This window comes from Poecile atricapillus, chromosome Z (assembly GCF_030490865.1).
Source record: "Poecile atricapillus isolate bPoeAtr1 chromosome Z, bPoeAtr1.hap1, whole genome shotgun sequence".
Taxonomy (NCBI): domain Eukaryota; kingdom Metazoa; phylum Chordata; class Aves; order Passeriformes; family Paridae; genus Poecile; species Poecile atricapillus.
In genome coordinates this window covers 144,143,514-144,276,287 of record NC_081289.1, presented here as the reverse complement: position 1 = coordinate 144,276,287, position 132,774 = coordinate 144,143,514, and the positions used below count along the sequence as shown (strand labels likewise).

The following is a 132,774-nucleotide window of genomic DNA, read 5'->3' as shown; positions in this document are numbered from 1 at the left end:
CCAGAGCTACTACCTGGACAGGGAGGCGGGCCGCGCCCCCGGGGACGCCGTGCACAAGATCTACCCCAGCGCCTACATCAAGGTGGGACACCTGGGGACACCTGGGGACACCTGGGGACGCCTGGGGACACCTGGGGACGCCTGGGGACACCTGGGGACGCCTGGGGACGCCTGGGGACAGCGTTAACGCACCCCCTTCTCTCAGAAACCCCAGCCTGTGTAACCCGCTCACAAAACCCGCTGCCACAGAGATGAATTTTGTTCTCCATCGCAGCTCTCTGTGTTTTTAGCCCCAGGATTTAGGGGATGTTTTTAGCTTGCGTTGGCTGTTTGTTTCCCCCGGAAAAAGCGGAGTTGTGAACGTCAGTGGCATGTGGCGTTGAAGGGTTGTGAGCGTGGAGCGATGGGGAGGATGCCTGGAAAGAAATAATTTTGGGGAGATTCTCACTGGGATCTGCCTCTGACAGGCTGTGAACTTGTGTGGGACAAACCTCACTGACAAAAACAGCAATCCTGCCTTGAACCGCGTGAAATTCACAGGGGTTTGTGTTTTTAACCGTGAGGGTGGGAGGAACCCCAGGAGCTCTGTGCAGGAGCAGTCCAGGAGCAGAGCAGAGCTCTGTACACGTGTTAAACAGCGTTCAGTGCTCACCGAGGTGCCAAACACAGCCTGCATTTGGCATTAATTCATTGATATCAAATGGAACCTGCATTTGGCATTCAGAATTTGGTATTCATTCATTGATACCAAATAGAACCTGAATTTGGCATTAATTCATTGATACCAAACGAAATCTGCATTTGGCATTAATTCATTGATATCAAATGGAACCTGCATTTGGCATTCAGAATTTGGTATTCATTCATTGACACCAAACACAGCCTGCATTTGGCATTAATTCATTGGTACCAAATGGAACCTGCATTTGGCATTAATTCATTGATACCAAACACAGCCTGCATTTGGCATTAATTCATTGATACCAAACGAAATCTGCATTTGGCATTAATTCATTGGTACCAAATGGAACCTGCATTTGATATTCATTATTTGGTATTAATTCATTGACACCAAACACAGCCTGCATTTGGCATTAATTCATTGATACCAAATGGAACCTGCATTTGGCATTCAGAATTTGGTATTAATTCATTGACACCAAGTGGAACCTGCATTTGGCATTAATTATTTGGGATTAATTCATTGACACCAATTGGAATTCAGAATTTGGCATTAATTCATTGATACCAAATGGAACCTGCATTTGGCATTAATTATTTGGGATTAATTCATTGACACCAAACACAGCCTGCATTTGGCATTAATTCATTGGTACCAAATGACATCTGCATTTGGCACTCAGAATTTGTCATTAATTCATTCAAAGGGATCCTGCAGCCCCGGGGCTGTCAGTCCCTGCATTCCTTTTGGACAGGCTGTCACACTTGAGTGACACAGAGCGGTCCTCCTGGGGTGTTTTAGTTTATAGGTGTGTTTTTCTGGGTGTTTTAGTTTATAGGTGTTTTTTTCTGGGTGTTTTAGTTTATAGGTGTGTTTTTCTGGGTGTTTTAGTTTATAGGTGTGTTTTTCTGGGTGTTTTAGTTTATAGGTGTGTTTTTCTGGGTGTTTTAGTTTATAGATGTGTTTTTCTGGGTGTTTTAGTTTATAGGTGTGTTTTTCTGGGTGTTTTAGTTTATAGGTGTTTTTTTCTGGGTGTTTTAGTTTATAGGTGCGTTTTTCTGTGTGTTTTAAGAAAGCAGCAGGGATTTAATCTGCCTGTGTGTCCCCTCAGACACCGGGTTCTGCTCTGGGCAGGTTCTGCTGCTGCCAGAGCCGGTGACATCATGAGGAGGGTTAGGGTTGGGTTAGGGATTAGCGGGTGAGAAACCCAGACGGGGAGGTGTGCAGTTCCCTGGGTGGATGTGGGGCCGTGGGGCTGTGGGGATGGAGCAGTGGGGCTGGGGCTGTGGGGATGGAGCTGTGGGGCAGTGGGGCTGTGGAGATGTGGGGCTGGAGCTGTGGGGCCGTGGGGATGTGGGGATGTGGGGCTGTGGAGCTGTGGGGCTGTGGAGCTGTGGCTATGGGGCAGCGTTGCCGTGGGTCTGTGGCTCTGGGGCAGCGTTGCCGTGGGTCGGTGGCTATGGGGCAGCGGTGCCGTGGGTCTGAGCCCCTGTGTGTGTGTGTGTGTTTGCTCCCGGCAGGTGTTCGACCTGCGGCAGTGCCACCGGCAGATGCAGCAGCAGGCGGCCACCGCGCAGGCGGCCGCCGCAGCCCAGGCCGCCGCCGTGGCCGGCAACATCCCCGGGCCCGGCTCCGTCGGGGGCATCGCGCCCGCCATCAGTGAGTACAGCACGGCCTGCCCCGCTGGGGGGCACGGCTTGGGGGGCACGGCTCCATCCCTGCCCCATACAGCTCCGTGGGGCATGGATTGGGGGGCACGGCTTGTGGGGCACGGCTCTGTGGGGCACGGCTCGTGGGGCACGGCTCAGGGGATACAGCTCCATCCCTGCCCCATACAGCTCCGTGGGGCACGGATTGGGGGGCACGGCTTGGGGGGCACAGCTTGTGGGGCACGGCTCGGGGGGCACGGCTCAGGGGATACAGCTCCATCCCTGCCCCATACAGTTCAGGGGGGCACTGCTCTGTGGGGCTCAGCTCAGGGGGGCACAGCTCTGTCCCTGCCCCACACCACTCCCATGGAGCAGTGTCCATGGGTCACAGCTCCATTCCTGCCCGGAGCACAGATCCCATAGCACAGATCCCAGATCCCATAGCACAGATCCCATAGCACAGATCCCAGATCCCATAGCACAGATCCCAGATCCCAGAGCACGGATCCCATAGCACAGATCCCAGATCCCAGATCCCATAGCACAGATCCCATAGCACAGATCCCATAGCACAGATCCCAGATCCCATAGCACAGATCCCATAGCACAGATCCCATAGCACAGATCCCATAGCACAGATCCCAGAGCACAGATCCCATAGCACAGATCCCATAGCACAGATCCCATAGCACAGATCCCAGATCCCATAGCACAGATCCCATAGCACAGATCCCATAGCACAGATCCCATAGCACAGATCCCAGATCCCAGAGCACAGATCCCATAGCACAGATCCCATAGCACAGATCCCAGATCCCAGATCCCATAGCACAGATCCCATAGCACAGATCCCAGATCCCATAGCACAGATCCCATAGCACAGATCCCAGATCCCGTAGCACAGATCCCAGATCCCATAGCACAGATCCCATAGCACAGATCCCAGATCCCAGATCCCAGATCCCAGAGCACGGATCCCATAGCACAGATCCCAGATCCCAGATCCCATAGCACAGATCCCATAGCACAGATCCCAGATCCCATAGCACAGATCCCATAGCACAGATCCCATTGCACAGATCTCAGATCCCATAGCACAGATCCCAGATCCCATAGCACAGATCCCATAGCACAGATCCCATAGCACAGATCCCATAGCACAGATCCCATAGCACAGATCCCAGATCCCATAGCACAGATCCCATAGCACAGATCCCAGATCCCATAGCACAGATCCCATAGCACAGATCCCATAGCACAGATCCCAGATCCCAGATCCCAGATCCCAGATCCCATAGCACAGATCCCATAGCACAGATCCCAGATCCCAGATCCCAGATCCCAGAGCACGGATCCCATAGCACAGATCCCAGATCCCAGATCCCATAGCACAGATCCCATAGCACAGATCCCAGATCCCATAGCACAGATCCCATAGCACAGATCCCATTGCACAGATCTCAGATCCCATAGCACAGATCCCAGATCCCATAGCACAGATCCCATAGCACAGATCCCATAGCACAGATCCCATAGCACAGATCCCAGATCCCATAGCACAGATCCCATAGCACAGATCCCATAGCACAGATCCCAGATCCCATAGCACAGATCCCATAGCACAGATCCCAGATCCCATAGCACAGATCCCAGATCCCAGATCCCAGAGCACGGATCCCATAGCACAGATCCCAGATCCCAGATCCCATAGCACAGATCCCATAGCACAGATCCCAGATCCCATAGCACAGATCCCATAGCACAGATCCCAGATCCCATAGCACAGATCCCATAGCACAGATCCCATAGCACAGATCCCAGATCCCATAGCACAGATCCCAGATCCCAGATCCCAGATCCCATAGCACAGATCCCAGATCCCATAGCACAGATCCCATAGCACAGATCCCAGATCCCATAGCACAGATCCCATAGCACAGATCCCATAGCACAGATCCCAGATCCCAGATCCCAGATCCCAGATCCCATAGCACAGATCCCAGATCCCATAGCACAGATCCCATAGCACAGATCCCAGATCCCATAGCACAGATCCCAGATCCCAGATCCCATAGCACAGATCCCATAGCACAGATCCCAGATCCCATAGCACAGATCCCATAGCACAGATCCCATAGCACAGATCCCATAGCACAGATCCCAGATCCCAGATCCCAGATCCCAGATCCCATAGCACAGATCCCATAGCACAGATCCCAGATCCCATAGCACAGATCCCATAGCACAGATCCCAGATCCCATAGCACAGATCCCATAGCACAGATCCCGTAGCACAGATCCATAGCACAGATCCCAGATCCCAGATCCCAGATCCCAGATCCCATAGCACAGATCCCATAGCACAGATCCCAGATCCCATAGCACAGATCCCATAGCACAGATCCCAGATCCCAGAGCACAGATCCCATAGCACAGATCCCAGATCCCAGATCCCATAGCACAGATCCCATAGCACAGATCCCATAGCACAGATCCCAGAGCACAGATCCCAGATCCCAGATCCCATAGCACAGATCCCGGCCCTACGAGGCCTTCTCCTCTCATCACTGTCACTCCGGGCTGCTGTTTCCTCACTTCCCAAATTCCGGATTCTTGACACTGTTCCAAAGCACTTCTGAGTGCCGGCCGTGCTCAGGCTGCTCCGGTGCCACAGGGCTCCTCATGCTGAGCCCTGGGCATCTCCCCAGCGCTCCTGGGAATCGTTGAGGGTGTTCTGAGGCTTTTTTGTGCCGGTGGTTGGAGATGCCAGCTGTGTTCACCGTCCTGCTCCGTCAGCGGGAGCGGCGGCGTTTGTTAAGCCAGGCTGAGTTCTCGCTCCGGGATCCTCAGGAGCTCTGTGACCGCCTCTCCCAAGCGTGGTTTACACACGCTGCAGCTGGCTCTGGTCATCCCCTTGGCTTTCTGTGGGGCCAGACAGGATCTCGGGATCTTGGGAAGGAATTGCTGGCTGGGAGGGTGCCCAGAGCAGCTGGGGCTGGCCCTGGATCCCTGCAGTGTCCAAGGCCAGGCTGGACAGGGCTTGGAGCAGCCTGGGACACTGGAAGGTGTCCCTGACATGGCAGGGGTGGCCCTGGTGGCTCTGAGGTCCAGCCCTGGTGGCTCTGAGGTCCAGCCCAGAGCTTTCCCCGGCTCTGACGGTGCAGTGCAGGGGCAGAGCTGCAGCAGCTGAAGCTGCACTGGGGCAGAGGAGCCGTGGCTGGGTCCAGCCAGGGCCTGGCGGGCGGGAGGGAGAGTGCCCAGAGCGGGGTGGGGACAGTGGGGTCAGTGGGGCAGCTCTGGGGGTCAGTGGGGACAGTGGGGTCAGTGGGGCAGCTCTGGGGCTCAGTGGGGCAGTTCTGGGGGTCAGTGGGGACAGTGGGGCAGCTCTGGGGGTCAGTGGGGCAGCTCTGGGGATCAGTGGGGCAGTTCTGGGGGTCAGTGGGGACAGTGGGGTCAGTGGGGCAGCTCTGGGGCTCAGTGGGGCAGCTCTGGGGCTCAGTGGGGTCAGTGGGGCAGCTCTAGGGGTCAGTGGGGCAGCTCTCAGTGGGGCAGCTCTCAGTGGGGCAGCACAGAAGCACCATGCCCCCTCTCCCAGCAGATCTGTGTGGTCAGTGGGTCTATGGGGCAGCTCTGTGGGTCTGTGGGGCAGCTCTGTGGGTCTATGGGGCAGCACATGCCCCACATCACCGTGCCCCTCTCCCGGCAGGTCTGTGGGGTCTGTGGGTCTATGGGGCAGCTCTCAGTGGGTCTATGGGGCAGCTCTGTGGGTCTATGGGGCAGCACATGCCCCACATCACCGTGCCCCTCTCCCGGCAGGTCTGTGGGGTCTGTGGGTCTATGGGGCAGCTCTCAGTGGGTCTATGGGGCAGCTCTGTGGGTCTATGGGGCAGCACATGCCCCACATCACCGTGCCCCTCTCCCGGCAGGTCTGTGGGGTCTGTGGGTCTATGGGGCAGCTCTCAGTGGGTCTATGGGGCAGCTCTGTGGGTCTATGGGGCAGCACATGCCCCACATCACCATGCCCCTCTCCCGGCAGGTCTGTCGGCCGCGGCCGGCATTGGCGTGGACGACCTGCGCCGGCTGTGCATCCTGCGGATGAGCTTCGTCAAGGGCTGGGGGCCCGACTACCCCCGGCAGAGCATCAAGGAGACGCCGTGCTGGATCGAGATCCACCTGCACCGCGCGCTGCAGCTGCTGGACGAGGTGCTGCACACCATGCCCATCGCCGACCCGCAGCCCCTCGACTGACCCCGCCGCCACCGCCGGCACCCCGGGGAGGCTGCCCTGTAAAATACCCTCCTGTTCATAACCTACAGATATATTTTACTCCCCTTTCTGCTTAACCTTCTGAAAACAGGTTCTAAAAATGTGTTTGCCGCCTTGCTCTCAGCAGGAGGAGTGGGAACGCGCGGGGTTGTTGGGGTTGTCGGGGCTGTTTCCAGCGGGCGGCGGCCGTGACGGGAGGTGAAGGCTTCACAGAGACTCGGGGTTGTTCCCTTCCCAACCCTCCTCCCCTGTCACGGCGCCCCGCTGATCAGCCTCACGGGAGCCTTTTGTATGCAGAATATATATTATATATATATTTATATCTGAAAATCCCTCCTAGTAGTTAAAAAACATTTACCTTGTAGCGACTTTAAAATTCCAGCTGATTTGTGATATTCTGTTTAGGGAACCGTAGTTAACAGGAGAATTCTTTATTTTGTTGATGATCACCTTATGATTTTTCCAGGTTAAAGCCTAGCAGCTGCCAAAAAAGCGAGGGGATGACACATACGTTGTTGGCATTGGTCACGAACTTCATTAGTTTTTAAAGCAAAAAAAACGAAAAAAGACATCCTAGATTTTTTTATTTCCACAACCACCTGAGTTTTAAAACACTAAAGGAAGCGGATGCTTTCAGTGCCGGCACTCGCTCTGAGGTGAAACACCCAGCAGGGCAGCGTTGCCACTGAGACCTCATTGTGGGTGCCTGATGGCAGGAACGTGTTTTCATAATTACTACTGACTTTTATGATTTTACTCAAAAAAAGAAAAAAAAAGAAACCCCTTTTAGCATGTGCTGCGGTTGGATTTGCATGACTCTTTTTACTGGCGTGTACCACGGGAAGGACGTTGGGTAACCCACGGGTGTTTAGGGCCGGGTTTTTGTACCTGTTCACCATTTCCACTCAGGGCAAGATGGCAAACCTGTTTTTATTCCTCCTGGTCGTTTCAGCCCTCTGCCGTGGGTGAGCGCAGCAGGGGCAGTGGCTCCGGGACGCGTCTGCGCCGTCTCTAGCTCCAGTGACAATAAAAGGCTGGAAACCCCCTTTGTAAACATTCAGCTTGTGAGACCTTGATCTGAGACACGGGCTCCTTCCCGCAGCCGGGGGAGAGTCAGCAGCCGGGGGAAAATCATCAGCCGGGGGAGAATCATCAGCCGGGGGGAAATCATCAGGCAGGGGAGGATCATCAGCTGGGGCAGGATCAGCAGGACAGGATCAGCGGGGCAGGATCAGCAGAGCAGGATCAGCGGGGCAGGATCAGCAGAGCAGGATCAGCAGAGCAGGATCAGCAGCTGGAGCAGGATCAGCTGGGCAGGATCAGCAGGGCAGGATCAGCAGGACAGGATCAGCGGGACAGGATCAGCGGGGCAGGATCAACGGGACAGGATCAGCCGGGACAGGATCAGCAGGACAGGATCAGCAGAGCAGGATCAGCTGGGGCAGGATCAGCAGGGGCAGGATCAACTGGGACAGGATCAGCAGGGACAGGATCAGCAGGGCAGGATCAGCGGGGCAGGATCAGCAGAGCAGGATCAGCAGGGACAGGATCAGCAGGACAGGATCAACGGGACAGGATCAGCCGGGACAGGATCAGCGGGACAGGATCAGCGGGGCAGGATCAGCCGGGACAGGATCAGCAGAGCAGGATCAGCTGGGACAGGATCAGCGGGACAGGATCAGCAGGGCAGGATCAGCAGCTGGAGCAGGATCAGCAGGGGCAGGATCAGCTGGGACAGGATCAGTGGGGCAGGATCAGCAGGGATAGGATCAGCAGGACAGGATCAACTGGACAGGATCAGCAGGGATAGGATCAGCAGGGCAGGATCAGCAGGACAGGATCAGCAGGGCAGGATCAGCAGAGCAGGATCAGCAGGGACAGGATCAGCAGCTGGAGCAGGATCAGCAGGGACAGGATCAGCAGAGCAGGATCAGCAGGGACAGGATCAGCGGGGCAGGATCAGCGGGGCAGGATCAGCTGGGACAGGATCAGCGGGACAGGATCAGCGGGACAGGATCAGCAGAGCAGGATCAGCTGGGACAGGATCAGCGGGGCAGGATCAGCAGGGCAGGATCAGCGGGGCAGGATCAGCGGGACAGGATCAGCAGAGCAGGATCAGCAGAGCAGGATCAGCCGGGACAGGATCAGCGGGGCAGGATCAGCGGGACAGGATCAGCAGGACAGGATCAGCAGAGCAGGATCAGCGGGGCAGGATCAGCAGCTGGAGCAGGATCAGCGGGGCAGGATCAGCGGGACAGGATCAGCAGGGACAGGATCAGCAGAGCAGGATCAGCAGGACAGGATCAGCAGCTGGAGCAGGATCAACTGGGACAGGATCAGCTGGGACAGGATCAGTGGGGCAGGATCAGCAGGGATAGGATCAGCAGGGCAGGATCAACTGGACAGGATCAGCAGGGATAGGATCAGCAGGGCAGGATCAGCAGGACAGGATCAGCAGGGCAGGATCAGCAGAGCAGGATCAGCAGGGACAGGATCAGCAGCTGGAGCAGGATCAGCAGGGACAGGATCAGCAGAGCAGGATCAGCTGGGCAGGATCAGCAGGACAGGATCAGCAGGGACAGGATCAGCAGAGCAGGATCAGCAGAGCAGGATCAGCAGAGCAGGATCAGCAGGGACAGGATCAGCAGAGCAGGATCAGCGGGGCAGGATCAGCAGGACAGGATCAGCAGGGACAGGATCAGCTGGGCAGGATCAGCTGGGCAGGATCAGCAGGACAGGATCAGCAGGGCAGGATCAGCGGGGCAGGATCAGCGGGACAGGATCAGCAGGACAGGATCAGCGGGGCAGGATCAGCGGGACAGGATCAGCAGGACAGGATCAGCAGGGACAGGATCAGCAGGACAGGATCAGCTGGGGCAGGATCAGCCGTGGGAGGGGTTCCTGATGGGTTAAATCTGCTTCGCTTGCTGTGGCTGCTCCTCGGTGAAAGCCTGGCCTGGTCACCTCTGTCCTGTCACCTCTGTCCTGGTCACCTCTGTCCTGGTCACCTCTGTCTGTCCTGTCACCCCTGTCTGTCTGTCCTGTCACCCTGTCCGTCTGTCTGGGGGTGAGGAGGGAGCCAGGGCAGGGCTCGGCAGCACCGAGACCCCGCCGGGATCCCCCGGAGCCCCAGGAGCGCCAGGATCCGCTGGGACCCGCTGGGATCCGCTGGGATCCGGTGGGACCCGGTGGGACCTGGTGGGATCCGGTGGGACCCGGTGGGATCCGGTGGGACCCGGTGGGACCTGGTGGGATCCGGTGGGATCCGGTGACTGCGGCAGCGCTGAGGTGTTGCTGTTCCCGCAGGCTGGAATTCCCGCGGGGGCTGCCCGGGGAGGCTCCGGAGCCAGAAATGGGTCCATTCCCCCGTTTTCAGTCATTTCGGTGTTCTCCCCCAGGCTGGCTCTTCACGAGATCACCCTTCGTTCCCCCTGGGGAGGGGCAGCCTCCGCTCTGCTCCCCGGTTGGGCTCCGGGGCTGTTGGGCTTTGCCCGGCAGGGACCCCGCAGCCCTCGCTGGCCTTTTGGGGTTTTGGTTGTGCCGAAATGGGAGCGGCTGGTTCAGCCTGCTGCTGCTGTTCCTGCGTGCCTTCCATCCCCGGAGAGCTCGGTCACCAAGGAGAGACCTTGGGCAGGTGTTGTGCAGCTCTCCACCTGCAGCAGACAGCCCGAAGTGTTCGGAACAGAGCAACACCTGGTGATTTTATTGCAGGAAATCACTGCGTGCACGGCAGGAGCAGTCAGAGGCAGTAAAAGGCATTCATCCCCTGCAACGAGCAGCTCCCCAAAGGGCGCACTTGCAGCTGTGGAACCAGACAATCTTACTCTTAGTTTTTAATACGCTGTTAAATCAGCTTCTGTGCTTTTATGAGAAGGTGTGAAAGGCAGCGCACAGTGGGCTGGGAGGTGCTCAGCAGCAGCAGCAGCAGCAGCAGGGACAGCAGCAGGGACAGCAGCAGCAGCAGCAGGGACAGCAGCAGGGACAGCAGCAGGGACAGCAGCAGTGGGGACAGCAGCAGGGACAGCAGCAGTGGGGACAGCAGCAGGGACAGCAGCAAGGACAGCAGCAGCAGGGACAGCAGCAGCAGCAGCAGCAGCAGGGACAGCAGCAGCAGCAGCAGCAGCAGGGACAGCAGCAGGGACAGTAGCAGGGACAACAGCAGCAGAAGCAGCAGGGACAGCAGCAGCAGCAGCAGCATCAGCAGGAGGCACTGAGATGTGACACTGAGATCTGACAGGCTCGTGTTTGTGTCAGGGCCGGGAGGGAGTTAACCAAGAGTTAGCCAGGAGTTAACCAACCCCATCGGCAGTGAGTTAACCCTGCCAGGAGTGAGTTAACCCTGCCAGGAGTGAGTTGATCCCACCAGGAGTTAACCCACCCGGATCTCACCCTGCTGCCCGCCCTGCTGCTCCCCTCTCTGCTCCCCTCTCCCCTCTCACGGTGAGCCCCTGTGTCACCCCACTGTCACCCCTCTGTCCCCCGTGTCCCCCCGCTGTCATCCCTGTGTCCCCCCGCTGTCACCCTGTGTTCCCCCCGCTGTCCCCCCGCTGTCCCCCCGCTGTCCCCCGTGTCCCACGCTGTCCCCCCGCTGTCCCCCCGCTGTCCCCCCTGTGTCCCCCCACTGTCACCCCTGTGTCCCCCCGCTGTCACCCTGTGTTCCCTCTCTGTCCCCCCACTGTCCCCCCGCTGTCCCCCCGCTGTCCCCCCCCTGTGTCCCCCCGCTGTCCCCCCTGTGTCCCCCCGCTGTCCCCCCCCGTGTCCCCCGCTGTCCCCCGTGTGCCGGGGCTCCCCACGCTGCCCAGCCGGGCGGTGCCCGCAGGTTTCGGGAGGGTTCGATGGCTCCATCCCCGCAGGGTTGGTGGCAGGGGGACACCGGCATCGCCCCACTGCGGGGGGATCCTGCCGGCTGCTCCCCGCCCTGCGGATCCGGGTTCTGCTCCGGGTTCTGCTTCGGGTTCTGCTCTGGGGGATCCGGGTTCTGCTCCGGGTTCTGTTGCAGGTTCTGCTGCCCGGCCCGGGGCTCATCCAGACGGGGTTCTTGATTAAACTGGGGGAGCGTTTGTTCAGCGCAGGGACAGACCGGGAGCCCCGAGGGCAGGCAGGGTGGGGTGTGTGGGGCTGTGTGGGGTGTGTGGGATGTGTGGGGTGTGTGGGATGTGTGGGGTGTGTGGGGCTGTGTGGGGCTGTGTGGGGTGTGTGGGGAGTGTGGGGTGTGTGGGGTGTGTGGGGTGTGTGGGGCTGTGTGGGGTGTGTGGGGTGTGTGGGGTGTGTGGGGTGTGTGGGATGTGTGGGGTGTGTGGGGTGTGTGTGGGGCTGTGTGGGGTGTGTGGGGTGTGTGGGGTGTGTGGGATGTGTGGGGTGTGTGGGGCTGTGTGGGGTGTGTGGGGTGTGTGGGGTGTGTGGGGTGTGTGGGGTGTGTGGGGTGTGTGGGATGTGTGGGGTGTGTGGGGCTGTGTGGGGTGTGTGGGGTGTGTGGGGTGTGTGGGGTGTGTGGGGTGTGTGGGGTGTGTGGGGTGTGTGGGATGTGTGGGATGTGTGGGATGTGTGGGGTGTGTGGGGTGTGTGGGGTGTGTGGGGCTGTGTGGGGTGTGTGAGGTGTGTGGGGTGTGTGGGGTGTGTGGGGTGTGTGGGGCTGGGGCTCTGTGGGGGTGTGTGGGGCTGTGTGGGGTGTGTGGGATGTGTGGGGTGTGTGGGATGTGTGGGGTGTGTGGGGTGTGTGGGGTGTGTGGGGCTGTGTGGGGCTGTGTGGGGCTGTGTGGGCTGTGTGGGATGTGTGGGGTGTGTGGGGTGTGTGGGGTGTGTGGGATGTGTGGGATGTGTGGGGCTGTGTGGGGTGTGTGGGATGTGTGGGGTGTGTGGGGTGTGTGGGGCTGTGTGGGGTGTGTGGGATGTGTGGGATGTGTGGGGTGTGTGGGGTGTGTGGGGTGTGTGGGGTGTGTGGGATGTGTGGGATGTGTGGGGCTGTGTGGGGCTGTGTGGGGTTGTGTGGGGCTGTGTGGGGCTGTGGATGAACCCCCCGGTGACAGCTCTGTCCCCACACGGGGACAAAGCCAGCTCTGTCCCCTGGCCCGGTGAGCACCCCCGGCACGCCCGGTGCCCCGGCAGGGAGCCCGGGCTCGCCCCACGCCTGTCCTGCTGGCCACGGCTCGGGCAGGGCCACCCTGCTGCCCCCGAGCTCCGGGACAGCGCCCGGGGGGCTCCCGCTGCCGCAGCCCCCGTGGCTTGCACCCCTGGGCAGGGCTGGCCCGATCCCGATCCCGGTCCTGGTCCTAATCCTGGTACTGATCCCGATCCTGATCCTGATCGTGATACTGATCCTAATCCTGGTCCTGATCCCAATCCTGGTCCTAATCCTGGTACTGATCCCGATCCTGATCCTGATCGTGATACTGATCCTAATCCTGGTCCTGATCCTGGTACTGATCCCGATCCTGATCCTGGTCCTGATCCCGATCCCAATCCCGATCCTGATCCCAATCCCAATCCTGGTCCTAATCCTGGTACTGATCCCAATCCTGATCCTGATCGTGATACTGATCCTAATCCTGGTCCTGATCCCAATCCTGGTCCTAATCCTGGTACTGATCCCGATCCTGATCCTGGTCCTGATCCCGATCCCAATCCCGATCCTGATCCCAATCCCAATCCTGGTCCTAATCCTGGTACTGATCCCAATCCTGATCCTGATCCCAATCCTGATCCCAATCCCGATCCTGATCCTGTTCCTGATCCCGATCCCAATCACCCCTGAGGGGCTGTGACACCCCTGTCACCCCTGAGGGACCGGGACATCCCTGTCACCCCTGGAGCTGTGACATCCCTGTCACCCTGCCAGCCCCCCTGCCCTGGCTGTTCCGTTCCCATTCCCGGGGGTGGCCCAAGGGACAGGAGGTGACAGTCCCGGTGGCCGTGTCCTGGCAGGGTTTGGGGTGGCTGTCCCTGGATGTCCTTTGCGCTCCATCTGTCACCCCACCAGCGCTGGCTCTGGGGACCAGAGGGGCCGGGGTCCCCCCAGGGCCACCGCGGTGTCCCCAGGGCTGAGGGGATGTGGGGACCCGGTGGCACCGGGGCCAGGAGCAGCCTGCGGTGGCCAGGGCCAGCTCCTGTCCCTGTCCCTTCTGCCCAGGATGAGACGGGGACAGCCGGGGACACTCTGGGGTGGCTCTGGGGACTCGAGGGGTCCGGATGGAGTCACCGCTTGGTGACGGTGAGCGCAGCCCTGGGGACATCCAGTGACACGGCACGGCCCGGCACAGACCAGAGCCCAGAGCCCAGAGCCCAGAGCCCAGAGCCCAGCTCAGAGCTCAGCCCAGCCCAGAGCCCAGCCCAGCTCAGTCCAGAGCTCAGCTCGGCCCGGCACAGCCCGGCCCAGAGCTCAGCTCAGAGCCCAGCCCAGCCCAGTCCAGCCCAGCCCAGCCCAGCCCAGCCCAGCTCAGCCCAGCCCAGCCCAGCTCAGCCCAGCCCAGCTCAGCCCGGCTCAGTTCTGAGTCGCCCGAATCGAACCCGAGTTTCGGGTGGTGCCCGCTCTGCTCCTGGCGGGGAGGGACGGGACGGGACCCCGAGCGCGGCTGGCGAGACCGCCCGGGGGGAGCGGGGTGGGGACAGGAGGGGACAGGGGGGGACCGAGGGCAGGAGGGGACCGGGGGCTGCCCGGGGACATCGGCCCGAGGGGCTCGCCACCGATCCCGGCCGTACCGAGCCACCGCCGGTCCCAGCTCGCCACCGAGCCCGGCCGTACCGAGCCACCGCCGGCCCCAGCTCGCCACCGATCCCGGCCGTACCGAGCCACCGCCGGTCCCAGCTCGCCACCGATCCCGGCCGTACCGAGCCACCGCCGGTCCCAGCTCGCCACCGAGCCCGGCCGTACCGAGCCACCGCCGGTCCCAGCTCGCCACCGAGCCCGGCCGTGCCGCGCCCTCGGGCCGGGCAGCGGGAGCGGCCCTGGGGCTGCGGGGAGCGGGAGCAGCCCCGGCCCCGAGGATGGACAGAGGCCACCTGGATGGCCCTGTGGGCGAGTGTGGGACCCTCTGGGCCAGTGCGGGACCCTTTGGGCCAGTGCGGGACCCTCTGGGCCAGTGTGGGACCCTTGGGGACCCTCTGGGCCAGTGCGGGACCCCTGGGGACCCTCTGGGCCAGTGCAGGACCCCTGGGGACCCTCTGGGCCAGTGCAGGACCCCTGGGGACCCTCTGGGCGAGCTCTCCCCTGGCCGGGGCTGAGGTTCCAGCGGGGTCGGGACTCTCGGCAGCCGCGGCCCCGAGCGGGAACAGCGACCCCGGGAGCCCCAAACCCCAGCACGGACCCGACTGGAGACCCCAACCCAAACCCCAGCACTGGAGACCCCAACCCCAAATCCTAACCAGAGACCCCAAACCCAAATCCTAACCAGAGACTTCAAACCTTGATCAGAGACCCCAAATCCCTGATCAGAGACCCCAACCCAAACCCCAGCACTGGAGACCCCCACCCAAATCCCTGATCAGAGACCCCAACCCAAATCCCAGCACTGGAGACCCCCACCCAAATCCCTCATTGGAGACCCCAACCCCAAATCCCTGATCAGAGACCCCAAATCCTGACCAGAGACCCCAACCCAAACCCCAGCACTGGAGACCCCCACCCAAAAATCCCTGACCAGAGACCCCAAACCTTGATCAGAGACCCCAAACCCAAATCAGAGACCTCAACCCAAATCCCTGATCAGAGACCCCAAATCCCGACTGGAGACCCCAAACCCAAACCCCAGCACTGGAGACCCCAACCTCAAATCCTGACCAGGGATCCCAAACCCTGATCAGAGACCCCAAATCCCTGATCAGAGACCCCAAACCCAAATCCCTGATCAGAGACCCCAAATCCTGACCAGAGACCCCAACCCAAACCCCAGCACTGGAGACCCCCACCCAAATCCCTCATTGGAGACCCCAACCCCAAATCCCTGATCAGAGACCCCAAACCCTGACCAGAGACCCCAACCCAAACCCCAGCACTGGAGACCCCAACCCCAAATCCTGACCAGGGACCCCAAACCCTGACCAGAGACCCCAACCCAAATCCTTCAATGGAGACCCCAACCCCTGACCAGAGACCCCCAACCCCAAATCCCCTGCACCGATCTCCCAGAAGGATTTTGGGGTCTCTGTGCCCCCTCCTCGTCCCCTCCAAGCCACAGCCGGGCTCCACCTTCAAGTTAATGCAAACAAGTCTTTATTAAGTAACTTTTAATATCAGAAAAATAAAACTCTTATAATTCTCTTTACAGCAAATATAGAATATCAGTGCTTTGGCCGTCATCAGTCAAAGGCCCTTTATCATAAAATAGAAGGATTTTTATCTTTTTAAACTTTACTCAGACGGGATCTGTAACCCCTACCAGGCTCCCTAAATATACATAACAAAAAAAAGTGTAGCAAAATTAGCAAATCCTAAACCGGCCCCGCTCCGTGGTCCGTGGGCTCGGGATCACAAAATAAAAACCGTTATCTGTAAACTCCGGATACGAAATGTAACTCTTCAAGTGGAAATAAAAAATAAAGTTTTCTGCCTCTTTGCTAGTTGGACAGACGTGTGATTTCATCTCCCCTCTTCTTTATTTTATTTTTTTTTTATCTTTTTTTTTTTTCTGTTATATTGAGAAAAAAAAGCTTTGCCTTGGGAAAATAACGCTTCTGAAAAAAAAACCCAAAAAAATAAAAATAGAAAACATCCACCAGAACTCCACTTTGTGTGTGATTTTTTTTTTTTTTGTGATTTTTTTTCTTTCTTTCTTTTTTTTTTTCACTTTTGGTTTTTTATTTTTTCATATTGTTCCGTTTGTTTTTTGTTTTTTTTGTCGTTTTAACATCAGCCAGCACGGATTTGGGAAGGTACTGAGGATGGAAAGTGGAAACATCCACAGGTTGAAATGCAAGAAGAGAACTCAAGAAATTATTTTTTTTTCTTTTCTTTTCTTTTCTTTTTTCTTTTCTTTTCTTTTTTCTTTTCTTTTTTCTTTCCTTTTCTTTCCTCTTTTATTTTCTTTCCTTTTCTATTTTCTTTTCTATTTTCTCTTTTCTATTTTTTCTCTTTTTTCTTTTCTTTTCTTTTTTCTTCTTTTCTTTTCCTTTTCTTTCCTTTTCTCTTTTCTCTTTTCTCTTTCCTCTTTTCTCTTTTCTTTTCTTTTCTTTTCTTTTCTTTTCTTTTCTTTTCTTTTCTTTTCTTTTCTTTTCTTTTCCTTTTCTTTTCTTTTCTTTTCTCTCTTCTCTTCTCTTCCCTTTCCTTTTCCCTTTCCCTTTTCTCTCTTTCCCCACCGATGATTGCGAGGACGTTTTGAACTGATCCCAGCGGATTTCGGGGGGCGTTTGGCAGCAGAGTTCCAGCGGTGCCGGTGCCGCTCCCCGATGGATTTCATTTTATCCCGATGGATTTTATTTTATCCCGATGGATTTTATCCCGATGGATTTTATTTTATCCCGATGGATTTTATTTTATCCCGATGGATTTCATTTTATCCCGATGGATTTTATCCCGATGGATTTCATTCTATCCCGATGGATTTGATCCTTTCCCGGGAGGAAATGAGAGGTTCAGCGAGGGCGGCGAGCGGGGCCGGGGCCGGGCCGGGGACGCCACACGGCTCGACCCGCGGGCTCCGACGGGTGGTGTGGGAATGTCAGCGATCCGCGGGGATCCATCGGGGATCCATCGGGAATTTGGGATCGGGGATTGGGGGATCGATCAGGGATCAATCGGGGATCGGGGGATTGATCACCAGGGGACTGATCGGGGACCGATTGGGGGTTGGGGGATTTGGGATCAGGGATCGGGGGATCGATCAGGGATCGATCAGGGATCGGGGGATTGATCAGGGGATCGATCGGGGATCAATCGGGGATCGATCAGGGATTGGGGGATTTGGGGATCGATCGGGGATCGGGGGATCGGGGACTGACTGGGGGATCAGGGATTGGGGGATTGGGAGATCAGGGGATCGATTGGGGGATTTGGGATCGGGGGATTTGGGATCGGGGGATTTGGGATCGGGGACTGGGGGATCAGGGATCAGGGGATCAGGGGATCGGGGGATCGGGGGATTTGGGATCAGGGAATCAGGGATGGGGGATCCGGGGATTGGGGGAATGGGGAATCAATCGGTGATCAATCGGGGATTGGGGATCAGGGATCGGGGGTTTGGGATCGGGGGATCAATCGGGGATCGGGGGATTGGGGATTGGGGGATCAGGGGATTTGGGATCAGGGGATTTGGGGATCGATCGGGGATTGATCAGGGATCGGGGGATTGATCAGGGATCAGGGGATTGGGGATCGATCGGGGATTGAGGGATCGGGAGCGGCCGGCCCGGCCCCGCGGGCTCCGGCCACCGCTGGCCGCTGACCACTGGCCGGGGAGGGACAGCCCCGAGGGGATCCCCGGGATCACCGGGAGCAGCGCTGGCAGTGCAGAGAAGGCAGCATCGGCAGTGGCGGGGCTGCGGCAGAACCGGGGGGTTCAGAACCGGGACAGGACCCGGACAGAACCGGGACAGAACCGGGACAGAACCGGGGTGTTCCCAGGGTGTTCCCATGGCAGATCCTGGGGTGTTCCCAGGACAGAACCGGGGTGTTCCTGGGGTGCTCCCGCAGCAGACCCGTGGTGTTCCCGAGGCAGGCTCCCGGTGTTCCTGCAGCAGGCTCCCGGTGTTCCCGTGGCAGTCCCTGGTGTTCCCAGGTGTTCCCAGGGTGTTCCCTGGTGTTCCCGGGTGCTCCCGCAGCAGACCCGCGGTGTTTTCGTGGCAGGCTCCCGGCCCGGCGCCAGGCAAGCCCGGCGGCGAGCAGCGGCGAGCGCTCAGCAGTGGATCTGGATGGCCTGCGTGACGGCGCTGTGGCACACGGGGCAGGCGGGCGCGGCCCTGCCACAGATCCTGCCGGCGCACTGCAGGCAGAAGAGGTTGTGGCCGCAGGGCACCAGGGCGGCCGTGGCCTCGCTCTCGAAGCACACCACGCACTCGTGCCGGCGGCGGCACTCGGGCGGCGAGCTGGACGCGGAGCCGCCGTTGGACGAGGAGTAGCTGTTGGTACCGTTGGAGAAGGCGGGGATGTAGAGGGGCAGCCCGGGCTGCTCGCCCTGCACCCGCCGGGACGGCGGCGGCTCGGGGCCCTCGGGGAAGGTGGGCGACAGCCGGGGCGTCGGGGGCCGGCTGCTGCGCCGCACGGCCCCGGGCTCGCCGCACGGCCCCGGCGGGGCGGCCGCGGGCTCCGGCCGGGCCCAGACGGTCGGGGAGGGCGCGGGCAGCGGCTCGAAGGCGGGCGAGTCCAGCGCCAGCTCCTCGGCGGCGGGCAGCGCCTCCCCAAACCAGAAGCCGCCGGCGCCGAAGGGGCTGGTGGGGCTGAAGTCGGCCAGGCGGCTGCCGCCCAAGTAGGAGTCGGTGGAGCCGCTGCCCAGCGAGCTGGAGCTGTCGTTGCGGTAGCCGGAGCCCATCCTGCCGCGGGCGGCGGCGGGGCGGGCGCCGAGCCAGGCCGGGCCGCCCTCGGAGCCGACGTCGGTGCCGTTGTGGCGGAAGTCGGCGTCGCCGCCCAGCTCCAGGAAGGCGCCGGTGCGCATGGCGATGTGCATCTCGATCTCCTCCCGCGCCCGGTCCACGTTCTCGGGCATGCCCGTCACCTCGAAGACCGGCTCCTTGTCGCGGCTCGGCGTCACGATGTAGGTGTGCGTCTGCTGCTGGATGCGCTTGATGGTGGCTCCCTTGGGCCCCACCACCAGCCCCACCACGCGGTACGGCACACGCACCTGCACCGTGGTCTGTCCCGGCAGCGCCGCCGCGCAGCACGGCCCCGCCGCCGCCGCCGCCGCAGCCGCGCCCTTGCCGCGGGACGCCCGGATCAGCGAGAAGTGCTCGGCCGCCGCCAGGATCTCCCGCTTGGCCGTGGCCACGTCCTGGCGCCGGCCGGTCACCACGAACACCGGCTCCTCGCCGCGCACCGGCGTCTTGATGTAGGTGTTGGTCCTGGCCCGCAGAGCCTTGATCTTGCAGCCTGCAACGGGGGAGAGGAGAGAGGAGAGAGGAGAGTCAGGGGGAATGCGAGGGGAGCACCGGCCCGGCCGTGGGTCTGGCTGTGTCCGGCTGTCCATCCGTGTCCGGCTGTCCATCTGTGTCCCTGTGTCCATCCGTGTCCACCTGTCCCTGTGTCCACCTGTCCCTGTGTCCACCTGTCCCTGTGTCCACCTGTCCCTGTGTCCATCCATCCCTGTGTCCACCTGTGTCCATCCATCCCTGTGTCCACCTGTCCCTGTGTCCATCCATCCCTGTGTCCACCTGTCCTTGCGTCCACCTGTCCCTGTGTCCACCTGTCCCTGTGTCCACCTGTCCCTGTGTCCACCTGTCCCTGTGTCCACCTGTCCCTGTGACCACCTGTCCCTGTGTCCACCTGTCCCTGTGTCCATCTGTCCCTGTGTCCATCTGTCCCTGTGTCCACCTGTCCCTGTGTCCACCTGTCCCTATGTCCATCCATCCCTGTGTCCACCTGTCCTTGCGTCCACCTGTCCCTGTGTCCACCTGTCCCTGTGTCCATCTGTGTCCACCTGCCCCTGTGTCCATCTCTCCCTGTGTCCATCTGTCCCTGTGTCCATCTGTCCCTGTGTCCATCTGTCCCTGTGTCCACCTGTCCCTGTGTCCATCTGTCCCTGTGTCCACCTGTCCCTGTGTCCACCTGTCCCTGTGTCCACCTGTCCCTGTGTCCATCTCTCCCTGTGTCCATCTGTCCCTGTGTCCACCTGTCCCTGTGTCCCTGTGTCCATCCGTGCCCCCCTGTCCCTGGAAATTCCCACCTCCGGGAAATCCCAAATTTCCACCTCCAGGACAATTCCAACCCACGCTGGGAACGTCCAATGGACCCCTCCTTACTTATTTATTAATTGATTAGCTACTTCAATCAACTCATTAATTAAATTTTTCATTCCTTCAATTATTGAATTAATTCAGTCCTTCCAAATCCTGGATTGCAAGAGCCTAAATCTGGCAGGATTTTCACTAATCCAAATTTTTGTGTCCCTAAACCCCGTTTTTCTGCCCCAAAACTCATCTTTTCTGCCCCTAAACTCATCTTTTCTGCCCCTAAACTCAGCCTTTCTGCCCCTAAACTCAGCTTTTCTGCCCCTAAACTCAGCTTTTCTGCCCCTAAACTCAGCTTTTCTGCCCCAAACTCCGCTTTTCTGCCCCTAAACTCAGCCTTTCTGACCCTAATCCTGGCCTTTCTGCCCCAAAACTCAGCTTTTCTGCCCCCAAAACTCACCTTTTCTGTCCCTAAACTCAGCTTTTCTGCCCTAAACTCAGCCTTTCTGCCCCTAAACTCAGCCTTTCTGCCCCTAAACTCAGCTTTTCTGCCCCTAATCCCAGTTTTTCTGCCCCAAACTCAGCTTTTCTGCCCCAAACTCAGCTTTTGTGCCCCTAAACTCAGCTTTTCTGCCCCTAATCCTGGCCTTTCTGCCCCTAAACCCAGTCTGTCCCCAAACTGAGCCTTTCTGGCCCTAATCCCAGTTTTTCTGTCCCTAAACTCAGTTTTTCTGCCACCAGACTCGGCCTGTCTGCCCCTAATCCCGGTCTTTGTGCTCCTAAACCCGGTGTATTTGCCCCTAAACCCGTCTCTTCTGCCCCTAATCCTGGTTTTTCTGCCCCAAAAACCAGGCTTAGGGGCAGACAGGCCAGATTTGGGGGAAAATAGGTCGAGTTTAGGGGCAGATGGGCTGAGTTTAGGGGCAGAAAAACTGGGATTAGGGGCAGAAAAGCTGAGTTTAGGGTCAGAAAAGTGAGTTTAGGGGCAGAAAAGATGAGTTTAGGTACAGAAAATCTGGGATTAGGGGCAGAAAGGCGGGGTTTAGAAGCAGAAAAATTGAGTTTAGCGGCAGTCAGGCTGAGTTTAGGGGCAGAAAAACTGGGATTAATACAGAAAGGCCAGGTTAAGGGGCAGAAAAACTGAGTTTAGGGGCAGAAAGGCCAGGATTAGAGGCAGGCAGGCTGGGTTTAGGGGCAGAAAAACAGGTTTAGGGGCAGAAAGGCTGGGATTGAGGGCAGAAGGGCTGGGTTTAGGGCCAGACAGGCTGAGTTTAGGGGCAGAAAAATCAGGTTTAGAGTCAGATGGGCTGAGTTTAGGGGCAGAAAGGCTGAGTTTAGGGGCTACTAAAGTGGGAACTCTGGTAGGACAGACAGGAGGGGTCCCCAAACTGGCGGGAAAGTGGAGAAGGGGTTCAGGACCCTCAGGGGATGAAGATAAAGGTCTAAATGTGGAGTGTGAGGGGTCAGGAGGGTCCCCAGGATGGGAGGAAGAGGAGAAGGGGGTCCAGACCTTCAGGGAGTGAAATGAGGCTCCCAGCTGAGTGAGAAGCGAGTCCCGACCCTCGGGGGGTGAGGATGAGGATCCCACCCGGCTGTGAAGGGAGAAGAGGAGTCCCCAGGATGGGGGGAAGAGGAGAAGAGAGTCCCCAAAATGAGGGGTGAAGGAAAAAGGGGTCCCGACCCTCAGGGGATGAGGATGAAGGTCCAAACCTGGAGTGTGAGGGGACAGGAGGGTCCCCAGGATGGAGGGAAGAGGAGAAGGGGGTCCGGACCTTCAGGGGGTGAGGATGAGGATCCCACCCGGGCTGTGAGGGGAGAAGGGGTTCAGGACCCCCAGTAGTGAGGATGAAGGTCTAAACCTGGAGTGTGAGGGGACAGGAGGGTCCCCAAACTGGGGGGAAAGTTGAGAAGGGGATCGGGACCCTCAGGGGGTGAGGATGAGGATCCCACCCGGGCTGTGAGGGGAGAAGAGGGTCCCCAAACTGGGGGGAAAGTGGAGAAGGGGGTTCGGACCCTCACGGGGACAGGATGACGATCCCACCCGGGCTGTGAGGGGAGAGCCCCCGCCGCGGCCGCCGTGCTCGGAGCCCACCCGTGCCGTCCCCTCACTCACCCTGGCGCCCCACGATCTCGGCCACATGCTCGGAGCTGGGCACGGGCACGCACTCGGTGGTGTTGACGCTCTTCCTGCGGAGCAGCGCCGTCTGCTCGCCGCCCGTGGCCGGAGCCCCGCCGAAGGCGTGGGGCAGCACCGCCGCCATCATCCCCCGCGCCCCGGCCGCCCCCTCAGCAGCGCCCAGCCCGGGCGGCAGCGCAGCCGGGAACAGCGGCGAGGGGAGCAACAGCGCGGCCGCATCGCCTTCGTCCTCCTCGCCCTCATCCTCCCTCAGCTCCGCCTCTCCGCCGTCCTCCTCCTGCTCCTTCCCGGGCGGCTCCAGCGCGCCGGGCTGGCGGAGGCCGAGCCTTTGTAGGCGCTGCTGGAGCAGCAGCAGCGGCGGCTCGGCGGCCTCGCTGGCCTCGGCGGCTCCGCTGGGCATGGCGGGCACGGCTAGGGGAGCGGAGCCGCCATGGCCGGGGCTGAGCGGCGGGGCCGGGGCTCAGCGCGGCTCGGGGGCCACGGCGCGGCCGCGGCGGCGGCGGCGGAAGCGGAGGGAGAAGGAGCGGCCACACCCCGCGAGCGGCGGCGGCTGATTGGTTAAGAAAGGGAGGTGGGCGTGGCCACTGGGTGAGTGATAGGTCCCGCCCCCCGCCCGGTGCGGTTTCATTGGGTGATACGGTGAGTGGGCGTGGTCAAAGAGGGATTGATAGGTCACGCCCCGCACTTGGTGCGGTCTCATTGGCTAAGAGGAGATGGGCGGGGTCAAACTGTGATTGATAATCCCGCCCTGAGCTCGGCGCAACCTCATTGGCTAACATGATAAGGCGGGATCAATGCGTGATTGACAGGTCATCGTGACCTTATTGCTGGGGAAGGGGGCGTGGTCTTGCTGTCAATCAGTCTTAGGCCGCTCCCTTACGCTCGGCGTTGTCTGATTGGTTGATACAGAAAGAGGGCGGAGTCTCGGAGTGATTGACAGGCTGGGCCCGAATTTTGGGGTTCCAATCCCGATTTTTGGGGTTTTAATCCAATTTTTTGGGGTCCCAATCCCGATTATTGGGGGGTCCCAATCCCGATTTTTCTGGGAATTCCAATCCCCATTTTTGGGGGTTCCAATCCCGATTTTGGGGGGTTCCAATCCCGATTTTTGGGGTTCCAATCCCAATTTTTTGGGGTTCCAATCCCGAATTTTGGGATTCCAATCCCGATTTTTGGGGTTCCAATCCCAATTTTTTGGGGTTCCAATCCCGATTTTTGGGGGTCCCAATCCCAAAGCACCCCCAAAAATGCCGAAAATTGCCTCAAAATGCCCAAAACTTTCCCAAAAATGGCCCCCTCCAAAAAGGCCCAAAAGAGGCACAAAATACCCTAAAAAAGGGCCCAAAAAAGGCTCAAAAGGCCCCCTCTCAAAATGCCCTAAAAATGTCCCAAAAAGGGTCCAAAATGCCCCAAAAAAGCCACCAAATAAACCCCAAAAATGCCCCAAAAAGAGCCCCAAAAATGGCCCCAAAAGAGCCCAAAGATGCCCCAAAAAAAGCTCAAAAAGAATCTGAAAAGGGCCCAAAAATGCCCCCAAAAACGTCCCAAATTGCCCTAAAAAATGCTCCAAAAAAGTTTGCAAAAAAGCCAAAACATGCCCCAAAAATGCCCCCCCAAAAGCCCCAAATTCTGTAAAAAAAAGCCCAAAAATACCCCCCAAAAATGTCCCAAATTTCCCCCAAAATAGCCCAAAAAAGCCCCCCCCAAATGCCCTAAAAATCCCAAAAAAAGGCCAAAAAAAAAAACCCAAAAAAGCCAAAAAAATCGTTGCAAAATTGGCCCAAAAAAGGCCCAAAAATCCCAATTTTTGAGGGGGGGTTCCCAAAATTTTTAGGCTTAAAATTCCAATTTCGGGAGCTTCCCATCCCCATTTTTAGGGACTTCCACCCCAAATTTTAGGATTCAATGGAAAAAAAAAATTAAAAATCTGGAAAAGGGTTAAAAAGCACTGTAACGAAAGAAATTCCAAAGGATTTCATGGAAAAAAAAAATAAAATCCAAAATCCATCTAAAGAATAATAATAAAAAAAGGGTGGAAAATTTTTGGGGAAATTTGATCCCGATTTTTAGTATCCCCATCCCCATTTTCCAATCCTGTCCCATTTTCCCCAATTTTTCCCATTTTTTCCCCATTTTTCCCATTGTTCCCCATTTTTTCCCCCAATTTTTCCCAGTATTTTCTGGGATTTTTCCCAATTTTGGCTCATTTTTCCCATTTTTTACCCATTTCCCCCATTTTCCCCAATTTTCCTCCATTTTTTCCCTTTTTTCCCATTTTTCCTGGGGATTTCCCCCATTTCCCTCCATTTTTCCCAATTTTCCCCCATTTCTTCACATTTTTTCCCATTGTTTCCCAATTTTTTTGCATTTCTCCCGGTTCTCGCATTTTTCCCAAATTTCCCCCCATTTTCCCCCCATCTCCCCCAGATTTTCCCTCTTTTTTCCCAGTTCCCCCCATTTTTCCAGTAATGTTCCAATTTTTCCCAATTTTTCCCAATTTTTTCTCAATTTTCCCCATTTTTCCCATTTTCTTCCTTTTTCTCCCTTCTTTATTCCCCTCCTTTTCCCAGGTTTTCAGTGGTTTTCCCTTTTTTTCCCAATTTTCCCCCATTTTCTCCCATTATTCCCAGTTTCTCCCCATTTTTCCCCATTTTTCCCCATTTCCCCCACTTTTTTTTCCCTGATTTTCCCCAGTTTTTCACCGATTTTTCCCATTTTTCCCATTTTTTTCCCCATTTCCTCCCCCGTTTTTTCCTGGGATTTTCCCATTTTTCCCCATTTTCCTCCCATTTTCCCCATTTTTTCCCTCTTTTCCCCCATTTTTCCCAGTTTTTCCCCATTTTCTCCGAGATTTTCACTCTTTTTTCCCATTTTTTCCCGTTTTTCCCCATTTTTTGGGATTCTCTCCATTCCCTTTGGAAATCCGGGATTTTTTTCTCCCGTTTTTCCCATTTTTTGGGACTTGACTCCCAAAAAAAACAAAAAGAGGGGGAGAAAATTGGGGAAAATCCGGGAAAAAATGGGAAAAAGAGCAGGAAAAACGGCGGGAAAACGGGAAAAAATGGGGGGAAATCAGGGAAAATCAGGAAAAAATGGAAAAATTGGGAAAAACTCTGGGAAAAACCAGGAAAAACGGGGGGAAACTGGGAAAATTGGAAAGAAAAGGGGAAAATGGGGAAAAAAACCAGGAAAAACTGGTGGAAAACTGGGAGAAATGAGGGAAAACTGGGAAGAAAGAGGGAAAAAATGGGAAAAAATGGGGAAAATCAGGAAAAAACTGGGAAAAGTGGGAATAAAATGAGGAAGAATGGGGGAAATGGGGGAAAAACTTGGAAAAATGGGGAAAATAAGGGAAAAACCTGGGATAAATGGAGAAAATGAGGGGAAAACGGGAAAAAATTGGGAAAAACTGGGAAAAATCAGTGGAAAACTTGGGAAAATGGGGAAAAAATGGGAAAAGTGGAAAAAAATGGGAAAAATGGGGAAAATGGGAAAAAAAACCAGGAAAAACTGGTGGAAAACTGGGGAAAAAGAGGGGAAAAGTGGGGAAAAGACTGGGAAAAATCAAGGAAAAATGGAAAAGTGGGAGAATGGGGGAAAAAATGGGGAAAAGTGGGGGAAAATGGGAAAAAACGGGAAAAAAGTGGGGGCAACCAGGGGAAAAAGTGGGAAAAAACTGGGAAAAGTTGGAAAAACTTGGGAAAAGTGTGAAAAAACCAGGAAAAAGTGGGGAAAACTGGGGGAAATGGGCAAATAAATGGGGAAAAAAAGGGAAAAAAGAGGGAAAAAAAGAGGGAAAAACTGGGAAAAACTGGAAAAAAAGTGGGAACAATGGGGGGAGCTGGGAAAAATCTAGGAAAAAGTGGGAAAAAGTGGGGAAAAGGGGGAAAATTTGGGAAAAAGCAGGGAAAAAGTGGGAAAAGTAAGGAAAAAGTGGGGAAAAGCTGGGGGAAAAGTGGGAAAATCTGGGAAAAAACAGGGAAAAAGTGGAAAAATCCGGGAAAAAGCAGGGAAAAAGTGGGAAAAGGCAGGAAAAAGCAGGAAACCCCCAGGGAAAAACCCCGCCCTCCAAGGCAAACCCAAATCCATGGAAACCGCTGAAATCCCGCCGGGAATTTCTCCTTTCCAAAGGTTCCATCTGTTCCCTCCAGCAGAAATCCATGGAATAAAAAAAAAAAAACAAAATACAAAATAAACCCCCTCCCCTCCCCCCCCCCAAAAAAAAAAAAAAAAAAAAATCCCGATGGGAATTTTATTATTCCAAGGATTTTTTTTTTGGAGCAGCTGTTGGGGAAAATTTCCATGAGAAAAGAGGGGAATTTTTATTATTTTTTGGGGAAAAGGAGGTGGGGGATGGGGAGGTTTTTTTTGGGGTTTTTTTGGTTAAAAAATGTGGAGTTTTGGGGGGTTTAGCTTGGTTTTTTATGGGAAAAATTCCAGGATTTTGTCCCATTTTTTTTGTATTTTAATGGGAAAAAATAGGGATTTTATCCTGATTTTTTGGGGTTTTTTATGGGAAAAAATTTAGGATTTTATCCCAACATTTTTGACTTTAAATGGGAAAAAAAACCAGGATTTTATCCCAAATTTTTGGGTTTTTTATGGGAAAAAAAATAGGATTTTATCTCATTTTATTTGTATTTTAATGGGAAAAAAAATCAGGATTTTATCCCAAATTTTGGGGGTTTTTATGGGAAAAAAATCAGGATTTTATCCCCATTTTTTGGGTTTTTTTTTGTATTTTAATGGGAAAAAATCCGGGATTTTATCCTGATTTTTAGTCTTTAAATGGGAAAAAAATTCAGGATTTTATCTCCATTTTTTGGGGTTTTTATGGGAAAAAATCCAGGTTTTTTTCCTGATTATTTTGTATTTTAATGGGAAAAAATTCAGTATTTTATCCTGATTTTTTGTCTTTAAATGGGAAAAAAATCCTCCATTTAATGGGAAAAAATCCAAGATTTTATCCCAAATTTTTGGGGTTTTTATGGGAAAAAAATCAGGATTTTATCCCAAATTTTGGCATTTAAATGGAAAAAAATCCAGGATTTTATCCCAAATTTTTGGGGTTTTTATGGGAAAAAAAAAACCAGGATTTTATCCCAAATTTTTTTGGTTTTTATGGGAAAAAAATCAGGACTTTATCCTGATTTTTAGGCCTTTAAGTGGGAAAAATTCAGGATTTTATCCCATTTTATTTGTATTTTAATGGGAAAAAATTCCAGGATTTTATCCCAATTTTTTGGCCTTAAAATGTGGGAAAAATCCTGGAAAATTCTCTCAAAATTCCGGGAAAATCCTGGAAAAATTCCCCAAAATTCCAGGATTTTATCCCAATTTTTTGGCCTTAAAATCAGGGAAAAATCCTGGAAAAATTCCCAAAAATCCTGGAAAATTCCCCTTCCAAAATCCCAGATTTTTGGGAATTTCACCCAGAAAAAAAATCCCCAGAATTCCAAGGAAAATTGGGAAAAAAATCCCAAAATTTCCCATTTTTTCCATAGGAAATGCTCAAAAAATTGGGAATTTTCCGGGAAAAATCCAGATTTTGGGATGAAATCTTTGGGAAAATGGCCAGGAAAAATTTGAGAATTTTTTTGGGTGGGAAATGAGGAAAAAATGGGAAAAAAATTTGGAAAAAATTGGGAAAAAATGGGAAAAAATGGGAAAAAATGGGAAAAATTGGGAAAAAATTGAAAAAATGGGAAAAGTGTGGAAAAAATGGGAAAAAATCTGAGAAAAATGGGAAAAAACTGGGAAAAAATGGGAAAAATTGGGAAAAAAGGGAAAATACGGGAAAAATGGGAAAAATGGGAAAAATGAGGAAAATTGGGAAAAAAATGGGAAGAAATGGGAAAAAATGGGAAAAAATATGAGAAAAATGGGAAAAAAGTTGGGAAAAAATGGGAGAATCTGGGGAAAATGGGGAAAATTGGAAAAAGTGTGGAAAAAATGGGAAAAAATCTGAGAAAAATGGGAAAAATCTGAGATAAAACTGGGGAAAAATGGCAAAAAATTGGAAAAAAATGGGAAAAAATGGGAAAAAATGGGAAAAATGGGGAAAAATTGAAAAAAATGGAAAATATGAGAAAAAAATGGGAAAAAGTGGGAAAAATGGGAAGAAATGGGAAAAAATCTGGGAAAAATAGGAAAAAAAATGGGAAAAATAGGAAAAAATGGGAAAACTGGGGAAAAATTGGATAAATCTGGGAAAAGTGGGAAAATGGGGGAAAATTGGGGGAAAAAGTGGGAAAAACTGGGAAAAAATGGGAAAAAACTGGGAATAGTGGGAAAAATGAGGAAAAATTGGAAAAAATGGAAAAATCTGGGAAAAATGGGAAAAATGGAATAATCTGGGAAAAAATGGGAAAAAATCTGAGAAAAAATAAAAAAAAATGGAAGAAAATGGAAAAAATTGGGAAAAATGGGAAAAATTTGGGGAAAACTGGTATAATCTGGGGAAAATGGGAAAAATGATAAAAAATGGGAAAAAAATTGGGAAAAGCTGGGAAAAACCTGGAAAAAGTGGGAAAAATGGGAAAAATGGGAAAAATTGGGAAAAATGGGGAAAAATGGGAAAAAATCTGCAAAAAATGGGAAAAATCTGAGATAAAACTGGGGAAAAATGGAAAAAATTGGAAAAATATGGGAAAAAATGGGAAAAAATGGGTAAAATTTAGGCAAAAATTGGAAAAATCTGGGAAAAGTGGGAAAAATGAGGAAAAATGGGAAAAAAATGGGAAAAAACTGGGAAAAGTGGGGAAAAATGGGAAAAATTTGGGAAAAAAATGGGGGAAAATGGAAAAAAAAGTGGGAAAAAACTGCAAAAAGCTGGGAAAAACCTGGAAAAAGTGGGAAAAATGGAGAAAACTGGGAAAAATTGGGAAAAAATTGGGAAAAGAGGGGAAAATCTGGGAAAATCCCGTTTTTTTTCCTCATCCCATGGATCCGGAGTCGCTTTTGGCTCCATCCCAAAATTCCCGGAATTCCCAGTGGGATCCAGCCCAAAATTTTGGCAACTGGGGCTCGTTTGCATTGTTTTGCATAAATTTGCATAAATTTGCACAAATTTGCATAAATTTACATGACTGGGGGCCGGATGAGGCCAAGGGTGGGGGGGGGGTTGGGTTGGAGGGGGAATTTTGGATTGGGAAAAATTGGGAAAAAAATGGGGGAAAATATTGGGAAAAAAGGGGGGGAAATGGGAATAAGATGGGGAAAAAATTGGAATAATATTGGGGATAAAATGGGGAAAATTTGGGAAAAAAATGGGGGAAAAATTGGGAAAAATTGGGAAAAAATTGGGAAAAAATTGGGGGAAAATGGGAAAAAATTGGGAAAAATATTGGAAAATATGGGAAAAACTGGGAAAAATTTGGAATAATATTGGGGATAAAATGGGGAAAATTGGGAAAAAAATTGGTGGAAAATTGGGAAAAAATTGGGGGAAATAATGGGAAAAATGGGAAAAAAATTGGGAAAAATTTGGGGAAAAATGGGGAAAAATAGGAAAAAATGGGGGAAAATGGGAAAAATATTCAGAAAAATAATGGGAAAAAATTGGGAAAAAATGGGAGAAATTTGGGGAAAAAAAGGGAAAAATGGGAAAAATTGGGGAAAAATTGGGAAAAAAATGGGAAAATTGGGGGGAAAATGGGGGTAAAATGGGAAAAAATTAGGGAAGAAATGGAAAAGAAATCAGAGGGAAAATTGGGGAAAATGGGAAAAATATTGGGAAAAAAATTGAGAAAAAAATTGGGGAAAATATTGGGAAAAAATGGGGGGGAAAATGGGAAAAAAAAGGGAAAAATCCAGGAAAACCCAGAAAAAACTGGGAAAAACTGGGAAAAATCCAGGAAAAAAAGGGGAAAATGGTGAAAAACCCAGGAAAACCCGGGAAAAAATGGGAAAACCTGGAAAAAATGGGAAAAAACCGGGGGAACCGGGAAAAATGCAGGAAAAACCCAGGAAAAATCCAGGAAAAACCGGGAAAAAACCGGGAAAAATCCAGGAAAAAACTGGAAAAGTCCAGGTAAAACCAGGAAAAGTCCTGGAAAAAGGAGGAAAAACCGGGAAAAATCCAGGAAAAACGGAAAAAAAACAGGAAAAACCGGGAAAAATGCAGGAAAAATGGGAAAAATCCAGGAAAACCCGGAAAAAACCTGGGAAAAACCGGGAAAAGTCCTGGAAAAAGGAGGAAAAAGTGGGAAAAAACCAGGAAAACTGGGAAAAAACCGGGAAAAATGCAGGAAAAACTGGGAAAAATCTAGGAAAAATGGGAAAAATGGAAAAAATCCAGGAAAAAACCGGGAAAAATCCAGGAAAAATCCAGGAAACCCCGGGAAAAATCCAGGAAAAAACCTGGGAAAAACCGGGAAAAATCCAGGGAAAACTGGGAAAAATCCGGAAAAAACCGGGAAAAATCCAGGAAAAACCGGGAAAAATCCAGGAAAAACCGGGATAAAAGCCAGCTCACCCCTCCCCCATCCCTCCACCTTCCTCTTCCCAAAAAAAAAAACCGGGAATTCTCTCCAGGAACCTCGGGGGGCGCTCGGGAGCGGCCCCCGCCCCGAAACCGCTTCCATTCAGAGCCTTTTTTTTATTTATTTTCCAGCTTTTCCTTGGAATTTCTCCCGGATTTCAACCTTTGGATCCGAGCATGGAGCGGTGATGAATTCCCGGATTTTCCAGGAGAGGAAGAGGAAGAAAAAATTCCAGGTTTTTTTTTTTTTGGGGGGGGGGATTTCTTTGTTTTATTCTTTTTTATTTTCCAAGAGAAAAATCCCGGGTTTTTTTTTTAATTCATTTTTTCCTCTCTCCAAGGTCCCGAATCCCGGGATTGTTCCTTTTTATTCCCATTTTTTTTTCATTCCCATCCTTTTAAACCTTCAAATCCCGGGATTTTTCTTTTCTTTTCAGGCCCCGATTCTTGGGATTTTAACCCGAAAAATTCCAGGGATTTTTCGCTTTCCCAACCCCCAACCATTCCAGGGTTTTTTTCTCCTTTTCCAGGCCCAGATTCCCGGGATTTTCCCCAAAAAATTCCCGGGATTTCCCCCCCTCCCAGATCCCCAAAATTCCCGGGATTTTTCCCCTCCCAGATCCCCAAAAATTCCCATTTTTTTTCCCTCCCCAAAAATTCCCATTTTTTTTCCCTTTCCCAGACCCCCAAATTCCCAGGATTTCACCCCAAAAATTCCCTGGATTTTCCCCTTCCCAGACCCCAAAATGCCCAGGAATTTTCCCCTTCCCGACCCCCCAGAATTCCCGGGATTTTCCCCCTTTCTTGACCCCCAAATTCCCAAGAATTTCCCCTTCCCAGACCCCAAAAGTTCCCAGAACTTTTCCTTTCCCAGACCCCCAAATTCCCAGGATTTCCCCCCAAAATTCCTGGGATTTTCCCCCTCCCAGGCCCCCAAATTCCCGGGATTTTCCCCCAAAATTCCCGGAATTTTCCCCTTCCTGACCCCCCAAAAATTCCCATTTTTTTTCCCTTTCCCAACCCCAAAATTCCCAGGAATTTTCCCCTCTTCAGGCCCCAAAATTCCCGGGATTTTCCCCCTCTCAGACCCCAAAAATTCCCGGGATTTTTCCCCTTCCCAGACCCCAAAATTCCCGGAATTTCCCCCCGAAAATTCCCTGGATTTCCCCCCCTCCCAGACCCCAAAATTCCCAGGAATTTTCCCCTTCCTGACCCCCCAAAAATTCCCATTTTTTTTCCCTTTTCCAACCCCAAAATTCTCAGGAATTTTCCCCTCTTCAGGCCCCAAAATTTCTGGGATTTCCCCCCAAAATTCCCGGGACTTTTCCCCTCTTCAGGCCCCCAAATTCCCGGAATTTTCTCCTTCCTGACCCCCCAAAAATTCCCATTTTTTTCCCTTTTCCAACCCCCAAATTCCCGGGATTTCCCCCCAAAAATTCCCGGGATTTCCCCCCCTCCCAGTCACCCAAATTCCCGGGATTTTACCCCAAAATTCCCAGGATTTTCCCCCTTTCCAACCCCAAAATTCCCAGAATTTCCCCCAAAAAATTCCCTGGATTTCCCCCCCCCCCGACCCCCAAATTCCTGGGATTTTCCCCCAAAAATTCCCGGGATTTTCCCCCTTCCCAGACCCCAAAAACTCCCAGGACTTTTCCTTTCCCAGACCCCCAAAATCCCAGGATTTTTGCCCAAAATTCCCAGGATTTTTCCCCTTTCATGACCCCCAAAATCCCACATTTTCCCCCAAAATTCCTGGGATTTTCCCCCTCTCCAGACCCCAAAATTCCTGGGAATTTCCCTGAAAATTCCCTGGATTTCCCCCCAAAATTCCCAGGATTTTTCCCCTTCCCAGGCCCCAAAATCCCAAGATTTCCCCCCCAAAATTCCTGGGATTTTACCCCCAAAATTCCGAGGAATTTTCCCTTTCCCAACCCCCCAAAATCCCGAGATTTTTCCCTCTCCGGGCCCCCAAATTCTTGGGATTTTCCCCTTCCAGACCCCAAAATTCCCGGGATTTTCCCCCCAAAATTCCCAGGATTTCCCCCCAAAATCCCCAGGATTTTCCCTCTTTCCAACCCCAAAATTCCCAGAATTTCCCCCCAAAAATTCCCTGGATTTCCCCCCCTCCCAGACCCCCAAATTCCTGGGATTTCCCCCCCAAACTTTCCAGGATATATCCCCCCAAAATTCCCGGGATTTCCCCTGAAAATTCCCAATATTTCTCCCCTTTCCAACCCCAAAATTCCTGGAATTTCCCCCCCAGAATTCCCAGGATTTTCCCCCTTTCCAACCCCCAAATTCCCAGGATTTTCCCCCAAAATTCCCGGGATTTTCCCCATTTCTTGACCCCCCAAAATTCCTGGGATTTCCCCCCAAAATTCCCAGGATTTTCCCCCCAAAATTCCCGGGATTTTCCCCTTTCCTGACCCCAAAATTCCCTGGATTTTCTTCCAAAAATTCCCAATATTTCTCCCCTTTCCAACCCCAAAATTCCCTGGATTTTTCCTGAAAATTCCCAGGATTTTTCTCCCAAAATTCCTGGGATTTTCCCCCTTTCCAACCCCAAAATTCCCAGGATTTTCCCCCAAAATTCCCAAGATTTTCCTCTTAAATTCCCTGGATTTTCCCTGAAAAATTCCAGGATTTTCCCCCAAAATTCCCGGGATTTTCCCCCTCTCCAGACCCCAAAATTCCTGGAATTTTCCCCCCCAAATTCCTGGGATTTTCCCCCTTTCCAACCCCAAAATTCCTGGGATTTTCCTCCCAAAATTCCCTGGATTTTCCCCCCAAAATTCCCAGATTTTCTCTGAAAATTCCCAGGATTTTCCCTGAAAATTCCCAGGATTTTCCCAAAAAAATTCCTGGGATTTTTTTCCCCCAAAATTCCTGGGTTTTTGCCCAAAACTCCTGGGATTTTCCCCCTTTCCAACACCAAAATTCCCAGGATTTCCCCCCAAAATTCCCAGGATTTTTCCCCCCAGAATTCCCGAGATTTTGCCCCCAAAATTCCCAGGATTTTCCCCCCAAAATTCCCAGGATTTTCCCCCCAAAAATTCCCAGATTTTCCCTGAAAATTCCCAGGATTTTCCCCCAAAAATTCCCAAGATTTTCCCCCAAAAATTCCCAGGATTTTTCCCCCATACTTCCTGGAATTTTCCCTGAAAATTCCCAGGACTTCCCCAAAAAAAATTCCTGGGATTTTTTCCCCCCAAATTCCCAGGATTTTCCCTGAAAATTCCCAGGATTTTCCCAAAAAAATTCCTGGGATTTTTTCCCCCCAAAATTCCCAGGATTTTCCCAAAAAAATTCCTGGGATTCCCCCCCCAAAATTCCTGGATTCTCCCCATAATTTCCCAATATTTCTCCCCTTTCCAACCCCAAAATTTCCTGGATTTTTCCTGAAAATTCCCAGGATTTTTCTCCCAAAATTCCCGGGATTTTCCCCCTTTCCAACCCCAAAATTCCCAGGATTTGCCCCCAAAATTCCCAGATTTTCCCTGAAAATTCCCAGGATTTTCTCTGAAAATTCCCAGGATTTTTCCACTCTCCAGACCCCAAAATTCCTGGAATTTTCCCCCCAAAATTCCTGGAATTTCCCTCTAAAATTCCCTGGATTTTCCCCCCAAAATTCCCAGATTTTCCCTGAAAATTCCCAGGATTTTCCCTGAAAATTCCTGGGATTTTCCCCCCAAAATTCCCAGGATTTTCCCCAAAAATTCCCAGGATTTTCCCCCAAAATTCCCTGGATTTTCCCCCTTTCCAACCCCCAAAATTCCCTGGATTTTCCCCCCAAAATTCCCAGGATTTTTCCCCCATAATTACTGGAATTTTCCCTGAAAATTCCCAGGATTTTCTCTGAAAATTCCTGGGAATTCCCCCTCTCCAGACCCCAAAATTCCCAGGATTTTCCCCCCAAAATTCCCAGGATTTTCCCCCCAATTTCCCAGGATTTCCCCCCAAAATTCCCAGGATTTTCCCCCCAAAATTCCTGGGATTTTCCCCCCCAATTTCCCAGGATTTCCCCCCAAAATTCCCAGGATTTTCTCTGAAAATTCCCGGGATTTTCCCTCCAAAATTCCCAGGATTTTCCCCCCAGAATTCCCTGGATTTTCCCCCTTTCCAACCCCAAAATTCCTGGGATTTTCCTCCCAAAATTCCCTGGATTTTCCCCCCGAAATTCCCAGATTTTCCCTGAAAATTCCCAGGATTTTCCCTGAAAATTCCCAGGCTTTTCCAAAAAAAATTCCTGGGATTTTTTCCCCCCAAAATTCCCAGGATTTTCTCTGAAAATTCCTGGATTTCCCCCCCAGAATTCCTGAGATTTTGCCCCCAAAATTCCCAGGATTTCCCCCAAAATTCCTGGATTTTCCCCTCTTATAAATCCCATTTTTCCTTTCTTTTTCCAAGCCTCCAAATCCCAGGAATTTCTTTCCAGTTTTTCCTTGGATGTTCGACGTCGGAGCAGAGAATTCCAAGCGGGGAAAAAAACCGGGAATTATGGATCCAATTCCATGGATTTGGCTCCTGGTCTCGTTCCCGTTGGCCAATTCCCATCCCAAAATTCCCGGTAAGTTTGGAATTCCCACCAAAAAAAAATTCCCAAAAAATCCTGCAAAAAATTCGCAAAAAATTCCCCCAAAATTCCCAAAAAATTCCCCCAAAATTCCCAAAAACTTCACCAAAAAATTCCCAAAAATTCCCAAAAACTTCACCAAAAATTCCAAAAAAATTTGCAAAAAATTCCCAAAAATTCCCAAAAAATTCCCAAAAAATCCCCCCAAAATTCCCAAGAAATTCTCCCCAAAATTCCCAAAAAAATTCCCTGAAATTTTCCAGCAATTCCCAAAATAATTCCCAAAACAATTACCCCAAAATTAAAAAAAAAATCCCCCCAAAATTCCCAAAAAATTCCCACAAAATTCCCCCAAAATTCCCAAATGATTCCCCAAAAATTCCAAAAAAATTCCCAAAAAAATTCCCCCCAAATTTCCCCCAAAATTCCCAAAAACTTCACCAAAAAATTCCCAAAAATTCCCCCCAAAATTCCAAGAAAATTCCAAAAAATTTCCCAAAAATTCCCAAAAATTCCCCCCAAAATTCCCCCAAAATTCCCAAAAACTTCACCAAGAATTCAAAAAAAATTTCCCAAAAATTCCCAAAAATTCCTCTAAAAATTCCCAAAAAAATTCCCCCAAAATTTCCCAAAAATTCCCACAAAATACCCAAAAACTTCACCAAAAATTCCCCAAAAACTCTCAGAAAATTCCCCCCAAAATTCCCAAGAAATTCCTTGAAAATTCCCAAAAATTCCCCCAAAAAATCCCCAAAATATCCCCAAATTCCCAAAAAATCCCCAAAAATTCCGCAAAAAATTCACAGAAAATTCCCTCAGAATTCTCAGAAAATTCCTTAAAAAATCCCCAAAAAATTTCCCTGAAATTTCCAAGAAATTGCCCCAAAATTCCCAAAAAAATTCCCCCCAAAATTCCCCCAAAATTCCCAAAAAATTCCCCGAGAAATTCCCCAAAAAATTCCCCAAAAACTTCCCAAAAAAATTCCCCCAAAATTCCACAAAAATTTCCCCAAAATTCCCAAAAAATTCCCAAAAAATTCCCAGAAAATTCCCCTCAAAATCCCCCAAAAATTCCCCAAAAATTCCCAAAAAATTCCCCCCAAAATTCCCCTGAAATTTCCCAAAAATTCCCCCAAAATTCCCAAAGACTTCACCAAAATTCCAAAAAAAAATCCCAGAAAATTCCCCAAAAAATCCCAGAAAAATGCACCACAAAATTCCCAAAAAATTCCCCATAAAATTCCAAGAAATTCTCCAAAAATTCAAAAAAAATCCCCAAAAAATTCCCCAAAAATTCCCCCTGAAATTTTGCAGAAATTCCCAAAATAATTCCCAAAAAATTCCCCTCAAATTCCAAAAAAAATCCTCAAAAAATTCCCAGAAAATCCTCAAAAAAATCCTGCAAAAAATTCCCAGGAAATTCTTCAAAAATTCCCAGAAAATTCCTTTAAAATTCCCAAAAATTTCCCCCCAAAAAATCTCCAAAAATTCCCCCCAAAATTCCCAAAAAATTCCCCCCAAAATTCCCTCAAAATTCCCCAAAAATTTCTCAAAAAATTCCCACAAAATTCCCAAAAACTTCCCCAAAAAATTCTCAGAAAATTCCCAAGAAATTCCTTGAAAATTCCCAAAAATTCCCCCCAAAAAATCCCCAAAATTTCCAAAAGTTCCCAAAAAATTCCCTGAAAAATCCCCCAAATTCCCAAAAAATCCCCAAAAATTCCGCAAAAAATTCACAGAAAATTCCCTCAGAATTCTCAGAAAATTCCTTTAAAAATCTCCAAAAAAATTTCCCTGAAATTTCCAAGAAATTGCCCCAAAATTCCCAAAAAATTCCCTCCAAAATCCCCCCAAATTCCCAAAAACTTCTCCAAAAGTTCCCAGAAAATTCCTTAAAAATTCTCCAAGAAATTCCCAAAAACTCCTCCAAAAATTCCCCAGAAAATTCCCCCAAAGTTCCAAAAAAAATCCTCAAAAAATTTCCAAGAAATTCTCCAAAAATTCCCAGAAAATTACTTGAAAATTCCCCAAAATTTCCCCCCAAAAATTCCCCAAAAATTTCCAAAAATTCCCAAAAATTCCCAAAAAAATTCCCTCAAAATTCCCAAAAAATTCCCAAAAAATTCCCAAAAAATTCCCCAAAAATTCCCCAAAAATTCCCCAAAAATTCCCCCCAAAATTCCCAAAAAATTCCCAGAAAATTACCCCCCAAATTCCCAAAAATTTCCCTCAAAATTCCCCAAAATTCCCCAAAAATTCCCCCAAAATTCCCCCAAAATTTCCCAAAATTTCCCCAAAATTCCCACAAAATTCCCAAAAACTTCACCAAAAATACCCAAAAAAACTCAGAAAATTCCCCCAAAAATTCCCAAGAAATTCCTTGAAAATTCCCAAGAATTCACCCAAAAAATCCCAAAAATTTCCAAAAATTCCCCTCCCAATTCCAAAAAAATTCCCTGAAAAATCCCCCAAATTCCCAAAAAATCCCAGAAAATTCCCCAAAAATTCTCAGAAAATTCGTTGAAAATTCTCCAAAAATTTTCCCTGAAATTCCAAGAATTTCCTCCCAAAAATTCCCAGAAAATTCCCCCCAAATTCCCAAAAACTTCTCCAAAAATTCCCCAAAAAAATCATTGAAAAATCCTTAAAAATTCAAAAAAAATTACACAAAAAATTCCCAGAAAATTCCCCAAAAATTCCCCCCCAAATTCCCAAAAACTCCTCCAAAAATTCCAAAAAATTCCTCCAAAAATTCCCAAAAAATTCTCCCAAAACTCCCAAAAAATTAAAAAAAATTCCTCAGAAAATTTCCAAGAAATTCTCCAAAAATTCCCAAAAAATTCCCAGAAAAGCCCAAAAAATTCCCCAAAACTCCCTGAAAATTCCCCCAAAATTCCCAAGAATTCCCCAAATATTAAAAAAAAATTTCCAAAATGATTCTCCAAAAAATTCCCAAAATTCCTAAAAAATTCCCTCAAATATTCCCAAAAAATCTCCAAAAATCCTAAAATTTTATCCAAAAACTCCCCAAATATTCCCCAATAAATCCTAAAAAATTCCCCCCAAATTTCCCCCAAATTCACAAAAATTTCTTCAAAAATTCCCAAAAATTCCTCAAAAAATCACAAAAATTCCCAAGAAATTCCCAAAATAATTCAAAAAAATTCCAAAATTATTCCCCCCAAAAATCCCCAAAATTCCTAAAAAAAAACCCCAAAATTCCTCAGAAGTTCCCCATAATATTCCCAAAAAATTCTCCCAAAAATTCCTAAAATTTTCTCCAAAAATCCTAAAAAATTCCCCAAAAGTTCCCAAAAAATTCCCCCCAAAATTCCCCCAAAATTCCCAAGAATTCACAAGAAATTCCCAAAATAATTCCCCAAAAAATCCAAAATTATTCCCCAAAAAATCTCCAAAATTCCTAAAAAACTCCAAAAATTCCTCAAAAATTCCCCAAAATATTACCAGAAAATTCTCCAAAAATTCCCAAAATATTCCCCCAAAATTCCCAAAAAATTCCCCCAAAATTTCCCCCAAAAAATACCCAAAATTCCTCCAAAATTTCTGCAAAATTCCCAAAATATTCCCCCAAAATTCCCAAAAAATCTCCTCAAAAGTTGCATAAAAATTGCCAAAAATTTCTCATAAAATTCCCAAAAAATCTCCTTAGAAGTTCCCTAAAAATTCCAAAAAATTCCTCAAAAAAATCTCAAAAAATTCCTGAAGAATTCCCAAAAAAATCCCTAAAATTTCTGCAAAATTCCCAAAATATTCCTAAAAAAATTTCCCCAAAATTCCCCAAAAAATCCAAAAAAATTCCCAAAAAATACCCAAAAAATTCCCTTAAATTTCTACAAAATTCCCAAAATATTCCCCCAAAATTCCAAAAAAATCTCCTCAAAAGTTCCCTAAAAATTCCCAAAAATTCCTCAAAATTTTCCAAAAAATTACCCAAAAAATTCCCTAAAATTTCTGCAAAATTCCCAAAATATTCCCCCAAAATTCCCAAAAAAACTTCTCAAAAGTTGCCTAAAAATTCCCAAAAATCTCCCCAAAAATTCCTCAAAAAAATTCCTTAAAAATTCAAAAAAAATCCCCAAAAATTCCACCCAAAATTTCCCAAAAATTCCCCCAAAATTCCTTAAAATTTCCCAGAAAATTCCCAAAAATTCCTCATAAAAGTCCAAAAAAAATTCGCAAAAATCCCTCAAAAGTTCCCTAAAAATTCCCAAAAATCTCCCCAGAAATTCCTCCAAAAAATTCCCAAAAAATTCCCCAAAAATTTCCTTGAAATTTCTGCAAAATTCCAAAAAATTCCTCATAAAATTCCCAAAAAAATCCCAAAAACTCCCAAAAAAACCCCCCCAAAATTCCCAAAAAAATCTCCTCGAAAGTTCCCTAAAAATTCCCAAAAATCTCCCCAAAAATTCCTCAAATTCCCAAAAAATTCCCCAAAATTCCCCCAAAATCCCCCCAAATTCCCAGATTCCCCCAAAATTTCCCTAAAAAAAAACCCCAAAAATTCCCTAAAATTTCTGCAAAATTCCCAGAATATTCCCCCAAAATTCCCAAAAAATCTCCCAAAATTTCCCAAAAATTTCCCAAAAAATTTCATCAAAAATTCCTTAAAATTTCTGCAAAATTCCCAAAAATTTCCCCCCAAATTCCCAAAAAATCTCCTCAAAAGTTCTCTAAAAAATTCCCAAAAATCTCCCCAAAAATTACTGCAAAATTCCCAAAAATTTCCCCAAAATTCCCAAAAAATCTCCTCAAAAATTCCTCAAAAAAATCCAAAAAAATTACTGAAAAATTCCCAAGAAATTCCTGAAAAATTCCCAAAAAATCTCCTCAAAAGTTTCCTAAAAATTCCTAAAAATCTCCCAAAAAATTCCTGCAAAATTCCCAAAAATTCCTGAAAAATTCCTTGAAAAATCTCCTGAAAAGTTCCCTAAAAATTCCCAAAAATTCCTCCCAAAAATCCCAAAAAATTCCTGAAAAATTCCCAAAAAAATCCCTAAAATTTCTGCAAAATTCCCAAAATATTCCCCCAAAATTCCAAAAAAATCTCCTTAAAAGCTCCCAAAAATTCCCAAAAATCTCCCCAAAAATTCTTTAAAAATTCCCCAAAAATTCCCCCAAAATTTCCCAAAAATTCCTGAAAAAATCTCCCAAAATTCCCAAGAATTCCCAAAAAATTCTCCCAAAAATACCCAAAAAATTCCCTAAAATTTCTACAAAATTCCCAAAATATTCCTCTAAAATTCCCAAAAAATCTCCTCAAAAGTTGCCTAAAAATTCCCAAAAATTCCTCAAAATTTCCCCAAAAATTCCCAAAAATTCCCAAAAAACCCCCCAAAATTCCCAAAATATTCCCCCAAAATTTCCCAAAAAAACCCCCAAAAATTACCTAAAATTTCTACAAAATTCCCAAAATATTCCCCAAAAATTCCCAAAAAATCCTCTCAAAAGTTCCCTAAAAATTCCCAAAAATCTCCCCAAAAATTCCTCCAAAAAATTCCCAAAAAATTCCTTGAAATTTCTGCAAAATTCAAAAAAATTCCTCATAAAATTCCCAAAAAAATCCCAAAAATTCCCAAAAAAAACCCCCCCAAAATTCCCAAAAAATCTCCTCAAAAGTTCCCTAAAAATTCCCAAAAATCTCCCCAAAAATTCCTGCAAAATTCCCAAAAATTTCTCATAAAATTCCCAAAAAAAATCCCTAAAATTTCTGCAAAATTCCCAAAATATTCCTAAAAAAATTCCCCCAAAATTCCCAAAAAAATTCCCAAAAAATTCCTTAAAAATTCCTTAGAAATTCCCAAAAATTTTCTGGTAAAAAACCAAATAAATGCAGAAATTTGGCTTTGCAATTTTGGGAATTTTTCCTTTTTTCCATTGGATTTTGGGAACTCCCAAGGATTTTTCCAATTCCCAACCCAGGCTCAGAATTCCAAGGAATTTGGGGGAATTTTCTCAGATTTTTCCCAGATTTTTCTGGGATTTTTCCCATTTTTTCCCTGGATTTTTCCTGGACTTTTCTTGGATTTCTTCCCCTATTTTTCCAAGTTTTTTCCCCTCCTCCCCCCCCCCCCGGATTTTTCCCAAAATTTTCCAGGATTTTTTCCATTTTTCCCTTGAATTTTCTTGTATTTTTTCCCCATTTTCCCCAGATTTTTTCTTGTATTTTTTCCATTTTTTCCAAGATTTTCCCCATTTTTTTCCCCATTCTTTTGCTTGGATTTTTCCAGGATTTTTCCAGATTTTTCCCATTTTTTTCCCCAGATATTCCCTGGATTTTCCCTGGATTTTCCCCCATTTATTGCAGGAATTTTCCCAGATTTTTCCCATTTTTTTGCAGGAATTTTTCCCATTTTTTCCCCCCTTTTTTCCCCAGATTATTCCTGGATTATTCTTGGATTTTCCCTGGTTTATTCCAGGATTTTTCCAGGATTTTCCCTGGATTTTCCAGATTTTTTTCCAGATTTTTCCTGGATTTTTCTTGGATTTTTTCCCCATTTTTCCCCATTTTTTTCCAATTTTTTTCCAGGATTTTCCCTGGATTTCTCCCCACATTTTTCCCGATTTTTTCCTGGATTTTTCCCAAATTTTTCCCTGGATTTTCCCCCAATTTTTCCTGGATTTTCCCCATTTTTTTCCCCATTTTTTCCTGGATTTTTCCTGGATTTTTCCCATTTTTTCCCCTGGATTTTCTCTGGATATTTCCCAGATTTTTCCTAAATTTTCCCCAGCTTTTTTCTGGACTTTTCCCAGATTTTTTCCGGCATTTTTCCCATTTTCCCCCCAGATATTCCCTGGATTTTTCTCAGATTTTTCCTATTTCTTTGCAAGAATTTTTCCCATTTTTTCCCCATTTTTTTTCTGGATTTTTCCCACATTTTTCCCAAATTTTTTCCAAGATTTTTTTCCATATTTTTCCCTGGATTTTCCCAATATTTTTCCCATTTTTCCCCATTTTTTCCTGGATTTTCCCAAGATTTTTCCTGTTTTTTCCATGATTTTCCCTGGATTTTTTCCCAGATTTTTCCCAAAATTTTCCTGGATTTTTCCTGGATTTTTCCCATTTTTTCCCTGAATTTTCTCTGGATTTTCCCCAGATTTTCCCCATTTTTTTCCAGGATTTTCCCCAGATTTTTCCCACTTTTTTCCAGACTTCTCCTGGATTTTTCTTGGATTTTTTTCCCATTTTTCCCTGGATATTTTTCCCCATTTTCCCCCAGGATTTTCCCTGGATTTTCCCCATTTTTTCCAATTTTTTTCCCATTTTTTTCCAATTTTTTTCCAGGATTTTCCCTGGATTTCTCCCCCACATTTTTCCTGAATTTTTCCTGGATTTTTCCCAGATTTTTCCCATTTTTTCCCCATTTTTTCCCGGATTTTTCCCATTCTTTCCCCTAGATTTTCTCTGGATATTTCCCAGATTTTTCCCAAATTTTCCCGTTTTTTTTCTGGATTTTTCCCAGATTTTTCCCATTATTTTCCCATTTTTTCCCCCAATTTTTCCCCCATTTTTCCCAGATTTTTCTCATTTTCTTCCCCATTTTTTCCAGGATTTTTCCCATTTTCCCCTGGATTTTTACTGGCTTTTTCCCATTTTTTCCTGGATTTTCCCAGATTTTTTCCAGCATTTTTCCCATTTTTTCAGGAATTTTCCCCATTTTTTCCCCATTTTTCCCAAATTTTTCCTGGATTTTTCCCAGATTTTTCCCATTTTTTCCCTGTTTTTTCCTGGATTTTCCCCAGATTGGGAAAGAAATGGGAAAAATCCAGTAAAAATTGGGGAAAGAAATGGGAAAAATTGGGGAAAAATTGGGAAAAATTGGGAGGAAAATTGAGGAGAAATGGGGAAAAAATGGGAAAAAAAATGGGAAAAATTGGGGAAAAAATAGAACAAAATGCAGGAAAATTGGGAAAAAATGGGAAAAAATTCGGAATAAAACGGGAGAAATTGGGGAAAAAATTGGGAAAAAAAGTCATAAAATAGGGAAAAATGGGGAAAAATTGGGAAAAAATGGGGAAAAATTGGGAAAAAATGGGGAAAAATTGGGAAAAAAGGGAAAAAAAGGGAAAAATTGGGGAAAAACTGGGGAAAATTTATGAAAAAATTGGGTAAAATTTGGGGAAAAAATGGCGAAAATGGGGAAAAAATAGGTTAAAAATGGGGAAAATAATGGGGAAAAATGGGGAAAAATTGGGTCAAATTTGGGAAAAAATTGGATAAAAATGGGAAAAAATGGGGAAAAATGAGAAAAATTGGGAAAAAACTGGGGAAAAATTGGAAAAAAACTTAGAAAATCTTAGGAAAAAGTGGGGAAAATTGGGTTAAATTTGGTGAAAAAATGACAAAAAATGGGGAAAAAATTGGGGAAAACTTGGGAAAAAATTTATTTAAAAACTGGGGAAAATTGGGTGAAAATTGGGGAAAAAATGCGGGAAAATAAGAAAAAAATGAGAAAAATGGGGAAAAAATTGAGGGAAAAAATGGGGAAAAATTGGGGAAAATTTAAAAAAAAATTGGAAAAAATTGGGAAAATTGGGGAAAAAATTGGGAAAAAATTCCCAGAATTTTCTGACTGTTTTTCCCACCTCAGGTCCTCGGCCTCGAGCGTTCAGCTCGCTGAGATTCCTGTGGGAGCAGGAGAAACTGGGGGGAAAAATGGCAAAAATAGGGAAAAAAATGGGAAAAATGGGAGAAAAATTGGAAAAGAATTGGGATAGAACTTAGAGAAAATTGAAAAAAAATTAGGAAAAAAATGGGGAAAAATTGGGGAAAAAAGTGAAAAAATTAAGAGTAAGATGGGGAAAAAATTAAGGGAAAAATTGGGGAAAAAAGTGCAAAATAGGGGAAAAATTGAGGAAAAATGGGGAAAAATTCAGGAAAAATTCAAAATTTGGAAAAAATGAGGGAAATTTAGGGGAAAAAATTGGGGAAAAATGGGGAAAAATGGGACAAATGGGGAATTGGAAAAAAATGGGAAAAAAATGTTATAAAATAGGGAAAAAATGGGGAAATATTGGGAAAAATGAGGAAAAAAATTGAGGGAAAAAATTGGGAAAAATTGGGGAAAATTGGGGAAAAAATGACAAAAAATGGGGAAAAAATGGAGAAAAAATGGAGAAAAATTGGGGAAAAATTGGGGAAAAATGGAGAAAAAATGGGAAAAATGGGGAAAAAATTGAGGGAAAAAATGGGGAAAAATTGGGGAAAATTTTGAAAAAAAATCGGAAAAAATTGGGAAAATTGGGGAAAAATTTGGGAAAAAATTGGGGAGAAATTGGGGAAAAATTTGGGAAAAAATTCCCAGAATTTTCTGACTGTTTTTCCCACCTCAGGTCCTCGGCCTCGAGCGTTCAGCTCGCTGAGATTCCTCCGGGAGCCGTCGGACGTGGTGGTGGCGCGAGGCGGCGACGTCCTGCTGGAATGCGCGGCCGCCAGCGACTCCGGGAAAACGGCGAAAATCCGATGGGAAAAAGACGGGGAATTGTTGGATTTGGATGAGGATGAGAGGAGGCAGCAGCTTCCCAATGGATCCCTTTGGATCCGGAATGTTCTGCACTCGCGGCATCATAAACCGGATGAGGGCGTTTATCGGTGTCGCGCGCAGCTGGAAGGGATCGGAGCGGCCGCCAGCAGAGAGGCCAAAGTGGCCGTGGAGGGTGGGGAAAAATCGGGAAAAAATGGGGGGAAATCGGGGAAAAAATGGGGAAAAATTGGGGGAAAATCGGGGAAAAAATGGGGAAAAATTTGGGGGAAAATTGGGGAAAAATTGGGAAAAAAACGGGAAAAATTGGGGGAAAAATTGGGGAAAAATCAGGAAAAAATGGGGAAAAAATGGGGATAAATGGGGAAATATTGGGAAAAAATTAGGGAAAAATTAGGAAATATTGGGGGAAAATTGGGAGAAATTGGGGGAAAATTTGGGGAAAATCGAAGGAAAAATGAAGGAAAAATTGGGAAAAATTGGGAAAAAATTGAGGAAAATAGGGGGAAAATTGGGGAAATATTGGGGGAAAATTTGGGAAAAAATTAGGAAAAATTGTGGGAAAATTGTGGGGAAAATGTGAAAAAATGGGCAAAATTGGGGAAAAATTGGGGGAAAAAATTGGAAAAAATGGGGAAAAACTGGGTGGAAATTGGGGAAAAATTGGGGGAAAATGGGAATAAATTGGGGGAATTTTGAGTGAAAATTGGGGGAAAATTGGGTAAAAATTAGAGAAAATTGGGAGAAAAAATAGGGAAAAATGGTGAAAAATGGGGAAAAATGGGAAAAAATTGTGGGAATATTGGGGGAAAATTGGGGGAATTGGAGGGAAATTGGGGGAAAATTGGGGGGAATATTGTGGGAAAATTGGGGAAATATTGGGGGAAATGGGAGAGAAAATGGTGAAAATTGGGAGAAAAATGGGGAAAAATTGGGCAAAATTGAGGAAAAAAAGGAGAAAAATCAGGAAAAAATTGGAGAAAATTTGGAGAAAAATTGGGTGGAAATTGGAGAAAATTGGGGGAAAAATAAGAGAAAAATTGGGGAGAAATTCAGGAGAAAAAGCAGAAAAAATGGGGAAAATTGGGGAAATATGGGAGAAAAAAATGGGAGAAAATTGGAGAAAATTTGGGGAAAGAATTAGGAAAATTTGGGGAAAAAAGTGAGGAAAAACTGGGGAAAAATTGGGAAAAATTGCTGAAAAATTGGGAGAATAGGGGAAAAAATTGGGGGGAAATTTGGAATAAAATAGAGAGAAATTTGGGAAAAAATGTGGGGAAATTGGATAAGAAATTTCCCAATTATTTATTTCCCAAAATAAAATGGGCAAAAATTGAGGAATCAAAATTCAGAAAATTAAAAAAAAAATCCTCCAAAAATTCCTTAAAATCCCCTAAAAATAAATTTTTAAAAAATATTTTTTTGGAACTTCTGCCCCAAATCCTTGAAAAATTCCAGGAAAAAAAATTCCCAAAAAACTTTCCCTTTTTTGGGGGTAAATCCCAAAAATTTGAATTCAGGAAAATTCCCAAAAAATCAAAAAAAATCCCAAGAAAAATCAATTTTTTGAGGAATTTCCCTTAAAATTCCCCCCATAATTTGGGATTTTCACCTTAAAAAAATTCCATAAAAAATGAAAAAAATTCCTAAAAATTCCCAATTTTTTTCCTCTTCTTTTCCTTGGAATTCCCATCCTGAAAATCTGGGATTTCAAGGGAAAACCTTTTTTTTGGGGAATTTTCCTCTCCAAAAATTGAATTTTTAGGGAATTTTCACCTTAAAAAAATTTTTAAAAATCCAAAAAATTCCAAAAAAATTCAAAAAAAATTCCAAAAAAATTCCCCAAAAATTCCCAAAAAATCTAAAATTCCCATTTTTTCCCTTTTTCTTTCCCCAAAATTCCAGGTTTTCTTTTCCTTGGAATTCCCATCCTCAAAATTTGGGATTTTATGGGAAAATCCATTTTTTTTGGGGAATTTTCCTCTCCAAAAATTGGATTTTTAGGGAGTTTTCACCTTAAAAAAATCCAAAAACATTCCAAAAAAATCCAAAAAAATTCAAAAAAAATCCAAAAAATTTCCAAAAAAATTCCCCAAAATTACAAAAAAATTCCAAAAAAATTCAAAAAAATTCCAAAAAAAATCCGAAAAAATTCCAAAAAATTCCCCAAAATTAAAAAAAAATTCAAAACAAATTACAAAAAAAAAAAAATCCAAAAAAATTCCAAAAAATTCCCAAAAATCCCAAAAAAATTCCAAAAAAATTCCCAAAAATTCCAAAAAAATCCGAAAAAATTCCCCAAAATTCCCAAAAATTAAAAAAAATTCAAAACAAATTAAAAAAAAAAATTCCTAAAAAAATTCAAAAAAATTCCAAAAAATTCCCAAAAAATTCCTAAAAAATTCCAAAAAATTCCAAAAAATTCCCAAAAAATTCCTAAAAAATTCCAAAAAATTCTAAAAAAATTCCAAAAAAAATTCAAAAAAATTCCAAAAAAATTTAAAAAAAAATTTTAAAAATGTCAAAAAAAAAAATCAAAAAAATGTCAAAAAAAAAAATTCCAAAAAATTCCAAAAAAATTCCCAAAAATTTCCCAAAAATTCTAAAATTCCCATTTTTCTCCTTTTCTTTTCCCAAAATTCCAGGTCCTCTCCGTTTCCTTTCCCAACCCGAATCCGTGACCGTTTTTCCGGGCGATTCTGTCCTCCTCAAATGCGAATTTCAAGGGGATCCCATTCCCAAAATCCGTTGGCAACGGAATCAGGAAGATTTTCCCATCGGGAATTCCGATGGAATCGGGAATTTTGAATCCAGGATCGCTCTCTTACCTTCTGGAACTCTCCAAATATCCCGGATTCGTTTGGGAGATTCTGGGAATTATCGGTGCTTGGTGAAGAATTCCGGGAATTCCAGGCTCGGGAATGAGGTGGAGCTGAGGGTGTTGCAAGGTGAGGAATTTTTTTGGGATTTTTTTGTGGGGTTTTGGGGAATTTTGGGGGTTTTTGGGGTTTTTTAGGATTTTTGGGATTTTTTTGGGATTTTTTTGGGGATTTTTGGGGATTTTTTGGGATTTTTTTGGGGGATTTTTTTTTTTATTTTTCCAGGATTTTTTGAGGATTTTTGGGGGATTTTTTTGGGGGATTTTTCCAGCATTTTTCTGGGACTTTTTTTGATTTTTTGGGGGATTTCTTGGGATTTTTAAAGGATTTTTTGAGATTTTTTAAAGATTTTTTCAGAATTTTTTTAGGATTTTTCCATGATTTTTTGAGGTTTTTTCCAGGATTTTAAAAAATTTTTTCAGGATTTTTCCAGGATTTTATTTGGATTTTTTCAGGATTTTTTTCTGATCTTTTTTCCAATTTTGGGGAGATTTTAAAAGGATTTTTTCAGGATTTTTTTCAGGAATTTTGAGATTTTTTTTAGGATTTTTTGGGAATTATTCCAGGATTTTTTGGGATTTTTTGGGGGATTTTTTCCGGGATTTTTTGGGGATTTTTTTCAGGAATTTTTGAGGAACTTTTTAGGATTTTTCCAGGATTTTTTTAGGTTTTTTCCAGGATTTTCCCAGGATTTTTTTAGGATTTTTTGGGAATTTTTTCAGAATTTTTTCAGGAATTTTTGAGGATTTTTTTTTAGGATTTTTCTGGGATTTTTTTAGGAATTTTTCCAGGATTTTTTCAGGAATTTTTGAGGATTTTGGTTGAATTTTTTTCAGGATTTTTCCAGGATTTTTTCCCAATTTTTTCCCAATTTTTTGGGGACTTTTAAAGGATTTTTTTAGGGTTTTTTCCAGGATTTTTCCAGGATTTTTAAAGGATTTTTCCAGGATTTTTTTAGGATTTTTAAAGGATTTTTCCAGGATTTTTTTAGGATTTTTTTAGGATTTTTCCAGGATTTTTAAAGGATTTTTTTGGAATTTTTCCAGGATTTTTTAAGGATTTTGGGGGGATTTTTTTGAGAATTTTTTCAGGATTTTTTTCTGATTTTTCCCCAATTTTGGGGGGATTTTTTTGGGATTTTTTTAAGGATTTTTTCAGAATTTTTTGAGGTTTTTTCCAGGATTTTTTTTGGAATTTTTTGAGTATTTTTCCAGGATTTTCCCAGGATTTTTTTGGGATTTTTTGGGGATTTTTTAAGGATTTTTCCAGGATATTTTGAAATTTTTTTAAAGTTTTTTTCAGGACTTTTTTAGGATTTTTGGGGTGGATTTTTTGGGATTTTTTTGGGATTTATGGAGTTTTTTTCCAAGATTTTTTCAGGATATTTTACGATTTTTTGGGCCTTTTTGGGGGATTTTTATTTTATTTTTTAGGGGATATTTTTTTATTATTATTTTGGGATTTTGGGGGATTTTTAAAAAAATTTTCCAGGATTTTTTCAGGATTTTTTTAGGATTTTTTCCAAGATTTTTTGGAAATTTTTTTGGTGATTTTTCAGGATTTTTCAGGATTTTTTGGGGGGGATTTTTTCCAGGATTTTTCCTGGATTATTCCATGATATTTTGAGGATTTTCTAAGGATTTTTTCCATATTTTTCCAGTATTTTTTAAGATTTTTCCATGGATTTTTTGAGGCTTTTTCTAGGATTTTTCCAGGTTTTTTTCAGGATTTTCCATGAATTTTTTAGGAATTTTCAATTAATTTTTTAGGGTTTTTTCAGGAATTTTTCATGAATTTTTTGGGAATTTTTCAGGAATTTATCAGGAATTTTTCAGGAATTTTTCAGGAATTTTTGAGGTTTATTTCCAGGATTTTTTGGGTATTTTTCCAGAATTTTTCCAGAATTTTTCCAGGATTTTTTCCAGGATTATTTAAGGATTTTCCCATAATATTTTCTGGATTTTTCTTCAATTTTTCTTCAATTTTATTTTTTTCTGGATTTTTCCCAAATTTTTCAGGATTTTTTGGGAATTTTTGGAGGATTTTTTGGGAATTTTTGGAGGATATTTTGGGAATTGTTTTGGGATTTTTTCAGGATTTTTCCAGGATTTTTCCAGGATTTTTCCAAGATTTTTTTCCAGGATTTTCCAGCTTTTTAAGGCCAAAATCCTGGAATTTTTCCTGGATTTTTCCTGGATTTTTCCTCTTTTCCAGGTGCAAATTTGAAGGAAAAAATGGGGAAAATTGGGAATTTTATGGAGGAAAAAAAATCAGATTTTTTTAAAAAAATTTGGGATTGGAAAAGCAGAAAAATCTGGGAAAAACTGGGAAAAATTGGGATTTAATGGATGGAAAAATTCTGAATATTTTTCAAAAATTTGGGATTGGAAAAGTGAAAAAAATTGGGAAAAATTGGGAAAAAATCTAGGAAAAAATGGGAATTTCATGGAAAAAAAATTCTGAATATTTCTATAAAATTTGGGATTGGGAAAGCGGAAAAATCTGGGAAAAATCAGGAAAAACTGGGATTCAAGGGAGGAAAAAATTCCAAATTTTCCTTAAAAAATTGAGATTGGAAAAGTGAAAAAAATTGGGAAAATAAGAAAAAAATGGGAAAAATCAGCAGGAAAAATTTGGGAAAACCAGAAAAATTATGGAAAAAAATGGAAAAATCAGGAAAAAAAATCAGGAAAAAAATCAGAAAAAAATTGGGAAAAATTTGGTAAAAATCAGGAAAAAATGGGAAAAAAATTGGAAAAAAATGGGGAAAAATAGGAAAAATTGGGAAAATCAGGAAAAATCTGAAAAAAAAACAGGAAAAAACTCAGGAAACAAATTGGGGAAAATATTGGGAAAAATTAAAAAAAAACTGTGAAAAAAATCAGGAAAAGTCGGAAAAATTTGGGAAAAAATCAGGAAAAAAATTGGGAAAAATCAGGAAAAATCAGGAAAATTTTGGGAAAACAAGGAAAAATCGGGAAAAAATTGAGAAAAATCAGGAAAAAAGTCAGGGAAAAATTGGGAAAAAATATCAGGAAAAAACTCAGAAAAAATCAGGAAAAATTGGAAAAAAACCAGGAAAAAATCAGGAAAAAATGAGGAAATATCAGGAAAAAAAATCAGGAAACAAACTGGGAAAAATACTGGGAAAAATAAAAAAAAAAATCCGTGAAAAAACTGGGAAAAATCAGGAAAAAATTTGGAAAAATCAGGAAAAATTGTAAAAAAAAATCGGGAAAAATCAGGAAAAATTCAGAAAAAATTTGGGAAACATCAGGAAAAAATTGGAGAAAAAATTGGGAAAAACCAGGAAAAAATTAGAAAAATCCGGAAAAAAATCAGGAAAAATTTGGGAAAACCAGGAAAAATCTGGAAAAAATTGGGAAAATCAGGAGAAAATTGGGAAAAATCAGCAAAAATCAGGAAAAAATTGGAAAAATTCTGAAAACTTTCAGAAAAATTGGGAAAAAATTGGGAAAAAATTGGGAAAAATTGGGAAAATCAGGACAAAAATTGGGAAAAAGTGGGAAAAATTGGGGAAAATCAAGAAAAATAAAAATAAATTGTGAAAAATCAGGAAAAATCAGAAAAAAATGGAAAAAACAGGAAAAAATAGGGGGAAATCAGGGAAAAATAGGAAAAACCAGGAAAAATTTTGGGAAAAATCGGGAAAAATCAGGAAAATTTTGGGAAAACAAGGAAAAATCTGGAAAAAAATTGAGAAAAATCAGGAAAAATAAAAATAAATAGGGAAAAATTGGAAAAAATCAGGAAAAAAGTCAGGAAAAAATCAGGAAAAATATTGAAAAAAATAAAAAAAATCAGTGAAAAAACTGGGAAAAATCAGGAAAAAATTTGGAAAAATCAGGAAAAAATTGAGAAAAAAATTTGGGAAAAATCAGGAAAAAATTTGTTAAAATCAGGAAAAAATTGGGGAGAAATCTGGAAAAATCAGGGATAAAATAGTGAAAAATCAGGAAAAAATCAGGTAAAAAAATCAGGAATAATCAGGAAAAAATTGGAAAAAATTTGGAAAAAATTGAGAAAAATCAGGAGTAAAAATTGGGAAAATTTGGGGAAAAATTGGGAAAATCAGGAAAAAACCAGGGAAAAATCAGGAAAAATCAGGAAAAAAAATTGGGGAAAAAATTTGAAAAAAATTGGGAAAAAATTGGAAAAAATCAGGAAAAAATTTGGGAAAAATCACAGAAAATCAGGAAAAAAGGGAAAACCAGGGAAAATTTTGGAAAAATCAGGAAAGAATTGGAAAAAATTTGGGAAAAATTGATAAAAGTGAGGAAAAAACTGGGAAAATTTGGGGAAAAACTGGGAAAAATCAGGAAAAAATTGGGAAAAAGTTTGGAAAAAATCAGGGGAAAAATTGGGAAAAATCAGGAAAATTCAGGAAAATTTTTGGGAAAAAAATCTGGAAAAAAATGGGGAAAAATATTGAAAAAATTGGGAAAAAATTGGGAAAAATCAGGAAAAAATTTGGGAAAAATCATAGAAAATCAGAGAAAAGGAAAAAAATAAGGAAAAAATTGGGAAAAATCAGGAAAAAATTTGGGAAAAATCAGGAAAAAATCAGAGGGAAAAAAAGGCAAAATATTGGGGAAAAATGGGAAAAAAATGGGAATAAAATCAGGAAAAATTTGGAAAAAATCAGGAAAACATTGGGGAAAAATCAGGAAAATTCACAAAAAAATTGGGAAAAAATCTGGAAAAATTGGGAAAAAAATTGGAAAGAATAGGGGAAAATTGGGAAAAATCAGGAAAAATCTGGAAAATATCAGGAAAATATCAGGAAAATTTAGTTAAACAAATTGGGAAAAATATTGGGAAAGATAAAAAAAATCAGTGAAAAAATTGAGAAAAATCAGGAAAAAATTTTGAAAAATCTGGAAAAAAATTGGGGAAAATATTGGGAAAAATCTGGAAAAATCAGGGATAAAATAGTGAAAAATCAGGAAAAAAATCAGGAATAATCAGGAAAAAAATTGGGAAAACCAGAAAAAATCTGGAAAAAAAATGAAAAATCAGAAAAAATCAAGAAAAAATTGTGAAAAGTTTTGAAAAATTAGGGAAAACATTGGGGAAAAATCAGGAAAATTCACCAAAAAAATTGGGAAAATATCAGGAAACATTGGGAAAAAAATCAAGAAAAAATTGGGAAAAAATCAGGAGAAAAATCAGAAAAAATCAGGAAAAATTAGAAAACAACTTGGGAAAAATATTGGGAAAAATCCAGAAAGATCAATGAAAAAATCAGGAATAATCAGGAAAAAATCAAGAAAAATTTGGGAAAAATCAAGAAAAATCTGGAAAAAATGGGAACAATCAGGAAAAAATCAGGAAAAAATTTGGAAAAATCTGGAAAAAATTGGGAATTTTATGGATAAAAAATTCCAATTTTTTTTCTGAAAAATCTGGGAAAAATTCAGAAAAAATTGGATTTTTTTTCCCATTTTTTTTCCTGCTTTTCATTCCCTGTTTTTTTTCCAATTTTCTTGGATCCGGAAAAAATTGGGAAAAATCTGGGAAAAAATCAGGAAACAAATTGGGGAAAATATTGGGAAAAATTTGGAAAAATCTGGAAGAAATTGGGGAAATATTGGGAAAGATTTGGAAAAATCAGGAAAAAATTGGGGAAAATTGGGAAAAATCAGGAAAAATCAGAAAAAAATCAGGAAAAATCAGAAAACAAATTGGGAAAAATATTGGGAAAAATCCAGAAAGATCAGTGAAAAAATTGGGAATAATCAGGCAAAAATCAAGAAAAATTTGGGAAAAAATCAGGAAAAATCTGGAAAAAATGGGAAAAATCAGGAAAAAAATGGGAAAAATGAGGAAAAATCAGAAAAAATTGGGGAAAATCAGGAAAAAATTGGGAAGAAATCATGAATAATCAGGAAAAAAAATTGGAAAAAATTTTGGAAAAATTGAGAAAAATCAAGAAAAATCAAGAAAAAATTGGGAAAATTTGGGGAAAAAAAATTGGGAAAAATCTGGAAAAAATTGGGAAAAAAACTCAGGGGAAAATCAGGGGGAAAACTGGGAAAAATCAAGAAAAAAATTGAGAATAATCAGGGAAAGTCAGGAAAAATAAAAAAAAAAGTAAAAAAATTGGGAAAAATCAGAAAAAATCAGGAAAAGCAGTGGGAAAAATCAGGAAAAAAATTGGGGAAAAAATTGGAAAAATTGGGAAAAACTTGGGAAAAATTTGGAAAAATCAGGGAAAAATTGGGAAAAATTAGGAAAAAAATTGGGAAAAATCACAGAAAATCAGGAAAAATTGGAAAAATCAGGGAAAAATAGGAAAAACCAGGAAAAATTCTGGGAAATATCAGGAAAAAATCAGGAAAAATAATCAGGAAAAATGAGGAAAAATCAGGGGAAAAAATGGGAAAAAATTGGGAAAAATCAAGAAAAAATCAGGAAACAAATTGGGAAAAATATCGGGAAAAATAAAAAAAAATAGTGAAAAACCAGGAAAGATCAGGAAAAAATTGGGGAAAATATTGGGAAAAATCTGGAAAAATCAGGGAAAAAAATCAGGAAAAAAATTTGGAAAAATCTGGAAAAAATTGGGAATTTTATGGATAAAAAATTCCAATTTCTTTTCTGAAAAATCTGGGAAAAATTCAGAAAAAATTGGAATTTTTTTCCCATTTTTTTCCTGCTTTTCATTCCCTGTTTTTTTTCCAATTTTCCTGTTTTTTTTTCCCATTCCCAGATCCTGGAATTCCGAGGCCGCCGCTTTTCCTGCGGCGTCCGGCCGACGTCGTCGCCAGGGAAGGTTCGGATGCGATTCTGGAATGTTCCGCCTCGGGAATTCCGGAGCCGACTTTCACCTGGATCCGGGGGGATGACGTCATTCCAAACAGGTACGAGGGGATTCTGGGAATTTTTGTGGATTCTGGGAATTTTTGGGAATTTTTTTTGAATTTTGGGGATTTGGGGGATTTTTTTAGAATTTTTTTTTAAATTTTTTGGGATTTTTTAGGATTTTTGGGGATTTTTTTGGAATTCTTGGGGGAATTTTTTTGGGAATTTCTGAGGATTTTTTGGGGAATGTTTTGGGCTTTTTGGGGATTTTTTGGGAAATTTTTTGGGGATTTTTTTGGGAATTTTTGGGGAATTTTGAGGGAATTTTTTTGATTGTTTTGGGATATTTTTGGGGAAATTTTTTAAAATTTTTTTTTAATTTTGGGGATTTTTTGAGGGGATTTTGGGAATTTTTTTGTAATTTTTGGGGGAATTTTTAAAAATTCTTTGGGAATTTTTTGGGAATTTTTGGGATTTTCTGGGGATTTTTTTGGGATTTTTTTGGGGATTTTTTTTGGTTTTTTGGAATTTTTTAAATTATTTTGGGGGATTTTTTGGGAGTTTTTGGGGGGGGATTTTTTGGGGGATTTTTTGGGAATTTTTGGGAATTGTTTTGGAATTTTGGGGGGATTTTGAGAATTTTTGGGGTTTTTTGAGAATTTTTTAGATTTTTGGGGAAATTTTTTTGAATTTTTTGGGGATTTTTTGGGAATTTTGGGGAATTTTTTTTGGAAATTTTTGGGATTTTTTGGGATTTTTTAATTTTTTTTTTAATTTTGGGGAATTTGGGATATTTTTTATTTTTTTAGGGATTTTTTTAATGTTTGGGATTTTTAAAAATTTTTCTGGGATTTTGGGAATTTTAGGGGGAATTTTTTGGAATTTTTTGGGGAAATTTTTGGGAATTTTTTGGGGAAATTTTTGGGAATTTTTTGGTCTTTTTTGGGAATTCATGGAGAATTTTTAGGAATTCTTGGGGATTTTGGGGAATTTTGGGTTTTTTTTGGGAATTCTTGGGGTTTTCATGGGAATTCTTGGGGGATTTTTTGGAATTCTTTAGGGATTTGGGGGAATTTTTTGATTTTTTGGGGGAATTCTCTGTGGATTTTTAGGAATTCTTGGTGATTTTGGGGAATTTTTTTATCTTTTTGGGGAATTTCCTACCTTTTTTTAGGAATTTTCAATTGATTTTTGGGAATTTTGTGGGGATTTCTAGGAATTCTTGGTCTTTTTTCAGAATTTCTGGGACATTTTTGGGAATTCTTCGGGGATATTTGGGAATTCTTGGATTTTTTTGGGAATTCTCGGGGGATTTTTCAGGAATTCTTGTGGATTTTGGGGAATTTTTAATGGACTTTTGGGAGTTCTTGGAGGATTTTTGGGAATTCTTGGGGGTTTTTTGGGAATTTTTGGTGGATTTTTGGGAATTTTTTGACCTTCTTTGGGAATTCTTGTGGATTTTTGGGAATTCTCGTGAATTTTCAGGAATTCTTTCCCATTTTTCCCCTTCATTTCCCACCATTTTCCCTGAATTTTTTTCCTGGAAAATCCCCCAAACTCCCCCATATTTCAACCCCGCCAATTCCATAAAAAACATGGAATTTTTTTTCCCTTTTCCCACTTTTTTTTTCCCCAGCTCCAAGAAATATTCCCGCCTGGCTTTCAGCAACCTTCGGATTTCCAACGTCACTTCCCGGGATTCGGGAATTTACACCTGCCTGGTGAATTTCGGCAACGGCGTCGGCAATGAGAGCGCCTCGGCCGAGCTCTCCGTGCTGGGTGAGTCAAAATTCCCGGAATTCCCGGAATTCCTGGAATTCTGGGCCTTTTTTTCCCTCATGAAAAATTATCTCGCCCTTTTTTTTCCCGCCCTTTTTTTTCCCGCCTTTTTTTTCCCCGCCTTTTTTCCCCGCCTTTTTTTCCCGCCTTTTTTTCCCCCCTAAATGGAATCTCCAAAATTTGGGGATTTTCCTGGATTTTTTCCCAAATTTTCCCAAGATTTTTCCAAGATTTTTTGGCTTTTCAAACCCTAAATCCTAGAATTTTTCCTGGATTTTTTTCCCAGATTTTTCAAGGATTTTCAGCCTTTTCCACTCCCAAATCTTGGATTTTTCCAGGATTTTTTTCAGGATTTTTGCAGGATTTTTCCCAAATTTTTAGCCTTTTAGAATTCCAAATCCTGGAATTTTTTCCCCTCATGAAAAATTTTCCCGCCTTTTTTTTCCCACCTTTTTTTTCCCCGCCATTTCTTTGTCTTGAATGAAAGCTCCAAAATTTGTGAATTTTCCTGGGGTTTTCCAGGATTTTTCCTGGATTTTTCCAGAATTTTTCCAGGATTTTTTGGCTTTTCAAACCCTAAATCCTGGAATTTTTCCTGGATTTTTCCAGGATTTTTTCCCAAATTTTCCCAAGATTTTTCCAATATTTTTTTGGCTTCTCGAACCCTAAATCCTGGAATTTTTTTCCACAATTTTTTCAGGATTTTTTCAAGTTTTTTTCCAAAATTTTTCAGGCTTTTGAGCCCTAAATCCTGGAATTTTTTCCCGAATTTTCCCAAGATTTTCCCAAGATTTTTCTCCAGATTTTCAGGTTTTCTACTCACAAATCCCGGATTTTTTTCTGGATTTTTTCCAGGATTTTTCCAGGATTTTTCCAGAACTTTTCCAGAATTTTTCCAAGATTTTTTGGCTTTTCTAACCCTAAATCCTGGAATTTTTCCTGTATTTTCCCAGGATTTTTTCCAGGATTTTTTTCCTAGATTTTCCCCAGATTTTTCCCAGATTTTCAGCCTTTTTTTCTCTGAATCCCAAAGTTTTCCAGGATTTTTTACTGGATTTTTTCCAAGATTTTTCAGGTTTTTGAGCCCTGAATCGTGGAATTTTTTCCAGAAATTTTCAGGATTTTTTCACTGATTTTTCCAAGATTTTTCCAAGATTTTTCTCCAGATTTTCAGGTTTTCTACTCACAAATCCTGGAATTTTTCCTGGATTTTTCCAGGATTTTTTTGAGGATTTTTTCCAAGATTTTTCCAGAATTTTTCCAAGATTTTTCGGCTTTTCTAACCCTAAATCCTGGAATTTTTTCCACAATTTTTTCAGGATTTTTTTTGAGGATTTTTTTTCCCAGATTTTCAGCCTTTTCTACCTCTGAATCCCAAAGTTTTCCAGGATTTTTTTCCTGGAATTTTTCCCAAAATTTTCCAAGATTTTTCCAAGATTTTTCGATTTCTTGAGCCCCAAATCCTGGAATTTTTTCCAGAATTTTTCAGGATTTTTTCACTGATTTTTCCTGAATTTTTCCAAGATTTTCCAAGATTTTTTGGCTTTTCGATCCCTAAATCCCAGAATTTTTCCCAGATTTTTCCAGGATTTTTTTCCCAGATTTTTTCCCAGATTTTTCCAGGATTTTCAGCCTTTTCCAATCCTAAATTTTGGCATTTTTTCTGGGAATTTTTTCCCAGATTTTTCCCCAATTTTTCAGCCTTTTCCAATCCCAAATCTTGGAATTTTTTCTGGATTTTTCCAGGATTTTTCCAGGATTTTTCCAGGATTTTCCCAGGATTTTTCCAGGATTTTCTGCCTTTTCTAATCCCAAATCTTGGAATTTTTTCTGGATTGTTTTTAGGATTTTTACAGGATTTTTACAGGATTTTTTCCAAGATTTTTCCCCAATTTTTCAGCCTTTTCCAGACCTAAATCCCAATTTTTTCCTGGAATTTTCCCAGGATTTTTTCCTGGATTTTCCCAGGATTTTCAGCCTTTTCCAATCCCAATTCCTGAAATTTTCCAGGATTTTTTTCCAGGATTCCAGAATTCCAGGAATTTTTTTTTTTGCCTGCTTTGTTTTCCCTTTCATGGAACCTCCAAAATTTGGGAATTCTGGGAATTTTTTTCTGGGATTAATGGGATTAAAACCTCCAAAATTTGGGAATTCTGATGGTTTTAATCCCATTAATCCCAGAAAAATTCCCGGAATTCCCAAATTTTGGAGGCTCCAAGGGGTTTTTACTCCATGAAACCCAAAAAATGCCAGAATTCCCAATTTTTGGTGATTCCCAGATGGAAAAAAAGGATGGAAAAATCATTCCTGAAAGGGAAAAAAAGGCGGGAAAAAAAGGCGGGAAAACCTTTTGTGAGGGGAGAAAAAAAGGGCAGGAGAAAAAGGCGGGAAAAAATTCCTGAGGGGAGAAAAAAGGCGGGAAAAAAAGGCGGGAAAATCTTCTGTGAGGGAGGAAAAAAGGCGGGAAAACTTTTCGTGAGGGGAGAAAAAAGGCGGGAAGAAAAGGCGGGAAAATTTTTTATGAAGGGGAGGAAAAAAGGCGGGAAAATTCTTTGTGAGGGGAGAAAAAAAGGTGGGGAAAAAAGGCGGGAAATTTTTTTATGGGGGGGGAGAAAAAAAGGCGGGAAAATAATTCCTGAGGGGAGAAAAAGGGCGGGAAAAAAAGGCGGGAAAACCTTTTTGTGGGAGGAAAAAAGGCAGGAAAAAGGTGGGGAAAAAAAGGCGGGAAAAATTCCTGAGGGGGGAAAAAGTTGGGAAAAAAAGGGCTGAAAAAAAATGGCGGGAAATTTTTTTGGGAGGGGAGAAAAAAGGGTGGGAAAAAAAGGCGGGAAAACTTTTTATGAGGGGGGGAAAAAAGGCAGGAAAAAATTCCTGAGGGGGTGGAAAAAAGAGCGGGAAAAAAGGGCGGGAAAAGGTGGGAAAAAAGGCGGGAAAATCTTTTATGAGGAGAGAAAAAAAAGGCGGGAAAATGAGCAAAAAAAAGGGAAAAAATTTGGAATAAAAATCCCGAATTCCTGAAGTTTTTCATCCCAGTTTTTCCATGTTTTTTTTTGGGAATGAGGCAGTTCCTCCTTTTTTTTTGCGGCGTCCTTCCGATGTTTCCGCTCGGGAAAATTGGGATGTGGAGTTGGAATGCGGCGTCTCCGGGAATCCGATGCCGACGGTGGAATGGTTGAAGAACGGGGAAGTCGTAATTCCGGGAGATTATTTTCAGATTGTGGTAATTGCCAAAGGTTTTGCTAGGAAAAATTAAAAAAAATCGGGAATTTTGGATGGAAAAGGGAAAAAAAATTGGGAATTTTGGATGGGAAAGGGAAAAAAATTGGGAATTTTGGTTGAAAAATTGGGAATTTTGGATGGAAAAATAGAAAAAAAATTGGGAATTTTGGATGGGAAAATGGAAAAAAATTTGGGAATTTTGGATGGGAAAATGGAAAAAAAATTGGGAATTTTGGATGAAAAAGGGGAAAAAAATTGGGAATTTTGGATGAAAAATTGGGAATTTTGGATGGAAAAGGGGGTAAAAAAATTGGGAATTTGGGATGAAAAAAAAATTGGGAATTTTGGATGGAAAAATAGAAAAAAAAATTGGGAATTTTGGATGGAAAAAGGGAAAAAAATTGGGAATTTTGGATGGAAAAAGGGGAAAAAAATTGGGAATTTTGGGGGATTTTAAAGAATTTTGGGAATTTTTAGGAATTTTCTGTTTTATTTGGGATTTTGGGTTTTTTTTGAGGGAATTTTTGGGATTTATTTGGGAATTCTCAGCTGATTTTTGGGAATTTTGGGGGAATTTTGGGAATTTTTAGGAATTTTTAGCTTTTTTGGAATTTTTGACCTTTTTTGGGATTTCTGGGAATTTTGGGGGGGATTTTTGGGAAATTTTTTGGGATTTTTGGGGGGGATTTTGGAGAAATTTTTGGTGGATTTTTGGAGGTATTTTAGGGAATTTTTTTGGAATTTTAGGGGAGATTTTAGGGAATTTTTGGGGAATTTTTGGGAGGATTTTTGGGAATTTTTGGGGGGATTTTTGGGAATTTTTTAGGAATTTTTAGGGGGATTTTTGGGAATTTTTTAGAAATTTTTGGGGGGATTTTTGGGAATTTTTGGGAATTTTTAGGGGAATTTTGGAGGAATTTTTGGTGGATTTTTTGAGGAATTTTAGAGAATTTTTTTTGAATTTTTTTGGGAATTCTTGGGGTTTTTTTGGGATTCATTTCCACCTCTGATTCCCATTTTTTTTAGGGAGGCAGCAATTTAAGGATCCTGGGATTGGTGAAGTCGGATGAGGGATTTTATCAATGCCTGGCCCGGAACGAAGCCGGGAATTCCCAATCCATCGCTCAACTCATCATCCTGGAGCCAGGTAAGGAAAAATTCCCACATTTTCCCAGCCATTCCCAAAAAATTCCAACATTTTTCAGCCATTCCCAAAAAATTCCCCATTTTTTTATCCATTTCCAAAAATTCCCAATTTTTTTATCCATTTCCAAAAATTCCCAATTTTTTCAGCCATTCCCAAAAAAAATCCCAAATTTTTTATCCATTCCCAAAAAATTCCAACATTTTTTTAGCCATTCCCAAAAAAATTCCCAAATTTTTTCAGCCATTCCCAAATTTTCTCAACAATTCCCAAAAATTCCCAATTTTTTCATCCATTCCCAAAAAATTCCAACATTTTTTGAGCCATTCCCAAAAAATCCCCAAATTTCTCAACAATTCCCAAAAAATTCCCAAATTTTTTTAGCCATTCCCAAAAAAAATTCCCAAAATTTTTCAGCCATTTCCAGAAAATTCCCAATTTTTTCAAGAATTCCCAAATTTTTCCAGCTATTCCCAAAAAATTCCCAATTTTTTTCAGCCATTCCCAAAAAAATTCCCAATTTTTTTCAGCCATTCCCAAATTTTCTCAACAATTCCCCAAAAATTCCCAATTTTTTCATCCAGTCCCCAAAAATTCCAACATTTTTTGAGCCATTCCCAAAAAATTCCCAAATTTTCTCAACAATTCCCAAAAAATTCCCAAATTTTTTTATCCATTTCCAGAAAATTCCCGATTTTTTATCCATTCCCCAAAAATATCCCAATTTTTTTCAGCCATTCCCAAAAAATTCCAACATTTTTTGAGCCATTTCCAAAAAATTCCCAGATTTTTTATCCATTCCCAAAAAAATTCCCAATATTTTCAGCCATTTCCAGAAAATTCCCTTTTTTTCCCAAGAATTCCCAAATTTTTCATCCATTCCCAAAAAAATTCCCAATTTTTTTCAGCCATTCCCGAATTTTCTCAACAATTCCCCAAAATTCCCAATTTTTTCATCCATTTCCAGAAAAATTCCCAATTTTTTTGACCATTCCCAAAAAATCCCAAGTTTTTTTAGCCATTCCCATTTTTTCCCATTTTTCCATAAAATATTCCCATTTTTCCCCCAATTATTCCCATTTTTCCCTCACAATATTCCCATTTTTTCCCATTTTCCCTCACAATATTCCCAATATTCCCATTTTTCCCACAATATTCCCATTTTCCCCCATTATTCCCATTTTTCCCCATTATTCCCATTTTTCTTCAGAATATTCCAATTTTCCCTCACAATATTCCCATTTTTCCCCATTATTCCCATTTTTCCCATTTTTCCTCACATTATTCCCATTTTCCCCATTTTTCCCTCATTATTCCCATTTTCCCCCATTATTTCCATTTTTCTCTCACAATATTCCCAATATTCCCATTTTCCCTCAAAATATTCCCACTTTTCCCCTCCTTATTCACAGTTTTCCATTATTCCCATTTTCCCTCACAATATTCCAATTTTTTCCCACAATATTCCCATTTTTCCCCATTATTCCCATTATTCCCATTTTCCCCTCAAAATATTCCAAATATTCCCATTTTCCCTCACAATATTCCCATTTTTTCTCATTTTTCCCTCACAATATTCCCAATATTCCCCTTTTCCCTCACAATATTCCCATTTTTTCCCCTATATTCCCATTTATTCCCATTTTTCCCCACATTATTCCAAATATTCCCGTTTTCCCCCATTATTCCCATTTTTCCCTCAGAATATTCCCATTTTCCCTCACAATATTCCCATTTTTTCCCATTTTTCCCCACATTATTCCCATTTTTCCCATTTTTCCCCACATTATTCCCATTATTCCCATTTTTTCTCATGATATTCCCATTTTCCCCTCACATAATTTCCATTTTTCCCCATTATTCCCATTTTTCCTCACAATATTCCCAATATTCCCATTTTTCCCTCACATTATTCCCATTTTTCCCCACATTATTCCAAATATTCCCATTTTCCCCCATTATTCCCATTTTTTCCCCATTATTCCCATTTTTTCCCATTTTTCCTCACAATATTCCCAATATTCCCATTTTCCCTCCCAATATTCCCATTTTTCCCATTTTTCCCTCCCAATATTCCCATTTTTCCTCACATTATTCCCAATATTCCCATTATTTCCCCACCATTCCCATCCCCCCTCACGTTTTCCCGCCTTTCCCCTCCCCCCTCCCCCCCCTTCCCTCAGCTCAGCTTTTCCCGCCCTTTTTTCCCCGCCCAGAGCCGCCCGACCCCTCCCTGCTGCCCTCAGCGCCTCAGGAGCTGCTGGCCCTGCTCGTCTCCAGCCGCTCCGTCCGTCTGTCCTGGCGCCCCCCAGCTCAACCCCGCGGTGACATCCGCGCCTACACCGTGCTCTACTCCCGGGAAGGAGCCCGAAGGTAGGGAATCATCAAAAAAATTTGGGAATTTTTGGGACTTTTGGGAATTTTTTGGTTTTTTTTTGGGATTTTTTTACTGGCCTGGCGCCCCCCCCCGCTCAACCCCGCGGCGACATCCGCGCCTACACCGTGCTCTACTCCCGGGAAGGAGCCCGAAGGTAGGGAATCATCAAAAAAATTTGGGAATTTTTGGGAATTTTGGGAATTTTGGGGAATTTTTGGGAATTTTTGGGGGATTTTTTTACTGGCCTGGCGCCCCTCCCGTTCAATCCCATGGCGACATCCGTGCCTACACCGTGCTCTACTCCCGGGAAGGAGCCCGAAGGTAGGGAATCATCAAAAAAATTTGGGAATTTTGGGAATTTTTTGGGGTTTTTTTGGGATTTTTTTACTGGCCTGGCGCCCCCCCCCGCTCAACCCCGCGGCGACATCCGCACCTACACCGTGCTCTACTCCCGGGAAGGAGCCCGAAGGTAGGGATTCATCCAGGAAATTTGGGAATTTTTAGGAATTTTGGGAATTTTTGGGAATTTTTGGGAATTTTTGGGGGATTTTTTTACTGGCCTGGCGCCCCTCCCGTTCAATCCCGTGGCAACATCCGCACCTACACGGTGCTCTACTCCCGGGAAGGAGCCCGAAGGTAGGGAATCATCCAGGAAATTTGGGAATTTTTGGGGATTTTGGGAATTTTTGGGAATTTTTGTGATTTTTTTTTGGCTTTTTTGGTGACTTTTTCAAGATTTTTGGAGATTTTTTGTGACTTTTTTGGATGTTTTTTAAGGCGGTTTCAAGACATTTCTGAGGCGTTTTGAAGGATTTTAAAGGAGATTTTAGGGATTTTTCCAAGGATTTTTCCAAGGATTTTTAGGAATTTTCAGGTCTTTTTTAGATTTTAGGGATTTCTCCATGAAATTCCTAAAATTTGGGAATTTTTGGGGTTTTTTTGTGTTTTTTTTTTAATTTTTAAATGAATTCTTTGCTGTTTTTTTGGGGCATTTTCAAGGCATTTCTGAGGCGTTTTGAAGGATTTTAAAGGTGATTTTAGGGAATTTTCCATGGATTTTGAAGGATTTTTAGGAATTTTCAGGTCTTTTTTAGATTTCAGGGATTTCTCCATGGAATTCCTAAAATTTGGGAATTTTGGGAATTTTTTAAGATTTTTTAATGAATTTTTTGTGACTTTTTTGCGATTTTTTGGGGCATTTTCAAGACATTTTTGAGGGATTTTGAAGGAAATTTCAGGATTTGGGGAATTTTATTGGAACTTTTAGGTATTTTCCCAATTTTTTGGAATTTTCCCGGATTTTCCAAGGAATTTCAGGAATTTTTAGGAATTTTTTTCCCAATTATTTGGGATTTCCTTGTATTTTTCAGGGAATTTTTTGGGAATTTTTTTTTGGAATTTCCAGGAATTTTCAAGGAATTTTTTTCCCAATTATTTGGAATTTTCCATGGAATTTTCCTGAATATTCCAAGGAATTTTTTTGGAATTTTTAGGATTTTTTTCCCCAATTATTTGGGATTTTCTTGGATTTTTCAGGTAATTTTTTGGGAATTTTTTTTTGGGAATTCCCAGGAATTTTCAAGGATTTTTTTCCCAATTATTTGGAATTTTTTAGGAATTTTTTCCAAGAATTTATAAAGGAATTTTTCAGGATTTTTTTAAGGAATTTTTTTAGGAATTTTCCAAGATTTTTCATGGAATTTCCATGAATTTCCAAGGAAACTTCTGGAATTTTTTCCCATTTCCCAAAAACCCTAAAAAATCCCTCAAAAAATTCCTTGGGAATTCCGAGAATTCCACCAAAAATTCCTTAAAAAATCCCAAAATTCCCTTAAAAAAACCCTAAAAAATCCCAAATTTTTTTCCTAAAATCCCTAAAAAGCCCCAAAAATTCCCAGTTTTTTTATGGAATTTTTTTTTTCCTTAGGGAAAGAGCTTTGAACACTTCCCAACCTGGAATTTCCATCGGGAATTTGGAGCCAGAAAAATCCTACAAATTCCGAGTTGTGGCTTCCAATGATTTCGGAGCCGGAAAATCTTCAGAATTCCTGCGGATTTCCACCCGTCCTGAACGTGAGTATTCCCAAAATTCTGGGAATTCCCAGAAAAAAAAGGTTGGGAAAGGTCAGAATTCCAAGATTTTGGGGTGAAATGAGTGAAATTCCAGGAAAAATTCCCATTTTTGGGGGGAATTTTGGGATTTTTTGTGGAATTTTGGGTTTTTTTTCCCAGGAATTTTGGGAATTCTGGAGAAAAATTCCCAGAAAATTCCCATTTTTTTCCCAGAATTTTGGGATTTTTCCTGAAATTTTGGTTTTTTTCCCAGGAATTTTGGAGAAAAATTCCCAGAAAATTCTCCTTTTTTTCTGGAGTTTTGGGATTTTTCCTGAAATTTTGGGGTTTTTTCCTGGACTTTTGGGAATTCTGGGATAAAATAAGAAAAATTCCCAGAAATTCCCAATTTATTTCTGGAATTTTGTTTTTTTTCCGCTGGAATTCTGGAGAAAAATTCCCAGAAAATTCCCATTTTTTCCTGGAATTTTCGTTTTCTTTTTCTGGAATTTTGGTTTTTTCCCCTGGGATTTTGGGAATTTCAGAGAAAAATTCCCAAAAAATTCCCAATTTTTTCAGGAATTTTGGGATTTTTCATGGAATTTTGGGAATTCTGGAGAAAAATTCCCAAAAAATTCCCATTTTTTCCTGGAATTTTGGGTTTATTTCAGGGAATTTTGGGATAAAAATCTCAGAAAACTCCCATTTTTTTGGTGGAATTTTGAGAGTTTTCTATGGAATTTTGTGTTTTTTCCTGGAATTTTGGGAATTTCCCAGGGAATTTTGGGAATTCTAGAGAAAAACAAAAAAATCCCATAAAATTCCCATTTCCAGGGAATTTTTTGGGTTTTCCAGGATTTTTCCATGGAATTTTGGGAATTCTGGGTTAAAATGAGTGAAATTCCCAGAAAATTCCCATTTTTTCATGGAATTTTGGTTTTTTTCCTATAGATTTATTTTTCTGGAATTTCGGGAATTTTGAGGGAAAATGGAGGAAATTTCAGAGAAATTCCCATTTTTTTTCTTGGAATTTTGGTGCTTTCTTGGAATTTTGGGGCTTTTTCCTGGGATTTTGGTGTTTTCCAGGATTTTTTCCATGGAATTTTGGGAATTCTGAAGCAAAATCCATGGAATTCCAAGAAAATTCTTATTTTTCCATGGATTTTTGGTTTTTTTCCTGGAATTTTGGGAATTTCCAGGTTTTTTCCATGGAATTTTGGGAATTTTTTGGGAAAAAGGGGAAATTCCTGGAAAATTCCCATTTTTCCTGGGATTTGGGGTTTTTTTTCCTGGAATTCTGATGTTTTTCCAGGATTTTTTCCATGGAATTTTGGGTTTATTTCAGGGAATTGGGAGAGATCAAAATTCCAAGATTTCAGGGATTTTTCCTGGAATTCCAGGGGTTTCCCATGGAATTTTGGGAATTCTGGAGGAAAATGTGGGAAATTCCTGGAAAATTCCCAATTTTTTTCATCGATTTTTGGGATTTTTTCCTTGGAATTTTGGAATTTTCTGATGAAATTTTGGGAATTCTGGGATAAAATGAGCGAAATTCCTGGAATTTTTTTCCAGAATCTTTGGGTTTTCCTGGTTTTCTTTTGTGGAATTTTGGGAATTCTGGAGCAAAAGAGGAGAAATTCCAAGAAAATTCCTATTTTTCCAGAGAATTTTGGGATTTTTCTTGGAGTTTTGGTGTTTTTTGTGGAATTTTGGGAATTTTTGGGAAAAAAAGGGGAAATTCCCCTAAAAAATGGGTTTGAGAGATGAGAATTCCAAGATTTTGGGATTTTTCCCTGGAATTTCCATTTTTTTTCCAAAAATTCCACAGAAAAATCTGAAATCCCAGGAAAAAATCCTGGAAACACAAAAATTCCATGGAAAAATGGGAATTTTGCATCAAAATTCCCAAAATTCCATTGAAAACCCCAAAATTCCCATAAAAAAACCTCTGGAAAACCCCAAAATTCCTGGAAAAAAACACAAAAATCTCCCCAAACCTGGGAATTTCCTGGGAATTTCCCCCCAGAATTCCCAAAAATCCCAGAAAAACCCTAAAAAAACCCCAAAATTCCGCAAAAAACCCCAAAAATTCCCCAAAAAACCCCCAAAATTCCCAAAAAATTCCCCCCAAAATTCCCCCAAAATTCCCCAAAATTTCCCCAAAAAACCCCAAATATTCCCCAAAAATGAGATTTTCCCTCAGAATTCCCAAAAATTCCCAAAAAACCCCCAAAAAATTCCCCAAAAATCCCCCAAAAAACCTCAAAAATTCCCCAAAAAACCCGAAAATTCCCCAAAAAATGAGATTTTCCCTCAGAATTCCTAAAGTTCTCAGAAAAAACCCAAAAAAATCCCCAAAAAATGAGATTTTCCCTCAGAATTCCCAAAGTTCCCCAAAAAATTCCTAAAAATTCCCCCAAAAAAACCTCAAAAATTCCCAGAAAAACCCCAAAAATACCCCTAAAAAATCCCAAAAAATCCCAAAAAACCAGAAAAAAATCCCAAAAAACGAGATTTTCCCTTAGAATTCCCAAAAATTCCCGGAATTTCACCTCTTTTTTTTCCTCTCCTCAGTCCAAACCCCCGGTCCTGTGGAAAATTTCCGAGCGTTCCCGGTTTCTCCCACGGCCATCCAGGTTTTTTGGGATCCTCCGGCTTTTTCCGACGCTCCCATCCAGGGATTCCGGCTCTTCTGGAAGGAAACGGCCTCGACTTCAACCGAGCAGGTCAGGAACGTTTTCCATCCTCATCCTCATTCCCAACTTGCCCAAATTTCATTCCCAACTTTTCCCAATGTTCCCTGATTTTTTCCCATTTTTTCCCAATTTTTTTCCCATTTTTTTCCATTTTTTCCCCATTTTTTCCCATTTTTTTTCCCATTTTTTTCCCATTTTTTTCCCATTTTTCCCATTTTTTCCCATTTTTCTCTTTTTTTCCCATGTTTTGTCCTATGTTTTTTCCCAGTTTTTTCCCATCTTTACACATTTTTCCTCATTTTTCCCCATTTTCCCCCAATTTTTTCCCATTTTTCCCCAGTTTTTCCAACTTTTTCCCATTTTTATCCCATTTTCCCCCATTTTCTCCCATTTTTTTCCAATTTTTCCCAATTTTTTTCCCATTTTTTTCCCATTTTTCCCCATATTTTCAATTTTTCTTAGTTTTTTCCCATTTTTCCCTATTTTTTCCCATTTTTTTCCAATCTTTTCCATTTTTTCCCCATTTTCCCCATTTTTCCCATTGTTTTCCTATTTTTCCCACTTTTTTCCATTTTTTCACTATCTTTTCTCATTTTTCCTCATTTTTTCCTCATTTTTCCCCATTTTTTTCCCATTTCTCTCATTTTTTCCCCATTTTTATCCCATTTTCCCATTTTCCCCCATTTTTATCCCATTTTCCCATTTTTTTCCATTTTTCCCAATTTTTTTCCATTTTTCTCCCAGTTTTCAAATTTTTTTCCCATTTTTTCCCATTTTTCCCCATTTTTTTCCCACTTTTTTCCCAAATTTTTCACATTTTTCCCCATTTTTCCAATTTTTTCCCATTTTTCCTGATTTTTTCCTGATTTTTTCTGCATATTTTCCTCATTTTTCCCCATTTTTTCCCATTTTTTTCCTTTTTTATTTTTTCCATTTTTCTCATTTTTTTTCTCAATTTTTTCCCATTTTTCCCCATTTTTCACCATTTTTCACCATTTTCTCCCATTTTCTCCCATTTTTTCCCCCAATTTTCCCCCCATTTTTATCCCATTTTCCCATTTTTTTCCCATTTTTTCCCATCTTTACCCTTTTTCCCCATTTTTCCCTATTTTTTCCCATTTTTCTCTGCAATTTCCCCAAATTTTCCCTTTTTTTTCTCATTTTCCCCGTTTTATCCACATTTTTTCCCTATTTTTTCTTTTTTTTCCATTTTTATTTCATGTTTTCCCATTTTCCCCCATTTTTCCCCATTTTTTCCCATTTTCCTCATTTTTTTCCCATTTTTTCCACTTTTTTCCATTTTTTCCCCATTTTTTCCCCATTTTTCCCAATTTTCTTCCCAATTTTTTTCCATTTTCCTCATTTTTCCCATTTTTCCCGTTTTCTTCCCAACTTTTTCCCATTTTTCCCATTTTTTGGGAATGTTAAGGGGATTTTTTGGGAATTTTTAGATGATTTTTTGGGAATTTGGAGGGGATTTTCACAGAATGTTTTGGGAATTTTGTGGGAATTCTCACATGGTTTTCAGGGCATTTTCTGGGAATTTTGAGGTGATTTTTCGCGAATTTTCTGGGAATTTTGAGGTGATTTTTTGGGAATTTTCTGGGAATTTTTTGTGCAACTTGAGGACATTTTCTGGGAATTTTTTGGGGAATTTTTTAGGCAATTTTGTGGGAATTTTTTTAAAATTTTCTGGGAATCTCATGGGAATTTTCTGGGAATTTCCTGGAATTTTCTGAGAATTTTTTGTGCAATTTGAGGTCATTTCCTGGGAATTTTTTGGGACTTTTTTTGGAATTTTTTAGGCAATTTCGTGGGAATTTTTTGGGGAATTTTTTTTAAATTTTCTGGGAATTTTTAGGAAATTTTCTGGGAATTCTGATGGAATTTTTTTGGGAATTCTGATGGAATTTTCTGGGAATTCTGCAGAGTGTGACAGTGGAGGGCTGCTCGTACCGCCTGGAAGGGCTGAGGAAATTCACGGAATATTTTGGGAATTTTCTGGGAATTTTCTGTGATTCCCTGGGAATTTTAAGGGGATTTTTTAGGGAATTTTCTGGGAATTTTGTGGGAATTTTCTGGGAATTTAAAGGGAATTTTTGGGGAATTTTTAGATTTTTTTGGGGGATTTGGAGGGGATTTTCAGGGAATGTTTTGGGAATTTTGTGGGAATTTGGAGGGGAGTTTTTGGGAATTTTGAGGTGATTTTCTGGGAATTTTTTGTGTAATTTGAGGACATTTTCTGGGAATTTTTGGGGACTTTTTTGGGAATTTTTTAGGCAATTTTGTGGGAATTTTTTTGTAATTTTCTGGGATTTTTTTTTAAATTTTCTGGGAATTCTGATGGAATTTTCTGGGAATTCTGATGGAATTTTCTGGGAATTGTGATGGAATTTTTTTGGGAATCCTGATGGAATTTTTTTGGGAATTCTGCAGAGTGTGACAGTGGAGGGCCGCTCGTACCGCCTGGAAGGGCTGAGGAAATTCACGGAATATCGGATCCGGCTGGTGGCGTTCAACCGGCACGGGGACGGAAGCGGCGGAGCCGAGGAGACCTTGACAACGCTCTCCGATGGTCAGAGAATCCATGGAAAAGTGGGAAAAGATGGGAAAAGTTGGGAAAAGATGCAGGGAAATTGGGGGAAAAGTAGGAAAAAATTGGGGGGAAATTGGGGGGAAAATTGGAGAAAAAATGGGGAAAAATGGGGAGAAATTGGTGAAAAAATGGGGAAAAAATGAGTGAAAATTGGGGAAAATAGGGAAAAAAAGGGAAAAAATTGGGGGGAATTGGGGCAAAATTTGGGGCAAAATTGGAGAAAAATTGGGGGAAAATTGGGGAAGAAATTGGGGAGAAAATGGGAAAAATAGGGAAAAACTGGGGGGAAAATTAGGGAAAATTACAGGGAAAAAAAGGGAAAAAAATGGAAAAAAAGGGGAAAAAATTGGGGGAAAATTGGAGGAAAATGGGGAAAAATTGGGGGAAAATTGGGGGGAATTGGGGAAAAACTGGGTGGAAAATTGGGGAAAATTACAGGGAAAAATGGGGTAAAATTGGGGGAAAAAAGCAAAAAATAGGGAAAAAATCGGAAAAAAAGGGAAAATTGGGGGAAAATTGGAGGAAAAATGGGGGGAATTGGAGAAAAATTGGTGGAAAATTTGAGAAAAATTGGGGAAAAAATTTGGGGAATAGAGAAAAATTGGGGAGAAAATGGGAAAAATAGGGAAAAACTGGGGGGAAAATTGGGGAAAATTACAGGGAAAAATGGGGAAAATTGGGGGAAAATTGGGAAAAAAAGGAAAAAAATGGAAAAAAAACGGGGAAAAAATTGGGGGAAAATTGGGGGGAAATTGAGGGAAAATGGGGAAAAAATTGGGAAAATTGGGGGGAATTGGGAAAAAACTGGGTGGAAAATTGGGGAAAATTACAGGGAAAAATGGGGAAAATTGGGGAAAAAAAGGGAAAAATTGGGAAAAAATGGGGAAAAAATTTGGGGGAAATTGGGGGGAAAATTGGAGAAAAAATGGGGAAAAATGGGGAGAAATTGGTGAAAAAATGGGGGAAAAATGGGTGAAAATTGGGGAAAATAGGGAAAAAAGGGAAAAAATTGGGGGGAATTGGGAAAAAATTGGGGGAAAATCGGGGGGAAAATGGGGAAAAAAATGGGGGAAAATTGGGGAAAAATTGGGGAAAAATTTTTGGGAATTGGGGAAAATTGGGTGGAAAATACAGGAAAAATAGGGAAAAATTTGGGGAAAATTGGAAAATTGGGGAAAAATGAGGAAAAATTGGGGAAAAATTGGGGCAGGAAAAGCGGGAATATGGAAAAAAATGGGAGAAAATTGGGGGAAAACTTGGTGAAAATTAGGAAAAAATTGGGACAAAATTTGGCAGAAAATAGAGGAAAAATGGGGAAAGATTGGGGGAAAATGGGGGGATAATGGGGAAAAAATTGGGTGGAAAATAGGGGGAAAATAGTGAAAAATTGGGGGAAAATTAGGAAAAACGGAAAAATGGGAAGCAAATTGGGAGAAAATTGGGAAAAAAATGCGGAGAAAATTGGAATAAAAATGGGGAAAATTGGGAGAAAAATAGGGGAAAATCAGGAAAAAAGGGGGAAAAAGGGAAAAACTGAGTAAAGTTGGGGAAAATTAGGAAAAATGTGGAATAATTGGGGGAAAAATGGGGAAAATTGAGGCAGAAAAGGGGGAAAATTAAAAAAAAATAGGGGGAAAATGGGGAAAAATTGGAGGAAAATGGGGGAAAAATTGAGAAAAAATTGGCAAAAAGTCGAGAAAAACCAGGAAGAAATTGGGGGAAACTGGGGGAAAAGGAGGGAAAATTGGGGGGAAATTGGGGAAAAAGTCAAGAAAAATTAGGGAAAAATTTAGAATAAAAAGGGGAAAAAAGTGACAAAAAATTCGGGGAAAATGATGGCAAAAAAGGGGAATATTGGAGAAAAATTGGGGGAAAATTTGGGGAAATATGGGAAAAAAACAGGAAAAAAATCTGATTTTTTTCCCCCCAGGTTTTCCTTAGTTTTTCCCAGATTTTTTCCTGTTTTTTATTTTGGGGTTTTTTTTCTCTTTTTTCCCACTTTTCCCACAAATTGAGAATTTATCCCCCACTCCCCCACAGGGATTTTTTTGGGGGGGAATTACACAATTCCCAGTTTTGAGAAAATCAGGAATTTTTTCTTGAAATTCTTTTAAAATCTCCAAATTTTAATTGAAGTTTTAAAAATTGAATATAAATATCTAAAATATTTTAAAATTCTCTTTTTTTTCTCCTCATTTCTCAGTTCCCAGCGCTGCTCCTCGCAACGTTTCCTTGGAAGTGGTGAATTCCAGGGTGAGTCATTCCCAAATTTCCTTTTTTAACCCTCTCAAATATCCAAATTCATTCCCAAATTTCCCTCCCAAAAATCCTAATAAACCTCAAAAAAATTCTCAAAAAAAAATTCTTAAAACTTCCAAAAAATTCCCCTCAAAATCCCAAAAAAACCTTAAAAAATTCTCAAAAATTCCCAAAAATTTCCCCCCAAAATCCCCCAAAAGTTCCCCCCAGAATTCCACTGAAAATCCCTTAAAAGTCCTAAAACATTCCCCAAAAAATTCTTCCCAAATTCCCCCAAAATTCCTAAAAAATTCCCCCAAAAGAATCCCAAAAAAAGCCTCAAAAAACTCTCAGAAGTTTCCTAAAGATTCTTAAGACTCCTAAAAATTCCTAAAAATTCCCCCAAAATCCCCCAAAAATTCTGCATAAAATTTCCCATAAATTTCCCAGAAAATTTCCGAAAAATTATCAAAAACTCTTGAAAAACCCCAAAATTATTTTCAAAAATGCCCTAAAATATAAAAAAAATATATCCAGAAAAAAACCCAGAAAAAAATTTAAAAATCCCCAAAATTTCCATAAAATTTCCCAGAAAATTCCCATAAAATTCCAAAAAATTCCCCAAAAATTCTCAAAAAACCTTGAAAAACCCCAAAATTTCTTCCAAAAATTCCCTAAAAAAATCCAGGGAAAAACCCAGAAAAAAACTTTCAAAATCCCCAAAATTCTGCATAAAATTTCCCATAAAGTTCCCCAAAAATTTCCCCAAAATTACCAAAAAACCTTAAAAAAATCCCAAAATTTTTTCAAAAATTCCCTAAAAAAATAATAAAAAAAAATCCAGGAAAAAACACAGAAAAAATTTAAAAATCCCAAAAATTCTGCATAAGATTTTTTCATAAAATTCAAAATGAATTCACCAAAAATTATTGAAAAACTTTGAAAAATCCCAAAATTTTTTCAAAAATTCCCTAAAAAAATAATAAAAAAAAATCCAGGAAGAAACACAAAAAAATTTTAAAAAAAACCCCAAAATTCTGCATTAAATTTCCCATAAAATTCCAAAAAAATTCCCAAAAAACTCACCCAAAGTTATCAAAAGCTCTTGAAAAATCCCAAAATTTCTTCCAAAAATTCCCTAAAAAAATCCAGGGAAAAATCCAGAAAAAAACTTTAAAAATCCCCAAAATTCTGCATAAAATTTCCCATAAAATTCACATAAAATTCCCAAAAAATTTGCCCTAAATTCTCAAAAACCCTTGAAAAATCCCAAAATTTCTTCCAAAAATTCCCTAAAAAATCTAGAAAAAAAATGCAGAAAAAAATTTTAAAAATCCCCAAAGTTCTGCATAAAATTCCCAGAAAATTCCCAAAAAATTCCCCCCAAAAAATTCTCAAAAAACCTTGAAAAATCCCAAAATTTCTTCCAAGAATTCCCAAAAAAATCCAAAGAAAATTCAGAAAAAAATAATAAAAATCCCCAAAATTCTGCATAAAATTTCCCATAAAGTTCCCCAAAAATTTCTCCAAAATTACCAAAAAACCTTAAAAAAATCCCAAAATTTTTTCAAAAATTCACTAAAAAAATAATAAAAAAAAATCCAGGAAAAACACAGAAAAAATTTAAAAACCCCAAAAATTCTGCATAAGATTTCCCATAAAATTCAAAATAAATTCACCAAAAATTATTGAAAAACTTTGAAAAATCCCAAAATTTTTTCAAAAATTCCCTAAAAAAATAATAAAAAAAACCCAGGAAGAAACACAGAAAAAATTTAAAAATCCCAAAAATTCTGCATTAAATTTCCCATAAAATTCCAAAAAAATTCCCAAAAAACTCACCCAAAGTTATCAAAAGCTCTTGAAAAATCCCAAAATTTCTTCCAAAAATTCCCTAAAAAAATCCAGGGAAAAACCCAGAAAAAAACTTTAAAAATCCCCAAAATTTTGCATAAAATTTCCCATAAAATTCACATAAAATTCCAAAAAATTCCCAAAAAATTCTCAAAAAACCTTGAAAAATCCCAAAATTTCTTCCAAAAATTCCCTAAAAATCTAGAAAAAAAATCGAGAAAAAAATTTAAAAAATCCCCAAAGTTCTGCATAAAATTTCCAGAAAATTCCCCAAAAATTCCAAAAAAATTCTCAAAAACCCTTAAAAAAATCCCAAAATTTCTTCCAAAAATTCCCAAAAAAATCCAAAGAAAATCCAGAAAAAAATCATAAAAATCCCCAAAATTCTGCATAAAATTTCCCATAAAATTCCCAAAAAATTCCAAAAAAAATTCTCAAAAAACCTTGAAAAATCCCAAAATTTCTTCCAAAAATTCCCAAAAAATTCCAAAAAAAATTCAGAAAAAAATCATAAAAATCCCCAAAATTCTGCATAAAATTTCCCATAAAATTCCCCAAAAATTCCCAAAAAATTCCCAAAAATTCCCATTTTTCCAGAGCATCAAGGTGAGCTGGTTGCCTCCTCCTCCTGGAACTCAGAACGGATTCCTGACCGGATACAAAATCCGCCATCGGAAAACTTCCCGCCGAGGAGAGACGGAAACGTTGGAACCCAACAACCTCTGGTACCTCGTCACAGGTCAGAGATTTCCCTGGAATTCGAGGGTAAAAATTCCCAGAATTTGAGGGGAAAATTCCCAAAATTTTAGGGGAAAATTCCCAAAATTTTAGCGGAAAAGTCCTGGATTTTGAGGTGAAAACTCCCAAAATTCAAAGTGAAAATTCCCAGAATTTGAGGAATAAATTCCCAGAATTTGAGGTGAAAAATCCCAGGTTTTGAGGGGAAAATTCCCAAAATTTGAGGTAAAAATTCCCAGAGTTTGAGGGGGAAATTCCCAGAATTTGAGGGGAAAATTCCCAGAATTTGAGGGGGAAATTCCTGGAATTAGATGGAAAAATTCCCAGATTCTGAAGGGAAAATTCCTGGAATTTGAGAGGAAAATTCCCAGAGTTTAGGTAAAAAATCCCAGAATTTGAGGAGAAAAATCCTGGAATTTGAGGTAAAAATTCCCAGAATTTGAGATGAAAATTCCCAGAATTTGGAGTGGAATTTCCTGGAATTTGAGGTGAAAATTCCTGAAATTTGAGGTGAAAAATCCCAGAATTTAAGGGGGAATTTCCTGGAATTTGAGGTGGAAATTCTTCAAATTAGAGGAGAAAATTCCCAGAATTTTAAGTAAAAATTTCTAGATTCTGAGAGAAAAATTCCTGGAATTTGAGAGGAAATTTCCCAGAATTTGAGGGGGAATTGCTTGGAATTAGATGGAAAAAATTCCCAGAATTTGAGATGAAAATCCCCAGATTTTAAGGGGAAAATTCCAGGAATTTGAGGGAGAATTCCTTGAATTTGAGGTAAAAATTCCCAGAATTTAGGGAGGGATATCCTGGAATTTAAGGTGAAAAATTCCCAGAATTTGAGGTGAAAATTCCCAAAATTTTAGGGGAAAATTCCCAGAAGTTTAGGGGAAAAATCCTGGATTTTGAGGCGAAAACTCCCAAAATTCAAAGTGAAAATTCCCAGAATTTGAGGTGAAAAGCTCCAGAATATGAGGTAAAAATCCCAGAATTTGAGGAATAAATTCCCAGAATTTGAGGTGAAAAATCCCAGATTTTGAGGTGAAAATTCCCAGAATTTAGGGAGGGATATCCTGGCAGTTGAGGTAAAAATTCCCAGAATTTGAGGTGAAAATTTACAGAATTTGGGGTAGAATTTTCTGGAATTAGGGGTGAAAATTCCCAGATTCTGAGGGGAGAATTCCTGGAATTTGAGGTAAAAATTCCCAGATTTTGAGGCAAAAAATCCTGAAATTTGAGGTAAAAAGCCCCATAATTTGAGATGAAAAATCCTGGAATTTGAGAGGAAATTTTCTGAAATTTGAGGGGGAAATTCCCAGAATTTGAAGTAAAAATTCCATGATTTTGAGGTAAAAATTCCCATAATTTGAGGTAAAAATTCCTGGAATTTTAGGGGAAAAATCCTGGAATTTGAGATGGAATTCCCCAGAATTCCAAACAAAATTTTGCTGAATTTTAAACCGAAATTCACCTTAAAAATTCCCGCCAAAAAAACCCCAAAACCCCCAAATTTCCCTTTTAAAACCTTCTCAATCCCAAATTTCTCATTCCTAATCCCAAAATTCCCGTTTTTTTCATGGATAGGTTTGGAAAAGGGAAGCCATTACAGTTTCCAGGTTGCTGCCATGACTGTCAACGGAACGGGGCCGCCCTCGGAATGGATCGGAGCCGAAACGCCTCAGAACGATTTGGACGGTAAAAAATAAACATTTCCCGCCAAAAATTTCCTCATATCAAGAGTTTTTTCCCCCATTTTTTTTCCCCAATTTTGCCTCATTTTTTCCCATTTTTGTCCCATTTTTTCACAATTTTTTCCCTTTTTTTTCCCATTTTTCTCCCATTTTCCTCCAGTTTTTTCCCATTTTTTCCCATTTTTTTCTCACTTTTTTCCTATTTTTTCCCATATTTCCCCCATTTTCCCCATTTGTCCCCATTTTTCCCTTTTTCTCCATTTTTTCTCAATTTTTCTACTTTTTTCCCATTTTTTTCCCATTTTTTCCCATTTTTTCTCCCATTTTTCTCCCATTTTTCTCCCATTTTTTTCCCATTTTTTCCCAATTTTTTTCCCATTTTTCCCCCATTTTTTCCCCATTTTCCTCCATTTGTTTCCCAAAATTTTCCTGATTTTTTTCCATTTCTTCCCCATTTTTCTCCCATTTTTTCCAATTTTTTCCTGGAGTTTTTCCCATTTTTCCCCAGATTTTTTCCCATTTTTTTCTGAATTTTTTCCCATTTTCCCTCATTTTTCCCCATTTTTTCCCAGAACTTTTTCCCATTTCTCGCCAATTTTTTCCCATCTTTTTCCCCATTTTTTCTTATTTTTTCCTGGATTTCTTCCCATTTTTCTCCCATTTTTTCCCAATTTTTTTCCCATTTTTTCCCATTTTTCCCCATTTTTTTCCAATTTTTTTCCCATTTTTCCCCCATTTTTTCCCTTTTTTTTTCTACTTTTCTCCATTTTCTCCCATTTTTCCTGATTTTTTCCCATTTTTTTCCCCATTTTTTTCCCCATTTTCCCCCATTTTTTCCCCAATTTTTCTGAATTTTTTCCCATTTTCCCTCATTTTCTCCCCATTTTTCCCTGAATTTTTTCCCATTTGTCCCCATTTTTTCCCATTTTCTTCCCATTTTTTCCCGAATTTTTTTCCATTTATTTCCATTTTTCTCCCCAAATTTTCTCCCCGATTTTTTCCCATTTTTCTCCCATTTTCCCCCAAATTTTTTCCCTGTTTTTTTCCCATTTTTTTTCTATTTTCCCCCATTTTTTCCCCAATTTTTTCAGAATTTTTTTTCCATTTCCCCTCATTTTTCCCCATTCTTCCCCATTTTCTCCCCATTTTTCCCCAAATTTTTTCCTATTTTCTCCCCATTTTTTTCTGAATTTTCTTCCTTTTTTTTTTTTTCATTTTTCCCCATTTTTTCCAATTTTTTCCTGGATTTTTTCCCATTTTTCTCCCATCTTTCCCCCATTTTTTCCCGAATTTTTTTCTCATTTTTTCCCAAATTTCCTCATTTTTCTCCCATTTTTTTTCTCCATTTGCCCTCAATTTTTTTCCCCCACTTTTTCCATTTTCCCCATTTTCCCCCCATTTTTCCCCATTTCTCTCCATTTTTACCCAATTTTTCCCATTTTTTCCATTTTTTCCCCATTTTTTTCTGAATTTTTCCCAATTTTCCCCCATTTTCTTCCCATTTTTTCACAATTTTTTCCCATTATTTTCCATTTTTTCTCAATTTTTCTCCATTTTTCCCTTTTTTTCCTGAATTTTTCCCATGTTCCCATTTTTCCCATTTTTTCCCAATTTTCCCCCAATTTTCCCTCATTCTTTTCCGAGTTTTTTCCTCATTTTTTCCCCATTTTTCCTTGAATTTTTTTCCCATTTTTTTCCATTTTCCCCCCATTTTTTCCAATTTTTTCCTGGATTTTTTCCCATTTTTCTCCCATCTTTCCCCCATTTTTTTCCCATTTTTTTTTCTCATTTTTTCCCAAATTTCCTCATTTTTCTCCCATTTTTTTCTCCATTTTTCCCATTTTTTATCCCCATTTTCTTCCCATTTTTTTTCATATTTTTCTCCCATTCTTCTCCCATTTTTCCCATTTTTTCCAGGAAAAAAGAAAAGAAAAATGGGGAAAAGATTGGGAATAAATGGAAAAAAAAAGGGGAGAAAAATTGGGGAAATTTAAGGAAAAATTGAGGAAAAATTGGGGGAAAATCAGGGAAAAATTGGTGGAAAATTGAGATTAAAAAGGGGAAAAAATAAGGAAAAATCTGGATAAAAATGGGAAAAATTTGAGAAAAAATGGGAAAAAAGGGGGAAAATGGATGAAAATTTGGGGAAATTGGGAAAAAAATAAAAATGGGAAAAAAATTGGGAAAAGTGGGAGAAATTTTGGGGAAAGTCTGGAAAAAATGTGCAAAGAATTGGGGTAAAAAATTAGGGAAAAATGAGGGGAAAATTCAGAAAAAATGGTGGAAAAATTAGGAAAAATGGGGAAAATTTGGGAAAAAATGGGGGAAAATTGGGAAAAATCTGGAGAAAATTGGGGAAAAAATCTTGAATTAAAATGGGGGAAAATTGGGAAAAAATAAGGGAAAATGGGGGAAAAATTAGGAAAAAAATGGGAAAAATTTGGGGAAAAAATGGGGAAAAATTGGGAAAAATCTGGAGAAAATTGGGATAAAAATCTGGGTTAAAATGGGGAAGAATTGGGAAAAAATCAGGGAAAAATTGAGGAAAAATTAGGAAAAAATGGGGAAAATTTAGGAAAAAATGGGGAAAAATTGGGAAAAACCTGGAGAAAATTGGGAAAAAAATCTTGAATTAAAATGGGGGAAAATTGGGGAAAAAATCAGGGAAAAATTGAGGAAAAATTAGGAAAAAATGGGGGAAATTTTTCGAAAAAATGGGGGAAAATTGGGAAAAACCTGGAGAAAATTGGGGAAAAAAATCTTGAATTAAAATGGGGGAAAATTGGGAAAAAATAAGGGAAAATGGGGGAAAAATTAGGAAAAAAATGGGGAAAATTTGGGGAAAAAATGGGGAAAAATTGGGAAAAATCTGGAGAAAATTTGGGGAAAAAATCTGGATTAAAATGGGGAAAAATTGGGAAAAAATGGGGGAAAAATCAGAAAAAAATGGGGAAAAATCAGAAAAAAATGGGGAAAAATTCAATTTTTGCCCGATTTTCACAATTTTTTTTTTCATTTTTCCCCAAAAATTCCAGAGTCCCAAGTTCCTGACCAGCCCAGCTCCCTCCACGTTCAAGGGAGAAATTAGGAAAAAATGGGGGAAAAAATCAGGAAAAAAATTTGAGAAATTGATGGGAAAAAGGATCAAAAAAATGGGGAAAAAAATGAGGGAAAAATTTGGGAGAAAATTTGTGGAAAATCTGGTTAAAAATTGGGAAAAAATTGGGAAAAATTAGGGAAAATTAGGGAAAAATGGGGAAAAATAAAGGAAAAATGGGGAAAATTTTGGGAAAAATGGGGGAAAATTGAGAAAAATCTGAAGAAAATTTGCAAAAAAATCTGGATTAAAATGGGGAAAATTTGGGATGAAATAAGGGGAAAATGGGGGGGAAATTAGGGAAAATTTGGTGAGATTTTGGGGAAGATGGGGAAAAATTGGGAAAAATCTGGAGAAAATTTGGGGAAAAATCTGGATAAAAATGGGAAAAAAACAGGGAAAAATGGGAAAAATCAGAAAAAAAATTGGGAAAAACCAGAAAAAAATGGGGAAAAATCCAATTTTTGGCTGATTTTCACCATTTTTTTTTCATTTCTCCCATTTTTTTCCCCAAAAATTCCAGAATCTCAAGTTCCTGAGCAACCCAGCTCCCTCCACGTTCAATGGAGAAATTAGGAAAAAATGGGGGAAAAAATCAGGAAAAAATTTGGAAATTGGTGGAAAAATTTGGGAAATGGGAGAAAATTTGTGGAAAATCTGGTTAAAAATTGGGAAAAAATTAGGAAAAATGATGGAAAATTAGGGAAAATGGGGAAGAAAAATTAGGAAAAAATTTGGGAAAAATTGGGAAAAATCAGGAGAAAATTGAGGAAAAAATCTGGATTAAAATGGGGAAAAATTGGGAAAAAATAAGGGAAAAATGGAGAAAAAATTAGGGAAAAATGGGTGAGATTTTGGGTAAAATGGGGGAAAATTGGTAAAAATCTGGAGAAAATTTGGGGTAAAGTCTGGATAAAAATGGGGAAAAATCAGGGAAAAATGGGGGAAAAATCAAAAAAAATGGGGAAAAATCAGAAAAAAATGGGGAAAAACTCAATTTTTGGCTGATTTTCACCATTTTTTTTTCATTTCTCCCATTTTTTCCCCAAAAATTCCAGAATCCCAAGTTCCTGACCAGCCCAGCTCCCTCCACGTTCGTCCTCTGGCCACTGGAATCGTGATGAGTTGGACTCCTCCTCTCAATCCCAACGTTCTCATCCGGGGATTCCTCATCGGTTACGGAGTCGGGAGCCCCTACGCCGACACCGTCAGGGTGGACAGCAGGCAGCGCTTCTACTCCATCCAAAATTTGGGTGAGTCCTGATTTTTTCCCATGGAAAAATATTCCCAATTTCTCCTGGTTTTTTTCCAAATTTTTTCTGATTTTTTTTACATTTTTCCTGATTTTTTCCCCATTTTTTTCTGTTTTTTTCCCATTTTTTTCTGGTTTTTTCCCATTTTTTCTGATTTTTTCCCCATTTTTTTCTGATTTTTTCCCCATTTTTTTCCATTTTTTTCTGATTTTTTTCCCTTGTTTTTTGATTTTTTCCCCCATTTTTTTTCTGATTTTTTCAATTTTTTTTCTGTTTTTTCCCATTTTTCTGATTTTTTCCCATTTTTTCTGTTTCTTTTAATTTTTCTCTGATTTTTTCTGATTTTCTCCCATTTTTTATGATTTTTTCCCATTTTTTTCTGATTTTTTCTGATTTTTTTCTGATTTTTTTCCAATTTTTTCTGGTTTTATTCCCCATTTTTTTCTGATTTTTTTCCCATTTTTATCTGATTTTTTTCCCCAATTTTTTCTGATTTTTTCCCCATTTTTTCCTGATTTTTTCCCCATTTTTTCCTGATTTTTTTCCCATTTTTTTCTGATTTTTTCCCGCATTTTTTCTGATTTTTTCTGATTTTTATTCCATTTTTTTTCTGGTTTTATTCCCATTTTTTCTGTTTTTTTCCCCATTTTTTCTGTTTTTTTTTCCCTTTTTTTCTGTTTTTTTTCTTTTTTTTTTCCCCATTTTTTTCTGGTTTTTTCCATTTTTTTTCTGTTTTTTTCTGTTTTTCTTTCCATTTTTTCTGATTTTTTTCCCTTTTTTTCCCCATTTTAAAATAATTTTTTAATAATTTTTGCCCCTTTTTTCATCATTTTTCCTGATTTTATTCCCCAGTTTTACCCCCATTTTTTTTTTTTTTTTCCTATTTTTTCTGGTTTTCTTCCCAATTTTTTCCTCATTTTTTTACATATTTTGGTCCCATTTTTCCTCATTTTTCTCAAAATTTTCCTCCCATTCTTCCCCCATTTTTTCACATTTTTCCCTCTATTTCTCAGATTTTTCCCCCATTTTTTCAAAACTTTTCCCTCATTTTTCTTATTTTTTCCTCTTTTTTTCCCCGCTTTTTCCCATCTTTTAAAATTTTTTTCCCCATTTTCCCCCAATTTTTTCCCCATTTTCCCCCAATTTTTCCCCAATTTTCCCCAAATTTTCCCCCAATTTTATCCCAATTTTCCCCCAATTTTTTTCCAATTTTCCACAATTTTTTCCACAATTTTTCCACAATTTCCCCCCAATTTTCCCCAATTTTTTTCCCAGTTTTTACCCAATTATCCCCAAATTTTCCCTCAATTGTTACCCAACTTTATCCCAATTTTCCCCCAATTTTCCCCCAATTTTTTTCCAATTTTCCCCAATTTTTTCCACAATTTTCCCCCAATTTTTCCCCAGTTATCCCAAATTTCCCCCCAATTTTCCCCCCAATTTTCCCCAATTTTTTCTCAATTCTTCTCCAATTTTATCCCAATTTTCCCCAATTTTTTTCCCATTTTTTTCCCATTTTTTTCCCAATTTTTTCCCAATTTTTCCCCCAATTTTTCCCCAATTTTTTTCAAACTTTCCCAAATTTTTTCCCAATTTTTTCCCCATTTTATCCCAATTTTCCCCCAATTTTCCCAATTTTATCCCAATTTTACCCCAATTTTCCCCCAATTTTTTCCCAATTTTTTCCCAATTTTTCCCAATTTTATCCGAATTTTTCCCAATTTTCCCCAATTTTTTCTCAATTTTTCCCCAATTTTCCCCCATTTTTTTCCCAATTTCCCCTCAATTTTCCCTCAATTTTTTTCCCAGTTTTTACCCAATTTTCCCCCAATTTTCCCCAACTTTATCCCAATTTTTTCCCAATTTTTTCCCATTTTTATCCCAATTTTTCCCAATTTCCCCAATTTTTTCCCATTTTTTTACGCAAATTTTCTCCCAATTTTCCTCCAATTTTTTCTTAATTTTTTCCCAATTTCTCCCAATTTTCCCCCAATTTTTTCTCAATTTTTCCCCAATTTCCTCCCAATTTTTTCCCAATTTTTTCCCATTTTTATCCCAATTTTATCCCAATTTTTCCCAATTTTCCCCCATTTTTTCCCCAATTTTCTCCAATTTTTTTCCCAAATTTTTCCCCAGTTTTCCCTCAATTTTTTCCCAATTTTCCCCCAATCTTCCCCCAATTTTTCCCAATTTTCTCAGAATTTTACCCCAATTTTTCCTTAACTTTTTTCCAATTTTCCCAAACTTTTTCCCCAATTTTTCCCCCAATTTTCCTCAAATTTTCACCTCAATTTCCCCTAATTTTCCCAAATTTTTTCCCCATTTTCCCCCAATTTTTTCCCAATTTTCCCCCAATTTTCCCCAATTTTATCCCAATTTTTCCTTAACTTTTTCCTAACTTTCCTCAACTTTTCCCCCAATTTTCCCCAATTTATTCTCAATTTTTCTATAATTTTATCCCAATTTTCCCCCATTTTTTCTCATTTTTTTCCCAATTTTTTCCCAATTTTCCCACAATTTTCCCACAATTTTCCCCAACTTTATCCCAACTTTATCCCAACTTTATCCCGATTTTTTCCCCCAATTTTTTCCAATTTTTTCCCATTTTTATCCCAATTTTTCCCAATTTCCCCAATTTTTTCCCAATTTTTTAACGCAAATTTTCCCCCAATTTTCCTCCAATTTTCTCTTAATTTTTTCCCAATTTCTCCCAGTTTTCCCCCAATTTTTTGTCAAATTTTCCCCAATTTTTTCCCGATTTTTCCCCATTTTTTCCCAATTTTTCCCCAATTTTTCCCAATTTTTCCCCCAATTTTCCTCCAACTTTTTCTTAATTTTTTCCCAATTTCTCCCAGTTTTCCCCCAATTTTCCCCCAATTTTTTGTCAATTTTCCCCAATTTTTTCCCAATTTTTCCCAAATTTTCCCCAATTTCCCCCCCAATTTTTTCTTAATTTTTTCCTAATTTATCCCAATTTTTTCCCAATTTTTTCTCAATTTTTCCCCAATTTCCCCCCAATTTTCCCCCAATTTTTCCCCCATTTTTCCCCAATTTTTTCCCAATTTTCCCCATCTTTATCCCAATTTTTCCCCAATTTCCCCCCAATTTTTCCCAATTTTCCCTCAATTTTCCCCAATTTTTTTCCCAGTTTTTACCCAATTTTCCCCCAATTTTTCCCTTATTTTTTCTCAGTTTTTCCCCAACTTTATCCCAATTTTCCCCCAATTTTTCCCCCAATTTTTTCCCATTTTTATCCCAATTTTTCCCAATTTCCCCAATTTTTTCCCATTTTTTTACGCAAATTTTCTCCCAAATTTCCTCCAATTTTTTCTTAATTTTTTCCCAATTTCTCCCAATTTCCCCCAATTTCCCCCAATTTTTTGTCAATTTTTCCCCAATTTCCCCCCAATTTTTTCCCAATTTTTTTCCATTTTTATCCCAATTTTATCCCAATTTTTCCCAATTTTCCCCCATTTTTTCCCCAATTTTCTCCAATTTTTTTCCCAAATTTTTCCCCAGTTTTCCCCCAATTTTTTCCCAATTTTCCCCCAATTTTCCCCAATTTTATCCCAATTTTTCCTTAACTTTTTCCTAACTTTCCCCAACTTTTCCCCCAATTTTCTCCAATTTATTCTCAATTTTTCTATAATTTTATCCCAATTTTCCCCGATTTTTTTCCCATTTTTTTCCCAATTTTTTCCCAATTTTACCCCAATTTTCCCCCAATTTTTCCCCAATTTTCCCCCATTTTTTCCCCAATTTTCCCTCAATTTTCCCCAATTTTTTTCCCAGTTTTTACCCAATTTTCCCCAAATTTTCCCCAACTTTATCCCAATTTTTCCCCAATTTCCCCCCAATTTTTTCCTAATTTTTTCCCATTTTTATCCCAATTTTCCTCCAATTTTTTCCCAATTTTCCCCCATTTTTTCCCAATTTTTTCCCATTTTTTTCCCAATTTTCCCAAATTTTTCCCCAATTTTTTCCCAATTTTCCCAAATTTTTCCTCCAACTTTATCCCAATTTTTCCCCAATTTCCCTCCAATTTTTCCCCAATTTTCCTCCAATTTTACCCAATTTTCCTCCAATTTTACCCAATTTTCCCCCATTTTTTCCCCAATTTTCCCTCAATTTTCCCTCATTTTTTTTTCCAGTTTTTACCCAATTTTCCCCCAATTTTCTCCAACTTTATTCCAACTTTATCCCGATTTTTTCCCCCAATTTTTTCCCAATTTTTTCCCATTTTTTTCCCAATTTTTCCCAATTTCCCCAATTTTTTCCTAATTTTTTACGCAAATTTTTCCCCAATTTTCCCCAATTTTTTCCCATTTTTTCCCCAATTTTTTCCCAATTTCTCCCAATTTCCCCCCAATTTTTTCCCATTTTTTTTCCCATTTTTATCCCAATTTTATCCCAATTTTTCCCAATTTTTCCCCCAATTTTCCTCCAACTTTTTCTTAATTTTTTCCCAATTTCTCCCAGTTTTCCCCCTATTTTCCCCCAATTTTCCCCCAATTTTTTGTCAATTTTCCCCAATTTTTTCCCAATTTTCCCAAATTTTCCCCAATTTTTCCCCCAATTTTTCTCCGATTTTTTCCCAATTTTTTCCCAATTTTCCCCCAATTTTTCCCCCATTTTTCCCCAATTTTTTGTCAATTTTTCCCCATCTTTATCCCAATTTTTCCCCGATTTCCCCCAAATTTTTTCCCAATTTTCCCTCAATTTTCTCCAATTTTTTTTCCAGTTTTTACCCAATTTTCCCCCAATTTTCCCCCAATTTTTCCCTAATTTTTTCCCCATTTTTATCCCTATTTTCCCCCAATTTTTTCCCTTTTTTTTCCAAATTTTTCGCCAATTTTTTCCACAATTTATTCTCAATTTTCCCCCAATTTTATCCCAATTTTCCCCCAACTTTTCCCAATTTTTCCCAATTTTCCCCCTATTATTCCAAATTTTCCCCCAATTTTCTCCAATTTTTCCCAATTTTTCCCCAATTTCTCCCCAAATTTTTCCCAATTTTTCCCCAATTTTTCCCCAACTTTATCTTAATTTTTCCCCAATTCCCCCCAATTTTTTCCTAGTTATTTCCCATTTTTATCCCAATTTTTCCCAATTTTTGCCAATTTTTCCCCCATTTTTTTCCCAATTTTTGCCAATTTTTTCCCAAATTTTCCCCCCAATTTTTTCCCAATTTTTTCTCAATTTTCCCCATTTTTTCTCCAATTTTATCCCAATTTTTCCCCAATTTCCCCTCCATTTTTCCCACTTTTCCAAGCCTTCTTAATCCCGTTTTTTTTGGGAATTTTCTCTCATTCCAGAGCCCAATTCCCATTACGTCATTTCCCTGAAAGCTTTCAACAACGCCGGAGAGGGAATCCCGCTCTACGAGAGCGCCACCACCAGGGCTGCAGGTGGGAATTCCGGGAATTCTGGGAATCCTGGGAATCCTGGGAAGTGTGGGAATGGGGGGGGGGAAATTGGGAAAAATTGGGGAAAAATTGGGAAAAAATTGGGAAAAAATTGGGTTAAAAATGGGAAAAATTGGGGGAAAATTGGGAAAAATTTGGGATAAAATTGGGGAAAAATTGGGAAAATTTGGGAAAAAAATTGGGGAAAAATTGGGGAAAATTGGGAAAAAAATTGGGGAAAAATTGGGGAAAATTTAAGAAAAAATTAGGAAAAAATGGAGGAAATTGGGGGAATTCTGCTCTAGGAGAGCGCCACCACCAGGGCTGCAGGTGGGAATTCCGGGAATTCTGGGAATTCTGGGAATCCTGGGAAGTGTGGGAATGAGGGAGGGAAAATTGGGGAAAAAATTTGGGAAAAATTGGGTGAAAATTGGGATAAAATTGGAAAAAATTTGGGTTAAAAATGGGAAAAATTGGGGGAAAAAATTGGGAAAATTTGGGAAAAAAATTGGGGAAAATTGGGGGAAAGATTGGGAAAAAAATTGGGGGAAAATAGAGAAAATTGGGGGAATTAAAGTAAAATTTGGGATAAAATGGGGAAAAAATGGAGAAAATTGGGGAAAATTTGGGAAAAAAATTGGAAAAAAATTGGGGGAAATTGAAAAAATTGGGGAAAAAATTGTGAAAGAATTAAGAAAATTGGGATAAAATTAGGGAAAAATAAGGAATAAAATGGGAAAATTTTGGGAAAATTTGGGATAAAATTTGGGGAAAAATGAAGAAACTTGGGGAAAATTTGGTGGAAAAATTGGGGAAAATTGGGATAAAATTTGGGAAAAAATTGGAAAAATTTCGGGGAAATTTAAGGAAAATTGGGAAAAAATTGGGGGAAAAATTTGGAAAAAAATTGGAAAAAATTTGGGTTAAAAATGGGAAAAATTGGGGGAAAAAATTGGGAAAAATTTGGGATAAAATTGGGGACAAATTTGGGATAAAATTGGGGAAAAATTGGGAAAATTTGGGGAAAAAATTGGGAAAAAATTGGGGAAAAAGTGGGAAAATTTGGGAAAAAATTAGGAAAAAATGGAGGAAATTGGGGGAATTCTGCTCTAGGAGAGCGCCACCACCAGGGCTGCAGGTGGGAATTCTGGGAATTCTGGGAATTCTGGGAATCCTGGGAAGTGTGGGAATGGGGGAGGGAAAATTGGGAAAAAAAATGGGGAAAAATTGGAAAAAATTTGGGTTAAAAATGGGAAAAATTGGGGGAAAAATTTGGGATAAAATTGGGAAAAATTTGGGATAAAATTGGGGAAAAATTGGGAAAATTTGGGAAAAAATTGGGAAAACTTGGGAAAAAATTGGGAAAAGTTTGGGATAAAATTAAGGAAAAATTTGGGATAAAATTGGGGAAAAATTGGGAAACTTTGGGAAAAAAATTGGGAAGAAAACTGGGGAAAAATTGGGGAAAATTGGAGAAAAAAATTGGGAAAAAAATTGGGGAAAAATTGGGAAAATTTGGGAAAAAATTAGGAAAAAATGGAGGAAATTGAGGGAATTCTGATCTACGAGAGCGCCACCACCAGGGCTGCGGGTGGGAATTCTGGGAATTCTGGGAATTCTGGGAAGTGTGGGAATGGGCGTGGGAAATTGGGGAAAAAATTTGGGAAAAATTGGGGGAAAATTGGGAAAAAATAGAGAAAATTGGGATAAAATTAGGGGAAAATAGGGAATAAAATGAGAAAAATTTGGGAAAATTTGGGATAAAATTTGTGGAAAAATGAAGAAAATTGGGGAAAATTTGGGGGAAAAATTGGGGAAAATCGGGATAAAATTTGGGAAAAAATTGGAAAAAAATGGGGGAAATTTAAGGAAAATTGGAGAAAAAATTGTGAAAAAATGGAGAAAATTGGGATAAAATTAGGGAAAAAGTTTGGATAAAATTGGGAAAAAATAGGAAAAACTTGGGAAAATTTCAGATAAAATTGGGGGAAAAATTGGAAATAAATTTGGGGAAAAAAAAAGAAAATTGGGGAAAAATTAAAGGAAAATTTGGGAGAAAATTGGGGAGAAAATTGGGGAAAAATTGGGGAAAAAATTGGGATAAAATTGGGGGAAAATTGGGAAAAAATGAGAAAAAATTGAGGCAGAAATTGGGAAAAAAATGGGAAAATATTTGGGGAAAATTGAGGCAAAAATTGGGAAAAAATGGCAGAAAATTTGGGAGAAGATTTGGGAGAAAATTAAGGGAAATTGGGAAATAATTGGGATAAAATTGTGAATAATTTGGGAATAAATTGGGGAAAATTTGGGAAAAAATTGGGGAAAAATTGGAAAACTTGGGGAGAAATTAAAGGAAAAAATTGAGAAAATTAGGGGAAAATTTGGGAGAAAATTGGGGAAATTGGAGGAAAAATTTGGATTGAATTGGGGAAAATTGGGGGGAAAAAGGGAGAAAATTGGGGAAAAATCTTGAAAAAATTGAGAAAAAAAGGGTAACAATTGGGGAGAAATTGGGGGGAAAATGAGAAAAAAATTGGGAAAAAATGGAGAAAATTGGGGGAAATTAAAGGAAAATTTGGGGGAAAATTTGGCAAAAATTGTGAAAAAATTGAGAAAATTGGGTTAAAAATTGGGATAAAATTGGGGAAAAATTGGGGGAAAAATGGGAAAAAATTGAGGGAAAAATTGGGAAAAAAATTGGAATAAATTCGGGAAAATTGGGTAAAAAATTGGCAAAAAAATGGAGAAAGTTGGGGAAAATTTTGGAAAAAACTGGAAAAAAATTGGGGGAATTTAAGGAAAACTGGGGGAAAATTGGGAAAAAAATGGTGATAAAATGGAGAAAATTGGGATAAAATTGGGGGAAAAATTCGGGAGAAAATTGGAAAAAAATTGGGAAAAAATGGGAAAAAACAGGGAAAATATTTGGGGAACATTGGGGGGAAAATGGGCAAAACTTGGGATAAAAATGGGGGAAAATGGAGAAAAAATTGGGAATGAAATTGGAGGAAAAATGGGAGAAAATTGGGGAAAATTTGGGATAGAAATGGCAGAAAATTGGGAGGAGATTGGGGAAAAATGGGGAAAAAATGAGAAATAATTGGTGGAAAAATGAGGGAAAATTTTGGGGAAAATGAGGGAAAATTGGGGGAAAATTGAAGTTAAAAATGATGGAAAATTTCGGGAAAAAGAAGGAAAAAACAGGGAAAAAATTGAGAAAAAAATTGGGGAAATATTGAGGTGAAATCAATAAAAATAGAGGAAAAAAAAAGCTGGGAAAATTTTCACAGGAATTTTCAAAATTTCCAGATTTTTATTAATTCTTCTTTTTCTCTTCCTTTTTTTTTTTTTTTTTTTTTGCTTGTTTTTATTTCTGGATTTCCAATTTTTAATTCCTTTTTTCCCCATTTATTTTTCATTTCTTCCTGATTTTTTTTCCCCCTTTTTTTAAATAAATTATTTCCCCCCCTTTTTTTACTTTACTCCCATTTTATTCTCATTTCCCCCCCATTTTATTCCCATTTTTTATCCTCATTTCCCCCATTTTCCTCCCTTTTTATTCCCACTTTTCCCTCATTTTATTCCCATTTTTTCCCCATTTTTCCTCCACTGTTACCCCTTTTTATTCCCATTTTTCCCACAATTTTCCTCCACATTTTCCCCATTTTATTCCCAACTTTTTCTTCCTTTATTCCAAATTTTTTTCCCATTTTATTCCAATTTTTCCCTCTTTTTATTCCCATTTTTTACCCATTTTTTTCCAATTTTTCCCCCATTTTATTCCAAATTTTCCCCCTTCTTATTCCCATTTTATTCATATTTTATTCCCATTTTTATTCCCATTTCCCCTCCATTTTATTCCCATTTTCTTCCAATTTTTCCCCCATTTTATTCCCATTTTCCCCATTTTTCCCCCACTTTTTCCCCATTTTATTCCAAATTTTTATCCCAATTTTCCCCCATTTTTCCCCCTTTTTATTCCTATTTTATTCCCATTTTTCCCCATTTTCCCCCCATTTTATTCCCAATTTTTTCCCATTTTATTCCCATATTAATTCCCATTTTCCCCCAATTTTATTTCCATTTTATCCCTTTTTTTCCCATTTTATTCCCATTTTTCCCCCATTTTATTCCCATTTTATTCTCATTTTTCCTGAATTTTTCCTTCCTTTATTCCCATTTTTCCCCCACTTTTCCCCTCCTTTTATTCCAAATTTTCCCCATTTTTTTCCAATTTTTCCCCCTTTTTACTCACATTTTATCCCAATTTTTTCCCATTTTATTCCCATTTTTTACCCAATTTTCTCCCCTTTTTATCCCATTTTTTTCCTTTTTCCCCCCATTTTATTCCCATTTAATTCCAAATTCTTTTCCCATTTTTCCCCCATTTTATCCCCATTTTTCCCCCATTTTATTCCAAATTTTTTCCCCATTTTTTCCCTTTTATTCCCATTTTTTCCCCATTTTATTCCAAATCTTTTCCCCATTTTTTCCTCATTTCCCCCCATTTTATCCCAAATTTTCCCCAATTTTATTGCCATTTTCCCCCCATTTTATTCCAAATTTTTCCCTTTTTTTCCCAATTTTTTTCGCAATTTTTTCCCCATTTTATTCCCAATTTCCCCCCTTTTTATTCCCATTTTTCCCCTTTTTATTCCCATTTTATTCCCACTTTTCCTCTCATTTTATTTCCATTTTTTCCCCATTTTATCCCAAATTTTCTCCAATTTTATTCCCATTTTTCTCCATTTTTCCCAATTTTCCCCCCATTTTATTCCCATTTTTCCCCATTTTATTTCCATTTTATTCCCATTTTATTCCCATTTTTTCCACATTTTTCCTCCACTTTTCCCCTCATTTTATTCCCATTTTTCCCCCATTTTATCCAAAATTTTTCCCCATTTTATTTAATTTTTTCCCCCAATTTATTCCCATTTTATTCCCAATTTTCCCCCATTTTATTCTCATTTTATTCCAAATTTTCCCCCTTTTTATTCGCATTTTATTTCTATTTTTTTCCACTTTATTCACATTTTTCCTTCACTTTATTCCAAATTTTCCCCATTTTATTTCAAATTTTTCCAATTTTTCCCCCATTTTATTCCCATTTGATCCCAACTTTCCCCCATTTTATTCCCACTTTTCTCCCATTTTACTTCCATTTTATTCCCATTTTTCCACATTTTTCCTCCATTTTTCCCTTCATTTTATTCCAAATTTTTTCCCCATTTTTTCCCAATTTTTTCCCCATTTTATTCCAAATTTTCCCGATTTTATTCCCATTTTTCCCCCATTTTTTCCCCATTTTATTCCCATTTTATTCCCATTTTATTCCAAATTTTTTTCCCATTTTTTCCTTCATTTTCCCCCCATTTTTTTCCCCATTTTATTCCCAATTTTTCCCATTTTTTTCCCATTTATCCCAAATTTTTCCCCATTTTTATTCCCATTTTTCCCCCATTTTATTCCCATTTTCCCCCCTTTTTATTCCCAATTTATTCCCATTTTATTCCCATTTTATCCCATTTTATTCCCAATTTTCTCACACTTTTTCCCCTTTTTATTCCCATTTTTTCCCTTTTTTATTCCCATTTTTTTCCCATTTTATCCCAAATTTTTCCCCATTTTATCCCAATTTTCCCCCATTTTTCCCTCATTTTATTCCCATTTTTTTTCCCATTTTTTCCCCTTTTTCCCATTTTTCCCCAGACCCCTCCGACCCCTCGGAGCTGGAATTTTTCCCTTCCCTTTTCCCGACCTCATTCCCAGATTTTCCGTCTCCTCTCCTCCCTCCCGTTGGAATCCAGGCTCTTCCCCTTTCCCAGGATTCCGTCCGAGTTTCCTGGGCCGACAATTCCGGCCCCAGAATTCCCAAATTCCCGGAAAATTCCCAAATCCGTTTCTACACCGTTCGTTGGAGGAGCAGCTACCCCGGAAATTCCAAGTACAAGGTAAGAAATTCCTAAATTTTCCAAAATTTTCCCAAATTTTTCCAAGAAATTTCCCAATTATTGCGCATTTTTTCATCAATTCCTAAAAAAATTCCCAATTTTTTCCCAATTTTTTCCCAATTTTCTTGGAATTTTCCCATCAATTCCTGATTTTTTCCCATTTTCCTGGAATTTTCCCATCAATTCCCCAAAAAATTCCCAATTTTTTCTTGATTTTTCCTGGAATTTTCCCATCAATTCCCAAAAAATTCCTGATTTTTTCCCATCTTTCCTGGAATTTTTCCCATTAATTCCCAAAAAAATTCCCAATTTTTTCCCATTTTCCCTGGAATTTTCCCATCCATTCCCAATTTTTTCCCATTTTTCTAGGAATTTTCTCATCAATTCCTGATTTTTTCCCATTTTCCTGGAATTTTTCCCATTAATTCCCAAAAATTCCCAATTTTTCCCATTTTTTTTGGAATTTTTTCATCAATTCCTAAAAAAATTCCCAATTTTTTCTCAATTTTCCTGGAATTTTCCCATTAAGTCCCAAAAAGTTCCTGATTTTTGTCCATTTTTCTTGGAATTTTCCCATCCATTCCCAACTTTTTCCCATTTCCCTGGAATTTTTCTGTCAATTCCCAAAAGAATTCCCAATTTTTTCCCATTTTTCCTGGAATTTTCCCATCAATTCCTAAAAAAATTCCCAATTTTTTCTCAATTTTCCTGGAATTTTCAATTCCAAGTACAAAGTAAGAAATTCCCAAATTTGCCCAAATTTTTCCAAGAAATTTCCCAATTTTTGGGCATTTTTTCATCAATTCCTAAAAAAATTCCCAATTTTTTCCCAATGTTCTTGGAATTTTCCCATCCATTCCCAATTTTTTCCCTTTTTTCTTGGAATTTTCCCATCAATTCCCAATTTTTTCTCGGAATTTTTCCTTCAATTCCCCCCAAAAAATCCCAATTTTTTCTTGATTTTCCTGGAATTTTCCCATCAATTCCCAAAAAATTCCTGATTTTTTTTCCCAATTTTCTTTGAATTTTCCCATCCATTCCCTATTTTTTCCCTTTTTTCTTGGAAATTTTCCATTAATTCCCCAAAAAAACCTGATTTTTTTCCCATTTTTCGTGGAATTTTCCCATCAATTCCCCCCAAAAGATCCCAATTTTTTCTTGATTTTCCTGGAAAGTTCCCATCCATTCCCAATTTTTTTCCATTTTCCTGGAATTTTTCTGTCAATTCCCAAAAGAATTCCCAATTTTTTCCCATTTTTCCTGGAATTTTTCCTGCAATTCCCCCAAAATTCCCAATTTTTTTTCCATTTTTTTTAGGATTTTTCTCCTTAATTCCAGAAAAAAAAAATCCCAATTTTTTCCCATTTTCCTGGAATTTTTCTGTCAATTCCTAAAAAATTCCTGATTTTTTTCCCCATTTTTCCTGGAATTTTCCCATCAATTCCCAAAAAATTCCCAATTTTTTCCCTTTTTTTCCCTTTTTCTGGGAATTTTTCCAAAAGATTTCCCAATTTTTGGGGATTTTTCATCAATTCCCAAAAAATTCCTGATTTTTTTCCACTTTTCTTGGAATTTTCCATTAATTCTCAAAAAAAATCCCAATTTTTGGGAAAAAATGAGGGAAAAATGGGGAAAAAATAGAAATAAATGAGAAAAAATAGAAATAAAGGACAAAAATATTGAAAAATGGGAAAAAATGGGAAAAAGTGGGGAAAAAATGGGAAAAAATGGGAAAAAATGGGAAAAAATAAAAAAGATGGGAAAAAATGGGAAAAATAATAAAAAACGGGGAAAAAAGGGAAAAAATAGAAAAAAATGGGAAAAATCGGAAAAAAAAATGGGAAAAAATGGGAAAAATTGGGAAAAATGAGAAAAAATGGGAAAAATAAAAAAAATGGGAAAAATGGGAAAAAAGGGAAAAAATGGGAAAAAATGGGAAAAAAATTGGGAAAAATGAGAAAAACTGGGAAAAAATAAAAACAAAATGGGGAAAATGATAAAAAATGGGAAAAATGGGAAAAAATTAGAAACAAAAAGAAAAAATAAGAAAAAATGAAGAAAATTAAAAAGAAATAAGAAGAAATGGGAAAATGGAAAAAAAAGGAAAAAATCAGAAAAAATTGGGAAAAATTCGGAAAAAAATGGAAAAAATAGAAAAAAATAGAAAAAATATTTTAAAATGGGAAAAATTAGGAAAAAAATTGGGAAAAAAATAAGAAAAAATGAGGAAAAATTGAAAAAAAAAAGAGAAAAAAATGGAAAAAAATGGGAAAAAATAAAAAATCAGGAAAAAAATTGGAAAAAATTAGAAACAATGAGAAAAAATAAGAAAAAATGGGAAAAAATGGAAAATAATGAGAAAAAAATGGGGAAAAATAGGAAAAAATCGGGAAAAATAAAAAATGAGGAAAAAATGAGAAAAAATGGAAAAAACAATAGAAAAAAAGGAGAAAAAATAGGAAAAAATGGGGAAAAGAAAATTAGGAAAAAATTTAAAAATGAGGAAAAAATTTATGAAAAATTAAAAAAAATGGGGGAAAATTCGAAAAAAATGGGAAAAAATGGGAAAAAAAAAGGGAAACAAAATGAGAAAAAAAGGGAAAAAATTAGAAAAAATTAATAAAATAGAAAAAAGAAAATATACTTAAAGATGAGGAAAAAATGGGAGAAAAATTGGAAAAAAATGGGAAAAAATAGAAAAAATGGGAAAATTGGGAAAAAATATTGAAAAATGGGGAAAAAATGGGATAAAAAATAGGAAAAAAGTGGAAAAAAAATAGAAAAAATGGGAAAAATTGAAAAAAATGGGAAAAATGGGAAAAAATGGGAAAAATTTAGAAAAAAAAGAAAAAGAAGAAAAAATGAGGAAAATTAGAAAAAAATAGGAAAATGGGAAAAGAAAATGGAAAAAAATGGAAAAAATAGAAAAAAATATAAAAAATATTTTAAAATGGGAAAAAATTGGAGAAAAAAAGGAAAAAAATGAGAAAAATAGGAAAAATTGGGAAAAAATATTAAAAAATGGGGAAAAAATGGGATAAAAAATCGGAAAAAAATTGGAAAAAAAATAGAAAAAATGAGAAAAAATTGGGAAAAAATTAGTAAAAAATGGAAAAAAATTAGGAATAAAGAAAAGATTTAAAAATGGGGAAAAATGGGAGAAACATTTAGAAAAAAATGGGGAAAAAAAAAGAAAAATGGGAAAAAAATTAGAAAAAATGTGGAAAAAATGGAAAAAAAATCAGAAAAAAATAGGAAAAAAATAGAAAAAAATGGGGAAAAAATAGAAAAAATAGGATTAAAAACTAAAATTAAAAATATTGATAAAATTGGATTTTTTTTTATTTTTTAAGTCAGCAGACACCACGGCTCTGAGCCACAGGGCTCCAAAATGGGGAAAAATGAGATAAAATAGAAAAAAATGAGGAAAAAATATTAAAAAATGGGGAAAAATTGGAAAAAAAGGAAAAAAATAGAAAAAAAGAGAAAAAATAGAAAAGAAATGAGGAAAAATATTTAAAAAACGAGTAAAGGGAAAAAATGGGAAAAATAGAAAAAAATGAGAAAAAATAAGAAAAAATGGGAAAAAATGGGAAAAATTAGGAAAAAAATTGGGAAAAAATAAGAAAAAATGAGGAAAAACTGAAAAAAACCCAGAAAATGTGGGGAAAAAATGGGAGAAAAAAAAAATGGGAAAAAATAAAAAATCAGGAAAAAAATTGGAAAAAATTAGAAACAATGAGAAAAAATAAGAAAAAATGGGAAAAAATGGGAAAAAATGGAAAAAGAGAAAAAAATGGGAAAAAATAGGAAAAAAATTGGGAAAAATAAAAAATGAGGAAAAAATTAAAAAAATAGAAAAAAAGGAGAAAAAATTAGGAAAAAATGGGGAAAAATTAGAAATAAATTAGAAAAAAATTAGAAAAAATAGGATTAAAAACTAAAATTAAAAATATTGATAAAATCTGATTTTTTTTTATTTTTAAAGTCAGCAGATACCACGGCTCTGAGCCACAGGGCTCCAAAATGGGGGAAAATGGGGGAAAAATGAGAATAAATGAGAAAAAAATAGAAAAAATGAGAAAAAAAATGGTAAAAAAAGGGAAAAAGTGGGAAAAAAAGGAAAAAAATAGAAAAAAAGAGAAAAAATAGAAAAGAAATGAGGAAAAATATTTAAAAAATGTGTAAAGGGAAAAAATGGGAAAAATATAAAATGAGAAAAAATAAGAAAAAATGGGATAAAAATCAGAAAAAATAGGAAAAAAATGGGAAAAAATGGGATAAAAATGGGAAAAAATTAGAAAAAAATGGGGAAAAATGGGAAAAAAATTAGAAAAAATGGGGAAAAAATGGGAAAAAAATCAGAAAAAAATGGGAAAAAATAGAAAAAATGGGAAAATTGGGAAAAAATATTGAAAAATGGGGAAAAAATGGGAAAAAAATCAGAAAAAAATAGGAAAAAAAAGGGAAAAAAATCAGAAAAAATGTGGAAAAAAATGGGAAAAAAATGGGAAAAAAATCAGAAAAAATTAGAAAAAATGGGATAAAAATGGGAAAAAAATTAGAAACAATAGGAAAAAAATGGGAAAAAAATCAGAAAAAATGGGAAAAAAATCAGAAAAAATTAGAAAAAAATGGGGAAAAAATCAGAAAAAAATGGGAAAAAATAGAAAAAATGGGAAAATTGGGAAAAAATATTGAAAAATGGGGAAAAAATGGGAAAAAAATCAGAAAAAATGGGGAAAAAAATGGGAAAAAAATGGGAAAAAAATCAGAAAAAATTAGAAAAAAATGGGGAAAAATGGGAAAAAAATGGGAAAAAAATCAGAAAAAATTAGAAAAAAATGGGGAAAAATGGGAAAAAAATTAGAAACAATAGGAAAAAAATGGGAAAAAAATCAGAAAAAATGGGAAAAAAATCAGAAAAAATTAGAAAAAAATGGGGAAAAAATTAGAAAAAATATGATTAAAAACTAAAATTAAAAATATGGATAAAATGTGATTTATTTTTATTTTTAAAGTCAGCAGACACCACGGCTCTGAGCCACACGGTGCCGGGCCTGAGGGCGAACACCCGATACGAATTTTCCGTCATGGTGACCAAAGGGCGACGTTCCAGCACCTGGAGCATGACGGCTCACGCCACAACCCACGAGGCAGGTGAGGCAGAATTCCCAAAAAAACCAAAAAATTGGGAATTCCAGGGATTCTGAAGGAAAAAATTCCCATGAAAAAAAAAGAGGGGGTTTTTTTGGGTTTTTTTTTGTTTTTTTGGGATTTTTTTGGGTTGTTTTTGTTTTTTTGGGTTTTTTTGGGTTTTTTTTGGGTTTTTTTTGTTTTTTTTTTTATTCTGAGGGGAAAATTTGATGGGAATTTTGGTGGAAGAATGGGAATTTTTATGGAAAAGTGGGAAAAAACTTGGAAATTTCCATGGAAAAATGGGAAAAAATGGGAATTTTCCTTGGGAAAATGGGAAAATTCCTGGAATTCTCCTCAAAAAATGGGGAAAAAATGGGAATTTTCCTGGAGCATGACGGCTCACGCCACAACCCACGAGGCAGGTGAGGCAGAATTCCCAAAAAAACCAAAAAATTGGGAATTCCAGGGATTCAGAAGGAAAAAATTCACATGAAAATCAAAGAGGGTTTTTTTTGGGGTTTTTTTTTGGGTTTTTTGAGGGTTTTTTGGGTTTTTTTGGGGTTTTTTTTTATTCTGAGGGGAAAATTTGATGGGAATTTTGGTGGAAAAATGGGAATTTTTATGGAAAAGTGGGATAATTGCTGGAATTTCCTGGGAAAATGGGGAAAAAATGGAAATTTTCTTGGAAAAATGGGAAAAATCCTGGAATTTCTCCTGAAAATGGGGGAAAAAAAGGGAATTTTGTTGGAAAAATTGGAAAAAATGGGAATTTTCTTGAAAAAATGGGAATTTCCTGGAAAAATGGGAAAAATTCTGGAATTCTTATGGAAAAATGGGGAAAAATCCACAAAATTCTCTTGGAAAAGTGGGAAAAAAATGGGAATTTTCATGGAAAAGTGGGAAAATCTTTTTAATTTCTCCTGAAAAATGGGGAAAATCCTGGAATTCTTTTGGAAAAATGGGAAAAACCCTCAAAATTTTCTTGGAAAAATGGGGGAAAATGGGAATAAACCTGGAAATTTCCATGGAAAAATGGGGAAAAAATGGGAGTTTTCCTGGAAAAATGGGAAAAGATACTAAAAATTTCCATGGAAAAATGGGAATTTTTTGTGGAAAAATGGGCAGAATCCTGGAAATTCTCTTGGAAAAGTGGGAAAAATGGAATTTTCTTGGAAAAATGGAAAAAAAGCCCAAAAATCCTGGAAAAGGGGAAAAAATAATGGAATTTTTTAGGAAAAATGGGGAAAATCCCTGAATTCTCCTGGAAAAATGGAGAAAATCCTGGAAAAGTGGGAAAAAATGATGGAAAAGGTGGAAAATTCCTGGAAATTCTCATGGGAAAGGGAAAAAAATGGGAAAAAATCCTGGAAAAAAGGATAAAAATCCTGGAATTTTCTGGGAAAAATGGGAAAAAAAACCCAAAATCCTGGAAAAAACAGAAAAACCCTGGAATTCTTATGGAAAAATAGGAAAAATCCTGGAAATTCTCCTGGAAAAAATGGGAAAAATCCTGGAATTCTTACAGAAAAATGGGAAAAATCCACAAAATTCTCGTAAAAAAATGTGAGAAAAAGCCCAAAAATCCTGGAAATTCCCAATTTTTGGCCAGAAAATTCCAATTTTTTTCCTGGAAATTCCCAACTTTTTCCCAAAATTCCCAATTTTTCAGCTCCAGGTTCTGCTCCCAAGGATTTGACAGCGATTTCGAGGGAAGGAAAACCTCGGAATGTGGTGCTGAGCTGGCAGCCGCCGCTGGAAGCCAACGGGAAAATCACCGGTAAAAATTCCAGGTTTTTTTGGGGTTATTCCCAGAAAAAAAAAGTGGGAATGAGTGGAAATATTCCTTAAAAAAAATCCCTGAAAAATAGAAAAAAACTTCCTAAAAATTCCTTTAAAAATCCCAAAAATTCCTTAAAAATTGGTAAAAAATTACCCAAAAATTCCTTAAAAAATCCCAAAAATTCCTGAAAAAATTCCCAAAAATTCCTTTAAAAATTGATAAAAAATTCCCAAAAATTCCTGAGAAAAATGCCAAAAAATTGGCAAAAAATTCCATAAAAATTGGTTAAAAAAATCACAAAAATTCCTTAAAAAATTGTTAAAAAATTCCAAAAAAATCTTGAAAAAAATCCCAAAAATTCCTTTAAAAAATCCCTGAAAAATTAAAAAAAATCGCAAAAATTCCTTTAAAAAAACCAGTAAAAACTTCCCAAAAATTCCTTAAAAAAAATCCCAAAAAATTGGCAAAAAATTCCTTTAAAAAATCAGGAAAAATTTCCCAAAAATTCCTTTAAAAATTCCCAAAAATTCCTGAAAAAAATCCCAACAATTCCTTAAAAGATCCCTAAAAAATAATAAAAAAAAAATCCCCAAAAATTCCTTTAAAAATTCCAAAAAATTCCTTTAAAAATTGGCAAAAAATTCCTTAAAAATTGGTAAAAAATTCCCAAAAATTCCTTAAAAAAAATCCCAAAAATTCCTTAAAAAATCACTGAAAAATTTAAAAAAAAATCCCCCAAAATTCCTTAAAAAATTCCAAAAAATTCCTTAAAAAATTGGCAAAAAATTCCTTAAAAATTGGTAAAAAATTCCCAAAAATTCCTGAGAAAAATCCCAAAAATTCCTTAAAAAATCACTGAAAAATTTTTTAAAAAATTCCCAAAAATTCCTTTAAAAATCCCAAAAATTCCTTAAAAAAATCCCTAAAAAATAAAATAAAAAAAACCCCAAAAGTTCCTTTAAAAATTCCCCCAAATTCCTTAAAAAATTGGTAAAAAATCTCGAAAAATTCCTATAAAAATTCCCAAAAATTCCTTAAAAAATTTGTAAAAAATTCCTAAAATTCCTGAAAAAATTCCCCAAAATTCCTTAAAAAATTGGCAAAAAATTCCTTAAAAAATCGATAAAAAATTCCCAAAAATTTCCTTTAAAAATTCCCAAAAATTCCTGAGAAAATCCCAAAAATTCCTTAAAAAATTCCAAACATTCCTTAAAAAATCCCAAAAATTCCTTTAAAAAATCAGGAAAAAATTCCCAAACATTCCTGAGAAAAATCCCAAAAGTTCCTTAAAAAAAAATTCTAAAAAATTCCCAAAAATTCCTTAAAAAATCCCAAAAGTTCCTTTTAAAAAATCAGGAAAAAATTCCCAAAATTTCCTTTAAAAATTCCCAAAAATTCCTGAGAAAAATCCCAAAAATTCCTTAAAAAAATCACTGAAAAGTTTCTAAAAAAATCCCAAAAATTCCTTAAAAAATCCCAAAAATTCCTTAAAAAATCCAAAAAATTCCTTAAAAAATCCCTGAAATTCCTTAAAAAAATTGGTAAAAAATTCCCAAAAATTCCTTTAAAAATTCCCAAAAATTCCTTAAAAAGTTTGTAAAAAATTCCTAAAATTCCTGAAAAAATTCCCCAAAATTCCTTAAAAAATTTGTAAAAAGTTCCCAAAAATTCCTTAAAAAAAATCCCAAAAATTCCTTCAAAAATCCATAAAAAATTTTAAAAAACTCCCAAAAATTCCTTAAAAAAATCAGTAAAAATTTACAAAAAATAGCTTTAAATATCCCAAAAATTCCTTAAAAAAAACCCAGTAAAAATTTCCCAAAAATTCCTTTAAAAATTCCCCAAAAAATGGCAAAAAATTCCATTAAAAATTGGTAATAAATTCCCAAAAATTCCTTAAAAAATCACTGAAAAATTCTTTAAAAAATCCCTAAAAATTCCTTTAAAAATTCCTTAAAAAATTCCCAAAAATTCTTAAGAAAAATCCCAAATATTCCGTAAAAAATCACTGAAAAATTAAAAAAAATCCCAAAAATTCCTTAAAAAAATTGGCAAAAAATTCCTTAAAAGTAGGTAAAAAATTCCCAAAAATTCCTTTAAAAATCCCAAAAAATCCTTAAAAAAATCAGGAAAAAATTCCCAAAAATTCCTGAGAAAAATCCCTAAAAAATCCCTGAAAAATTCCTGAAAAATTCCCAAAAAATTCCCAAAAACCCCCTAAAAAAAATCCTAAAAAAACCACCAGAAAATCCCTTAAAAATCAGGCAAAAAATCAAAATAAATTCTGAAAAATACAGAAAAAAAATCCTAAAAATAAAAAAAAAAACCTCAAAAAATTTCCAAAAAATCCCCAAAAATTCCATTAAAAAATCATAAAATAACCATAAAAAAATCCCCCAAAATTCTCAAAAAATCTCCCAAAAAACTCTCAAGAATCCACAAAAAATTCCCAAAAAATCTCTGAAAGATTCCTAAAAAAATCACTCAAAAATCTTCCAAAAATCCCTGAAAATTCCCAAAAAACACCACCAAAAAATCCCTTAAAAATCAGAAAAAAAATCAAAATAAATCCTGAAAAAAATGGAAAAAATAAAAAAAAAAATCTCAAAAAATTCCCAAAAAAATCCCAAAAAATTTCCCCAAAATTCTCAAAAAATCCCCCAAAAATCCCTAAAAATCCCAAAAAATTCTCAAAAAGAATCCTAAAAAATCTCCCAAAAATTCCCTAAAAATCCTCAAATAATTCTTAAAAAATCACCAAAAGTTCCCTAAAAAGTCCCTAAAAATTCCCACAAAAATCCCCAAAAATTCTCAAAAATTCAAAGAAAAATCCCCCCAAAATCTCAAAAAATCCCCAAAAATTCCCCAAAAATTCTCCAAAAATCCCCTAAAAATTCACAAAAAATTCCCCAAAAATTGTTTTAAAAATCCCCAAAAATTCTCAAAAAATCCCAAAAAAATCCCTGAAAATTTCCTAAAAAATCACTCAAAAGTCTCTCAAAAAATCCCTAAAAATTCCCCAAAAATTCCTAAAAACACCGCCCAAATATCCCTTTAAGATCAGGAAAAAAAAATAAAAAAAAAAGTCCTGAAAAAAATGGAAAAAATCCCCAAAAAATTCTCAAAAAATTCCCAAAGATTTCCCAAAAAATTCTCAAAAAATTCCCCAAAAATTCTCAAAAAATTCCCCAAAAATCCTCAAATAAATTCCTAAAAATTCCCAAAAATTCTCAAAAAAATCCCCAAAAAATCCCCCAAAAATTCCCTAAAAATTCCCAAAACAATCCTCAAAAAATCCTCAAGTTCCCCAAAAATCCTGAAAAATTCCCACAAAAATCCCAAAAAATTCTCAAAAAATCCCTAAAAATTCTCAAAAAATTCCCCCCAAAGTTCTCAAAAAATCCCCCAAAAATTCCCAAAAAACTCTCAAGAATCCACCAAAAAAACCCCTCAAAATTCCCAAAAAATTCTCAAAAAATTCCCAAAAAATCCCAAAAAATTAAAAAAAATTCCCCAAAAAATCCAAAAAAATCTCCCAAAAATCCTCAAAAATTCCCCAAAAATTCCCACAAAAATCCTCAAAAATCCCCCAAAAATTCTCAAAAAATCCCCTAAAAATTCACAAAAAATTCCAAAAAAATCCCCCAAAAATTCTAAAAAAGTTCCCACAAAAATCCTCAAAAATCCTCCAAAAATTCCCCAAAAAATCCCTAAAAATTCACAAAAAAATCCAAGAAAATTCCCCAGAAAATGAAAAAAAAATCCCAAAAAAACTCATTAAAAATTCCAAAAAATTCCCAAAAAACCCCCCAAAATTCCCAAAGAATTCCCATAAAATTCCCAATATTTTCCCCAGCCTACACTCTGTTCTACTCCCTGGACAAGAACGCTCCTCTGGCCGAGTGGATCCCGCAGTCGGTCGGATCCGAGCGCCTTTCCCATCAAATCCCGGATCTCCTCCTGGATTCCGGATATTTTTTCCGCATCCAAGCTCGGAATTCCAAAGGTTCCGGTCCCATCTCGGATCCCATTTTCTTCAGGACAGCCAAAGGTTTGGAAAAAATGGGAATTTTGGGGGATTTATTGGGAATTTTTTGGGGTTTTTTATGGATTTTTTTTGGATTTTTGGGAATTTTTTTGGTTTATATTGGGAATTTTTTAGAGTTTTTAGGGAATTTTTTGGGGTTTTTTTGAGGTTTAGGGAATTTTTGGGAATTTTTTTGGGATTTTTTGGGAAATTTTTAGGATTTATTGGGAATATTTGGATTTTCTTGGGATTTAGGGAATTTCTGGGGTATTTTTTGGCAACTTTTTTGGGATTTTTGGGGATTTATTGGGATTTTTTTGAGGTTTTTTTATGGATTTTTTTTGGGATTTTGGGAATTTTTTGGTTTTTATTGGGAATTTTTTAGAGTTTTTAGGGAATTTTCTGGGTTTTTTTGAGGTTTAGGGAATTTTTGGGAATTTTTTGGGGATTTTTTGGGATTTATGGAATTTCTGGGGGATTTTTTTAGAAATTCTGGGAAATTTTTAGGATTTGTTGGGAATATTTGGGGTTTTGTTGGGATTTAGGGAATTCCTGGGGGATTTTTGGGGAATTTTTTGGGATTTTTTGGGATTTATTGGGAATTTTTGGGTTTTTAATGGATTTTTTTTTTATTTTTTGGGGATTTTTTGGGAATTTTTTGGAATTTTTTGAAGTTTCTATGGAATTTTTTTGGATTTCTTTGGGATTTCTGGAATTTTTAGGGAATTTTGGGAATATTTGGTTTTTATTGGGAATTTTTTAGAGTTTTTAGGGAATTTTTTTGGGTTTTTTTGAGGTTTAGGGAATTTTTGTGGGGGATTTTTTTGGGAATTTTGGGAAATTTTTAGGATTTATTGGGAATTTTTGGGTTTTTTTGGGATTTAGGGAATTCCTGGGAAATTTTTTTGGAATTTTTTGGGATTTTTGGGGATTTATTGGGATTTTTTGGGAATTTTTTAAAGTTTTTTTTTAAATTTTTTTTAATTTCTTTTGGATTTTTGGAATTTTTATTGAAATTTTTGGGAACTTTGGGGGGATATTTTAGGAATTTTTGCAGCTTTTCATGGAATTTTGGGATTTCTGGGGTATTTTGGGATTTTTTCATGGGATTTTGGGGGAAAATTTGATTTTTTTTTTAATTTGAAGCCTTTTTTTCTATGAAAAACTTAAAAAAAAGGGAAAAATTCCCAAATTTTGCCTCTAATCCCTATTTTTTTTCTTTTTCTTTTCCAGCAGAAATTCCAGATAAAATGCCCAATGACCAAGGTAAGAAATTCCCAAAGAATTCCCAAAAAAATTCCATAAAAACTCCAAAAAATTAAAAAAAATCCCCAAAATTTGCAAATAATTCTTAAAAAAATCCACAAAATCCCAACAAATTCCCTAAAAATTCCATGAAACACCAAATAATTCAAAAATGGTTCCATAAAATCTGAAAAAATCCCAAAATTTTGGGAAAAAATCCATAAAAATCCCCAAATTCCTCAAAATTTCCCCAAAAATCTTGAAAAACTCCCAAAAAAATCCATAAAAGCCCCAAAAATTCCAAATAATTCCTAAAAAATTCCATAAAAATCCAAAATTTCCAAAAAAATTCCAAAATCATTCAAGAAAAAATTCCATAAAACCCAAAAATTTGGGAATTCTTTAAAAAATTCCAGAAAAATCCCAAAATTCCTCGGAATTTCCCCAAAAATCTTGAAAAAATTCCCCAAAAATTCCATGAAAATCCCAAAATTCCCCAAGAATCCCAAAATAATTTAGGAAAAAATTCCATAAAACTCAAAAAAACCCCAAAATCACAAATTTCTCTTAAAATTCTTGAAAAATTAAGAAATAATTCCAAAAAAATCCATAAAAATTTCAAAAAGCCCCAAAAATTCCTTAAAATCCCCCCCAAATCCCCAAAATTTGGGAATAATTCCATAAAAATTCCCCCAAAATTCCAAATAATTCCCAAAAATTCCATAAAAATCCAAAATTCCTCAAGAATCCCAAAATAATTTAGGAAAAAATTCCATAAAACTCAAAAAAGCCCCAAAATTTCCATAAAAATCCCAAATTTCCCCTAAAATTCCCCCAAAATCCTGAAATAATTCAAAAAAATTCCACAAAATCCCCAAAATTTGGGACAAATTCCCCAAAAATTCCATAAAAATCCTAAAATTCCTCAAAATTTCCCCAAAAATCTTGAAAAACTCCCTTAAAATTCCATAAAAAATCCAAAAATTCCATAAAGTTCCCCCAAAATCCCAAAAACCTGAAAATAATTCCAAAAAAACCTCCAAAAATTCCAAATAATTCCCAAAAAATTCCATAAAAATCCAAAATTCAAACAAGAATCCCAAAATAATTCAAGCAAAAATTCCATAGAACCCCAAAAACTCCATAAAAATTCCAAGTTTTTTCTAAAATTCCCACAAATTTTGAAAAAAATATAAAAAATCCATAAAAAAATCCCAAAAATTTCTAATAATTCCTAGAAATTCCATAAAAATTCCAAGATTTCCAAGAATATAATTGAAGAAAAAATTCCATAAAACTCAAAAAAACTCCAAAATTCCATAAAAATCCTAAATTTCTGCTAAATTTCCCCAAAATTTTGAAAAAAAATCCAAAAAAATTCATAAAAACCCCAAGGAATTTCCAAAAAAACTTCCAGAAAATCTAAAAAAAATCCCAAAATTAAAAAAAACCAAAAATTTGTAAATAATTATTAAAAAATCCCATAAAAACTTAAAAAAGCCCCAAAAATTCCTTAAAATGCCCCCAAAATCCCCAAAATTTGGGAATAATTCCATAAAAATTCCCCCAAAATTCCAAATAATTCCCAAAAAATTCTATAAAAATTCCATGATTTCCAAAAAAATCCCAAATTTCCCCTAAAATTCCCCCAAAATCCTGAAATAATTCAGAAAAATTCCACAAAATCCCCAAAATTTGGGACAAATTCCCAAAAAATTCCATAAAAATCCCCAAATTCCTCAAAATTTCCCTAAAAATCTTGAAAAACTCCCTAAAAATTCCATAAAAGCCCAAAAAATTCCAAATAATTTCTAAAAAATTCCAGAAAAATCCAAAATTTCTAAAAAAATTCCAAAATCATTCAAGAAAAAATTCCATAAAACCCAAACATTTGGGAATAATTCTTTAAAAAATTCATAAAAATCCCAAAATTCCTCAAAATTTCCCAAAAATCTTGAAAAACTCCCTAAAAATTCCATAAAAAATCCAAAAATTCCATAAAATTCCCCTAAAATCCCAAAAACTTGAAAATAATTCCAAAAAAACCTCAAAAAATTCCAAATAATTTCCAAAAATTCCATAAAAATTTCAAGATTTCCAAAAAAATCCCAAAATAATTTAGGAAAAAATTCCATAAAACTCAAAAAAATCCAAGAATTTCCATAAAAATCCCAAATTTCCCTTAAAATTCCCCTAAAATCCTGAAATAACTCAGAAAAATTCCACAAAATCCCAAAAATTTGGGGAAAAATTCTCCAAAAAATTCATAAAAATCCCAATATTCCCCAAGATTTCCCCAAAATCTTGAAAAACTCCCTAAAAATTCCATAAAAAATCCAAAAATTCCATAAAATTCCCCTAAAATCCCCAAAACTTGAGAATAATACCAAAAGAATTCCAAAAAAACTCCAAAATTTCCAAATAATTCCCAAAAAATTCCATAAAAACCCAAAATTCCTCAAGAATCCCAAAATAATTTAGAAAAAAATTCTATAAAACTCAAAAAAGCCCCAAAATTTCCATAAAAATCCCAAATTTCCCCTAAAATTCCCCCAAAATCCTGAAATAATTCAAAAAAATTCCACAAAATCCCAAAATTTGGGAATAATTCCCGAAAAAAGTTTTATGGAATTTTTTTCCTTTTTATCCTGGATTTTGTTGCAAAATTTTTGGGAATTTTAAAGGGAATTTTTTGACATTTTTCCCATTTTTTCCTGGATTTTGTTTCCAAATTTTTGGACTTTTTGGGAATTTTTAAGGGGAAATTTGGAATTTTTTTTTTCCTTTATTTCGAGGATTTTTTTTCCAAATTTTGAGAATTTTGGGGAATTTTGAAAGGAATTTTTTGGGCTTTTTTTTCCATTTTTTCTGTGTTTTTTTTCCCAAATTTTTGGCAATTTTTAAAGGAATTTTTAAGGGGAATTTTGGAATTTTTTTCCCTTTATCTTTAGGATTTTGTTTCCAAAATTTGAGAGTTTTTGGGAATTTCAAAAGGAATTTTTTGGGATTTTTTTTTTTCCCTTTTTTTGCTGGATTTTGTTTCAAAATTCTGGGAATTTTTAGGGGAAATTTGGAATTTTTTTCCTTTTATTTTCAGAATTTTATTTCAAAATTTTTGGAGTTCTTTCCCATTTTTTTTTTCCATTTTGTTTCAAAATTTTGGGAATTTTTTTGATTTTTAAATAGAATTTTTTAAAATTTTTTTCCATTTTTCCCCTGGGTTTTGTTTCCCAAGTTTTGGAATTTTTTGGGAATTTTTGGTGGGAATTTTTTGGGATTTTTTTCCCTTTCTTTGTGCATTTTGTTTAAAAATTTTTTGAAATATTTTCGAATTTTAAATGGAATTTTTTGGGATTTTTTTTCCATTTTTTTCCTGGATTTTACTCCCAAATTTTTGTAATTTTTGGGAATTTTTGGAGTGAATTTTCCAGAACTTTCCCCCATTTTTTTCCTCAAATTAATTCCAAATTTCCCAGAATTTTTGGGAATTTTAAAGAGAATTTTGGGAATTTTTTTCCTGAATTTTGTTCCCAAATTTTTGAATTTTTTGGGAATTTTTGGAGTGAATTTTCCCAATTTTTTCCCCCTTTTTTTTCCTCAAATTAATTCCAAATTTCCCAGAATTTTTGGGAATTATAAATGGAATTTTTTGTGATTTTTTTTCATTTTTTTTCCTGGATTTTGCTCCCAAATTTTCGTAATTTTTGGAGTGAATTTTCCAGAATTTTTCCCATTTTTTTTCCTCAAATTTATTCCAAATTTCCCAGAATTTTTGAAATTTTAAAGAGAATTTTTGGGATTTTTTTCCTGGATTTTGTTCCCAATTTTTTGAATTTTTTGGGAATTTTTGGAGTGAATTTTCCAGAACTTTTCCCATTTTTTTCCTCAAATTAATTCCAAATTTCCCAGAATTTTTGGGAATTTTAAATTGAATTTCTTGGGATTTTTTCCATTTTTTTCCTGGATTTTGCTCCCAAATTTTCATAATTTTTGGGAATTTTTGGAGTGAATTTTTTAGAATTTTCCCCCATTTTTTTCCTCAAATTAATTCCAAATTTCCCAGAATTTTTAGGAATTTTAAAGGGAATTTCGTGCTTTTTAATGAGATTTTCTCCAGAACTTTGGAATAATTTTGGAATAATTTTGGGAATATTTCATTTTTTTATGGAATATTCCCCAAATATTCCCAATTTTTCCTGGAATTTTCTCCTCAGGTCGCCATGGAGACGGATCCTATTGGCCCCTGGACATCGACCGCAGCAGCCTCAATGGTAAATCCCCAAAAAAATCTGGGATTTGGGGTTTTTTAGGGAATTCTGAGGGAGTTTTATGGGAATTTTGAGGAGTTTTTTTGGGATTTTTTAAGGGAAATTTTTTGGGGGTTTTTTGGGAATTTAATTGGATTTTTTTGGGGATTTTTTTGGATTTTTTGGGATTTTTTTTGGGTTTTAATTGAATTTTTTGGGAATTTTTGGGATTTTTTTGGGGAATTTTTTGGGGGTTTTTTGAGAATTTTTGGGATTTTTTTTGGAATTTTTGTGGGGATTTTAATTGGATTTTTTGGGAATTTTTGGGATTTTTTTGGGATTTTTTTGGGAATTTTTGGGATTTTTGGGGATTTTTTTTGGGATATTTTTTGGGTTTGAATTGAATTTTTTGGGATTTTTGGGATTTTTTTGGGATTTTTTTTGAGAATTTTTTTGGGATTTTTTGGGAATGTTTGGGATTTTTTTGGAATTTTTGTGGGGATTTTAATTGGATTTTTTGGGAATTTTTGGGAATTTTTTGGGATTTTTTTTGGAATTTTTGGGATTTTTTTTGGGTATTTTTTGAGAATTTTTTGGGTTTTAATTGGATTTTATGGGAATTTTTAGGGAGTTTTATGGGAATTTTAAGGAGTTTTTTTGGGAATTTTTATGGGGAATTTTTTGTTTTTTTTTTTTTATTTTAATTGAATTTTTTGGGAATTTTTGGGATTTTTTTGAGAATTTTTGGGGGATTTTAATTGGATTTTTTGGGAATTTTTAGGAGTTTTATGGGAATTTTGAGGAGTGTTTTTGGGAATATTTATGGGGAATTCTTTGGAATTTTTTTGGGAATTTTTTTTTACTTGAATTGGATTTTTTGCAAATTTTTGGGATTTTTTTTGGATTTTTTTAAATTTTAATTGGATTTTTTGGGAATTTTGGGGATTTTTTTGGGAATGTTTTGGGGATTTTTTGGGATTTTTTTTGGATTTTTTTTAATTTTAATTGGATTTTTTGGGAATTTTGGGGATTTTTTTGGGAATGTTTTGGGGATTTTTTGGGATTTTTTTTGGGATATTCTTTGGGTTTAATTGAATTTTTTGGGAATTTTTTGGATTTTTTGGGGATTTTTTTGGGGAATTTTTTGGGGATTTTTTGGGAATTTTTGGGATTTTGTTGGGATTTTTTTTTTTGGATTTTAATTGGATTTTTTTTAATTTTTAGGATTTTTTGGGGTTTTTTTTTGAGATTTTAATTGGATTTTTTTTTAATTTTTAGGGTTTTTTGGGGGATTTTTTTTGGGGATTTTATTTGGATTTTTTTTTAATTTCTAGGATTTTTTGGGGGTTTTTTTGGGAATTTTTTTGGGATTTTAATTGGATTTTTTTCTGAATTTTTAGGATTTTTTTGGGTTTTTTTTTTTAATTTTAATTGGATTTTTTTTTAATTTTTAGGATTTTTTTGGGATTTTTTTGGGGAATTTTTTGGGGATTTTAATTGGATTTTTTGGGAATTTTTGGGATTTTTTTGGGTTTTTTTTGTTATTTTTGGGGGACTTTTTTTGGGATTTTCCTGGGATTTTTTGGGAATATTTTAGGAATTTTATTACCATTTTATGCCAATTTTAATCCAATTCTAATTAAATTTTTCCTTAAATTAAACCTAATTTTTCAGAATTTTTTTCAAAAAAACGAATTAAATTAAATTTCTATTTTCCTGGAATTTTAATGGAATTTTCTTGGAATTCTCATTCCCAGATTCTCCAGTGGGACAAAGGAATTCAGCTCCAGGCACCGGAATTCTGCTCCTCATCCTCGGAATATCCGGAGGCGTCTCCGTGGTGGCCGCGGCCGTCGGAGCCTGGATCTGCTCCCGGAGAAACGAGGAGAGGAAGAGGAAGTAAGAAAATTCCCAAAGGGGGAAAAATTGGGAAAAATTTGGGAAAAATTTGGGATTTTTTTGGAATTTTTTGGGGATTTTTTTGGAATTTTTTTGGGACTTTCTTTTAATTTTTTGGGATTTCTTTTGGAATTTTTTTGAATTTTTTGGAATTTTTTTAGGAATATTTTTAGGATTTTTTGGGGAATTTTTTGGGAATTTTTTGGGAATTTTCTGGGAATTTTTTTAGGAATTTTTAGGGATTTTTTTCAGGGATTTTTTGGGGATTTTTTGAGGATCTTTTGGGGATTTTTTAGAAATTTTTAGGGATTTTTAAGGGATTTTTTGAGAATTTTATTGGAATTTTTAGGATTTTTTTAGGATTTGTTTAGGGATTTTTGTGGCATTTTTTTTAAATTTTTCTTTTACTTTTTTGGCATTTTTGAAGGGTTTTTTTAAGGTTTTCTTGAAATTTTTGTGGCTTTTTTTGAGATTTTTTAGGATCTTTTGTGGATTTTTTTAAGGTTTTTTTTGGAATATTTTTGGATTTTTTTTTTAATTTTTTGTGATTTTTTTGGGAATTTTTTTAACTTTTTGGAATTTTTTTAGGAATTTTTTTAGGATTTTTTGGGGAATTTTTTGGGAACTTTCTGGGAATTTTTTTAGGGATTGTTTAGGACTTTTTCGGGGATTTTTTGAGAATTTTTTTGGCATTCTTGAAGGATTTTTTTGGGAATTTTTTTTAAATTTTTAGGGAATCTTTTGGGGATTTTTTAGGAATTTTTGGGGAATTTTTGGAGGGTTTTTTGAGAATTTCTTGGGGATTTTTTTTAGGATTTTTTGGGATTTTTTGGAGTTTTTTTAGGAATTTTTGAGGATTTTTTTAGGATTTTTCTGGGATTTTTTTGGGAATTCTTTGAGGATTTTTTTAGGACTTTTTAGGAATTTTTGGGCACTTTTTTGGGATTTTTCTGGGATTTTGTTTGGAATTTGGAGAGATCCTTGGTGGCTGTCAGAGCCTGGAATCCTTAAAAAAAAACGCTCAAAAATTCCCAAAAAATTCCCAAAAAGTCTCCTAAAAATCTCTTCTAAAATCTCAAAAAATTCCCAAAAAAACCTCCAAAAATCCCTAAGAATTCCCCAAAAAACCTCACAAAAATTCTCAAAAAAAATCCCCAAGAATTCCCAAAAATTCCCTAAAAATTCCCAAAAGAATTCCCCAAAATTCTCCTAAGAATCCCTTCCAAAATTAAAAAAAAATCCCCTAAAAACTCCAAAAAAAATCCCAAAAAATCCAAAAAAATTCCCAAAAAATCCAAAAAAATTCCCCAAAAAATCCCCCCAAAAATTCCCCAAAAAACCCCAAAAATGCCTAAAAATTCCCAAAAAAATCCCCCCCAAAATCCCAATAAATTCTAAAAAAACCTTCCAAATATTCCCTAAAAAGCTCTAAAAACCAAAAAAAATCCTTAAAAATTCCCCCTAAAAAATTCCCAGAAAAACCTGAAATTCCCAAAAATCCCTAAAAATTCCCAAAAAATCCCCAAATTTCCCCTAAAAATCCCTTCCAAAATCCCAAAAAATCGCCTAAAAAATCCTAAAAATTTCCCAAAAAATCCCCAAAAAATTCCCAAAAAAATTCCCAAAAATTCCCCAAAATAACCCAAAAGATCCTAAAAAAACCCCTCAAAAATTCCCAAAAAATTCCCCAAAAATTCCCAAAAAAACCACAAAAATTCCCAAAAATACCCCAAAAAATCCTAAAAAAAACCCCTCAAAAATTCCCCAAAAATTCCCAAAAACCCCACAAAAATTCCCAAAAATCCTAAAAAAACCCCTCAAAAATTCCCAAAAAAGTCCTAAAAAATCCCTAAAAATTCCCAAAAATACCCCAAAAAAATCCTAAAAAACTCCTCAAATATTCCCAAAAAATTCCCAAAAAATTCCCAAAAAACCCACAAAAATTCCCAATAATACCCCAAAAAATCCTAAAAAAGCCCTCGAAAATTCCAAAAAAATTCCCAAAAATTCCTAAAAATTCCCGTTTTTCCCTCAGAAACCACGGAAAAAGGAAAGGAAGCCAAAAAGAGCCGAGACCTCCGGATTTATGGATCCACCACGAGGAAATGGAACTGAAAAACCTGGAAAAACCTCGGGAATCGGAGCCTCCTCCTCCTCCAAATTCCCAAGAAATCCCAAATGATCCCAAAACTTCGGAATCGCAGCCGGCTCCAAAAAATCTTCCCCAGGCAGGTGAGGAATTCCTTGGATTTTTAGGAGTTTGCCCAAAATTTAGGGAATTTTTCCCAAAATTTTGGGTTTTTAAGGGGATTTTTTTCCCCTAAAATTCTCTTCAACTTTTTGCAAAATTCCCAAAAAATTCCCCCCAAAATTCCCAATTTTTTCCATAAAATTCCCCCCAAAATTCCCAATTTTTTCCCTAAAATTCCCCCCAAAGTTCCAAATTTTTTCCCTAAAATACCCCCCAAAATTCCCAATTTTTTCCCTAAAATTCCCCTAAAAATTCCCATTTTTTTTCCTAAAATTCCCCTAAAAATTCCCAATTTTTTCCCTAAAATTCCTCCCAAAATTCCCAATTTTTTCCCTAAAATTCCCCCCAAAGTTCCAAATTTTTCCCCTAAAATTCCCCCCAAAGTTCCCAACTTTATCCCTAAAATTCCCCCCAAAATTCCCAATTTTTTCCCTAAAATTCCCCCCAAAATTCCCAATTTTTTCCCTAAAATTCCCCCCAAAATTCCCAATTTTTTCCCTAACATTCCCCTAAAAATTCCCAATTTTATCCCTAAAATTCCCCCAATTTTCCCCAAAATTCCAAAAAAAAATACTCCAAAAATCCCAAAAAATCTTCCCAAAATTCCCAAAAATTTCCAAAAATTTCCCCCAAAATTCCCAATTTTATCCTTAAAATTCCCCCCAAAATTCCCCAAAAAATTAATCCAAAAATCCCAAAAAATTCCCCATTTTTCCCTAAAATTCCTTTAAAAAGTCCCAAAAGTTCCCTAAAAAATTCTCAAAAATTCTCACAAAAGTTCCACAAAAAGCCCCCAAAGATTAAAAAACGATCTCAAATTTTCCTCCAAAATTCCTAAAAATAAATCCCAAAAATTCCTCCAAAAATTCCCAAAAAAATTCCCCCAAGAAATTCCTAAAAAATTCTCAAAAATTCCCAAAAAATTCTTCAAAATTCCAAAAAAATTCCACAAAAAACCCCAAAATTCCCCAAAAAATTCTCAAAAACTCCACCCAAAATTTCCAATTTTCCCCCATAATTCCTCAAAAAAATTTGTAAAAATTCTCCCAAAATTCCCAAAAATTCCCTGATTTTTCCTTAAAATTTTTTTTAAAAAATCCAAAAAACCCCCCAAAATTACCCAATTTTTCCTTAAAATGCCTCAAAAAAATTTCTAAAAATACCCAATAAATTCTTCAAAATTCCCAAAAAAATTTCTCAAAAAAATCCCAAAAATTCTCAAAAATTATCCCAAAAATTCCCAACTTTTCCCTAAAGTTCCTTAAAAAAACCCCAAAAATTCCCAAAAAATTCCCCCCAAAATTCCCAACTTTACCCTAAAATTCCTCCAAAAAATTCCCAAAGATTCCCTAAAAAATTCTCAAAAACTCCCATTTTATTCCCTAAAATTCCCCCAAGAAATTCCCAAAAATTCCCTCAAAAATTCCCAAAAATTCCCATTTTTTTCCCTAAAATTCCTCCAAGAATTTCTCAAAAATTCCCATTTTTTTTCTAAAATTCCTCCAAGAAACTCCCAAAAATTCCCTAAAAATTTCTCAAAAATTCCCCCCAAAATTCCCAACTTTACCCTAAAATTCCTCAAAAAAATTCCCAAAAATTCCCCCAAAATTCCCAATTTTTCCTTAAAATTCCTTAAAAAACCCCAAAAAAATCCCCCAAAAATACTTTAAAAATTCCCCCAAAATTCCCAATTTTTTCCTTAAAATTCCTTAAAAAAACCCCAAAAATTCCCAAAAAATTCCCAGTTTTTCCCTAAAATTTCTTTAAAAAATTCCCAAAAATTCCCCCCAAAATTCTCAAAAATTCCCTAAAAATTCCCCAAAAAATTCCCAAAAATCCCCCAAAAATTCCCCGTTTTTCCCTTAAAATTCCTGGATTTTTTTCCATGATTTTTCCTGGATTTTCCCGCAGCTCCGGAGCCAGACGAGGTCGGAAGCGGCGGCTCCACCTTGGAACGTTCCGGAATTTCTCGCAGAGCCAAACTCCTGATCCCGATGAATTCCCAAACTTCTGGAGCAGGTAAATCCCAGGAAAAAAAAAATCTGGGAATGGGAAAAAAATCTGGGAATTTGGGGTGAAAAAAGAAAGAAAAATGGGAATTTTTGGGTGGAATTTTGGGGAAAAAATGGGAAATTTTGGTGGGAATTTTTGGGAAAATTTGGGAATTTTTAGGAATTTTTTTGGGGAAAAACTGGGAATTTTTTTGGGAATTTTGGGGAAAAATTGGGAAATTTTGGGGGGAATTTGGAGGAATTTTTTGATGGGATTTAGGGAGGAAAATTGGGAATTTTGAGGGAATTTTGGGGGAAAACTCTGGTAATTTTGGGTGGGAAAAGGGGATAAAATGGGAATTTTTTCAGGGATTTTTGGGGAAAAACTGGAAAATTTTGGGAATTTTTGGGGGAATTTTTTTGGGATTTTTTTCAGGGATTTTTGGGGAAAAATTGGAAAATTTTGGGAATTTTTTTGGGAATTTTTGGAGAATTTTTTCAGGGATTTTTGGGGAAAATCTGGAAATTTTTGGGAATTTTCTTGGAACTTTGAAGGATTTTTTGGGGGAATTTTGGGAATTTTTTGGGGAAATTTTGGGGGGAAAATGAGAAATTTTTGAGAGAATTTTTGGGGAAAATTTGGGAATTTTGGGGGAAAATTTGGGAATTTTTAGGAATTTTTTGGGGGGAATTTTGGAGAAAAATTGGGAATTTTATTGGGAATTTTGGGGGAAATTTGGGGAATTTTGGGGAACTTTTTTGGGAATATTTGGTGGAATTTAGGGAGAAAAATTAAGAATTTTTTGGAAAAATTTGGGGAAAAAAATGGGAAATTTGAGGGAATTTTGGGAAAAAACCTGGGAATTTTGGATGAGTAACGGCAAAAAAAAAGGAATTTTTTGGGAATTTTTTTTGGGATTTTTGGGGGAAATTTGGGAATTTTTAGGAATTTTTTGGGGGAATTTTAAAGGATTTTTTGGGGGGAATTTTGGGGAAAAATTGGGATTTTTATTGGGAATTTTGGGGGAAATTTGGGAATTTTGGGGAACTTTTTGGGAATTTTTTGGTGGGATTTAGGGAGAAAAATTGAGAACTTTTGGGAAAAAATTGGAATTTTTGGGGAATTTTTTGAGGGAATTTTAGGGGGGAAAAATTGGGAATTTTTGGGAATTTTCTTGGAATTTTAAGGAATTATTTTGGGGAATTCTGGGAAATTTTGGGGGGAATTTTTGGGGAAAAAATGGGAATTTTTGGAGGGATTTTTGGGGGAAAACTTGGGAATTTTGAGGGAAAAATTGGGAATTTTTAGGATTTTTTTGGGGGAATTTTGGGGAAAAATTGGGGAATTTTGGGGAATTTTTGGAGGGAATTTTAGGGGGGAAAAATTGGAAATTTTGGTGAATTTTTTTTTTAATTTTAAAGGATTTTTTTTAAATTTTAGGGAAAAATTTGGGAATTTGGGGGGCAATTTTGGGGGGAATTTTTGAGGGAATTTTGAGGGAAAAATTGGGAATTTTTGGGAATTTTCTTGGAATTTTAAAGGATTTTTTTGGGAATTTTGGGGGTAATTTTTTGAGGGAATTTTGAGGAAAAAATTGGGATTTTTTGGGAATTTTTGTGGAATTTTAAGGAATTATTTTGGGGAATTCTGGGAAATTTTGGGGGGAATTTTTGGTGAAAAAATGGGAAATTTTGGGGGAATTTTGGGGAATTTTTTGGGGAATATTTGGTGGGATTTAAGGAGAAAAATTGGGAATTTTGGGGAAAAAATTAAAAATTTTTTGGGAATTTTTTTTAGGGATTTTTGGGGAAAGACTGGAAATTTTTGTGAATTTTCTTGGAATTTTAAAGGATTTTTTTTGGAAATTTTGGGGGAAAATTTGGGAATTTTGGATGGAATTTTTTGGGGAAATTTGGGAATTTTTAGGAATTTTTTGGGAGAATTTTAAAGGATTTTTTGGAGGGAATTTTGGGGAAAAATTGGGAATTTTATTGGGAATTTGGGGAATTTTTTTGTGAGATAAAGGGGGAAAATCAGGAATTTTTAGGAATTTTTTTGGAATTTTGGAGCAAAAATTGGGAATTTTTGGAAGGAATTTTGGGGAATATTTTGGGAATTTCTTGGTGGGATTTGGGGAGAAAAATTGGGAATTTTGGAGGAGAAAATTGGGAATTTTGGGGGAATTTTGGAAAAAATTTTAGGGGAGATTTGGGGGAAATCAGGAAAAGTTTGAGGGGAATTTTTGGAATATTGGGAATTTTTGGGAATTTTTTTATTGGGAATTTGGGGGCAAAAATTTGGAATTTTGGGGTTAAAAATGGGAAAATTCCAGGATTTTTTTAGGATATGGATGGGAAAATGGGAAAAAATTGGAATTTTCAGGAATTTTGGCTCTGGAATTCCAAATTTTTCAGGACTTTCCAGAATTTTCCAGGATTTTGGGATAAAAAAGGGGAAAATTCCTGAATTTTGGGTTTAAAAATTAAAAAATTCTGAAATTCTTGCCTTAAAAAATGGGAAAAATTCAGATTTTTTCCCTTAAAAATGGGGAAAAATTGGATTTTTTGGGAATTTTGGCTCTGGAATTCCAGGATTTTTCAGGATTTTCCAGGATTTTGGGATAAAAAAGGGAAAAATCCAGAATTTTGGGTTTAAAAATTGAAAAATTCTGGAATTTTTGACTTAAAAAATGGGAAAAATTCAGATTTTTTTCCCTTAAAAATGGGAAAAAAATTGGAATTTTTGGGAATTTTGCCTCTGGAATTCCAAGATTTTCCAGAATTTTGGGATAAAAAAGAGAAAAATTCCTGAATTTTGGGTTTAAATTTTGAAAAATTCTGGAATTTTTGCCTTAAAAAATGGGAAAAAATCAGGATTTTTGGGATTTTGACCTTTCAAAATGGGAAAATTCCAGAATTTTCTGGAATTTTGCTCTGGAATTCCGAGATTTTCCAGGATTTTGGATTGAAAAATTGGAAAAATCTGAAATTTTCACCTTAAAAAATGGGAAAAATTCCAAATTTTCCTTTAAAAGATGGGGAAAAATCCGATTTTTTGGGAATTTTTGCCTCTGGAATTCCAGGAATTTCTTTTTTTCTCATGGAATTTTCTTTCCCAGCCGTGGTCAGCGCCATTCCCGTTCCAACCTTGGAGAGTTCCCAATATCCCGGGATTTTACCGTCTCCCACCGGATTCCCGAATTTCCCTCTCAGGCCTCTGCCCTTCCCAAGCCTTGTTGGAAGAGGTGGGTGAAATTCCCAAATTTTCCTTGGAATTCTGGGGTTTTTTGGGATCTGCGAAAAATTTGGGGTTTTTAGGGATTTTTTCTGATTTTTTTTTGGATTTTTTTATCTCAAAATTTGGGCTTAAAATTGGAATTTTTTGGGATTTTTTGAGATTTTTTTCCTTAAAATTTGGGTTAAAAATGAGAAATTTGGGGGAATTTTTAGGGAATTTTTTTGGAATTTTTTGGGATTTTTATCCAAAAATTTTGGGCTTAAAATTAGAATTTTTCCATAATTTTGGGCAATTTTTATCCAAAAATTTGGGGTTTAAATCTGGAATTTTTCCACAATTTTTGAGGACTTTTAGGGAATTTTTTAACAATATTTGGGTTTAAAATTGGAATTTTTGGGGGAATTTTTTGGGATTTTTATCCAAATATTTGGGTTAAAAATGAGAAATTTTTTTTATTTTTTTTCTGGAGTTTTTTGGCATTTTTGGGAAATTTTTTCCCCAAGATTTGTGTTAAAAAAGGGAATTTTTTGGGTATTTTTTCCATCATTTTTTGAGAATTAATTCCCAAAATTAGGATTAAAAATGAGAATTTTATTGGCATTTTTTGAGATTTTTTTCCCCAAAGTTTTAAGTTTAAAATCGGAATTTTTTAGGAATTTTCAGGAATTTTTCAGGAATTTTTTTCCCAAAATTTGGGCTTAAAATTGGAATTTTTGGGGATTTTTTTTAGATTTTTTTCCTTAAAATTTGGGTTAAAAATGAGAATTTTGGGGGATTTTTTTCCCCAAATTTTGGGCTTAAAATTGGAATTTTTGGGGATTTTTTGAGATTTTTTTCCTTAAAATTTGTGTTAAAAATGAGAATTTTTGGGGAATTTTTAGGGAATTTTTCCACAAATTTTGGGATTAAAATTGGAAAATTTTGGGAGATTTTTGGGAATTTTTTCCAGAAGTTTTGGGTTAAAAATGAGAATTTTTGGGGAATTTTTAGGGAAATTTTTTGGGAATTTTTTGGGATTTTTATCCAAAAATTTGGGGTTAAAATGAGAATTTTTGGGGATTTTTTTTCCCAAATTTTGGGTCTAAAATTGGAAAATATTGGGAGTTTTTCAGGAATTTTTTCAGAGTTTTTTGGGAATTTTTTCCCCAAAATTTGGGTTTAAAATTGGATTTTTGGGGGATTTTTGGGGAATTTTTTTGGGAATTTTTTCCACAAAATTTGGGTTAAAAATGAGAACTTGGGGAATTTTTTGGGGGAATTTTTTGGGTTTTTTATCCAAAAATTTGGGGTTAAAATGGGAATTTTTCAGGAATTTTCTTGGAACTTTTCCACAAAAAAATCAGAATTTTGACAACAAAAACTCATAAATTTTTTTTTTGAATTTTTAGGATTTTTTTCTACCAAAATTAGAGATAATTTTTTTTTTAAATTTTGTTTTTTGGGAATTTTTTCCCAAAACTAGGTTTAAAATTGGATTTTTTTTAATTTTATGGGAGTTTCTTCCACAAAATTTATGTTAAAATTGGAATTTTTTGCAGATTTTTTTTGGAATTGTTTTCCCCAAATTTGGGTTAAAAAAGGGAATTTTGGGGGGAATTTTTTTTCCAAAATTTGGGTTAAAAATCAAAAATTTCCAGCTTTTAAAAGAATTTTTTCTTTAAAATTCCAGTTTTTTTCTTAAAACTTGAAAATTTTTTCCTGGAATTTGAGAATTTTTCCAGATTTTCTTTAAAAGCCTTAAAAATCTTCTAAAATTTTATAAAAAATCCCCAAAAATTTCTCATTTTTAACCTAAAATTTAAGTGAAAAAATAAAAAAAATTTGCCATTTTAAACCTAAATTTTAAGAAAAAAAAAATCTCAAAAAATTTACATTTTAAACCCAAATTTTGTGGAAAAAAATTCTAAAAAAATTCCAGAAAAAAAATTCCCAAAAATTCTCATTTTCAACCCAAATTTTTGCATAAAAATTCCTGAAAAATTCCGATTTTAAACCCTAAAAAGCATTAAAAAACCACCAAAAAAATCCAAATTTGGGCTAAAAAAGTGCAAAAACATCAGAATTTTGACAACAAAAACTCATAAAAAATTTTTTTTGAATTTTTAGGAATTTTTTCTACCAAAATTAGAAATAATTTTTTTTTAAATTTTATTTTTTGGGATTTTTTTTCCCAAAATTTTGATTTAAAAATAGGAAATTTTTTTTTTAATTTTTTGGGAATTTTTTCCCAAAATTTTGGGTTAAAAATTGGAATTTTTCTTTTAAATTTTTTGGGAGTTTTTTTTCACAAAATTTATGTTTAAATTGAAATTTTTGCTGCTTTTAACCCAAATTTGGGCTAAAAAAAATGCAAAAAAAAAAATCAGAATTTTAACAAAAAAACTCATAAAACCCCCAAATTTCCACTTAAAAATCTGGAAAAATTCTCATTTATACCAAAAATTTGAATTTTTTCCCATTTTTTCCAGCAGCTCTTCCCGAAAATCCGACTCCAGATCATCCCAATCCCGAGGAAATTCCCAGCAGGACGATTCCGACCGCCTGCGTCCGTCCCACTCATCCCCTGCGCAGTTTCGCCAATCCCATGGATCCCAAAATTCCCTACACGCCCCTGCTGGCCCAAGGTAACATCCCAGAATATTCCAAAATTATCCCAGAAGATTCCCAATTTATCCCAATTTTTTCCCACTTTTTTGAATTTTTTTCCCTTTTTTTTTTAGTTTTTTTCCCATTTTTTCCCATTTTTATCCCATTTTTTCCCTGTTTTTTTCCCTTTTTTCCCCAATTTTTTTATCATTTTTTTCCCATTTTTTGCCCTTTTTTCCCATTTTTTTTCCCATTTTTATCCCATTTTTATCCCATTTTTTGCCTTTTCCCATTTTTTTCCCATTTTTATCCCATTTTTTTCCAGTTTTTGCTTTTTTTTCCCAATTTTTTTTCACATTTTTTCCCATTTTTTCCCCTATTTTTTCTCCTTTTTTTTCCCATTTTTCCCCATTTTTTTCCTATTTTTTTCTCCATTTATTCCCATTTTTTCCCATTTTTTTTGAATTTTTTTCTCATTTTTTTCCCAATTTTTATCCCAGTTTTTTCCCTATTTTTTTCCCATTCTTTCCAATTTTTATTCCAATATTTTTTCCTAATTTTTTCCCATTTTTTTCTCATTTTTTCCCATTTTTATAAAACTTTTTCCCTTTTCTCCTTTTCTTCCATTTTTCACATTTTTTCTCCATTTTTTTCCAAATTTTTTCCCAATTTTTTTTATTTTTTCCCATTTTTTTCCCATTTTCCCCCATTTTTTCCAATTTTTTTCCCGTTTTTAATCCATTTTTTTTCTCCATTTCTTCCTGAATTTTTCTTTTTTCCCCATTTTTTCCCCACTTTTTTCCCTTTTTTTTTTTCCATTTTTTTCCCCATTTTTTTCCAATTTTTCCCCATTTTTTTTTACATTTTTTCTCATTTTTTTCCCAATTTTTTTCCCATTTTTTCCCCAATCCCATGGATCCCAAAATTCCCTACACACTGCTGCTGGCCCAATGTAACATCCCAGAATATTCCCAACTTATCCCAAATTATCCCAAATTTTTTCCCATTTTTTTCCCTTTTTTATCCCAGTTTTTTCCCATTTTTATTTAATTTTTTCCCATTTTTTTCCCCATTTTTTCCCCATTTTTTTGGAATTTTTTCCCATTTTTTCCCGTTTTTTCCCATTTTTTTCCCATTTTTTCCCAATTTTATCCCATTTTTTTCCCAATTTTTTTGCATTTTTTTCCCATTTTTTCCCAATTTTTTCTCATTTTTTATCCATTTTTCTCTCAATTTTTTTCCCTTTTCTTTAAAATTTTTCCCCAATTTTCCCCCTTTTTTTTCCCCATTTTTTCTCATTTTTTTCCCAATTTTTTTCCCATTTTTTCCCTATTCCATGGATCCCAAAATTCTCTACACGCCCCTGCTGGCCCAAGGTAACATCCCACAATATTCCCAAATTTCTCCTCAACTTTTCCTCAACTTTTCCCAATTTTTTCCCATTTTTTTTTATTTTTTCCCTATTTTTCCCAAATTTTTTCCAATTTTTTTCTCATTTTTTTCCATTTTATCCCATTTTTTTCCCTGTTTTTTCCCAATTTTTTCTCCATTTTTTCCCCATTTTTCCCCCGTTTTTTAATTTTTAATTTTTTCCATTTTTTCCCATTTTTTAAAAATTTTTTCTCTTTTTTTCCATTTTTTCCCAGTTTTTTCCATTTTTATCCCATTTTTTCTTTTTTTTTCCCATTTTTTTTCCATTTTAATCCCATTTTTTCCCTGTTTTTTCCCAATTTTTTCCCCATTTTTTAATTTTTAATTTTTTCCATTATTTTCCCTTTTTTATCCTATTTTTTCCCAATTTTCCCTATTTTTCCCATTTTTTCCCCATTTTTTCCAATTTTTTTTTTATTTTTTTACATTTTTTTACAAAATTTTTTCCCTTTGTGTTTCCAATTTTTCCCACTTTTTCCCATTTTTTCCTCCATTTTTTCCCCATTTTTTTCCTCATTTTTCCCAACTTTTCCCTGTTTTTTCCCATTTTTTTCCCCATTTTTCCCACACTTTTTTCCATTTTTTCTCCGTTTTTTTCCCCATTTTTCCCAAATTTTTTCCCTTTTTTTTCCTTTTTTTCCCATGTTTTCCCGCATTTTTCCTAATTTTATCCCTTTTTTTCCCTAATTTTTTCCCAATACCATGGATCTCAAAATTCCCTACACGCCCCTGCTGGCCCAAGGTAACATCCCAGAATATTCCCAATTTATCCCAAATTTATCCCAAATTATTCCAACTTTTTCCCATTTTTTTCCCAATTTTCCCAATTTTTTTCCATTTTTTTTTTTTCTCCCATTTTTTCCCCATTTTTTTTTAATTTTTTCCCAATTTTTTTTCCAAATTTTTTCCTTTTTTCCAATTTTTTCCCCTTATTTTTTTCCCATTTTTTTCCCAATTTTTCCCCATTTTTTTCCCCATTTTTCCAATTTTTTTCTCCTTTTTTTCCAAATTTTCCCCATTTTTTATCCATTTTTTATCCAATTTTTCCCAACTTTTCCAATTTTTTCCCATTTTTTTCCAATTTTTATCCCACTTTTTTCCCCTTTTATCCTTTTTTTTCTCCATTTTTTCCCAGTTTTTTCCATTTTTTTTCCTAATTTTTTTTCAATTTTTTCCCAATTTTTTCCCAATTTTTTGTCAATTTTTCCACATTTTTTTCCATTTTTTAATTATTTTTCCCTCTTTTTTCAATTTTTTCCCTTTTTTCCCAACTTTGCCCAATTTTTTCCCAATTTTCCCCATTTTCTTGCCACCTTTTCCTGCCCTTTTCCTGCTCTTTTCCAGCTCCTCTTCCCCAGCATTTTTCCCAATTTTTTTCCTTTTTTCCCCCATTTTTTTCCCATTTTTATTCCAGTTTTTCCACACTTTTTCCCATTTTTTCCCAAATTTTTGTCCCAATTTTATTCCAAATTTTCCCCCTTTTTATCCCATTTTTTCCCCAATTTTCTCCCAGTTTTCCCCATTCTTTTCCCGCCTTTTCCTGCTCTTTTCCCACCTTTTCCCGCCATTTCTGGACCTTTTCCCACCTTTTCCTGCCATTTTCCCGCCTTTTCCCACTCTTTTCCCGCCTTTTCCAGCTTTTCCTGCCTTTTCCCACCTTTTCCCAATTTTTCCCGCCTTTTCCCAATTTTTCCCGCCTTTTCCTGACCTTTTCCCGCCTTTTCCCGCCATTTTCTCTTCTTTTCCCACCATTTCTTGCCCTTTTCCCGCCTTTTCCTGACCTTTTCCCGCTTTTCCAGCCCCTCTGAAGACGGCGTCCCTGGGATTCCCGGGAAAAGCTCGATCCCCTCTGCTCCCAGTCTCCGTTCCCACGGCTCCGGAATGCGCCGAGGATTCCCAGGATTCCCAGAATTCCCAGAATTCCCAGGATTCCGGAAATGTGAGGGGAAAATGGGGGGGAAAATGGGGAAAATTGGGATGAAAATGGGGAAAATGGGGAAAAATTTGGAACAAAAATGGGATAAAAATGGGGAAAAATGGGAAAAAAATGGAGGAAAAAATGGGAATAAAAATGGGGAAAAAAGGAGGGAAAATGGGAAAAAATTGGGATGAAAATGGGGAAAAATTTGGAATAAAATGGGAAAAATTGGGATAAAAATGGGAAAAAATGGGAAAAAATTGGATTACAATTGGGAAAAAATTGGATTAAAAATGGGGGGAAATTGGGAAAAAATGGGGGAATTTTGGGATAAAAGTGGGAATAAAATGGAATAAAATTGGGAAAAATTTGGAATAAAAATGGGGAAAAATTGGAATAAAAATGGGGAAAAAATGGGAAAAAATTGGGAAAAAATTGGATTAAAAATGGGGGAAAATTGGGAATAAAAATGGGAAAAAATGGGGAAAAATTGGGATGAAAATGGGGAAAACTGGGAATAAAATGGGAAAAAATGGGATAAAAAGGGGAAAAAATTGGGTGAAAATGGGGAAAAAATTGGATTAAAAATGGGAAAAATTTGGGATAAAAATAGGGAATAAAGGAGGGAAAATGGGAAAAAATGGGGAAAAAATGGGAAAAAATGGGGGAAAATTTGGGATAAAAATGGGGAAAAAAGAGGGAAAATGGGAAAAAATTGGGATGAAAATGGGAAAAAATTGGGAAAAAAATGGGGAAAAATTGAGATAAAAATGGAGGAAAATTGGGATGAAAATGGGGAAAAAAGGACGGAAAATGGGAAAAAATTGGGATAAAAATTGGGAAATATTGGGAAAAAATGGGGGAAAATTGGGAAAAATTTGGGAAAAATAGGAATAAAAATGGGAAAAAAAATGGGATGAAAATGGAAAAAAATTGGGATGAAAATGGGGAAAAATTTGGAATAAAAATGGGAAAAAATTGGGATAAAATTGGAGGAAAATTGGGAAAAAATTGGATTAAAAATGGGAAAAATTTGGGATAAAAATAGGGAAAAAAGGAGGGAAAATGGGAAAAATTGGTGAAAAAATGTGGAAAAAATGGGATAAAAATGGGGAAAAATTTGGTAAAAAAACAGGAAAAAAATTGGGTTAAAAATGGGAAAAATTGGGGAAAAAAGGGGATAAAAATGGGTAAAAATTTAATAAAAATGGGATAAAATCGGAATAAAAATGGGAAAAAAATTGGAATAAAATTGGGGAAAAATGGGATAAAAATGGGGGAAAAATTGGAATAAAAATGGAGAAAATTTGGCAGAAAATGGGGAAAAATTGGAACAAAAATGGGAAAAGTGGGAGAAAAATTGGGAAAAATTTGGGATAAAAATGGGGGAAAATTTGGACTAAAAACAGGAGAAAAATTGGACTAAAATTGGGAAAAAAATTGGGATAAAATGGTAAAAAATTGGGGGAAAAATGTGGAAAAAATGGGATAAAAGTGGGGAAAAATTTGGAATAAAAATTGGAATAAAAATTGGAATAAAAACCAGAATAAAAATGGAAAAAATGGGATAAAAATGGGGAAAAACTTGGAATAAAATGGGATAAAAATGAGAGAAGAAATGGGGAAGAATGTGGAAAAAATTGGGATAAAAATGGCAAAAAATTGAGGAAAAATTGGGAGAAATGGGAATAAAAATCAGAATAAAAATGGGAAAAAATGGGATAAAAATGGAGAAAAATTTGGAATAAAAATTGGGGAAAAATTGGAATAAAAATGGGCAAAAAATTTGAATGAAATTGGGGAAAAAATTGGGATAAAAATCAGAATAAAAATGGGAAGAATTGGAATAAAAAAAGGAAAAATTAGGGATAAAAATGGGGGAAAATTGGGAAAAAATGGGATAAAAATGGGGAAAAAATTGGAATAAAATGGGAAAAATTGGGAAAAAATGGAGAAAATATGGGAAAAAAAGGGGGGAAAATGTGAAAAAAATGGAGGAAAATTGAGGAAAAAATTGGGAAAATTGGGAAAAAATGGAGGAAAATTGGTATAAAAATGGGGAAAAATTGGGAAAAAATTGGGATGAAAATGGGGAAAAATTTGTAATAAAATGGGAAAAAAATGGAGGGAAAATTGGGATAAAAATGGGATCGAAATGGGAAAAAATTGGGGAAAAAATGGGATGAAAATGGGATAAAATTGGGAAAAAATTGGATTAAAAATGGGGGAAAATGTGGAAAAAATGGGGGAAAAAAAGGAATAAATATGGGGAAAATTTGGATAAAAATGAGAAAAAATTGGGAAAAAAATGGTGGAAAAATGGGATGAAAATGGGATAAAATTGGGAAAAAATTGGGATGAAAATGGGGGAAAAAATGGGATGAAAATGGGGAAAAATTTGGAATAAAAATGGGAAAAAATTGAGATAAAAATGGAGGAAAATTGGGATAAAAATGGGGAAAAAATGGGATGAAAATGGGATAAAATTGGGAAAAATTTGGAATAAAAATGGGGAAAAAATTGGATAAAAATGAAGGAAAATTGGGAAAAATGTGGGATAAATGGGAAAAAATTGGGATAAAAGTGAAGAAAAAAATGGGATAAAAAGTGAGAAAAAATTGGAATAAAAATGGGAGAAAATTGGGAAAAGGGATAAAAATGGGAAAAAGAATAAAAATGGGAAAAAAATGGGAACAAAAATGGGAAAAAATGGGAAAAATGGGGAAAAATTGGGGAAAAAATTGGGGGAAAATTGGGGGAAAAATTTGAATAATAAATGGGAAAAATAGGAGAAAAATTGGAATAAAAATGGGGAAAAAATGTGGAAGAAATGGGAAAAAAATGGAGGAAAATTGAGGAAAAAATGGGGAAAATTGGGAAAAAAATGGAGGAAAATTGGGATAAAATTGGGGAAAAATTGGGATGAAAATGGGGAAAAATCTGGAATAAAATGGGAAAAAAATGGAGGAAAATTGGGATAAAAATGGGAAAAAATTGGGGAAAAATGGGAAAAAAATCAGAATAAAACCGGGAAAAATTTGGGATAAATGGGAATGAAAAAGGGAGTTGGAATTCCCGGGAATTCCCGACATTCCCAATTTTTTTCTCCCCCAGATTTATGAACAGGACGAGCTGAGCGAGCAAATGGCGAGTCTGGAAGGGCTGATGAAACAACTCAACGCCATCACAGGATCCGCCTTTTAATTCCCAAAAATCCCACGGAATTCCCAAAATTCCCACAATTCCAGGTTTTTCTGGATTGAAAAATCCCCAAAGAAAAAAAAGCTGCGGTGAAAATTCCCAAAATTTTGGTTTTTTCCCTTTGATATGGAGGGAAAATTGTGGAAAAATTGGATTTTTTTGGGATTTTTCCGGTGGTTTTTGATGGAAAAATGGGAATTTTGGGGGTTTTTTGGGGTTTTTGGGGTTTTTTTGGGGGTTTGGAGGAGGAAAATTGGGAATTTTAAGGGGATATGGAGGAATTGGGGGAAAATTCCTGGGAAAATGGGAAAAAATGCTGGAAAAATGGGAAAAATTCCAGGAAAAATGGGAAAAATTCCAGGAAAAATTGGGAAATTCCAAAGGAAAAAAGGAAAATCTTGGAAAAACCAAAGAAATCCTGGAAAAATGGGAAAAAATCCTGGAAAAATGGGGAAAATTCCAAGGGAAAAATGGGAAAAATTCCTGGAAAAATTCCTGGAAAAATTCCAGGAAAAATGGAAAAAATTCTGGGAAAAATTGAAGAATTCCAAAGGAAAAAAGGAAAATCTTGGAAAAAAACTAAAGAAATTCTGGACTAATGGGAAAAAATCCTGGAAAAATTCCAAGGAAAAAATGGGAAAAAATCCTGGAAAAACTCCTGGAAAAATGGGAAGAATTCCTGGAAAAAATGGGAAAAATTCCAGCTAAAAAGTAGAAATTTCATGGAAAAAAAGGAAAAATTCTGGAAAAAAGGAAAAAATGCTGGAAAAATGGCAAAATTCCTGGAAAAATGGAAAAAAAACTGGAAAAATGGGAAAAATTCTAAGGGGAAAATTCCTGGAAAAATTCCAGGAAAAATTGGGGAATTCCAAGGGAAAAAAAGGAAAATCTTGGAAAAAGTAAAGAAATCCTGGAAAAATGGGGAAAATTCCTGGAAAAATGGGGAAAATTCCAGGGAAAACGGGAAAAATTCCAAGGGAAAAATTCCTGGAAAAATTCCAGGAAAAATGGGAAAAATTCCAAAGGAAAAATGGGAAAAATTCTGGAAAAATGGGAAAAAATCCTGGAAAAATTCCAAGGGAAAAATCAGAAAAATTCCTGGAAAAATGGAAAAAAAAATTGGAAAAATGGGAAAAATTCCAGGAAAAATGGGAAAATTCCTGGAAAAATTGGAAAATGTTTGAGAAAAAGGGAAAATTGTTGGAAAAATGGGAAAAAATCTGGAAAAAAGGAAAAGAAATCCAGGAAAAAATCCAGGAAAAAAGAGGAAATTTTATGGAAAATATTCCTGGAAAAATTGGGAAATTCCAAAGGAAAAAAGGCAAATCTTGGAAAAATTCAAGAAATTCTGGAAAAAGGAAAAAAATAATGGAAAAAAGAAGAAAATTCCTAGAAAAATGGGAAAAAATCAAGGAAAAATCAGGAAATTCCAGGGAAAAATGGAAAAATGATGGAAAAACAAAAGAAATCCTGGAAAAATGGGAAAAATTCCAGGAAAAAGGGAAAAAATCCTGGAAAAAAGAAGAAATTTGATGGAAAAATGGGGAAAAATCCTGCAAAAATGGGAAATTCCAAGGAAAAAAGAAAAATATTGGAAAACCCAAAGAAATCCTGGAAAAATGGGGGAAAATTCCTGGAAAATGGGAAAATTTCTGTAAAAAAAAAGAAATTTCCTGGAAAAATGGGAAAAAATCCTGGAAAATGGGAAAATTCCAAGGGAAAAATCGGAAAAAATATTGAAAAAATGGGAAAAATTCCTGGAAAAATTCCTGGAAAAATGAAGAAATTTTATGGAAAAAGGGAAGAATTTAAAGAAAAAATGGGAAAAATTCCAGGAAAATGGGAAAATCCTGGGAAAACCAAAGAAATTACTGGGAAAATGGGAAAAAAATCATGGAAAATGGGAAAAATCCTGGAAAAATAAGAAATTTTAGAGAAAACTGAAAAAAATTCCAGGAAAAATGAAGAAATTCCTGGAAAAGTGGAAAAATGATGGAAAAACAAAAGAAATCCTGGAAAAGCTGAACATTTCCTGGAAAAATGGGAAAAAAATTGGTAAAATGGGAAAATTCCCAGAAAATGGGAAAATCCAAGGAAAAATGGGAAAAAATCCTGGAAAAAAGAATAATTTTTCTAGAAAAATGGAAAAAAATAGTGGAAAAGTTGAAGAATTTCCTGGAAAAATGCAAAAAATTCCAAGAAAAATAGGGAAATTCCAGAAAAAAACCCAAAATCCTGGAAAATGGGAAAAATCCTGGAAAAAAAGAAGAAATTTCCTGGAAAAGAGGAAAAAAATAATGGAAAAGAAAGGGAAATTCTTGGAGAAAAATTCCAGGAAAAAAATTCCAGGAAAAAATAAAAGTACTTGGAAAACAGAAGAAAATTCCTGGAAGAAAAAGAAGGAATTTTGGGGAAAAAAATGAAGAATTTAAAGAAAAAATGGGAAAATTTGAGGGAAAAAGAAGAAATTTCCTGGAAAACTGGGGAAAAAAATCTTGAAAACTGGAAAAAAATCCAGGAAAAATTGGGAAATTCCAAAGAAAAAAGGGAAAATTCCAGAAAAAATGGAAAAAAAATCCAGGGAAAAAACCAAAAAACGGGAAGAATTCCAAGAAAAAAAGAAAATTCCAGGAAAATAAAGAAAAGTTCCAGAAAAAAAAGGGAAATTCCAGGAGAAAAAAAAAAAAAAATCTGGGAAAAAAAGGAAAAAAATTCCAGGAAAATAAAAATGGGAAAAATTCCCAAAGAAATGGGAAAAAAATCCTCAAAAATGGGAAAAAGATTAAAAAAATGGGAAAAAAAATTTAAAAATGGGAAAAAATTCCGTAATAATGGGAAAAAAATCCAGGAAAAAAAGAGAGGAAAATTCCGGGAAAAATGGGAAAAAAATTCCCAAAAAAAGGGAAAAAAAATCCCCCCAAAATTAAAAAAATTACAGAAAAATGGGAAAAAAAATCGAATTATTGGAAAAAATTCCAGGAAAAAATTCCAGGAAAGAAAAGAGGAATCTTCCAGGGAAAATGGGGAAAAAATCCCAAAAAAATGGGAAAAATTCCAGAAAAAAAGGGAAAAAAAAATCCAGAAAATTGGGAAAAATAAAAATAATTGGGAAAATTTCCAGGGAAAAGGAAAAATTCCAGAAAAATGAAAAAAATTCGCAAAAAATAGGAAAAAATTCCAGAATAATGGAAAAAAGTTCCAGGAAAAAAAAGAGGAAAATTTCAGGAAAATTGGGAAAAATTCCCAAAAAATGGGGAAAAAATCCCAGGAAACTGGAAAAAAAATCCAGAAAATTGGGAAAAATCAAAGTAAATGGGAAAATTTGCAGGGAACAGGAAAAAAATTCCAGGAAAAGGAAAAAATTCCCAAAAAAGTGAAAAAAATCCCCAAAAATGGGAAAAATTCCCCAAGAAATGGGAAAAAAATTCCCAAAAAATTGGGAAAAATTCCAGGAAAAAAAAAGATGAAAAGGGAAAAAATTCCAGGAAAAAAGAGAGGAAAATTCCAGGAAAAATGGGAAAAAATTCCCCAAAAATTGGGAAGAATTCCAGGAAAAAAAAGGATAAAATGGGAAAAAATTCCAGGAAAAATGGGGAAAAAATTCAGGAAAAAAAAGAGGAAAATTCCAGGAAAAATGGGAAAAAAATCCAAAAATATTGGGAAAAATTCCAGGAAAAAAAAGGATAAAAAGGGAAAAAATTCCAGAATAATGGGGAAAAAATTCAGGAAAAAAGAGAGGAAAATTCCAGGAAAAATGGGAAAAATTCCAATAAAAATGGGAAAAAATTCCTAAAAAAATGAGAAAAAATCCAGGAAAAAAATGAGGAAAATTCCAGAAAAAATGGGAGAAATTCCCATAAAAACGGGGAAAATTCCAAAAAAAAAGGAAAAAAAATTCCCAAAAAATGAGGAAAATTCCCCAAAAATTGAAAAATTCCCAAAAAATGGGAGAAATTCCAGGGAAAATGGGAAAAATTCCAGAAAAATGAGAAAAATTCCCAAAAAATGGGAAAAATTTCAGGGAAAATGGAAAAAAATCCAGGAAAATGGGAAAAATTTTAGAAAAATGGGAAAAATTCCAGGAAAATGGGAAAAATTCCAGGAAAATGGGAAAAATTCCAGGGAAATGGAAAAAAATCCAGAAAAATGGGAAAATCCCAAAAAAATGGGAAAAATTCCAGAAAAATGGGAAAAAATCCCCAAAAATAAGAAAAATTCCTAAAAAATGGGAAAAATTTCAGGAAAAATGGGAAAAATTTCAGGAAAATGGGAAAAAATCCAGGGAAAATCAGAAAAATTCCCAAAAAATGGGAAAAATTCCCCAAAAATGTGAAAAAATTCCAGGGAAAATGGGAAAAATTCCCAAAAAATGGGAAAAACTCACACAAAATGGGAAAAATATCAGAAAAGTGGAAAAATTCCCAAAAAAGGGAAAATTTCCAGGAAAATGGAAAAAAATTCCCAGAAAATGGGAAAAAAATTTCCTGAAAAAGCGAAAAAATAAAAAAAAAGTAAAAATTCCAGGAAAAAATTCCCAGAATTCCCAAATTTTTCAACAATTCCAGGATTTTCCCCCGAAAATTCCCAATTTTTTCCTCCAATTTCCAACAAAAACACCCCAAAGTTTGGGAATTTGGGGATTAGGAAAAGGGGGAGGGGAGGGAGGGGCTCATTTGCATAATTTATGCTAATTTATTCGTTAGATGCAGCGAATTTTCCCGGGAAAAATTTTAAAAAATTCCGGGGAAATTCCTGAATTTTTTTGTTTTAAATTTTAGATTTTTTTAGATGAATTTGGGGGAGGGAGGGGAAGGAAATTCCCGGGAAAAATTCCCAGATTTTTTTTGGATAAAAAATTTAAAAATTCCAAATTTTTTTGGGTTAAAAGTAAAAAAAATCCGATTTTTTTTAATTAGAAAGTTTTAAAATTTCCCA

At 37.6% G+C, this 132,774-nt stretch overlaps 4 protein-coding genes across 7 annotated transcripts in view; 3 read left to right on the top strand and 1 right to left on the bottom strand.

Moving 5' to 3' along the window:
• Positions 1–7,657, top strand: part of SMAD4 (SMAD family member 4) — a 72,294-nt gene extending 64,637 nt beyond the window's left edge. For all 4 annotated transcript variants that reach the window (XM_058864516.1, XM_058864515.1, XM_058864513.1 and 1 more), the window contains 3 exons: positions 1–82; positions 2,203–2,341; positions 6,368–7,657. The exon at positions 1–82 is cut by the window's left edge and continues 87 nt beyond it. In XM_058864516.1, coding sequence (XP_058720499.1) covers positions 1–82; positions 2,203–2,341; positions 6,368–6,579 — 433 coding nt within the window. In that variant the 3' untranslated portion in view covers positions 6,580–7,657. The remainder of the gene's footprint in view (positions 83–2,202; positions 2,342–6,367) is intronic.
• Positions 7,658–12,604: 4,947 nt separating this feature from the next.
• LOC131572672 (basic proline-rich protein-like) lies at positions 12,605–14,814 on the top strand. The gene is made up of 2 exons (XM_058825931.1): positions 12,605–13,013; positions 14,267–14,814. The coding sequence occupies exons 1-2, from the start codon at positions 12,605–12,607 to the stop codon at positions 14,812–14,814; spliced, it is 957 nt and encodes a 318-aa protein (XP_058681914.1).
• Positions 14,815–18,363: 3,549 nt separating this feature from the next.
• On the bottom strand, positions 18,364–23,080 carry MEX3C (mex-3 RNA binding family member C). The gene is made up of 2 exons (XM_058827984.1): positions 22,517–23,080; positions 18,364–19,606 (listed from the first exon to the last, which is right to left on the bottom strand). Exons 1-2 carry the CDS (start codon positions 22,938–22,940, stop codon positions 18,420–18,422), a joined length of 1,611 nt encoding a protein of 536 aa, XP_058683967.1. The 5' UTR covers positions 22,941–23,080; the 3' UTR covers positions 18,364–18,419.
• Positions 23,081–31,161: 8,081 nt separating this feature from the next.
• On the top strand, positions 31,162–127,842 carry DCC (DCC netrin 1 receptor). The gene is made up of 30 exons (XM_058825930.1): positions 31,162–31,258; positions 35,430–35,589; positions 44,947–45,270; positions 47,741–48,043; positions 54,708–54,858; positions 56,436–56,578; positions 59,644–59,798; positions 60,824–60,944; positions 63,158–63,314; positions 65,246–65,391; positions 67,945–68,096; positions 70,503–70,641; positions 72,866–72,915; positions 75,352–75,493; positions 77,074–77,184; positions 81,336–81,530; positions 86,846–86,938; positions 92,645–92,886; positions 97,908–98,046; positions 99,695–99,802; positions 103,662–103,856; positions 105,066–105,098; positions 109,292–109,348; positions 111,082–111,223; positions 113,271–113,455; positions 115,386–115,493; positions 118,585–118,710; positions 121,175–121,325; positions 124,500–124,659; positions 127,753–127,842. Exons 1-30 carry the CDS (start codon positions 31,211–31,213, stop codon positions 127,840–127,842), a joined length of 4,326 nt encoding a protein of 1,441 aa, XP_058681913.1. The 5' UTR covers positions 31,162–31,210.
• Positions 127,843–132,774: the final 4,932 nt, after the last annotated feature.

Bases quoted from the DNA above. Each gene is read 5' to 3' on its own strand.
- DCC (XM_058825930.1), top strand. From the start codon at position 31,211: ATGAATTCCCGGATTTTCCAGGAGAGGAAGAGGAAGAAAAAATTCCAG. The intron at 60,945-63,157 runs GTAAGGAAAAAT...TTCCCCGCCCAG, and splicing joins ACTCATCATCCTGGAGCCAG to AGCCGCCCGACCCCTCCCTG. The intron at 86,939-92,644 runs GTGGGAATTCCG...ATTTTTCCCCAG, and splicing joins CGCCACCACCAGGGCTGCAG to ACCCCTCCGACCCCTCGGAG.
- LOC131572672 (XM_058825931.1), top strand. From the start codon at position 12,605: ATGAACCCCCCGGTGACAGCTCTGTCCCCACACGGGGACAAAGCCAGC. The intron at 13,014-14,266 runs GTACTGATCCCG...CATCGGCCCGAG, and splicing joins TAATCCTGGTCCTGATCCTG to GGGCTCGCCACCGATCCCGG.
- MEX3C (XM_058827984.1), bottom strand. From the start codon at position 22,940: ATGCCCAGCGGAGCCGCCGAGGCCAGCGAGGCCGCCGAGCCGCCGCTG. The intron at 19,607-22,516 runs GTGAGTGAGGGG...CCCCCGTTGCAG, and splicing joins CGAGATCGTGGGGCGCCAGG to GCTGCAAGATCAAGGCTCTG.